The sequence below is a fragment of the Falco biarmicus genome, chromosome 4 (genome assembly GCF_023638135.1).
Source record: "Falco biarmicus isolate bFalBia1 chromosome 4, bFalBia1.pri, whole genome shotgun sequence".
Classification (NCBI taxonomy): domain Eukaryota; kingdom Metazoa; phylum Chordata; class Aves; order Falconiformes; family Falconidae; genus Falco; species Falco biarmicus.
The window spans coordinates 66,916,913-67,049,482 of record NC_079291.1 but is presented as its reverse complement, the minus strand read 5'-3'; the positions used below and the strand labels follow the sequence as shown (position 1 = coordinate 67,049,482).

Genomic DNA, 132,570 nt, shown 5'->3' with positions numbered 1-132,570 from the left:
CTCCACCCCTTCTCCCACATCCTTCCCGGCCACTGGCAGTGTGGACACGATGTCAAACAGCCCCTCGTCAGTCTCCGTAACATCCAGATTTGCCTCCCCCAGTGCCTGGTCCCCCCGGTACCAGGTGAGGACCAGCCCCTGGAACGGGTACACCTGCCGGGCCGAGCAGCGCAGGCTGGCTGGCTGCCCCGGCTCCAGGGCACAGGGGTCTGCCTCCAGCTGCAGCGAGTCTGGCAGGGCTGAGAGAGGAGTTGTAGAGTCAGGCAGTGACTTTTGGCACTGCAGCCCAGGAGGAAGCAGGCTGCCTCTGGGATCCAGGGCTTTGCTGGGGAGGTGGTGGGGAATGCTTACCATAGACCTTCAGGTTGACAGTGTGCTGGTAGTACTGCCCGTGGCAGGTCCCCTGGCAGATCTTGGTGCCCTCCACGGCAACCTTGGCGCTGTCGATGTGGAGGATGCTGTGGCTGGGGAAGGAGGTGATGCTCCCCAGGTTGGTGTCCAGCCCCTTCCACTGCACCGTGCCCCCCGCGCAGGCCAGGGAGCAGTTCAGCTGTGCCGAGCCCCCGTACTGCACCACCGGCTCCCGCGGCATCACCACCAGCTTGTCAGCAGGTCGCCCTGGGTAGAGGACGGAGGAAACCGTGGCGGTTAGGGAAAGGGACAATCACCAGAGCTCAGTTATTTACCAAGCAAATGGGGTGCTGGTTCCCCATTGTGGACAGTCAGGCTCAGGTGAAAGCTCCACTCCCATCACCACAGGGGCAGCGCTGCTCATTAGCGATGGCTCGTTAGGGGTGGCCGAACTTTCCCCTGCAGCCGCTCACTGCCACCAGACACCAGGAGTGCCCCAGAACCCACATGCCAGTGGCAATTGCCAGCCCTGGTCAGCCCCGTTGCAGGCATGGCCGCTTGATCCACCCTAGCTTACCACTCAGATTTTCCAGACATTTCTTGGGAAAACGAGCCCAAACGCCTCCTCCCCCCAGTTCTCATCCTTCACCAGCATCACAGCTGCTTTGGCAGCGGCACCGCGGACCCAGGCCAGGTGCATGCTGTTGCTCACACGGCGGCACGCTTCACGGCGCTGAGTGCCGAGCTGCAGTGCCGGGATGAGGAGCGCTGTAGCAATGACACGCGTGGGGCGCAGTGGCTGTCGGGGCTTGGCAATGGGAGACCCTGGGGTCGCGTTGGCCTGTTATGCCACGTAGCAAAGCAAAGAGAGCAGCAGGCAAGGCCGGGCAGCGTGGTGGGTCAAGGGATCAGGACAGCCCTCAGCCCCCATGGCACTCACCGCTGCAGCCCTGCAGCAAGCCGAAGATGAGGAGGAGCGGAGCCGGCTCCATCACCCGCAGAGGCGGTGGCGGGGCAGGGAGGCAGCAAGGGCTGGTTTTCCTTCCTTCCCTCCTGCAGGGAGCAAACGCCGCTGTCCAGGGCTGTCTCCTTCTGGCCGCCCGCCTCATCCTCAGCCCTTCTTAAGCTCTGTAGGAACCGCCCCCACAGCACCAGCCCTGGGGCCTTCACGACTTTCCAGCCCGAGGGGTATTTCCAGAGGGAGGTTTCCAGTTTTCTTCCAAGGTCGGCTCTTGCACAACACCCAGCTCTGCAGCCAAGGGCTGTGCCAGCAGCCCCAAACCCAGGAGAGCCCTTGGCCCGAAGGGTCCCTGTGGGGCTGCGGGGACCCCCATCACCCCCGCCGGGCAGCCCTGCACAGGCACCTGCACCCCAAGATGCAGCCGAGATCCAGTTCCTTCCCGGGGTCTCACTGGGCTCCACCGTTCCCTCACCGAGCCCCTGGCAAACCAGCCCTTTTCACGCCCCCAGCACCAACAGCTGATAGGACCCATCATGGGGCTGGCTGGGGACATTTTTCTCAGACCCCCTGTCCCAAAAGTGTTTGGCACCACCAGTGAGCATGGCCAGCTGCGGCTGGCACGTGGGGCAGAGGGAGGGGAGCCCACGGCTGCAGCAGCTGCCCAGGGTACATCCCACCGGAATCCCTGTGGGAACGTGGCCTCAGGAGCTGGCAGCCCCCATCGCAGCCTGCTCCAGGACATGGGCTTTGGAGAGGCACATCCCAGGGCAGAGGGAGGAGGCATCCAGCCCAGGCTCCGGTGCTGCAAGCATTATTTATTCCCAGGACAGGGCGTTTTCAAGGATGAAAGTAAGTGTTCCTGGGAGGGTCGGTTTTATGGTGCAGATGGAGAAAGTTACCATGCGGAGGATGTTGATTACCCCACGTTATCTAGCCCCAAGGCCCTGGCACAGCCTCAGCGCCCGTCCTCTGCTTTACAGCAGGTCTGGCATCACTTCCTTGCTCCTACCCAGCTCCCCGGGAAAAGACGGGCCCGGTTCTACCCCATCCCAGCTGCCGGGCTGCGGCCAAGGCTGGGGAAGGTGCTGAGGGACCAAGGGAGGGGTCCTGCCCCTCCTGTCACAGAAGGTGGGAAGTCAGTGCTGGACCAGGCCATTTCCCATCCAGGAACTCTCCAGAGAGGCATCTCCGGGCACTTGGCGTGTCAAGCATCCTTTCGGGAGGCAAAATAATTAATCCTCTGACAGTCTGGGGGGCCTCCAGGCAAGGGAAGTGCTCTGTAAACAGCCACCATCAAATATGCACATTCAGCTGAAGGCAGGTGATTAATGGTTCTGGGGTTTTTGTTCCTTCCATCCTGTGTTAACAGAGCCGCTTCCCGGAGTTCCCAGCAGCTGCTGGAGCCCCTGGCCCAGGGATGAGTTGCATCGGCCGAGCTCTTCCCAGCAGCGAGCTCAGGATGCCTGAGGACATGGACACAGTGCCAGGATTTCACCTTCCGCTCCCGCAGCCCAGATCCACGGCACCTGCTTGATGCTCACCGCCGCCTTGCCAGTCCCTGGTCCCTTGGTGGGCGATGGGCGAGCGAAGGCCCCCGGGGGCTGCACAGGCTGCACGCCCATGGCAGTTTGCAGATCGCTAAGCACCAAGCAATGAGTTACCTCATTAGGGGAAGGAGTGCTGTGTAATGGCACCAAGGGGTTAAAGTAGGGAAATACCATCCAGGCTCACTGCTGCAGGACTTTGGGGCAGGAGGGGCAAAACACAGTTAAAAAAGATGAATTATCCAAGCCCTGGAAGCCACCCTTTGCCAGGATCTGGTGCAGCTTTCCATGGGGGGCTCCTGCAATGATGGATCAATGCTGACAGGTCCTGGGAGGATCGATCCTGGCTTTGGGGGTCTGCCAGCCACACCAGCCGCCACATCTCCTAGTGCTGGGGCCTGCGGAGCTGCGGCAGCCTCCCCCTTCGAGCCGGGGGCAGAGCGGCTACGACCATCGGGAACCGACTCCAATGTTCTCACGAGAGGCAGCTCTCTGTGAGCCCTCAGCATCGTGCCCCAAGCCCCCAGGTGCCACTCAATATTACACTTCAGGTGAGAAAAGAAAAAAAATCCACCCATAAATCAGCATCTGAACCAGAGCTGAGCACTTACGGAGCAGACCTTTTTCAAAGCAGCTTTCCCGGACCCGACATCAGGAGATGAATAGCTACCAGGAGGTCCAGCACCTTGTGACGCACTTCCTCCGGTTTGGGGCTTGCAGAGCACTTGATTCCGTGAGCACCTGGGGGCTGCCCTGGCCCCTGCCGTGCCATCAGATGGGCATCACGGATCACAAAGGAAATCAGAGCTCCGGGAACCTGATAAACCCCCAACTCCATGAGGACCAGCTCTACCGACACGGTTATCAAGCCAGGGAGAGGTCAGGGAACTCATCCAAGCTCAGAGCACTGTGATGGTGGGTCCCCAAGGTGGCTCTCACATGTTTGGCCCCCAGCTCCCCCTCCACCACCTGCTTGGGGTCTCTCCTTTAACAGACTTGGGGGACCCCCCCGCTCCATCCTGGAGACACGCACGGGCAGCTTCCCCTGCCCCGAACACGGCAAAGAGAGACCAACAGTTTGCAGACACAGAGCGGAAAGAGCCAGCTCAGGCACCGGTACAGTTTTCCACCCAACAGGAAACCTTTTGGGTCAGAGCAAAGGGAACGACGGCTTTCAAGAATCAGAAGCTTGATCGTTTTTTCCTGGAAGCTGATCATGCTTCCTCCTGAGGGGCAGGAGTAGGGGGCTCTTGCCGGGTAATGCTCAGTCCAGAGGCGTCTCTCAGGAAGCAAAACAGAGACAAAGCACAGAGAGACGAGCCCTGGCCCCCTGCACAGGATGCTGCCCGCGCTGCCGCCGCCTGGGCTGGGGTGTAACCCTGGGCTGTCATCACCTGCACTGGCCAACGCCTGACATCTGATGTGACAGGGCTGGAGGAGGTGATGAGGATGACTGGAATAACATTAAGGTTTTCTGCCTGGTGCAAAACATGGGAATCTCACCCTGGGGAAGGTCCCAGCTCTGCCCTCGCCCAGCAGCAGCCCCCCTGCAGCTGCCCACGGTGCCAAGGAGAGGATGGCCAACAACAAAATACCTTCCCTTTGTCCTCCAGTGATGCAAAGTGAGACAAGCTGAGGATTCTTTCCCAACTGAAAATGGAAAAAAAAAAAAAAAAAAAGCCCGAGTACAGAGGAAATAAATACAAAAGGCAACATATTGTGTAATAGGTGGCTTATGTCTCCAGCTCATTACAGGATACCGTCCATCAAACACCAGATCCCATCCAAGAGCCGATTTGTTTATACTACTTGTGATTATATTGTTCACTTAGTACCATCCTCAAACACCCATAGTAGCGTTTAAATGAGTAAGATAAGATCTAAATTAAGCCTGGCTGGAAATGAAGACAATAAAGCCTGGGCTGCTCAAAACCAGCACTGGGAAGAAGCTCCAGAGGCTCCAGCAGGGCAGGGGCTGGTGTGGGGCGCTGGGAGCTGGGGGACTGGCCCAGAGACCTGCTCGCCCATGGTGGCAGGGTCTGTGCAGGGCAGACCACTGGCTCCCTACCTGGCCCGACAGCATCAACGCTGCCCCTGCACGAACCACCCCAAAACAGCCGCCTCTCGCACCAGCATGTGGCCCCTTCCAGCATGATGAGCAGCGGGGCCAGGGCTCAGGATGTTTTATGCTCAAGCACCAAAGCTAGAGCTGCTACGGTACCGCTATTCTCCCACTCAGGTGGGAACCTGGAGAGCTATTTCAGGATCAACCGTGAACACGAATTGGTTCCAAGTACTTCTTACTTGAGAATACTTCAGTTTTAAGGCATCAGTAGAAATAGCTCAGCAACTCATGCCCGTTCGAGACAGGAGGTCGATATACAAGGCCTGATGTGCAGTACCCTGGAACAACCTCTTTGGCACAATTTACAAGGGTCGAGGCAAGCACAGGGCAGGCTGGAACACTGTCGCTGCAATATCAAAACCAGCCAGCTGCAACAAGGCTTTTACCCTCACAAGGTTTCAAAAGTTCATCTACTGTCCGGATTCTTCCTTCAGGCTCCTCTTCCAGCCAGCCCCTCCTCATCCCAGCCCCCTTCTTCTCCCAGCTTCTCCTGGGGCCTCTCCTTGTCTCTCCTACATCCAGGGCGCTCTCTCTGCTCCCTCTAGGTCTCTCTTCATCCAGCGCTCCTCTCCATCCAGAGCTCCTCTTCCACCTCCCTCAGAGCTATTTAACTACTCAGCAGGAACCAGCCACAGCTGCACATTATCCCCATCAGCCAGCCCACCGCCGTATATTATCAACGTTAATTAACCTGCCTTCATTCCTCTACAATTCCTCGACAGAAAGCTGCCTTGTTACCCAGGCAAGGGAAAAGGACGAGGACAGAGAACTTCAACACAACAGGAAAGCAGCAGTTTAATAATCCATCAGAGGGAGAGATTAGCCAGTTCTAAACACAACCTGAACTGAAATAAATACATTGCACTGTTAGCTTAAAAAACCCCAAAAGATATACAGAAACGCACGCAACAGTGAACTCTGAGAGCGCAGAGGTACTGCTGTTCTTCAGTGAATGCTTTTTAGAGATAATCGAAGATGTTAGCAGCCATTCAAATGCAGAGAAAATAAAAACCAGTGAAGTAAAAAGTTACTATTTTGCAAAGTTAACGGCAAAAGAGAAAGCAATGGTTTAACACAGGGGGTTTAACGCGACAAGATCAGTTTATACTCACTTGAACTGCGGCTGTTAGTACTGAAACTGCAGAAGAATTGGCAATTAAGCCAATTTTTGCCTTCTGTTTGTGACATTGCTGTTACCAACCTGAATTGTAAGTCACTGCAGACCAGTCCTGGGCATACTGATGTTAAAAAACAGCCAGGCTCAGGCACTACGCAGCAGATCAAGGGGATTTTAAGAAAAGGCTCTTTTTAAAAAAGTTGCGTTTTCATTGAAAGTAACAAAAATTGGCAAAACTAGCTGAATGCTCCATACAGATTTTCCAGTCTCCACGTGGGATGCTGCAGAATTACCAGCCCTTCAGAATGAGACATTCTTCATGCAGGTCTGGTAATTTCAGCTCCGTCACCGCTTGGCCCAAGTCCTCCTCTGTCACTTAAAGGCAGAATGGTGGGTGGGTCACATCCCTACGCTGATGGGGAGGGGAGTTACGAGGGGCTGAACCCCCACCGAACCAGGTGAGAGGAGCTTCAAAACCGTGGAAAGGAATCCCTGCCTGCTCCCAGCACCAGACACAAGCAACACCTCTGGGGAGGGCGAGCAGCCCTGTGCCACAGAGAGCCCCCCTTTCCCGCGGGGTCCACACACCACAGGTGCCCAGCAGAGCCAGGGAGCGATGTAGAAGCCACCTGTACGGTGGGAACAGTGCCCACAGCAGACCTGCTATGGCTGGAGCTGCCCAATGCTGTACCCACCCCATGGGCAGCCGGAGAAACCCCCGCTGCAGCCCACCAGTGCGGCAGGAACCCGCGGCATCACCTGGCCCTGAGCTCGGGGGCTGACAGAGTGACCAAAATGCTCCAGGTCCACGACTCACGAGCCAGGGGACGTTGGCATTGCTGGAAACTCGGGTATCGCATCACGATGGACAAGGACCAAGGAGGGAAGCTCGCCTGGATAGTTCTGTCTGAAGGGAAGGAAAGGCCGAGATGCTGCAGGCAGCAGCGGTGGTGGGAGGGAACAGGACTAGAAACACATTGGTTTCGATAAAGTATTCAATAAAGGAAAGGACTTTAAAAAATATATCTCTCTATACTTTATATCATATAAATTATGCTCATCTTTTTGTAACGTTCTGCTATATTCTACCTGTGAAGCTCCGAGCGCCTCAGCATGAATGAGGTAACGATTCGGTGTTCCGTTTCACTTCATTTGTGTGTGAGGGAAAAACCTATTTCAGTTCATTTTAATACAGTGTAAATAAACGAATCACCAGGTGTACTCGGTAAAGCTCCAGTCTTAAAAAAAGGCATTTTTGTGAGCAATACAGAGTCGGGATTGCTGCCTGGAAATTTAAGCAACTGGATTTCCTTCAGGAAAGAAGCTTGCTGTGCACACACAGTACACAGCATCCCGATAACGTATGGAAATTCGGAGCATCACCACAATGAGCTTGGGAAAACTGGAGTCGCCGCAGGTCACCCAGACTCTCCACTATCTCTCTTCTCCAGTCCTGCGATCAGATCCGCATCAGCAAACTCTCAGTAGCCGGGGTGGCTGCCCTCTGCACGGACAACAAGCTGCTCTTACGGTTCTGATTACAGGCTCAGGGTAGCAGGCTAGATTAATGCCAAAGAAACTGAATTATTTCACTTAAACATCCACCTCCAATAACTAACTGGTCCAGAAAATTGGTAAACAGACATATTATTAGTTCAGCCCAGTCTAGGCAGGCAATGGTTCCAAGCTGTGAATATCTGCCAGGTGTTTTAAGAGACCTACATGAAATTGCAACTCTCAATGTGTCCAAAGCCAACAATAACCAGCCCTCATGCTGACAAGCGCACAGAAGAGGTCGGACGCTGAATACGCCAGGAGCTCACGTCCCCTCACACCGCCAGAGCGGGGTGAGCTGTACTGCCAGGGCAGAGCAGGGGACGAACAGGGCTCTCCCCTGCTTGTGGGTCAGGGACTGAGCTCTCCAGGGTTGTCCAGTTGGGTGTTTTCCAATAAACCCAGAAGCAAACGGCATCTGCAGTCACTGCTGCACAGGCAGCGCATCAGCCACGATTACCCGCCTGCAAAGACCCGAGACAAAGGGATAGCGCTCCCTCCCTTGGGGCCCTTCTCCCCCTCTCCCAAACATGCAGAGAAGGGATCCCAGCCAGAGAATGATGGCTGTTGCACATACCCTGCTCCGAGACAGGACTATTTTTGACCACTGTCTCCTCAATTTCCTTAATAACTGATTTCTTAAGTTTTCCCAGTTTGGTCTTTACTTCCCTAGTGACTCCTCAGTGCCGTTACTTTTGGTCTTACTCAACTGAGAACAATTGTTCCCTGCCCTCTGCCAGATCTCCATGTACCTATGAACGACCAAGTGTTCCCTATACGTTTTGCCTCGGCTTCTTCCACAACACTCAAGTTCAAGTATCTGCTGCTCTCTCTAAACAGAGCTGAACGCTGCGGCAGGGGCTGCGATACCATTTTCCAACAACAGGAAAACCTTCACAATGGGCTCAGAAACACTACGTGGAATCCAAACCTGTACATTCAAATCAATTGCAATCATCACCATCAGCATCTTTCGCACTGAGAAAAACCAAGCTACAGTCATTATCTGGTTTTAATATCAGATGGCAAGAGCCTGGGGAAAAATCAACATGCTTCATAAAAGTGCTCAAGATAAACAGCTATTTCTTTGACCTTTCTCTCAGGAAACCATGCTTTATCAAAGTGCTTCACAGAGTTTAGTTGTTTCTCCAACCTCTCAGAGAACTGTATTTTCTCAACAACCCTTACAGTTCCAGAAAAAGATTTCTGAAAAATCCTTCTACCTACTACCTGTGGAGGTAGCAACAGACAAATGTTACATCAGTGTAACAAAAAAAGAAAAGCCAAACAGAAATACAAACGTTGTTGACCATCTAAGCATTTGGGATTCATGTGGTTGCCCTGCTCTCATCTGCCCATTCTCCCCCGTATCAGCTGCAACTTCACTTCTAAATTTTTCTTGGCTTCATCAGAACGTGAAGTCAGTAGAATGTTTTTTTGTTTCTTTCAGTTGGGCCAGAATAGGCAAATTCATCAGATCCTCAGGCAGCGAGGACCTGCTCACAGCCGACTGCACTGCCCACCCTCCACACGCGCCGGCGCTGGGTGTCTTTTGGAAAGGAAACCCTCTGTGTGTGACCACAGCACAGGCGTGTGGGACGGCTGTCAAAGCCTCTCCCCAGGCCCAGGTTGGTCAACTGAGCTGTGACGGGATCGGCAGCAACTACCAGCTACATAAGGGGATGGGGCAGGTAACAGATGCCTGGTTTTATTCTGGCTGGCAAGCCAGTTAGCTCACGTTAGAACAAAGACAACGCTAGCTCCTTGATTTTTCGCTGGCGAGGTGAGGATTTGGCAGGTCACACCGTGAAGTTCAGTATTCACGTACAAGGGCGGGTTTGCTTTGAGGAACTCTCCCTTCCCGTGGAGCAGCTCCATCTCTCCCCCTTCCATCAGCACCAGATGATACAATTCCACTTTTGTACCAGCTGGGTATATTTGTCTTGAAGGGAAACCCTGTTCCTTCTCATTAGCTTAGCGGCACAGTCTGTTACCTCATTTCTTCTCTCCCCCCACCCTCTCTCCCCAAACTCCCACTGGCTAAGTCCATCCTTGATCTGGAGCTGAGACGCAAGCCACGTTCCTTCTCTCCCAACCTCATACACTGCTGTCCTCAAGCAGGGGCTCCTTGCCGTCTGATCCGCCGGCCTGCGGGCTGTGGGGGTGGGTCTGGGCTCCGTTACTGTGCTTCTTGTGGCTGCCTGATCTCAGTGCAAGATTGTGTTCTGGAATGAACAAGGCGACCAGGAGCGACAGCAGGACAGAACAAGCCCCAAACAGGAACGGAGGCCCCGGGATAATGCTGCTCTGTAAGGAGAAACAGAGGAACGCTTAACGCTCGAGTGCAAGGACAGAAGCAGCCCAGCAAAGGGAACAAGAAAGCTGAAGAGGTTACCTCATCGGTAGGGTTGGCCATGTTGGGTCTGGAGGCCTTACCCAAAGTCTCCACCTCAGCCATTTCATTCAACTCCACGTGGAAAAGATAGAAGACAAAGCCATAGAGCGCCGGCCCCAGGCCGTTACACAGACCCCGAATTCCAGTGATCATCCCCTGCACCACACCTGGGGACAGAGCAAGGAAAGGCAGGTATGCCTCCAGCTTTCTGAAGAAAGTGGTTTTATTCAAGGATGCTTACGTATTTCAAGACAGGATGAAACATTCAGGTCTGGGTTGACACACACCCTGCAGACGAAATGGTTAGCTGGTGACTAGCTTCACTCAGTATCAGGTTTTACAAAAATCAGTAATGCTGGGCTTGCTGCGTTGGGGAATAAAATGAGCACGGGCACATCAAGCAACAACTTCCAACGGAACTGGAATTTAAGGCAGCCAAGTCTGAGGACTCGGGGACAAACCATGAAGCTGGCAAACGATGAAGCATCAGTCTCCTCTCCACCTCAGGCAGGCAACACTAAACACCTACGTGCATAATTTTAAGAACTCCCTCCCAAAGCATCAGCTGTGGTCAAATACTGCTAAGAAGAAAGCGACACTCCACAGGTGGCACAAGATGTTCCTGCTGGTCCCACCAATGCTCAGAATTCAAACATGCGCTGGCTCAAGCGCCTGCTGGGACAAACTCACTCGTCAGACAGATCCCTAAGCGACTCACCCTGTTGGTCGGGGTCCGCGTTCCTAGACACCATGGCACTGATGGCTGGGAAGGTGATGCTAGACATTGCAGCCACAGCTCCTGCTGCCCACATCATCCTTGGGGAACAAGGCAGCAGTTAGGAGGCAGGCTGCGGAGGGCCAGCCACGGACAAGTATCGCAGCATGGCAGCATCTATCTCAGCCAGGCAGAGGTGCCACGGAGAGAGAAGCCTGCCAATGCCACGAGACAAACATGGGCAAACTCTTACCAAGGCTGCGATCCAAACCCGTACCAGGCAAGCTGCAGGATCTGGAAGCCTAGTCCCAACAGGATGGTGTTTTTATTTCCTATCGAACGCATGAGAATTCCCAACACTACTGTCTGGAATGAAAAATAGGTGCTTTCAAAGTGCAAAGAAACATGACAACACTGGAAGACAAGAGGATGAGAGAACTCATGCTGCCGTGAGAGCGGCTGTCATGCACACGCACTCCTCCACTCTAACTTCGTGTTAGAGACCAGCCCACCCCTGTTCACGGCAGGGCACAACCCATGGACTTTTACAGAGTAACATAGGGCCACCCCGCAGTTTACCACAGTTTGTTGTTGTTCCACAAACAGCTACATTCAAAGAATAAGAGCGAGGGACCGCAGGTAGCCGTGCATGGGTCCGATGGCATCTGTGTGGCCACAGCGACTCTGACAACTCACCAGCCCCAGTTCTCAGAAATTTTGGATGTTCTTATAACCAGACTGCTAGAGCCAAGGCAGAAATTGCTTCTCACCTGAGCCAGTATAGAGAGAATTCCAACTACACCAATAAAGGCTGCCACAGTCTCCGAGGAAAAACCAATGACCTGTGAAAACACCACGGAGGGACTTTTCAGGCAAGAGCTTTCTACCGTAGGAGAAAAGCCACTCCATCAGTGTCACTGACTGTTACCGACGTTGCTTATCAGGTATTTAAACTTTAATCAACCGTACCTTCCACAACCTCCCTGCTGCCACAGGAATAAAATGGAAGATTTTCCTCTGGCTGGCAAAACAGCTTTAAATGACTGGGCTCAACTTAACCACCTGAAGGTGGCAGGGGTGGGATAGACAGGCAGACCACAAGCAAGAAGCCAAGCAAGGGTCCTGGCAATGCCTACAGAGTGGTCACCAGGCTCCCACGTTTTTTAGGAAAGCTCGAACAAGTCACTGTTTCTTACAGCTTCACTGTACTAAGCTATTGGCCAAGAGTAGCTTCCTCAGGACATGCGGCTAAGATGGTATTTGTAGATGTAGGCTGGAATTTCCTGCGTTCAGAGCCTTACCTCATCGCAAGAGACTGACCTGTCGCAGGTACAGGAAAAAGCTGGAGTACTGTCCGGCTTCAGGAAGGTAGGAGAGAAAGACTGTGATACAGATGAGCAGCACTGTAGAATCCTGACCCACCTTCCGCAAGGACTGTGGAAGGAGGAAGAGGGAGGAGAATGTAGGGGCGGGGGGAAAGGAGTTAACAGTAAATATTCTCCAGGTACAGAGACAGCAAACCCAAGCGCTTAAGTCACCATCTTATATCTAAGAAGTAAATGCTTGAATGAAACCAGACCAGCGCTTTCAGAGGAAGATGCAAACGCTGCCACAAGACACCAGACCAGGGTACAGACGCACCAACTTACACCCTAGAATGAGGAATTTTTACCTTTCAGTTTCTCAGGTTTATAGTCAAGAACTGTTTTTTCCTCAGACAGCCAAAATAATCTTCCTAGCAAGCAAAGGTTAAAAAAAAAAAAAAAAAAAAAAAAAAAAAAGAGGCAAAACTTTGCAAAGCTCATAATCATTAGCAAAGGTCCTGGGAAGCCAGGAACACAAGAGACTTCTCCTGACACAGTCTTATTGCCAAGTAATGGAAATTATATTCAAACAACTGGCAGATTTCCACTGAGAGATGCTCTTGCTTCAGGACATCTTGAACTGCTTTTAGATGGTTCGCAGCTACATGATGGTGGTTAGAAGCTTCTAGACAGCTTTAGGTACGTGCAGTCCACCATCAGCTGAATGCTGTACCTTCTATGGGGTTAATCTAAGCCTTGCCTCCTTCACCTTTTGTGGAATGCATCTGCCTTTTGAGAGAAATTAGCAGAACTCAAGCAAATACAAGCGCTTCCCAGCACGCAGAAGAAGAACAGCAAGATTACTTACAGCAAACGGGTCTGCTTGTTCCCAAGAGATTGGAGCTCCCCAAGAGACCGGGCGCATCTCTTCTGGCAGAGACTCCGGCACAGCCAGCAGGATGAAACCAATATCCAGCAAAGCAACACCTGAAGCTAGCACAACCACCAGCGTATCGCCATAGGCTTGGGAAAGGTACGCCCCAATTGCTGGGCTTGTGACCAGACTAGCAGCAAACGTGGCTGACACCTGAAAGCATAAAACATGAATACAGCCTGTCTTCTCCTCCAGAGAAACCCAAGGGTACTAGTTTTGCCACTTTTGATGGAGATAATCCAGGTGAACAGGGACTTCTTCAGCCAGAAAGATGACATGTTCTCTTGGTGCGATCTAGGCTAAGTTCTAGCAAAGGGAAATTAAAGCTATCCGAACAATTCACACGCGATACTGTCAGTAGCCCTGCAGAAAGGGCACGTTCACAGGCTACTCGTGTACATGCCAGCATCACAGCCTGGCCCCTTTCCCAGCGCAAAGAAGCTCACAGACTAGGCCGGTTTAAAGACTAAGCAACAATACAGCCGGTATTCAGATAGAAATTAGCCCTCTCCCTCTGTGCTAAACCACAAACAGAAGAACAAAGGGAGAAGAAAAAAAGAAAAAAGGGAGACTGTATTATTGGGGAAACACATATCATCTTTTCACTAAACCACATCTTTTGCTAAACCACAAACAGAAGAACAAAGGGAGAAGAAAAAAAGAAAAAAGGGAGGCTGTATTATTGGTGAAACACATACCATCTTTTCACTGATACTGTCCCCAGACTGTTCAATAAATTTTCATCCTAATTTCATACCTCTCCTACCTGCAAAGCCCCGAGTATTTCTTTCAAGAGACAAGACAGACATTCAGCTCCTTACCAAGCCATACGCCGTGCTGCGTTCATGCTCCTGTGTGATATCGGCAACGTAGGCAAAAATCACAGAAAAGGTGACAGCAAAGACTCCAGACATGGAAATGACAGCAAAATACCACCTGAAACAGGCATTGCCAAAGGCAGAGTCAGAGGGCAACCACACGATAGTCCACAGCTCCTGGATTAGAACCTCTCCCTTATTCTTCCTTCAGTCCACCCTACTTCATTGCACCAGAAAGCGCTCAGGAACACCAAGCTTCACTCTGGTGGCTCACACAGTTTTATCACTCATTTTCCCCGCACAGGAAAGAAACACCAATGTGCCCCTAGTAGTGGTAACACACCCATCAGGAGAACAGGCTCTCGGAGAGGAAAGAGAGGCTCTTTCTTCCTGACACTGATGCTCTGGTAGAACCAGGTAGGTAAATCAGTCTCTAGGCTGAGCATCCTTCTCCACCAGACGGGTTCTTCCACCTCATCCTCAAAGGCAACACCTGCAAATCCCCCCATCGCTCAGCCCTGCACTCGTTCCTCTCCTCAGAACCCCTTGGTTATCACAAGGATAAACTCACCATGGACTGATCTTCATAAGGGGAATTGGCGCACAGGTGAAGAAGACAGTGAGGAGGAGGAAGGATTTCCTGCCCCAGACATCGGAGAGAGCACCAATCAGTGGGGCACTTAGAAAAGAAAGCAGACCCTACAAAAGACAGGGTGGCAGAGAGAGATCCCTCAGTCAAATGCCAATTGTCGACAGCAAGAGCTTTTGACAACATCATCACAAGATAAAAATGTGAGGAGACAATCCATTCCTGTTTTCTACAAGCAGGCAACGTTACCAGAACAGAACAGTTCATTAAACTGCTCACATCCTTTTAGGGACAGGGAGAAGGAAAAAAAGAAAAAACCCTCCACCAGCTAGGTGCTGCTAAATGCTCCAATTACTCGCCATTCTCTGCAACTGCTCAGCCTGCAGCTGTAGTCTCCCCAGACCCTGTGCAGCAGGGAGCTGCCCTGCCAGTGCCTAAAAAGATGTTGGCACAGCTCCATCACATTAACATCTGCTGCAGTTCTAGGGAAAGCTTTCTCTTTTAGATGGAGGCAAAACAGACACAACGAAATACCATTAAGCACAAACCTTGTTCAATGCCTTTCAATGTCTTTCGAACCTGAGACAGGCAGGGAAAAGCCCTTCAGTGTGTACAGGAGTGCCCAGCTCACGTTGAAGCAAACCTCTCTGGGACCCCTTCTGAGATCCTCTTGCCAGAGCCAGGGCCTAATGATCCCTTTTGCCACACTCCCCAGTCAGAACACATGGCTTGTTTGCTACAGTTGCCTCCAATTCTGCTCTGGGAATGCTGGTCTAGTCCAAATTCACTGCACCACAGTGTACTCCTCACCTTCTGTCTGCTTCATTTCAACTTCTATTACTGACAAGTTCAGATGTCATTGATTTTTCGTTTTGTTATGTTCCTGAATATGGATACAGGGCTGATCTCATGCTGATCAGAATATTTTCAGCTGAAACACACAGCTGTTACAACCCCAAACTCACGACAACAAGCAGCATGTTGTTAACACTGCTCAGTAAAATCAACACACGCCACCCAATGTCTGTGCTCTGTCAATTCTTCATTTTGCGTCAGGTTTGCCAGTAGCACCCCAAATTGAAATAAAAACATTTATCTGTGAAATACTGGTTAACCTCAACAAATGTCACAGACTATAATGGCTTAACACTTTTTGCACTGATGGCAGATTCAAATGAAAGCCTGGAAGGAATATTCCTTACCTTGACTCCATGAATCAGGCCGTTCATCAGAAATGTATGCTGAGGAAAAGTCTGGTGTAACACCTGTGGAAAAAAAGAAACAGAACAAAACCCCAGAGCTAGCAACTCCTGCAGAACTTCCATAAGCACCTGCCAGCTCGATGCCTGGAAGAGCGGAAAACAGGGAAAATGGGAAATACACTACCAACGCCACCTCGTACCTACATGAAGAGCTCTACCTCCCCTCTCCAACACAGGCAGCCACTTTCTTTAATGCTTCCCAGGTCTACAAATTATTCCAGCATGCTTGGGCAAGGCTAAGATCATCTGAAACATGCCTTCCTCCACTCCTGCACCATCTGATTTCCCTCTGGTTTTACTTCATGCAACCACATAACTTTTCTGTTGCTCTCTCCCCCCTTTTGTACTGTCTACACATTGGATTTGCATTTTATACTGCTACGCTAATACTATTTCTAAATGCCTTTGCATAAACAAAGACTCCTGCATAGTTACCTAGAGATCAGGTCAAAAATATGCATGGCACTTTAGACACCAATGTGAGCTGGCATACCACCACCAGAAAATGAATTTCAAAAGCTGAGAACTCTTCCTGAAGTTGCCAAATCAGAAGCTTACGGCTCCTTAATTAAAGGCGAATACCCAAGATGAGATTTTAAGTTTCTTTGATAAAGCTATCCCTCTGTACCCAGCTTTATGGTGAAGTTGTCTCTGCAGCCCATGTAACTACGTTACATCTAACTCAGCCAAGTGCTGAACGAGTTACTGGTGGGCTCTCCTAGAACAAGCCTAGAACAAGTAGTTGCCAGGAAAATTGTCTCTGTGCTTTGACACACCAGACAACAATGGTAGTAGTTCAACAAAACCCTCTTTTATCCCTAAATAAGTCAGCGTAAGGTAAAAGGTGCAGTCTTCAGATAAAAAGTCAAAGCTTTGCTCAACTTGCTTTCATCGAGCTCCCAAGTGCACTTCTTTTATAAATATGTAGAAAAAAGCCAACAATAAATGACAGCAAACTACAAGTAAATTCTAGTAAATTCAGGTCAGGTCTTTCACTTCTCCCTTGAAATTCTCCAAAAGCTTTCAAAAATCTAAATCATGTTTTCTCCAAGTTAAGCTACAATAATTAAGAAAATAACTGTCCAACTCCATAAAAAATAACTATAGCTCCAGGTTCTGCAGGTACAAACCACTGCATCTTGGTTTCTGCTTCTTCTGCTCCCAAGGCCTCTGTTAAGATCTTTACGCTCGCCAACCCCAGGTGAATTCCAGTCTGCAAGAGCCAGCGTTATTTCCAGGGACACCTACTCACCGTCAGCATCGGCGTGGTCAGCAGCCCCCAGGCAAAGAATTCCAGGAAAATAACCACCACGGCGTGGTACACGCTGGGCTCTCCAATCCCCTGTCGCTGCAAAACAGAGCTCCGTAAGTAAAAAAAAACAAAACCACAGGATCCTGATCTGTGAGAGATCTGAGACGTACGTGGTTGGAGGCTGAAATGTCAACTCTGACCTAAGCCATTCCCAAGGTGATTCCACGCTGTCTAGCACAGGTGAGCTCATGCTGCAGCATCTCTCCATCCGGGGTCTACCAACACACGCCTCTCCTACAAAGCTGATTGTTTTCAAATTTTTTATCAACGAACTAGTATCTTTGACACCATTATTCTTTCTCTAAACATGACCAAATTTATCATCCTTTCAATCTTCGCCATAAGGACTTGGAAATGAAACACCTAAATTCTCTACATATTTTGACAGCAGTATGTGCACATGCTGGGAGTTTGGGAAGGCAATTTTACTCCTCAGCACCAACTCCATCCACCCAGCATGGGGGGAAAGGCACAGTTAAAAAACAACCCACACCTCGAGGCCTTGCTTATCTTTCTTTCCATAAACATTTCTCATGGCGCTTTCAGGGCAGCGTTTGTTCTGTCACTTTTCCAAGTGCCAAATCTCAGTGGCTAGTCCAGGAGGTTTTCTCCTGCCACGCAGGACACACCTGCAAAGTCACGAGCTGACAAGGAAAACAAATTGCAAGGGACGGGAGGAAAGCACACAGGTTTCAGCTGAATTTCATCAGGGAACCGCACAGGCCAAACATTTCGTAGCACACTGCGCTGTTCCACAGGAACCCATTTCTTATATTAGCAAACCACATGATCTCAACTCACCAAGAAGCGTAGTTCAACCCTGATACATTATTAATAAAACCACCTGGAATGTCTGCAATCCCTGCAAGCTTCCAGCCGCTTGAAGAGTATTCAGAAGTTAAAAAAACTTCCATCAGCTGCACAAATCTCACATTCAAAGGGATATTGGATTTGGTATGGGAAACCTCAAAATCACGGGCATTTCTTCTAGGCTAAGGGAATGGACTTCTGCATTAATTTCCTCCCAGCTGACTAACATTTCAACTCTGTGCCTGAGATACAAATTATTTAATGGACTAGACCAAAGACGTATCTGTACCAGTATCCTGCCTCCAGCATTCCCTCCCGACAGATTCTCAGGGACAGGAATTCCAAGAAACCTGGCACACGAAGAGCAATCTTCTCCCCAGTCACACCCTGCCAGGTTTTGACAAAGTAATACTGCATTTCAGATAACACAGCAGTTAAGTTACTTGAGACACAAGAGAAGGCAGCAAGAGACATTACTCTGCTGAAACCTCGTTTATGTTCACAGATTCTATTAAAAACTGTCTCCCGCCGACAGGCTAAGCCTGCTTCACAATAAAATCGACAGCATCCACGCAAGAGGTACCCTACCTGAGGGGGACACGGCCATTAAAAGAAATCAGTTTTATTGCACACAAATGAGAGAACATTTTGCATCCGAGGGAGAAGCCGCAAGGTGGCACGAAGCCAGTAATGTAAGAGTATTGGTATCATGACCCACCTTGCTCCACAAAGCAGCCCCCTCCTCTTCCATCATCCCTCCTTACCCTCTCAAGCAGTTAAACATTTCTACCACAAGACCACAACAAAATTAACAGATTCCTCTTTACGGATCGGCTCCAGATCTAACCCCTTCACTCCTTCCACTTATCAACCATCTTATTGCGTGAGGGTCCTTAAACAATTTAGGATAGTTATCTCCTCCGGAGCGAGCGGCCACCCCACCGAACCACCGCTCTAGAGGATGCACGGCTGCTGCTGGAAAATACAAAGATGCAACAGGAAAAAAAAAAGGGAAAAAGATGTAAAAAGATGTTAAAGGCTGGCGGAGAGGCCAGGGCCTCGGGACCAGAGCTACCTGCTCCCCAGGGAGCAAGGCCAGAGGGAAAGGGCTTGTGACCATCTTGAGCTCAGGCGCCCGCTCCAAAGCTGCCCATGCGGGGCCGGTGCTGTGCGGGGCCTCCCGCAGCACCGGGCTGCCCGCAGGCCCGAAGGCAAGTGGCCATCTGCACGGCCACCGTCTGCCTCCCCACGGCCACCGTGTGCCTCTACCGGCGCCTCACGGCCCCTGCGCCCGGGTAAACGGAGAGCGATCCCGACGGAGGACGGCGGCCCCGGGGCCGGCCAGGGCCGCCCCCCGAGCCGGCCAGCCCCGCGGCGGGCACCCGAGCTGCCGGCACACCCGGGGCTGCCCCGGTGGCCGGGCCCCTGCCCGCCGCGCGGCGCCCCCGGTGGGGGTACGGGGGGGGTGGCAGCCGCCAGGCCGGCACTAGGCCTCGCCCGGCTGCGCCCCCGCTCCCGGCAGCCGCAGGCTGCCCCGCACGCTGCCGCCCAGGCCCGGCCCCGGCTCCTGCCCCCGGGGGGCCTCGGCCCGGAGCCCCCGCCCGCACCCCGCCGCCGGGCCCTCACACTGCGCCTCACTCCGGTGGGCCCGGCGCCCCTCCAGGCCTCCCCGGCCCCCCCAGGCCCCGGGGGCCCCCCCGGTCCCCCGCGCTCACGCCGGCCCCGTCCCGGATGACGATCTTCTTGGCCAGCAGGACGCTGCGGTTGAGCCGCTTCTTCTTCTTCTTCTCGCCGGTCATGGCGCCGCCGGGCCGCTGCCGTTCGCCGGCCTCCACGGCTGCCCCATCCTCCCTGCGGCGGGCCGCGCCGCGCCGAGCCCGAGCCCGAGCCCGGGCCCGGACCCAGACCCGCACCGGGCGGGGGAGCGCCGGGCCCGGGGCTGCCGGCCGCGGGGGCGGCGCCGCGGGGCGAGGGCGGCGGCCCGGCTGGCGGCGGCGGAGGGCGGCCCGCCCCAGGCCCCGCCCCCAGGTCCCGCCCCGAGCCCCGCCCCGCGACCCGCTCCGCCCCCGGCGCCCCGACGACGGCGCTGACGGGCACTTCCGGCTCCTCGCCGCCTCGCCTCGCCCCCTCGCGTCCCATTGGCTGCTCCTCCTCGTCCCCGTGGGCCGAGCCGGCCGTCTATTGGCTAGGAGAGGCGGGGCGGAAGAGGCCGCGCCGTGTCGCGAACGTCACGGCCGCTGCCGGGCGCGGCGCAAGGCACGATGGGACGTGGCAGGCGGGGCAGCTCGCCGTCAGGGCCGCCGCGGCGCGGGGCATGCCGGGATGCCATGGTCCTCCCCCGTGGCCGTGGCAGCGGCACTGGCACCGGCTCCGGTAGCGGCCCGGTCGCTAGGGGACATGGCGGGGAGCGGGGGCTGCCCCATCCCCGCGTTGCCGACACCTGGCCGGCCCGGGGCAGCGCCGGCCGAGGGCTGGCACCGGGGGAAGCGGCGCGGCGCTGCCCCATCGGGGGTACGTAGGGCGCGGCCTAGGAGGGTGTCTGGCTTTGGGCCCCCGGCCCCGCACCGGGCTGGCTGTGGGCCGGCAGAGCTGGCGGGGTCCCGGGTCGCGGGTCCGCAGCCCTCCAGGCCACCGGCCACCCCGTGCCCCTCCGGTTTCAGCGCCGCCATCACGGAGCAGTCAGCCCTGGGGACCGAGCTTTCGCTGAGGGCTGCACTCGGCCGGGCACCCCCGCGGCAGCTTTGCCATCCCGCGGAGCCCCCGCCTCGGCCGCTCGGCGATGGCAGTGGAGGGCGAGCCAGAGGGGCTGTGGGAGCAGCCCGCTCCACCAAAGCACCCCTGCTTCGGTCTCCCCGGGGTGGGGGAGGCCACGCACCAGAGGGCCTCCTCATCACTGCCCTGGAGCTCCGGCCCATCGTGGCGCGGGGGTTATTTGGTGCCCGGGCCAGGGTCCTGCTCCCTGCCGTTTACAACTAAATCAGCACTAACAAGGTCCAGGTTTTTCCTGCCTGGCCTCTGCGGCCTGCGGTGAATCACAGCTGCCGGGGCCTGGCTAAGACATGTCACCACCGCCCACCCCCACCTTCCTGCCCGAAGTTTGCCTCTTGCTACAACCTGACTGAGCCCTCCTGTTTGGCTTTCAACAGCTTAACATTTCATTTGGTTTCCGTAATTAATCTGAAACCAAACCCAGTGTGCGTCAAGCCCCTGCTTCCCCCATGCTCTCCCGCCCAACTGCCTGTGTCTCATGCCAGAGCTGCCGTCTTCCCCCCTTCCCGTGACCCTTGTTTTTGCCAGGCTGGCGATGGCCGCAGACGCTCCGGCAGATGGATGGCGAAGGTCAGGTCTGCTGTGCCGCTGGCTCTCCCAGCCACAGCACTGGCATGCCAGAGGCACCTCCAGCCTGGAGAGGAGCTGGGCTGGGGGCAAGAAGGTTGGACAGGGACCAGCGGCCATCCCAGGCTCTTGGCACGGGAGACTGCTGCAGGGCTGTCCCCGCACTGCTGCAATCCTGCTCAGTGCTGGGCCAGTGGCTCTGCCCTCTCTGGGCTGGCGTCTCGGCCGGCTTCAGGCAGGGGAGCTGCAGACAAGCACCTTCCTGGGATGATCCCAGCCCTTTCCCCAGCCCTGATGCCAAGGGGAGATGGGGAGGGGGCAGCTGGGCCTGGGGCTGGAGGGGCTCAGCGCTGCGGTGCAGCTGCTGGTGCTGCAGTGGGAGAGCAGCAGCTGCCTCGGCGCTGCCGGCAAGTCGCTCGTGTGCTTGGTTGTGTGTGCACGTGTTCTCCTCTCCTAATTAATCCTTCACGGATTGGAGAGCACTTGATTCCCCTAGTGCAGTGCCAGAGGTGTAAGGTGATTAATTAGGCACAGTTTAGAAAAGTTATGTAAATCGGGTGCTGCTGGGGAGTGGCAGGGCAGGGGCCAGCCCTGCTCATGCCCTGTCCCTCTCAAGTTGGCCATCACCAGCAGCATCGCTCAGTCTATGGGTTTGTGGGGGCACCAAGCAGTGTGCACAGCCCACGGTGACTGGTGGGGTGACCAGGAGGGCCTGGAGGGATCTCACAGTGGGGCAGGATGCTGCCCTGCAGAGCAGTGCGGCAATGAGATGCTGTGAGGGTCCCCCCTGCCCGTGGAACGCCCGAGGCTGCAATCCAGCCTTTGTTCATGGAGGCTTTCCTTTAAGTAATGATTAAAAGCAGCCGGGGGAAAGCCCTTGACATGAAGCTAACTCTCCAGAGCCTGAGACAGGCTGCAAATGAGATGAAAATAATCCCCCAGCCACCAGAGACTTGTGCAGGAGAGGAAAGTGGCTCCATCTCCCCAGGGCTGCTGGCAAACACGCTGCTGCGGTGGGTGTAGTGCCGGTGGGGGCTGCTGCTCTGTGCCTGGCTTCCCTCCCGTCCCCATGCTGCGAGGTGCCAGGTCCCATCCTGATGCTGCAGGGTGCTGGGTCTCATCCATATGCTGCGGGGTGCCCGGTCCCATCCCCATGCCATGGGGTGCCCAGTCCTGTTCCCATGCGGCAGGATGCCCATGGTCCCTGGAGCCCTCTGCCCATGGCACTGGGTAAAATGCCCATGACCTCCATGGGGATCTGGTGCCCAGACCCCCAGACCCCGGGAATGTGCACCCAGAGCTGCCCATGCCAGGCAGGGACTTGCTGGAGCCGCCTTGAGAGCATGGAGAGGAGCCTGGCTCATTCCAGTGCTCTGCAGCAGTGTAAAAACAAAAGCAAAGAGGGTGGAGAGAGGAGAGAGCAGAGAAGTGGTTCCCAATATGGCAACAGCAAATGTAATTCTATTACCTTGATTTATTGATTGCACTTAGAGCAATTACTGGCTTTCACCCCATCACCTGCCAGGGAGCAGGAGACAGCGAGGAGAAGGCAAGACAAAGGCGGCCACACGTTGCCCAGGGCACGGCTGACCTCTGGGGAGGCTCCGGTTTTGTTTGTGCCGATTCGCGTGGGGGGAGAGCTCCTGGCCGGCAGCATGGCCTCCACAGGCAGGAGCACGGAGCACGGGGCCGTTTCCACCCGGTCAAGGAGGCTCCTCGGGAAGCTGGAGCCAGGCGCGTTTGCTCTGCATGGAGCCCGTGATGCCGGCACCGCAGGGACGGAGCCCCGGCATTACGGCCACTTTGGCGCTGGAGGGGTGCAGGGCTGGGGTGGGCTGGGGAAAGGCGAGGGTCCCCAGGGTACCGGCACGGCAGAGCAGCTGTAGGGCCCACCATGGGGCAGGGGTGGGTTTTGGTGGTGGGCCCCCTCACCCCTCTGCGCCAAGCCAGGCTGCAGGGTTGGGGGGGGGGGGGGGGTGTTGGGGATCAGCATCTGTGGAAAGCCCTGGAAATGCCAGAGCAGAGAGTGAGCTTGAAAGGCAGAGGCAGCTCCAGGCTTGGTCCCCAGGTGGGCCAGGGCCATGCAGGGCAGCTGGTGTGAGCCATGCTGGAGCATCGCCCCACCACCTCACCAGGATGGGGCTTGTACCCTCCGCCTGCGCTCGATCCGGGCACACCAGCAGGAAACCCCGGTAGGAGTCCCCAGCTCTGCCCAGGTCAGCCCAGTGCCCACCTGGCACCGGGGGGACGCGACAGCCCAGCCCTGCTGAGCCCTGGGGTGAGCAGGATGCTGTGGGTCAGTGCCAGGCTCACCAGGAGCTCTGATTCCTTTGAGCTGCTGGAAAAAAAGCAGCAGCCCCAGGGCTGGAGGAAGGGTGAGTTGCTTGATTGAGGTCAGAAAGTCCCTTTAAGGCTGGTTTTTTTTTTCCCCCTGCTTGCTGCAGATACTGGCAGAGAAGCAAGAAAATGATTGTGCTTTTTACTGCCTGAGCTCTCCAGACAGATATAAACAACCAGGAGCCAGGCCTGGCTTTGGAGGCAGATGAAATCAGAGCAAACGAGACCGCTGGGCTGGGAGGCACAGGACCAGGGCAGCCCTGTTGCGCAGCGAAGCCTGGCAGAGCCTCCCACCCCCCCACCTCCCTGCCAGTCCCCTGCTCTCTGCAAGCGCTTCCCAGTGATGAAGACGTGGGAAGAGCAGAAAATGTCCCCGCTGCGGGCGAGGGCAGCAGCCAGGGGCTGCTGGCCCTTTCCAGAAGCCACTCCAGCTAATTGCAAAGCATGAGCGGGGAGCAGCCTGTGCATCAGCCGCATGGCTCCCGGGGGAAGGCCATCGCCCTCCCCTGCTCCTCTGCCCCCCCAAGCCCCTGAACCCTGCAACACCTGTGGTGAAGGAGGGAGCCCACAGGGTGGGTGCAACCCTGGGGGGCTCTGGCTCAGCTGGGGGCCACAGCGAGTGGCTTTGGGTCAGGGCGCAGGGCAGGCGCAAGTGGCTCCATCCCCACGGGCCATGTTTGTGGGGGCACATGGATGGGGGGGGGGGGGCCCGCAGGGCCGTGCCCAGGGGGCTGTTGGCCAGCACAGGCACCCTGAGCTGTGCAAGGGAGGGTCCAGCCAGCCTCGTCCCCTGCTGTCCCCAAATCCTTTTTGAGGCTTCCACTGCCACCTCCCTGCAGCTCCTATTGGTGACTTGGGGGGAGCAGCACAGCCTGGGGGGGCACACAGGGTGGCTGGGGGTTGCTGGGTGTGTGTCGGATGGTCTGAGGATGCTGGGGCAGCCAGGGGGGGCAGGTAGCTGGTGGGTGTGGGGAGATGCTGGGGCAGCTGGAGGGGCCCAGGCAGCCAGGGGATGCTAAGGGGCCAGAGCAACCGGGGGATGCTGAGGCAGCTGAGGGATGCTGGGGGGATGAGGTGAGAGGGGATGCTGGGATGGCCGGGGGGGGCCTGGGCAGCTGGGGGATGCTGGGGCGGTTGGGGGATGCTGAGGGGATGTGCTGCCATCCAGGAGATGCTGGGGGGATGCTGGAGTGATGCTGAGGCAGCCGGGCGGCTCAGGCAGCAAGGGGATACTGAGGTGGCTGGAGAATGCTGGGGGGGATGCTGGGGCAGCTGGGGAATGCTGGGGTGGCAGGGGGAGCCTGGGGAGCTGGGGGACGTGCTGGCAGCTGGAGGATGCTGGGGGGATGCTGGAGCAGCTGGGGGATGCTGGGGGCATGCTGGAGCAGCTGGGGGATGCTGGGGGGATGCTGGAGCAGCCAGGGGGTGCTGGGGGGATGCTGGAGCAGCTGGGGGATGCTGGGGAGATGCTGGAGCAGCCAGGGGGTGCTGGGGGGACGCTGGAGCAGCCAGGGGCACTCCAGCAGGTGGAGGATGCTGGGTGGCTGGGGGATGCTGGGGCAGCCGGGGGGATGCTGAGGGGGCGCTGGGGCAGCCAGGGGATGCTGGAGTGGCCGGGGGATGCTGGGGGGATGCTGGAGCAGCTAGGGGGGTCCAGCAGGTGGGGGATGCTGGGGTGGCTGGGGGATGCTGGGGCAGTGGGGGGATGCTGAGGGGACGCTGGAGCAGCCGGGGGATGCTGGGGCGACGCTGGAGCGGCCGGGGGGGTCCGGGCAGCCGGGGGATGTGCTGACGGCCGGGGGATGCTGGGGCGGCCTCGGGTCCAGAACGGCGGGGGGGTGGCCGAGGGGGGCGGGAGATGCGCTGGCGGCCGCGGGGGGGGGGGGGGGCCGGGGCGGGCGGCGGAGCGCTCGCACCATGACATCAGCGCGGCGCGGCCCCGGGGGAGCGGGCGGGGGGCGGGAGCCGGCGGAGCGGCGGAGCGGAGCGGAGCGGCCCCGGGCATGCTCCCGGAGCCCAAGTATGACCGCTTCCGCGACGAGCCGCTGACCGCCCCCCATGCCGTCGCCGGCCCCCCGCGCCCACCGGCGGAGCCCCCGGGCCGTGCCCCGCGGCGGGCGAGGAGCCGGAGCCCGGGACCACCTTCTGCGCGCTGCTGCCGCGGATGCCGCAGTGGAAGTTCCCCGGCCCCGGCGGCTTCCTCGGCCGCGGCCCCGGCCGGGAGCTGGCGGGGGCCCGGGGGGCGGGGGGGGGGAGGGGGGGGCGCGGGGGCCCCCTCGGCGCTGGCCGCCGTGCTGGGCGCCTGCGAGCCGCTCTGCGCCGCGCCCTGCTCGGGGCCGGCGGGCGGGCGCGCGCGGGGGGCGGCGGGGCGCGCGGCGCGGGGGGGGGCGGCGCGGCCCGGCGCGGAGGAGTGGAGCCGCAAGGGCAGCTTCATCCGCAAACCGGCGCAGGGCTGGCTGCACCCCGACGAGCGGGTGCTGGGGCCCGGCGTCTCCTACATCGTCCGGGTAAGTCCCGAGCCCGGCGCGGGGGGCGCGGAGCCCACGGCCCCACGCGTGGCCGGGGCGCGGCGGGACCCGCCGCGGGTGGCGTGTGCGTCCCGTCCCCCCCCTACGGGGCAGGCTCTGCCGCGGGGCGGGCGGAGGAACCGGGCGGGGGGTCCGGGGTGGCCGGTGCACCCGTGACCCCTTCGCCCCGGTGCGGTGGTCCGGCCCCGGCACGTCCTGGGGGGTCGGCCCGGCCCCCCGAAGCGGGATGGGGCAGGGTTGGGGGGGGGGTGGGGTGTGTCTGGCCCCGGGAGCCAGCAGCGGCCGGGGCATCCCCCACAGTGCACTGATGAGTTTGTCAGGTCTCAGCCTGGGGTCTGGGCGTGCGATGGGGCATTTTGGGGTGCGGGGCGAAAGGGTGCTGTGTGACCCCTGGAGCTGACGTGAAAGGGGCCCTTCACCCTGACACCCGGCTCCCCCCGGCCCCTCTCCGTCGCTGGTGGCAGCGGCTGGGGGAGGCTGCTCTGACCGTGTGTGTCCCCCCTACACCCCCCACCCCCCCCCCCCGCAGTACATGGGATGCATCGAGGTGCTGCGCTCCATGAGGTCCCTCGACTTCAACACGCGGACACAGGTCACCAGGTACGGCCCTGTGGTCCTGCTCTCCCGCACCCCAATGCCACCCAGAGCTCCCAGTGGCCCTGGGTGCTCCCCCTCCCTGGGTCCCTGCGAGAGGGGGGGGCAAGGCGCCAAGCTCTGGGGGTCCCTGCCCCACGGGAGCCAGCCTGCACGCAGGGACGCGGACGAAGGGCACTGCTGCAGATCGATGGGTGGAAAGAGGAGAAGGGAGGTGGCCCCGGCCAGGATTATGTACCACGGGCCATGATGTGGGGCAGCGCTGCGGGGAGGCTGCGGCACCCCGGGCTGCGGGGGCTGATGCCCCCAGACCCTGCAGAGCCATGGGTGGGGAAAGCAGCTGGGAAGGGGCTGGGGGTCTGCAGCGGTAACCCAGCTGGGGGCTGTGGCTTGCAGGGAAGCCATCAACAGACTGTACGAGGCGGTGCCGGGCGTGAAGGGCATCTGGAAGAAGAAGGTGAGTTTCCACCCAGCCCAGCCCTCCCAGGTCTCCTTCCTGGGGTGAGCTGGGGCCATGGGACAGGGTGCTGGGGGCCCCTGCCTGGTTCATGGGGCAGAGCCTGGGGTCTTGGGCACCCCTCTTTCCCTCCTTCACCCCAGGAAGCCTGGTCCTGGTGGGTTGCATCGCCCCACAGTCCTCTCCCCCTGTCAGGCTCCCAACAAAGCCCTCTTCTCCATCCTGGGCAAGAGCAACCTCCGCTTCGCTGGCATGAGCATCGCTGTCAACATCTCCGTTGATGGGCTGAACCTCATGATCCCCACCACACGCCAGGTGAGAGCTGTCCCCAGGGACGTGGCCCTGCCACCTCCTGCTGCGAACAGGGGGTCTGTCGGCCCCCACGCTAACCCCTGCCACGGGCCGTGTCCCCTCCACAGATCATCGCCAACCACCACATGCAATCCATCTCCTTTGCCTCTGGTGGGGACACGGTGAGGCACACGCACCTTGGCCCTCCCCTGGCTGTGGTCCCTCAGGGGATGGGGGGACAGGGGCTGCCCATCCTATGGCCGAGCCAAACTGTGGGGCAGCCTGGTCCCGGGGCAGGACGGGGGGCTGGGGTCGAGTCCGTCCCCTCGCCCTCGTGCTCCCAGCCCTGCTCCCCGCACGGCAGCGGGATACGGGTCCTGAGCTCCCCCTGTGCCCCCAGGACACCACGGACTACGTCGCCTACGTCGCCAAGGACCCCATCAACCAGAGAGGTGATCTAGCCCTTGGAGCTCTGTGGCAGAGGAGGGGTGGGCTGGAGGAGGGGTCCCTCGTGGGGGGCACAAGGGGCGGCTCGGGGTGGTCCTGGCAGGGTGGTGGCAGTGGGGAAACGCTCGAGCCGTCTGTCTGCAGCCTGCCACATCCTGGAGTGCTGCGAGGGGCTGGCGCAGAGCGTCATCAGCACGGTGGGACAGGCCTTCGAGCTGCGCTTCAAGCAGTACCTGCACAGCCCCCCCAAAGCGGTGGTACCCCCAGACAGGTAGGGGAGCGGGGGGGCCCCCATGGTAGCCCTGCACCCCCTGTCCTGGGCACCTCCCTTGGCTGGGGGTAGGTCTGGCAGCCCCCGTCCCCACCGGGTATGGGGAGGGGTCTGAGCTGGGCAGGGTGTCCCCAGCTCGTCGGTCCCTGCTGCAGGGCGCTGGGTGCGGAGGAGTCAGCCTGGGGGGAGGATGAAGAAGCATCTGAGCACGATTACTACAACAGCATCCCGGGGAAGGAGCCACCCCCAGGGGGACTAATCGATTCCCGGCTCCGGCACGGCGCAGTCCTGGGCCACATCCGCACTCAGCCATCCGGCTCCATCCCCCCCAGCCAGGTGAGCCCCTGGGGCTGCTGCCGGCCCTGCTCTGGGGGTCTCAGGCAGGTCCCCCCTGACACCCTCCGCTGTCTCATCTCCCCAGGGTGGGTTTGCAGCCAGGCGGGACCAGAGCAGCCAGCCGGGGCCACCCTGGGAGCTGGAGAGCCAGGGTGGGTACTGCTGTCGGGGGGACCCCGGGACCCGTGGGCAGGGGTCTCTGTGGCTTTACCCTGCCCGGGCCGGCGGTGATGCCCGGTCCTCGCAGGCCAGCCCTGCGATGGGTACCTGCAGGCGGACGGCCACCCCCTGGGGCCACGGGACTACGAGGAGCACATGTACGTGAACACGCAGAGCCTAGATGCCTGGGAGCCGGAGGCGGCAGCTCGCGGGGTGCCGGAGGAGAGCCCCAAAAAGGACCTCTTTGATATGAGTAAGCCACCGTGCTGGGGGGTGTCTGTCGCAGAACCTGCCTGCTGCAGAGGGGCCAAGCTGTGCCAGTGGGCTGCCCAGCTGCGTGCCGCAGCCCCGGCAGTGCCTGTGCTGGCTGAGCCCAGAGCCGTGCCCCCAGCGCTGGGGGCTGTGAGCCAGGACCTTCCTGGGACAGCGGGGCTTTGCTCAGGGCAGGGCTGCAGGTGGACATCCCATCTGCCTGGCCCTGTGGAGGGGGCAGCTGTGCCAGACAGGGGGTCGCCGTCCCCTCTATGCCTGGGCGCAGGGGCAGTGTGGTGCCCAGGGCAGCTGTGGCACAGCGGGATCCAGCCCGGAGCTGGGTCTGGCTGTAACCCTGGGTCCTGCTGCCGCTGCTTGGCCTGGCCCCATCTCTGCTGCCCCCCAGCCCTGCTTCATGCCTCGGGGGGGTGATGCTCTGCACTCCCTGGCTCCTGCAGGGCCCTTCGAGGATGCCCTGAGGCTCCACGAGTGCATTGCAGGGGGCGGCAGCAGCCCCCCCATCGAGGACCAGTGGCCGAGCCCCCCCACGCGGAAGGCCCCCATCGCCCCCACGGAGGAGCAGCTCAGGCGGGAGCCGTGGTACCACGGGAAGATGAGCCGGCGGGATGCCGAGAGGCTCCTGCAGATGGATGGAGACTTCCTGGTGCGGGACAGCCTCACCAACCCGGGGCAGTACGTGCTGACCGGCATGCACAGCGGGCAGCCCAAGCACCTGCTGCTGGTGGATCCCGAGGGAGTGGTAAGGGCAGGACGCAGGCTGGGTGATGGGGGACGGGGGTAAGGCAAGGCGGAGAGGGGTGCTGGAGGAGACGGGCTGGGCAGGCACCAGAGGCTGCCTGGGGATCCTGTGCGGGAGGCAGCTCTCCTGGGCTCAGGACCGCTGTGCCCCCCGGCCCCCAGGTGAGGACCAAGGATGTGCTGTTTGAGAGCATCAGCCACCTCATCAGCCACCACCGGCAGAATGAGCAGCCGATCGTGGCCGCGGAGAGCGAGCTGCACCTCCGCCAGGTTGTCCGGAGGAAGCAGTGATGCCTGGGGGTACGTGAGCCCCCAACCCACTCCCCTGGCACCGGACTCACCCCAGCCCTGGGGCAAAGCTGGGGCCCATCTGCACTGCCCTCTTGCAGTTGTGCCTGGCCTTTGGGGGAGGCAAAGCCCCCCCCACACCCCAGGGTCAGGCTCCCTGTCCCCCTCCCCAACAGGGTGTCAGGTCCCTGGCCCCGAAGGCCCCCCCTCTCCACCGCTGCCTCCCCTCCATCGTCCACGTGGGGCCCCTTGCCCAGCTGGACACAGACGTTTATTCCACGCGTGCAGGTGAAGTGCTGCCAGAGTGGGAGCTGGTGGGCAGCCTCGCCAAGAGGGATGGAGCCCAAACCCAGCTCAGGCAGCAGTGCCTGCTCCTGCCCGGGGCTGCCCCCAGCTCACCCCAGTGATGGAGGGGGCCTTGGTGGGCATCCCTGTGGGGCTGCACTGTCCCCCTCCTGCCTGGGGGCCCTGCCTGCATGGGGCTGTGTGCACCCAGCCACTGGTACTGCCAGCCCCCCTGCCAGCACTGTCCACCTGGTGCTGCTGCCCCCGGTGCTGGTTCCAGCTCCATCCTGATGCCAAGAATTGGTCTCTGGATGATGGTGGAGCAAAGGGGGTTGGGACCAGTGCCAGGAGCCTTGTCCCAGGGCTCTCAGAGTGAGATGGGGCAAGCAGGCTTGGCGTGTGTGTGTATCCGTGTGCATATGTGTGTATCCATGTGCGTGTGTGTGTGCATGTCTGCGTGCGTGCACAGGTATATGAGGGGCAGTGAGGGGACCAGCCCCTTGCCCACAGAGCTGTGCCTCTTGCCCAGAGCTGCTACTCAGGACCCAACTCCCTGCCTCACTCTCTCCTGTCTACGTTTGGGGGGTGCCCCTATCCATGGGGGCGCCCCGTCAGTGGTGGCTTGGTTCTGCCAATGGGGCTGGGCACAAATGGCTCCTGGAGGCCGGTGCTGCTGGATGTCCTTGTTGATTCCGCACTTCCAGCTGGATTCTCCCCAGGAGCGGCTGCCACTTGAGGCTCCCGGCGGCCCCGAGCCCCCACAGCCCTCCCCAGGCTGGGGCTATGAAGAAGCTGCTGCAAGGAAGGCGCAGGGCAGGGGCGAGCTACCGGCACTGGCTTTCAAGGCTGGGGATGCAGGAGGAGAGGCATCCCACGGTCCCTGGTGACCCCCTTGGCTGGCTTGGGGCTTTGCCAGGTTTTTATGGCATACACGGCCCCTTCTCCAGTGTGTCCAGCGCTCAGCGTGGGTTTGTGGTTTGGAATACATTTCTAATTAAACCTGGAAATGAACAAGGTGCCCGGGTTGTTCATGCTGCCCCTGAGCACGGTGCTGGGACATGGCTGCTGCCGCCTCCTGTGCCCAGGGGCTCGAGGGGGCCAGGGATGCAGAGGAGACTGGGACAGCATCTCCATCACCACCAGTTCTTGGCTGGTCCCATGTTAGTGGTGGCAGCATGCCCTGTCCTGAATGGTCATGCTTGTCTCTGCTCCACTGTGTCACCCTATCCCCCTTCTGCACGTGGATCTCCCCCCTCCCCCCTCCCCCCTCCCTGCCCCCCCCCGTTCCGGAGGGGCTGCAGCACCCGGGGCTTGGCCCCAGAGCACTGGTCCTGCACGGCATCCCCTCCTCACACCCAGCATCTCCCTGCCCTGCCTGCTCCAGCTGCCTGCAGGCTCACCTCCCACTGCTGCCCAGGGTGGGATGTAGCCACCCACCTCTGAGCCAGCTGCTGCCACAGCCAGGTGGGCACTGAGCAGCCCAGAGCTAGCGGAGTGAGACCCCCACGGTGGACCTGGCCACGGCTCCCTGCTGCACGGCCAGCAGGTAGAAAAGGCGCTTGGCTGGAGTTGGCAGAGGTGCGAGAAGGCTGCCCGGTGCTGCTGGCACCCGGCGGTGGGAGGCTTTCCAACCCAGCAGCATGGCTGGGCTGCGAGTGCCGGGCACATGCACTGGGTGGGCAGCAGCCCCCCTGTGGGTCCAGCACCGACCCTGGCAGCGGCCGGCTCCGGGGTCCTGCCCCAGCTGGGTGCTGGCAGCCTGTCCCGATGCTGTCGCCAGCGCCCACCTCGGAGAGCAGGACCACCCTGACACCCTCAGCCCTCACTGGGGATGGCCCCTCCTGGGACAGAGCTGCTGGGATGGCTGGGTGCTGGCTGAGTCAATGAATAAAATAAGCCCCTAAATAAAGCCCGGTAATGAATGTGTAATTTTCCATTGATAGTTGAATGCCTACAGGGACGTGGCGCTTCCATCTCAGCTGCTATTTTTTGTCATATAGTAATGCATCTGCAAAGATAATTGCGCCGTTCCCTCAATGGCAGAGGCAGTAAAAGGCAGTGAGAGCCCAGACTTTCGACACCCACGCCTTCCACCGGCTGCTGCTGGCTTTGCGTGGCCCCTCGGCCTCGGGGATTCTGCCAGGAGGTGCCTGAAGGGCTGGCGGGGTGTTTATTTTAGGGCTTTAACCACTTTGGTTGAGGCTGGTGTGCGGTGCCAATGGCCACGGGGTGCAGGGGGCTCTGGCCCCCCAGCCCCAGGTCGTAGGGTTGTGTTGCAGGGGCTTGGTGACCCTTCTTGAGAAGGTCCCGCTGTGGGGCAGCACCCCATGGCCGCCTGGCATGAAGGCAGGACCCCGAAGGGGGAGGTGGGCTGGGAGCAGCACAGCAGTGTTCTTAAAAAAAAAATAAAATTCAAACAAATATGAGGCCTTGATTGAGTTAAGCATGGACATGAATAATGCAGTCAGAGCACCAGGGAGTGCTCCTGTCTGAAATTGGATTTCTTTCCATATGCTCTGCACCCCAGCACGACTCGACTCTGGACTGGTCCTTGCTGGGCGGGGGCAGGGAGGAGGGGGCCACCCGAGGCTGGGCGATGGTGGAGTGACCTGGGCAGTGACACGTGTGTTGCTGGTGGCTGTTCCAGCCCGGGGGTCCTGGCACCAGCCCCTTCCCCTCGCAGGGTTCTCTCCTTCTCAGCTTCCAGCAGGTGGTAGCACGCTGCCAGCTCCACCAGCCACGTCCCCAACCCTGCCAGCATCCCCAGCCCTGCCACCATCCCCAACCCTGCCACCATCCCCAGCCCTGCCACCGTCCCCAGCCCTGCCACCGTCCCCAGCCCTGCCAATGTCCCCGGCCCTGCCAGCATCCCCAGCCCTGCCAGCGTCCCCAGCCCTGCCAGCGTCCCCAGCCCTGCCAGCATCCCCAGCCCTGCCAGTGTCCCCAGCCCTGCCAGCGTCCCCAGCCCTGCCACCATCCCCAGCCCTGCCAAGTGTCCCCAGCCCTGCCAGCATCCCCAGCCCTGCCAAGTGTCCCCAGCCCTGCCAAGTGTCCCCAGCCAGGCATCACTCACCCACGGTGCCATGCCCAGGCCATGCCAGGCACCACACGCCTCCGGCAGCCTCCAGCAGCCTCCAGCCCAGCACAAAGGACCCCTCTCCATCTTGCCTACCCCTTGTCCCGCTCCCTGTCACTCTGCCTGGAGCCCTGAGAGCTGTCCCCTCCCGGCATTGCACGCTGCCCAGATCCACAGAGAGCCCTGGACAAGGGGGAGGCCAGCAAAGACACCCCTCCTGGCTCCACACTGCTGGGCACTGAGCGAGGGTCCACAGCCCATTTTGGAGGCCCTGGAAACCTGGTTTTCTGCTGGCCCTGCCCATTTCTGCTTGGGGTCTGGCAGCTCCCACCGCACACCGTGGCTGTGGCAGCGCAGTGCCAGCAGTGGGGCTGGAGCCAGGCCCTGCCTGCACGGCCGGGAAGGGATGCTCCCGGCACAGCCCATGTCCCCAAGGTGCCTGAGATGTGAGCACCTGTGCCAGTGCCGGCCATGAGCACGGGGTCTTCCCCTGCCATCCCATCCCTTCACTGGGAAATGGGGCATCCAGGATCTCCGTCTCTCCTCCCAACCGCTGTAGCTCCTCTCCTGCCTCAAACCTGGACGTCCTGCCCCAAGCTGAACCCAGAGAAGCTCGATGCAGGCAGCTGCCAGCTCCGAGCACCCTGCTCCCTCTGCCCCGAGACCTGGCCCCGAGCTGAGCAGGCAGGGCTGGCCCAGCTCCAGCTCCCTTTGTTATCTCGAGAGAACGGCAACCATTGCTGCACCTTGTTTACTCACCGTTGTGCAGGGTGGAGGAAAAGCAAACACCAAGCTTTTGTTCACCAGCCTCCCCTTCCTGTCAGCCTCATCCTCCTCTCCTGGGCTCCATCTGCCCTCTTCTTCCTGGTGGGACTGAGGACTGCAGTGCAGAGCCCAGGGTCCAGCCGGGCCACCACCATCCCCATTCCCCGCCACAGCCCCAGACGTTCCTGCCCAGACCCCTCCAGGTCCTGGCTGGTTCCTGCTCCCCACATGCCCCATTCAGAGGGTCCCAGCACCTTCCCCCAGGTCTGGTCCCGTGCCAGTGAGGGGCAACTGTGCAAGGGGCTCACTCTTGCTAAGGGTCTGCAGTTGGGCTGAGCCACTGCTCCCAGGCAGAGCAACACCCCAAGCAAGTCCATAACCCAGAGCGCTCACCCTGCCAGGGCCACCCACTCGCTGCTGGGGGAGGCCTGGGCACGGGAGGTGGAGGGCATGTGGTGAAACCAGCGGGTGCAGGGAGAGGGGAGGGCAATTCACTTCCAGAGAGGGAGGGGGGTTGTTCCCCCAGGCCCTGGGGACCTTCGCCCCTGCCAGCTTTCCCAGGTGCAGGCAGAGCTGGCTGCTGGCCCTCACTCGGGCTCGGCAGGGCTGGCTATCTCGGTTTTTTATCAGCTCGGAGTCAGGATGCGGAGGGAGGCGAGACCTCCCACCTCTGGCAGTCGCTGCCTGGCTGCAGCAGCCCCCGCAGCAGGAGCCCACCACGCCAGGCTCTCCTTCCCAGCCATTCTTCACAGCCGCGCACCGCTGTGGGATGACGATGCCATCCCTGCAGCCGGCCGGCATCCACAGGGCAGCAGCCAGGCCCCGGTCCGTGCCACGGTGCATCCCTGTCCCCGAGGCTATAAACGCACCCGGTACCTGGGCTGAGGTCGATCACCTGGATTTGAGCCTCCTGTCCCTCCCCTGCCACACTGGAGGCCCGCAGTGATGCCCCATGGATGTTCCTGATGGTTTTCCACCGGTGTCCCCAGCACCACCCGGGCCGTATCCTGCCCCAGCGGGTGCTGGCGAGATGCATGCCATGTGGCACTGCCTCCCCCGACTCCTCCAGGCTCGGTGTTAAACCACTCCAGGCGCTCAGCGAGCCCTTGAGCCCCGAGCCGCCCTGAGAGCTGCTGGCTTTGTCCAGCGCTTCGATGAGCCCCGCCGGGGCGGGGGGGGCGGCTCGGCCCCGCCGGCATCGACCCCCGGTCGCGCTTAGGGCGGGAGGACTCCGGAGGGGGGGACACGGGGCTGCTGCACCCCAGCCCCCGGCCCCCTGTCCCCAGTCCCAGCCCAGCCCCGGCGCTCCCGTGGGCAGGCCGGCCGGGCGTCCCGCGGCCCCGCACCCCCCGAGCATCAGCGTCCCGGTCCCGGTCCCGGTCCCGGTCCCGATCCCGATCCCGATCCCGGTCCCGATCCCGGTCCCGATCCCGGTCCCGATCCCGGTCCCGATCCCGGTCCCGGTGGGCGCGGCGCGGGGAAATGCGGGGGCGCCGCGCTCGGAGGATTACGGCGGCGGCGCGGGGAAGGAGCGGGGCCGCCGCCGCCGCCGCCGCCGTATAAAAGCGCGTCCGCGCCCGCCCCGCCCGGGCTGCGGCGGCGGCGGCGGCTCCGCTTCAGGTGCGGCGGCTCTCGGCAACTTCCCGCTCGCGGCGGCGCCGGTCGGTCCCTCCCTCGGTCGGTCCGGGCGTCGCGTCGCGTCGCGTCTGGCAGCGGCTCCCCGTGAGCCGCGGCCGCCCCGTCCCATCGCTGGGGCCGGCGGTGCCGTGTCCCTCGGGTCCCGGTGCCACTCGGCGCGGCCGGTCCCCGCCATGTCCACCGTCCCCCGGGCTGGTGGGTCCCGGTGCCCTTCGGCGCGGCCAGTCCCCCCCCCCACCCCCTCCGCTCCCCTGGGCTGGCGGGTCCCGGTGCCCCTCGGCGCGGCCGGGTCCCTCCCATCCTTGTCCACATTCCCCCTGGGCTGGCGGGTCCCGGTCTCTCGGTGCTGCCGGTCGCCCCCCAGGCTAACGGCTCCGGGCTGCTGGTACCCGGCCCCGGTGACAGCGTTGCCCCTCGGGTCTTTTCCAGCCCCACACCCGGCGGCAAGATGTGGCTCCTGGAGCGGCTGCGCGGCGTGGCGGAGAACGGCGGGTCCCGGGGCTCGGAGGACTCCCCGCGGGGGTCCCGCTACAGTAACGTCCTCACCCCCGACAAGATCCCCGACTTCTTCATCCCGCCCAAGCTGAGCGCGGCACCTGCTGAGGCCGAGGGCTCTGAGACCCCCCCAGCGCCCACCCTGGGCCCCTCTGCCTCGGAGCAGGACCTGGCCAGACGCAAGTCCCCGCGCAGCCCCCGGCCATCCAGCCGGTCACGGTCCCGGGCCGCCGGCCGGCACATCATCCAGATCGAGAGTGCCGAGGACTGGACGGCCGAGGGGGCCTTCGGCACCAACGTGGACCCGCAGGCGCAGACGGCCATGTCACTGCCCTACGTGCCCAAGGCACAGACCTCCTACGGCTTCGCCACGCTGGTGGAGAGCCCCCACACGCGGCGCAAAGAGTCACTCTTCCACAGTGAGCACAGCAGCCTCTGCCCCTCGCCGGCCACCTCGCCCAGCACCCAGCGTAGAGCCAAGCTCAATGGTGAGAGTGGCCCTCGGGCACCCACCGACCTGGGCGCAGCCCTCATGCACCCCAGTCGCTACTTCAGCGGTGGCGAGAGCGACACGTGCTCCTCGGCCGAGTCCTCGCCCTTCGGCTCCCCGCTGCTCTCCCGCTCGGTCTCCCTGCTGAAGATCTTCAGCCAGGAAAGCCAGTCCAAGGTCATCAAGCTGAAGCACTCGGTGGCCCGTAACAGCTCCCTGTCCACTGATGACAGCTCAGCTGACACCAGCCCCAGCGCCCAGCGCCGCGCCAGGAGTGCCCCGGCTGGGGGGCAGCCGCCCACTGCCCTGCTGCCCCTGGACCTGCCGCCCGGCCCGTGACCGGGAGCACAGCCTGCGGCTCAGCCGGGGTGGGAGCCTGCGCCTGGCTGCTGAGTACGACCCCTCCAACGCCCGGCTGCGTGTGCGGCTTGTCTCTGCTGAGGACCTCTACGATGCCCTCTTCGACGTGCGCAGCATCAACTGCTGTGTCTCGCTGTGCCTCAACCCCGGGAAGCTGCAGAAGCAGCGCAGCACCATCGTCAAGAACAGCCGCAACCCCATCTTCAACGAGGACTTCTTCTTTGACGGGCTGGGCCCCGGCCATGCCAGGAAGATGTCCCTGAAGCTCAAGGTGGTCAACAAGGGCAGCAGCCTTAAGCGGGACGTGCTGCTGGGGGAGAAGGAGCTGCCACTCACCACCCTCCTGTCCTGCCTGTAGGTGCTTGCTGCCAGCCCCCGAGGGAGCCTGCCTGCCTGTGGGGCTGGGGCGAGGCAGGGAGGCTGGCCCTGTCCCCCAGCCCCACTGGAGGAGGGTTTGGAAGGGCCCCTTGGAGGAGGGATGGGGCTGTGGCGCAGTGTGGCGGTCCCCAGGAGTGGTGCTGCCAGCAGCCCTCCCACAGCAGGGCCGGCAGCCACAGCCTTTCCCCTCTGCTTCCTCCTGGGGCTGCGTCTCCTGGAGCCCATCAGGAAGCAGGGAGCCACCAGCCCCATCTCTGCTGGGAAGGATGTGTGTCACCTGCTGGGCTCTTCCCTCCCTGGTGCCCATGGTCTCCAGCTGGCCAGCATGAAGGTTGGAGGTGGGTAGATCTCTGTAGCATACTTACTGCCACCTCTCTCAAAGCCCCAGCTCCTGGAGTCAGGTGATAGCATCTATTTGAGCTTTAACTTAAAAGACAAGTTTCTAGTCTTGGAAACTGCAGAGAAAATACTGCAAAAATACTGCAGAGGTGACCCGAGAGGGGGCCAAGGGAGGTCACCGTCAGGGATGAGTCAGGTTTGTGGGTTTTGTACCTTTCCTGGACTCTTCCCAGCTCTGTGGAACTGTGCAGATGTGCACAGATGCTTGGTCTGACACCCACAGCCTCCCAGGGCACCCTTGCTGCTCCCACCAGCAGTGTCCCCTGTTGCTGATCCCCAGAGGGAAACAGCTCATGGAGCTTCAGGGGCTTTGGGTTTGACCAAATCCAGGAGACGGGCTGGCACTGCCATGGGGGGGGACGGGGCCTGGCACCCCTCGCCCTGGGCACATAGGTGGCCCTGGGCAGTGTCCCAGCAGCCGTGCTTGCTGACAAAAGCCAAGGTGGCAGGAGTAGCTCTCCCTGAGTGCTGGCAGTCTGGCTGGTACTGGGGACATCCCCGGGTGTCCCTGGGCAGGGGGGAAGCCTGAGGCTCCCCTACCCTCTGCCCTCCCTCACCTGTGGGGCCTCGGGATTGTGAGCGGCTGCTCCCGCCAGGCAGGAGGGACATCTCCTGTGGGGCTACGAAGCCCCTGTGCCCAGCGAGACCCAGCTCCCCCAGTCCCTGGCTCAGCAGTTTCCCTTTGCCAGGGAGCGAGATGCTCTTACCCCTTCCCATCCCTCCCTGCCATCCTGGCTGACCGGCCGGAGGCACTGGGAGCGGGGGAGAGATGCCGGCCAGGGCACTTCTGCGGGTGGATAAACCTTGTTGTTGTTCGGTGTGGTGTTACCCATTGCATCGGGCTCTGCATGTTTCCATGGAAGGGAGCAGAATTCGCAGCGCTCCTGTCCCTGCCTGTTGCAGCACGCGTGGACACACACGCACACACGTGTCCCTCTGTGTTAACCTCTGTCGGTGGCAGTTGATGTTCCTTCCTTGTCCTTTGCAACAGATGGCACATTTCAGTGTTGGCTATTTATATCTGAGGCTGATCTTTCCCAGCGTGTTTTACTTCTGTCTGTAAATATGTTTCAGGTACACGAGGCATGGTTCTGATAGTGTGGTGTTTGCATGTCGGGGGGATTTGGGGTGATCGTGGCTGTTTGTTTGAGCTTGTGGCTGAAACCAAACTGTGCAGGATGTAAAGGAGCAGACACGTCCCTCCTTCTGGGGGGTGGGGTGGGGGGGTGTCCCACCTGAGGCTTCCCACCGCTCCCCCAGGAGCCAACATGAGGGGCGCTCCCCAGCCCCCGAGTGCCCAGGCTCGCTTGGGGTGAGGGGGGGCAGATGGGGGCTCTGCAGAGGGGGAGATGGGTCACATCCCTGGGCTGGGGGCAAACATCCTGCCCCTGAGCAGACCTGGGGCAGGAAGGGGACACTACACAGCTGGCTGCTGCCCCACAGCCCTGTGTGCCCCTTGCCAGCACCCCCTGCTCGCTGGGGTGCTCTGCCTGCAAGGGACCACTGGGACCCCAGCACTGCTGGGGTGAGGGGGACCCAGCAGGCTGCCAAGGGGAGGGGGAACAGGAGCTGGGCAAAGATTTTGGTGCTCTGTGAGAGGGTTGGGGGGTGACACATCCCCCATGGCAAAGCTGTGTGCCTTTGCGGAAGGGGGATACTGAGAGCAGGGTCCCAGGCTGCTCCTTGGCTTGGGGCTGGCCCCGGGGGGTGGGTGGGTGGGGGAAGACCCAAGGGCCTGGGGGCTTGTGCTGTCTGTCCCCCCCACCCTGGCCTGTCCTAGGGCTGCCTTGCTGGAGCCAAGTGGCATGTGGCCACCTGCTGAGCCCTGGGACATGCTGCTGTGAGCCCTGCTCCTGTGCTGAGTGGGTGGGTGATGTGGGAGCCAGGATTGTGGCCTGGCTGCGTCTTTCCTCCCCTGTAGCTCTTTTCTACTGTTCCTGCTTTGATATTTCTGTGGCTGGATTTAATGATGCATTTTTGGAGTGGAAAAAAAAAATAATATATTAATACATGAATGGAATGTTTATTTACAGATTACTTCCCCTTTTTAGTGCAATAAAGTAATTTCTAAAACAGATGCAAGTGGTGCCCTGGCTCCTGGTTTCCCCTGAGGTGTTCCCTTTGTTTTTCACTGCCGTGGCTGTGGCATCCCCGAGCCCTGTTACCTTCCCTGCTGGCTCCCTGTGCGGTAGAGGGGTGGGGGAGCAGAGGTGGGACACCCCCCACCCCGACTGCCCAACCACAGGGCAGCAGCTGCTCTCCTGAGGGTGCTGCCCTTTTCCAACAGCCTTGCAGGGGCTCAGAGCGCTTCAGCAGCTCTTTCCTGGTGCTGCCGACCAGCTGTGGGGTGAGGTGGGAGCAAATCTTCTGGGGAGAGGTGGGGATGTGGGGAAAGGTCTGTTCCTGCTTGGGGGGGTACCCAGGGTTGTGGTGGCTGGGGCAGAGCTGAGCCAGAGCATCTCCTGTGTGGGGCTGGGGCTGCAGTGAGGGAGAGCCCCTTCCCACACCCCACAGGAGACCTTCCTCCTCCTTGCCTGGCCCCAGTGCTCCTCCTTGGCCATGCTGGTGGTTAAGGATGCGGGGATGTTTCTGCACTCCCTGGGCACCCAACACCCCCCTGCCCCAGGGCTGCCCTTGGGTGGCTCTTTGGGGCACAGCTGAGCTCTGACCCCCTGGCAGTGCGGGGTGGAAGCCCTCCCTGCTGCTCTCTGAGCTTCACAGCCCTTTTCCCCTCAGAACCCCGGCACCTCCAGCCAGCTCCTGTGTGGTGGCGGCGATCTGCTCCAGCAGTGTTTTGGTGTGAAAATAAACCCGATGGTTTCTGCCAGGACGTGTCTCCCAAGTGTTCCACAGCATGGGTGATGTGGGTGTTGGATGAGCTGCTCTCGGGGCATCCCCTGGACCATTTCCCTCCCCTGCCCCTCCAGGGACACCCCCTGCCTGGCTGTTGGCATTCAGCAGATGATTACCCTGGTTTCCCCCCTCCTTCCATTTCCAGATCTGCTTTTAACCAGACGCTGCTGGAAAAAAAAGAGAGGGAGGTTTGTCTGTTACCCAAATGCCATTTTTCTAATTTCCACTGTTCTAATAATTTGTCATTTTTGGTAGAAATAAAGGCTGGGAGCACTAAACAGATCCGCCCTCTCTCCTCCTGCCCCCACAGGGGCAGAGAAAGCAGCGTGGCGAGAGCTTGGCAGGTGCCAATAATTTAAGTAGTGCTTTTTCTAGAGGTGTAAAGCTACAGCAGTTAGTAATAAAATGAGGCTGATTAAGTTAGTCTGAGCTAGAGTGGATGGGGTCAGCCTGAACACACGAAAAATCCCTGGAAAGTGTTCAACATTCAAAGCACTGGGGTGGAGAGGGGCATCTTGTGGGGGAAGATTTAACTCTGAATTTGTAATCAACTCATTGTGGGAAGGAAATGCGGTTTCTTCTCTGCAGCCTGGGCTGGACCTGGGAGGCCTGGGGTGGGCCGAGATGAGCCTCTGAACTGGAAGATGCTGATGGTGGCTGGGGGTGGGGAGCAGGGGGAGACAACCCCCCTGCACAACACAGCCCCTCGGGACAGAGGATGCCCAAGTGAAGCACAGCCCTTGGAGGCTGAAGGCGAGAGAGCGAGGGTGGCTCTGCCCAGCGCCGGCATTGCCCACACTGAGGGATGCTCGAGCCCTGGGAGCTCTCCCCTGCCCGGGGGGTTCTCTGGCCAGGGGTCCCCAGGCTGCAGCCATCCGTGGATTGTGCCGGGGGTGGCACAGTACACATTTGGGCAGCATGATCCATGCTGGAAGCTGAGGCAGAGGCAGGGAGATGGCTGGATGTGGAGGAGCCAGTGGCAGCTGCTGCCTCCTTTACCCTTATCTCCTGAGCAAGAATCACCTGGGTGAGACACGCACACAGACCTCAGCTATTTTTAGTCCTGTGTTCCCACGATGCAGGGGCTCAACTTCTGAGAAAATTGCCTGGAGCTCATTTAGCTGCGTAAGTGATGGCTGGCGAGGGAGGGAGAGGGCATATTAGGGGTTCAGTCTCATACGGGCCATGTGGTGGGGCCAGGGCTCCACAGGGAGGAGGCCAGCGAGGGTGTCCCTGCAGGAGGACACCCTGTCCCTGCCCTGTCCCCCAACCCAGCAGGGGGTCCTGGGGCTGAGTGTTGTCCTCAGCTGATGCTCAGGGGTCCTTAGCAGTGGCTGGGGCCGGAGCAGCTTTTGGCTGAGTGGGGCTGCAATGGCTGCTTCTCCTCCCCAGATTTTTGCATGCTCTTTGGGCTGGGGGAGCCCCGAGTGCCCCCCGTGCAGCCCCAGCCCGGCCATGTCACTCCCCTATCCTGCTCTGCTCCGACTCAGCTGCCGATTTACCGGTTTGGTCAGAAAAAGCATCTTCCCGTTGCCTGGCAACCCTTGGCTGCCCGGTCCAGCGCCGAGGGGGGGGGGTGTCTCTCTCCCTCCGTGCTGGGGCCAGGGGCAAGAGGCTGGGGGGCTGCTCAGTGCCGGAGGTGGGCATTGAAGCCACCGCAGCACCTGCCGTGCTGGGGGGCTGCAGTGGGGAGTGATGCCTGCTGTGGCCAAGGTGTGAAACCGCTGCGTGCCATGGGCTGGCTGCACGCCATGGGCAGGCTACCGGCGAGCGCAACCGTCCACCTTCGAGTGCGACAGTTCCCCCAGGATGTGACTCACCAGGCCGGCAAACAGGCAACTGCATCTGGCCATCAGACGGCACAGAAAACCATCCAGGGTGAGAAAAACCACTGGGGCCACTACGACCCAGCTCCCACCCAGGGTGAAACCCCCCAGCCCATCAGGGCCCTGCAGCAGGGCCACGGCTCTGCCAAGCGCCCGTGTGCCCCCCACCTTGGTGGCAGCCGCCCCTACGAGCCCCCCACCTCCTGGGGCAGACGTGGAGGCTGCAGCTGTGGGAGCAGGGAAACAGCCCCGTGCCCACCGTCGACTGTCAGGAGGGGGTGGGGGCTGCACAGGGGGTCCTGCACCAGGGTCCTGCTCTGGGGCCAGCCAGGTGCCCACAGCGACTGGGCCATGGGGCTCTGGGCACTTGGGACTGGCCAGCGGGATGTGCCGGGTGTGGGACCGGGTGTGCAGGGGCGTGGGGTGGGCATGAGTGTGCGGCAGGGAAGTGGCGAGCGTGCCCCAGGCAGTGCCGGCTGCACGCGAGCATCGGCCTCCCCGGCGTGCACGGTCTTTTGCTTTATTGCAAGCATTTGTCTTCCATGGCAGCGTGTCTGGTTTAAAGCAAAGAGAAGAGACTCCCACTGTTACTGCGAGGAAAACAGAACTGAACTGAATCCCACAATCCCTTCTAGTCACATCGGGTGAGAGAGAAAGCCGGAGCAGAGCCACCCCCCCTTGCAGTCCTCCTGGGCTCCTGCACCCCAGCATCGTGGGCCAGGCACGGGCTGCATCCTGCCAGCCAGCGGTCCCTGCTCCTCCAGGGCACGCAGGACCCCCGGGCTGGGAGACCCGGGGGTCCGCTGCAAGCAGGGATGACCTGCAGCTCCTTGTCAGCCCTGTGGCGCTTGGCAGCTCGCTATAAGGCAGGGCAGTGGCAGCAGCTGCCGGGGTGTCCCCAGGGCAGGTAGTGCTGCTGTCACTGCCAGCCCCAGGGCGCACGCTCCCTGTGTATTTTGCTGTTTCATTTGAGCTTTGCTCTGCTACTTTGAGGCTGGCAATCCAACAAGGACCTGGGGGCAGATCCTGCCTCCCCAGCCAGGGAAAGGCAGCGAGCAGACAGGAAACATCACCTCGGACTCTCCCTCCACATCTCCTCTGGCAGAGGAGAAATTAATGCAAGTCCCTGGAGCCAGCACAGGCTTGGGACCAGGGTGGGTGTACGGAGCACGCAGGACCACATCGGGGGAGCGCATGGCTGTGAGGATGGATGAGGACGAGGGCAGATGCTGCTTTGCAGGGTGAGGGATCTCTCCCTGCCTCTTTGCTCTGTCTCCAGTGACCTGCTGTTTGTTAGCTGCCTGCTGGAGTTTTAAATGCTGCCTTCACAATGTTTGCAAAATGCTCAAAGCATCAAACAGGCCCAGGTGGGAAGGAAAAAACCGGCATAAACAAAGCAGACAGGAGGATTTGTTAAACGCCAGCAGCTGCTGGCAAACCCTTTAATATCAGTGCAGACGGGCGCCAATCGATACAGCATTTAGGGCCACGGGCTGGTCTGTGCTCTGCACCCACACGTTGGCTCCCACGCAGGGGGCTCTGGCTGAGCCCAGGGGTCCCCCTGCGGCCAGGGGCACCCGGCCCAACCTGGAGTGCCGGGGTGGGGGAGGGCTGGGAGATGCTCTGGGTGCTGGCAAAGGGACACATCTTCACTGCCCTCCCTCCGCTCTCCCAGGGCAGTGGCAGCTCCATGGCCTGTCCAGGCTGTGCTGATGCCCCTGCCTGCTCCAGAGCCATTGGGCTTGGCGGGGCATAATGGGAGCGGGGTGCACGCCAGGCATGGGACCATGTCTGCCATCGCCACCCAGACTGCATGGCAGAGGCAGTGCCCAGAGATCGGCTGGACATGCTGCAGGGAGCTCGGCTGGCATTGCCATGGTAATGGAGATAACGGCAGAGAGCAGGGAGGGCAGGGAGCTCCGACAGGCTGAGCTTGCTGGGGAGATGCTGCTGGCCATGCTCATCTGTGCCAGCACAGCGCCAGGAGTGCCAGCCTGGGGTCTGTCATGCCCATATCCCCTGCCCCAGCCTGCGACAGCCCGGTGGGCAGCAAGTGCAGCCTTGCTGCAGGTAAAGCCCTCACACCTGTGATGAAGCCAGAGGTCACACTGGGCAATACATAAAAATATATATCCAAACCGTCAGACCACACCGCTGCCAGGTTATAATTAATCCCTATTTGCAGCTCAGTCCAATTTCCCTCACACAGCTCCCGATTCGATCCAATTGCCATATGAGATTTCCGTAATCACTAATCTTATCAAGCACATCAGTGTGAAGTGAGAACACTGCAATTAGCAGGAACAGGAGCAGCAGGTGAGCTGCTGCTCGCCGAGTATTCATTTCACCTGTGCCAGGGGGAGGATGTGTGCTCAGTTGAGTGCTTCTCGGGGCTGTCCCTTGGCAGGGTGGGATGCTTGGGGAGGGGGCCAGGTGAGACCATCGCGATGCTGGAGAGATGCCAGAGCTGCCAAGCACCGGCAGCTGTTGGAAGCTCCAAAGGCAGCATGGTTGCTCTGGCAGCCCACCAGCTTCTTCTGCTGGGGTGGGGGCTCACCTCTTCTGCCCCCCTCATCCCCAGGGTGGGGCCAGGGGAGCTGAGAAACCTGGAGAGGGTGTTGGCGAAGGGTCCTTAAACAGCGCTGCTGGCACCTCCGCTTGTCACGGCAGCAGGAGCTAGAGGTGAAGCATCAGCTTAATTCTGGGTTTCCTGGCTCATCTTGCCATCGCTCCCGATGCCGCAGCCCAGCTCCATCCCAGCCCTGCTTGGGTGTCCCTCACTGGAGCAGTGGGGACTTGAGACGGAGGCGCTGGGGGAAGCCACCGGTAGCCCGACCACCAGTATAGCATCACCCTCCTCTTGGCAGCTCTTGCTCCACATGGTCATGGGGGAGGCAGGTCCTGCTCCCTGCGCTGGGATGGGCAGCGGAGGAGGGACCTGCTGGCGGGATGCCAGCCACGCATCCCACCCCATGTGAGCACCCGCGTTACCAGACCCCAGGGGACCTGTGCAGGGGACACCACGTCCCCCAAGCCCTCCCAACGGGCTGAAGCAAACTGGGGTATAAACCCACAGGAGATCCTGCTCCGAGCTGCTGCTCGGGGACTGACGTGCTTTTTTGCGGACAATCTGTTCCCCTCCCACTGGTGCTGGCCGCCTGCCCGCCACAGCTCCTGGCAGAGGTGGTGGGAGCGGGTCTGGCTACTGGGCCAGTTTGCCGAAAGGTCCAGGAGCCAGGCAGGGCTGAGCAGGCAGCTCCCTGCCAGCCCCCGGTGGCAGCGGGGTCACTGGCAGTGCTGGCAGACCCAGGGAGCAGCCCCCAGCCCACCTTGGATCCCCCTCCGGATCCGGTGGGTGATCCTCAGCTGGGATGGATGGGGCTCACAGGGCTCCGCTCTTTTGGGAGCAGCCAAATTGTTTGCGGCTTTTGCCCAGCGTAGCGAGGCTGGGGGTGCCACTGATGCCAAATGTCCCTGGGGTGCAGCCCCCAGCTGTGCCTTACTGGTGCCAGGAGAGCATTGCCCTGCGCATGCGAGTGCCCCCCCGATGGCACGCAGCGGGGGGGCATCGGGGTCCCCACCCTCGCCACAGCTGTAGCGTCCGTAGGGTGGTGTTGCACGGGCACCTACCAAAATCTCTCGCTTCGCCACCCCCAGCCGTCTGTCGCTGCTGACACTCACCGACAGGAATAAACTCCAACACCTACCATATGCTTTGCTACTTCTGCTGCCTGCGCTCACTTGTTACTATATATTTCCAAAGTCTCCGCGCGGGGCGGCTGGCGGGCCGTGCCTGGGAGGTGGGCTGCAGGGTGGCATCACGGGGACACCAGAATTTTTGGCATCCCTGGGGCAGATGAGCACAGCAGGTCTCTGCCCCTCAACAGGGTCGGCCCTGCCCCATGGGGAACCCCCACTCCCCAGTGCTTCCCACATGGCACCAGTGCTTGTCCAGGGCGCAGCTGGCTGCAGCTGCTGTGCCGGTGGTTTGGGTGCTGGTGGGCCCAGCTGGTCCTGCCCTGCAAAGGAGCTCAGCACACTGGTGGTGCCGCCCCTCCCTGGCAGCAGGATGCGGCCCCTTCGTGCTCTGCCCCAGGCGCTGCGTGGCTGGCTCAGCGCCTGCCGTTGTGCCTCGTGGGGCACCAACAATGTGCCTGCCTGGGGAAGTGCCACTGAGCTGTTGTCCCATGGCCCTGGCCAGCGTCATCCTGCGCCAGAGCAGGATGCGGTACCTGGAGTGGCTGGGAGTAGGGCTGTCCCCCAAGTCCTTCGCTGGGATGGGGACGTGAGCCAGCATGACTGCTGCAGGCTCTGCTGGTGGGAGCCACATCCCCAGGACTGTCCCAAAGGAAAACCATGGGTCAGGGTACAGTGAGTGGCTATCAGCATGTCCCCCTGGCCGTGGGGGCTGGAGGGTCCCGTGCAGGGATAGTCACTGCCCTGCCCCAGAGGAGGGAGATTGAATCTCAGTGTAAAGGTGCTGAGCAAAGCCGGTCTCTTCCCTCCCCGTGGAGCTGCTCTGTATGTTTAATGATCCTCTCAGCGGGGAAAATTCATCTTGCTTCAGGAATGGATGCGTCTCAGCGCATCCTCCAGGCGCCGGCTCTGGTGACGCTGCGAGCGACAGAAAGACCTTTATGGCAGAGCTCGGCTGGGCTCAGCGCGCACCCATCCTGCTGCCTCGTTCAGCGCGCACCCATCCTGCTGCCTCGTACCCTCGTCGCACCCAGTGCACCAGGGATGGGGACACCTGGGTGCAGAGCACAGCCTGGTGGTGGCCACCTGCCTCCCGGTGGCATCCCACATCCTGCACGTAGTTTTCATTGCACTGTGTAGCTTTGATTCCTGGGTTTAATTGCAGCCTAACGAGGCTGGGGCAGCAGGAGAGGAAAACATCAAGCTTAAGGGAAACAAACCAGGAGAGAAAAGAACATTTACTGGTGACTAATAGGTCCGTGGCTCGGTGCGTGTGTGTTTGCCTGCCACGGCGCGGGACGTTGCCAGCACAAGGAGGAGAGGGGATTTCTTCCACGCACTTGGCAAGCCAAACTGCGCGGTACGGAGTGAGGAGAGCAGATTTTTCCTGGGCCCATGCTGTTTCCACGTTATTTTTAACCCCTGTTGCACAAAAGCTCCCCCCCACCCCCCGCCCCCCAGTAAACAGAATGGATTTTGTCGTCTTGCACAGGCAAGGTCGGGGCGAAATCAGCTAATGGTAACAGATGGGCCCATCTACACACCGCGCTGGTGTCACCAGAGGAAATTGAGACTAATTCAGTGCAGAGGAAAGAAGGAGAGTTTCTGGCACTGGTACCCAGAGCCCTGGGGCAGCCCTGAGCCAGTGCGACATGCCGGGTAGGGATGGGGCAGGTCAGAGCCAGCATGGTGCTGGGGATCCCCGAACATGAGCTGGATCCCCTGGAGAAGCTGTGGGACCTCTCCTCCGGACGTCCTCGGCTCTCCGGTCCTCATCTGTGCCACAGGGCCTGGCGGTGGGGGGCCCAGTGTCCCCAGCAGCCACCGCTCAGGGGTCCCTGTGTGGGCTGGGGAAGCTTGGCTGTCCCAACAAGGGATGCTGGGGACAAGCCCGGGGGCAGGGGAGTGAGGATGGGGACAGGGATGGGGACGTGCCACCCAGCTCAGCACCATCCCTGTCCCCCGTCCTGCTCAGCACCATCCTGCTCCTCTCCCTCTGCTGCAGGGGCCATCGAAGTGGTCCCATGGGCATTTGTGCGGCTCCGGCGCAGCTGCCCAGGCTGTTCTCCCCACACCGGCGAGGGCTGGGATCTCATTACTGAGCTCTTTGACTTTGAGCATCTTGGAAACCAGCGCTGGCTAATAAAACAAAAAGAATGACAGCAAATAAGCCCAGCCGTAGGAACGTGGCCTTCTCATCCAGCATTTTTTATTCCCCCACGTTCTCCCCCTTCCCTCCTTTGCCAATGGATTGAAGCCACTATAATAAAATTATTAAATAAATAAAAAAAAAAGCTGTAGCCCCCACCTCGATGCGGCAACCATGGAAACTGGATCAAGGGGACACCTGTACATTTCCATTCTGGGCTCCCGCTATCTGAATATACAGAGGAGCGCTAATTAAAAACCCAGCGCAAGCAGCAGGCAGGGGGAAGGAGCTGGCCCCGGGAGAAGGGGTGTGTGGTTTGGGGGCACATCAGCGCCGGGGGGTGCCGGGACAGGCCCCGCCAGGTCTCCAGCAAGCCCCAAACGCCACCTCCAGCTCCTGGGTGAGGATCCAGCTCCTGGGTGAGGAGTGGGCGCTCACCGGCTGCCTGTTGCAGCACCAACAAGGTGGCCCCAGCCCCGCTGCAGCCCTTGGTGCCAAGGGACCCTGGGGACCCCAGCCCAGCCCTGGGGACGATCCCAACAGGGCAGGGAAGAGCCGGGTCATGGAGCTGGTGGGTCGGGATCTTTGCTCTGTGCCAGGAGGCGTCACACTCCTGCACCGCGGTGCTGCGTCCTGCCGGGGCACAGGACTGGCAGAGTGGGAGCATCTTCAGTGGCACCTGCTCCCGTCCCCATCCCATGGGACAACCCTGGGCAGGCACCAGGAGCCCTGTCACCCCCCTCCCAGCAGCAGTGGCAGGCTGTTTCGTGCCCGGTCCCGCCATGGCCGGGGGTGGGAGAGCAGCGGGCGGCAGCGTGGGGGCGAAGCGAAGTGTGAGATCTCGCACCTCCCACGGGGAGGACGAAGGCTGCAGGGAGGCTGCCAGCCTGTGCCACCAGCTGCCTCCCTTCACCAGCACCGGTGCCAGCGCTGCCAGCAGCACTGCCTGCATGGCCCTGGCAGCTGCCTGGTCTCTGCCGACCCTGGCACTGGCCAGGCAGCTCCTGCATCCCCACTCCTCCGCCCCAAGCGTGGCTGGAGCATGGCGGGGGCAGCACAGGCATCCCCACACACAGCTCCTGGGCTGGGGCCACGGGGATGGTGCTCCTGGGCCGTGTGGGATGCCCAAGAGCAGGGCTGCTCTCTGCCCTGTGCCACACACCTCGGGGTTTGTGCTTGCTTTTTGATTTTTAACAATTTTGCCATAAGGAAGCTCTCTGATCTGGCACGTGAGCACCCAGGAGAAAAAGGCTGTGTTTAACCTGCAGGTTTATTTTTACTGACGGTGAACAGCAGCGCCTGGAACATTCCCCTGCTTGGAGTTAATTTTTGCTAAAGCTTGGTTTTAGTCATTGTTGTCTAAACCTGTCTCCTCTGCGTTTATTCCATGGAAAAGCTCCTGGAGCTCAGCCCCCAGGATTTCAGTGGCCCCAGGGCTGATAACCGGTACCTGGTGCCCGGTGCCCGCTCCTGCCAGCCTGCAGGAAGGTGGGGGCTGTTGGTGGCAGAGACCCCCGGCTGTAGGGAGAGTGGCCCCACGCCTGCACGGGGGACACAGCCCCCACGGCCACTGCTGTGGCGCTTCCTTGGGCTGGTGGATGGCGAAAGCTCAGGCATCGGGCTGTCATCTTCCTGCGGGAGATGAGCAGAGCGCTGAAACCCGCCGACTGCTGATGGATGGGTCTCACATCGCTCCCCGAGCATCCTTCCCAGCCTGAGTCAGAAACAGAGCTGGCTCCCCCTGCGCGGCTGCCTCCCACAGAGGGTCACACAACAGCGATGACTGGGGCAGGAGTGAGGGCTCTCTGGTCCCTCTGCCAGGTAATTTTCCCAGTAGGCTGCTTGATTGCTCCAGCCGGGCTGCGGAGGATGGCAGGGCACGCTCAGCAGATGTTGTTCCTCCTCGGCCCCTCTCCACACATCAGGCCATCCCAGTTTGCCAAGGGGAGAGAGCCACTGCAATGTGCCACGCTTCCAGCTCTGCAGCTGGGCTCTCGTTCGCAGACCCCCGGCACTGGCAACACCAGTGGCACAAACGTACCGGTGCCAGCCCAACCAGCAGCTCCCACCAAACAGGTCGTCATCCCATGGGGCTCCGGCATCAGGGGCTCAACTTGGGCTGGCGAGCGCAGGCATCACCTGCTGCCTGTCCCTGCCTGTCCCTGCCCACTGCCACCCCGCAACCGGCTCAACTTTGGGGAGAAGAAAATTCCTCGTTTCCATGGGAACCGGAGGAGGAAAGTTTCTGGGGCTGTGGCTGGGATTGTGCCAGCTGAATGAGGCAGCGGGACCCCGGAGCCAGCCGTCCCCCCCTCTCTGCTCCTGGGGGGAGGCTGGTGCCCGGCCACCAGCCCCACCACCCGCAGCCCGAGAGGTGCCCACCCCAGTGAGGGGTGCGCCAGGGCTCCTCGTCTCCCTTGCCGGTGCTGTGTCAGACACCATCTGACATTTAGCTCTGCAGCTCAGCTCATGGAGATGCAGTGATAGCTCTAATCTGCTTTTCTCCTCCTCGTGCTCTCCCCAGAGGCGAAGGCTGCTGCTGGGCGAGCAGGGGGGCTCCGGCAGCCCGGCAAGGAGAGCGCTAGCAGCACCGTGCTGGGGGTCCACAGGGTCCAGAGTGTTCGGGCAGCACTGTGCCCTCCATACCGTGCCCTCCCATCAAGCAGCAGCTGGCTGGCAGGGTCTGGATGCCAGCAGCGGCACAAATTCAGAGTGGTTTCAGCACGTCCAGAGCTCTCCTTCCTCCTCCTCCCTCTGCTTTCCCAGCTCTGGCTGCGCCCAGGATGTGCAGGCTGGTGGCAGTGAGGGCACCAGCAAAGGGACTTCTGCTGGCACCAGGACACCTCCGAGCTGTGCCACCAACAGCATGGGCACCACGGGGGCAGCCAAGCCCTGGTGCCCTGTCCTTCCCTGGGGGGCTGCAGCTCCGCAGGGATGTCCGGAAGGCTGCGAGGACAGAGGCACAGCAGGTACAGCCCATAGTGCCCGAGTCCAGATAGCCATGGCTACCTGCCACCTTGCTCACTAGCCCCACGGCACCGCAGCCCCTTTCCTGGCTGCAGCCACGGGGTGTCGGAGTCACCCTGCCCTCCGGATGGGGGGGCTTCATCCAGCCCCATCTCCCTTTCTTGGTGGCTCAGCTCCAATTAGCGAGGCCCCTATTAATTTTTTCCGCTCAGCAGCTCCCATCAGTGTCAAACCGGCAGCGTGTGGTGCAGGAGGGAGCCCGAGCTGCCAGGAGTGGTGGAGGGGAGGTGCTGGGATCAGCTTGATAATGAGCCCCCTGCTAATGAGCCACCCCGGTGCACAGGGGGCCAAGCCCTGGCCCCACAGCCCCCCAGGCTGGGAACGAGCCCCTGGAGGGCGAAAGCTCCCATCTGGCTCCACCACCCTGCCATCTCGACCTTGGCCAGCAGGTCCCTCCACGTCACAGGTGGGTCCCAGCTCCCCAGTTCTCTCCCCTCCGGCAGCATTCGTCCCTGGGCATTTGGGGCGGACTGGGGAGCCTGTCTCAGCCCCACGCCTGGGCTGGGTCCTGGCGTGCGCCGTGGGGCGAGGGCACGGGCAGAGTGGGCACGACCGAGCGCGGGGAGCTGCCAGTGCCACCAGCACAGCCCTGGGGACAGGGTGCCCAGCCACAGGCTGGGCTCGGCGGGGGCTCAAGCTGCCCTTGGGGACTCCGGCAGCTGCAGGCAGTCGGGACCCCAGACCTCCAGCAAGGACCAGCTCTTGCCTCTTGCTCCTGCCTGGGCAGCACCGTCCTCTACCTGCTGCAGGCCCCACAGGATGAGGCCAGGACACCTGAGACCCCCAAAATCCCCCCTCCCCAGCCCTTGGAGATTGCCTGGAGCAGGGGCTTAATGATGCATCCAGACAGAGCCAACCTTTCCACCTTTCCACCTTTCAGCTTCACCTGGGGCTCCCTTTTCCCTGCCATTATCTGCATGGATGCCTGTGGATTTCATTTCCATATTCATGGTGTTTTAATGACCCTGTAATATCTTTATGTTCTGCAATTAAATGTGGAATCTTTTTTTTTTTTTTTTTTTCCTTCTGCAGATTAGCATCTGCATAGGATCATTTGTGGCATTTGAGCAGAGAAAGGGAAGGCTGTGCAGGAGGGAGAGGAGGTTAATTAAACTTCAGAGATCAGCAGGCTCCACTGCCAAATGTCCTTCTTGCCAGTGGGACCAGCGGAGGGTGGGAGGGAACAGCTCTGGGCTGCTTTACAGTCGGGGTGGCTGAGCCTCCCGTGTGCTGGAGTGGCTTTAAGTCGTGCAAGCACACACAAGCACGCATGCACATATTTGCACATGCATGGCTCAAAATCTGCATCGAGATCCCTGCCGAGGAGGGGTGCAAGCCAGAGCTTAACTGCTACAGGTGTCACCCCAGTGCAGGAGGGTCCCACTCCCATCCCACCCTCCACAGGACCCTTTTCTAGCTCGTCCTGTGGGGCTCTCCACCACACAGCGTGCTGCCCGTCCGTCACCCAGCACACCAAGGCAGGCAGACGGCAGCGCGATGGAGAGCTGCTGCTGAGCAGGGCAGGGGGCTGGGGGCAGCTGGGGGGCTGGATGTGCCCCCCCATGCTCGTAGCAGCCTGCCAGGCCTGCAGCCGCCGTGCAGCCGGGGTGGCCAGCCTGATATCAGGGCTCCGTGGAGAAGCCATTAGAGTTGCTGTTGCTTCATCTCCATTCCCTGGAGCTAATGGGCATCTCTGCCGGCTGCACCATCCCCCCTCGGAGGGTAATTGGGTTTCAGCCCTGCAAGACGGATGGGGCTGGGCTGAGAGCAGAGCAGGGAGGAAGAGGAGGGAGCATAGGCAGCTCTGAGTAGGACAGATCCCCCTTGTCCTCCATCTACCTCCCACCCCTCTGCTCGGCTGTGGGATGCCACCAGCCCCAGACCTTGTCAGAAGCATTTCACATCGCCTGGCCAGGCAGTTGGGACAGGTGGGTCCCAGCAGCACAGTGAGCCGTGGGCATCCCAGGGGAGCAGAGCTGGGCGTGTGTCCAGGGGGGTCTCAGCTCCTCCGTCATGATGTCAGGCAGCCCCAGCGCACTCCCTGGCTTTGTGCTGCACCTCGCGGCCCCCCCCTCCCTCTCCTTCTCCCTTGGTCCTTTTGAAGCTGCAGCTGTGAATAAGATGTTTGCAAGGGTGAGGTGCAGGAGCGGAGTGTTTGGCACGTTGAATAAAGATGGGGCTGAAAAACACCTTCTCATGTGGCTGTTTGATGTGAAGGGCAGCGCTGAATTCATTAGGAGTGCTGCCAGGCGCGCTCTGCCACCGGCGCCTCAGCTGGTGCCCGGGTGGTTGGAGCAACACCATGCTGGCACCCCCCAGGCATGTCACCCCGTGTGCTGGGGGCACCCGTAGGCATGGCGGTCACACCAAGGCACAGGTGGGCACACGGGGCCTGAGAGGTGGGCAGTCACACGCCGGCTGGCCCCACCAAACCACAGCAGAGCCCTTATGGGCAACGCAGCCACCGTGAATGCAGCACCTGCAAAAAACCAGCAGATACCCAACACGTGCAGGGGCCCTCGTCCACCCCACAGCCCCCACCCACACACATCCCCAGGGCCCTCGTGCTCCCCTGATGTGCCAGGGGCAGATGGGGGCTGGATGCAAGGTGTATGGTCAGGGGTGGAGGTGCAGGACAGCCAGACTGCTCCCTTCCAGCCCTGCGGCTGCATCCCGCTGCTCCAGAAGGATGCAGCATTTATCATCCTATGTGGCTGACAGGCACCAGAATTAATGAGCTCCTCATCAGTGCTGCTTCATTTAGCTCCCTCCCGGAGTCGCCAGCTTGGGGTGGCAGGCACAGTCCCCCAGGCAGCATCTGAGGCTGCGCCCTTGGCAGTGGGGCAAGGGGGGGTGCTCGCAGGGGTGAGCGTGCAGGGGGGGTACCTGAGAACACGTGCATGTGCATGCACAGGTATACGCGTGTGTGCGTGGGCCAAGAGCTGACAGAGATGGGCCCAAGGCTTGGCAGGGGTTGAGCCCCGCAGCGGGGTGGGCAGGGGGTTCCTGGGGACACACTGCCCCATGGCACAGGGGGCACAGGGACCCAAGCCCAGGCAAGACAGGCCTCCACGCAACACTCGTCAAGCACCTGCTTTTAATTACTCGCCACCAGAAAGAAACATTTGTGGGCAGTGCTAGCGAGGGAACAAGGAAGGGAGAGAACCCTCTGCTGATTCCAGCTTTTTAATTCCTTGATTAGCCCCCAGCACCAAGGGGCTGCTCCAGAGAGCGCTTGGGGTTGGGCAGTCCGGGACGGGGGCACCTGCAGAGCTGTTTTACACAAGGGTCTGACCTCTCTGCCGTGGCCACGTACTGGCTGGAGCTGGGCGATGGGATCAGAGGGGCACAGGCAACCCTGTCCCTGTGGCTTCATCTGCGCTGTGCAAAGGTAGGATGAAACGCTGCAAGGCAGGAGGGGTAAACCTGGAGGGTTTTGTACTGTCTTGCCCTTGTTGACATGGCTTGCATTTCTTACCCGGCTTGTCCCATATTTCCATTCCTCGGAAAAGTTTGGGGTCAGATTCTGCTCACCAGAGCCCACCCAGGGCCATGCCTTGGGCTGTAGGGAAGTGATGCTAGTACGAGTGAAATCAGAGCAGGGATTTAGACAGATCTGGATGCCTCTGCATCCATCTGTGTATGCACTAGCATGTTTCTCCTCTGTATTTCTTTGCCACCAGCGGCTATAGTTACTTACGCAGCATTTCGATGCAAGCAGTCAGGTAGGGAAATCATGGGACAGGAACTTGCCCTCAACATATATTTCAATTACAGGAACTTCAGTGGGTGCAGGATCGGTCCCACCATCACCGAAGCAAAGGGTCTGTCAGGGAGGTTGTGGTCTGGGAAGGGCAAGAGGACATTGCATGACATGCTGGCGAGCTGACTGTGGGTCCCTCTGGTGCTTTGTATGGCTCTGCCATTCCCCTTGGCTCTAGCTCTGGCCGTTATCGCACCAGCAGAGTGTGCTAGGAAAAAGAAAACATGTCTTGTCTGTTCTCCTGTTGCTGGCCTTTTCAGAAAGTTGACACGTCTAAAGGATTTACCATCCCCCGGCGGTTTATTTGGCATACCGTGCTGACGGGAAGACTGCGTAACTGCAAACCCTTGACTTGGCTATTGGAACTGCTGTCAGGTTACATCTTCCTGCCTGTACCTGTGATGCCATCCTACGTTCCAGCACATGGGATGGGAGCCTGGGTGTTATCTGACTTGCAGGACTAATCCCTAGTGTGCAAGCCTGGCAGCTGCACCAAATTTCCCGCTCCCACGGCAACGTCACAGAATCAATACTTGGTCAAGAGGGTATTGAAGGTGAATTTAGAAAGTTATAGATGCAAGAAGGAGGGAAGAGAAAATACGATCCATTTGGGATGTAAATGCAGGTAATTCTGGATGCTGTGGACAGTGAGGCCTCAGCCTCACACAGGAGGTCTCAGCTCCAAGGTCTTTCCAAGACCTTGTCACTGTCGGAAAGATGAATTTTTGGACTGGACCAGGTTGCTGTATCTGGGCTCTGGTATCGTCAACCCTGAGAGGGACAAGATCAGTAATAATTGTATTGAACATCACAGGGGCATTCCCCACAGGAAGCTCATCACTGCATTGCAATTAAGAGCAAATGCCTACCCCACAGGAGAATCGTTAGCACAGGGTCAGCAGGAATCCCGAGTTAAGACCTGTCGGTGTTAAGCCGAGAGTGAGACTTGCTCGCTTGTTACTGGGTACTGCCCTGATGTGCAGGATGCCAGGATCAAAAGATATCAACTGTGCAATCCACGGGCCAAGAAAGCTCGGAAGGGAAATGGTCTGTGCTTCCTGAGCTGCTCCGGTGGGACCACCGAGATGGGGTCCGTGAGCCCAGCCTAACATCTGTAAAGGGTTCTCAGGCACCGGTGGTCGATAGAACCATCAGGCACAAAAGTACCTGCTTACGTCTGTAGCTATTGCATGTATTTGTGTGAGCGCTGCAGAGGTTATTATATAACAAGTATTTTGACTGTAAATAAATTGTATTTGTGGGTTGTGGTGACTGGAAGTGGAAGGGAGGGAGGAAGGCTAATAGGTACAAGAAGGGAACTCTGTAGTCGTGCCGTGGCACCCTAACCCACCCATCCTATCAGCTGGCTTTACTCAGGTGGATGGGCTGCCTTAACTAACTGGGAAAAGGACCATGTAAAGTCTATGTGTGCAATAAATAGTTCACTGGTGGATCCTGAGGAGCTAGCACGGTTTACAAGTATAAACACTTGTCTGAAAACATAAACTAGTATGTTATTTGCGAGTAGCACAGCTCCATCTAGCATTCATGAAAACTGATGCTTCTCTGAAGCTTAATTCATAAGTATTTTGTTAAGCGTTAAAGGCTGCTCTTCTGTTTGTTAACAGCCACAGCCAACGGGAAACCAAGTATTTCTTCAGAGCCAAAGCTCATACGTACCCCTGTCACCTCCTCTGCATTTAGACCACCCTTCACTCTGCAGATGCCTGCCTTGTGGCAGGACACATTCAGACATAAACTAGGCAAGGGTCAGTTCTTTCCCCCCAGTACTGATAAACTTTTTTTTTTTTTTTCCTATCAAAACTTCTTTTCGAACCCAGGTAAAAGTTTTTTATATCTACAACCCCCTGTGGCTAAACACCCCCTTGCTGAACTATATCAGGTGAAAAAGTATTTGCTGTTTGTCTCAGGGCTGTAAAGCTTTGCCTAGAAGCAGCATTGCTTACCAGGTAGAGCACTGGTAGAGGAGAGAAAGGAGGGCAAGACCTAGGTCCACCTCATTTTGCAGGCAAATCGACCCTGGATTCAGCCAAAGCCGCTCCACCCTTCTACATTTTGTCATGCTGTGGGAGCATCATGACTAATCACTTGCAAACCCGGAGAGTGTAAGCTACCCTGTATTCCAATGCCCTTCAGGCCTTTTAAGGGCCTTCAAAAATTTCAAAATACTGAATGTCAGGTGTTAGAAGTCTGATTTACTGTGCTGATGTGGCGCTGCCTTTGCTTACACACCAGCTGCTCTGCAGCCCAGCACCAGGAACAAGCTGCGTGCTGTCTTCAGAGTCTGGTGGTGGCTGCAGGATGGAGAATCACTGCGCCTGATAACTCCGAGGACAGAAATTAACATACCGGGCAATGGAAGTGTTGACTGAAAAGCGTTTCACCACTCCTTTAGGGAAGCACAGCCGCTTGAAGAGACTCAGCCTGGCAGTTGTCACTGCAATCACTAAACAGAGTAGCAGAAGTTGGCATGGACACTGCTCCGGGTCAGTAGAGCCGAGCTCCTGGCACAGCACTCACATAATGAGTAGAGCCGGGCAATTGTCATGAAGAATTAAATTTGCTGCAATGAATCCTTCCCTCCAAGTGTTGGGGAGAGCAAAGCAAGCTTTGCAAGACCAAGGGAAAGCTAATACCAAAGTGGGAACGTGAATTCATGCAAGAGCCCACCCTGCGCAGCCAGCCTGTGGTCCCCGCAGGTTCGGGTACCGAGCGTGCGTGGGATGGGCACAGCGATCTGTGGATAACCAGCCCCCTAGTTATACCTGAACCACTTCCCCAATCACGCTGGGTATGCAGCAGACCAGCAAGACAGCTCCTGGAGCAAACTGCAAACAGGCAGAGGGCCCGAAAATTCATGCCACGGAGTGGTTCACTCCCTGCAGGTCTTGACCCCAAATCCAGGCCTTTCTGCTTTCTGTGGTGACAAAACACCTGGATGCACTGTTGGGAGCAAGGCAGAAAGCAGCAGGTTTTGCCGAACTTTCTCTGAAAGTTGGAGACAAGGTTACTTTTTAAATTGAATAAACAGCGTGGGCAATTTGTTAGTCCTTTGAGAAGCACGAGGCAGATCTGTGCAAGGGAATAAAGGCCTGTTGAAGTGCTATGGTTCTCAGCTCAAGGGCCACCACCACTTCAGAAGCACTTGATAACACTTTGCTTCCTGAGCTCAAAAGCGCGAGCGAAACCCAACACAGAGCAAATTGCCAGGGCATGGGGTGCGGAGGCTGCTCCCAGCAACTGAGCACTCAGAAAACCTCCACAGGCACAGCTCCACAGCCGGATCGCTGCTGTCAAGAGGCAGATCTTGTTGCCACCAGAGAGGCAACAGCTTGAGCTAAACGATGATCTATCGGATTTGATCAAATGGTGAGATTTGGTGGCAAATGTCCTGCTGCTCTCACATGGGCAGCTCGTTAATGGACACCTTGAGGAACACACACCTTGAAGAAAGCGCTGGCCCGCTGGCTGCAGGTGCCTGAGGGACAGGAGTCCCTGGAGATGTGCGGCATCAAAGCACAAAGCGTGCTGGAGAACCACGGGCTGGAAGCACGTGGCTTATCATCAGTTCAATGGGGCTGAAAAGACACATCAAGCAACTTTCCAGGAGTGCATCTCTGGTGTTCGCCGAGCGCAGCCACAGCAAGGAACCATGAAAGAGCGTTTACATGGTGGCTCTTGCAAGGCAGGGACCACCTCCAGGCTCCCTCATCTGTGACCACTAAGTGAGATGTGGTGACTTATCAACAAGTTGCTCATCAAGGGTCGCTGGAGGTTTGTTTCTTGCTTTGTGATCAATTAACTTTGGGGGTTAAGAAAGTGCTGGTTGTGGTCGTGAGCGTTATTTTGGCCTCTGACACATGTGGCCGTGTTTCTGTGGCGTGACCTGGCACGGCAGCTTTCCTGTAGGCTGTGCCGCAGCTGGGGACGGGGTCCCCGCCGGGGGCTCCCAGGGCACCGGTGCCTGGCACCCGCCATCTCAGCCGTAACAGCCTTTCCGCAGCAAGGCGGGCCCGGGGCCCGGGTATTGACTTGCTCGGGCTCTGCGGCCCTTCGCAGCCACGCCGGGCCCGAGCGAGCCGGCGGCGGCCTCCCCTCCGTCTCCACGCTGCTCCACGGGGCGGCTCCGGGAGGCGACGGCAGCTGCGCCCGGGCTCCCGGGAGCGGCCCTTGGCGGCGGCTCCGGCGGGGGGGTGGAAGAGCCCCGGCCCGGCCTCCGGCCCCCGCCCCGGGCCCCGCCGGCGCCCCCTGACCCCCGCCCCCCGCCCCCTGACCCGGCCCCGCCCCGGCGCTGCCCCGCCCCCGCGGCGCCGCAGCCAATGAGGGGCTGCCGCCACATCCGGGGCCCGCGCCCCCTCCCCTCCGCCGCTCGCGCTCGGCCATGGCGGAGGTGAGTGAGCCGCCGCCGGGGTCGCGCCGGGCCGGGCCGGGCCTCCCCTCCCGCCTTCCCCCGGCCGGGCGGGCGCACCGGGGGCCCGCCGGGCTCCGGCAGCCCGGGGCCGCCCAAGGCCGGGGTCCTACGGCCGCGGGGTGAATGGGGCGGCGCGGGCCGCCTGAGCGGGGCCCACCGGGGCGGGGGCGCTTGGCCCGAGGGGCGCCGGGCGGCCCGAGGGGCGCCGGGCGGCCCGGGGAAGGGGAGCCTGGGCGGGACCCGACGGGAGAGTTGGGGCGGGCTGGCGGGGCAGCGGCCGAGCCCGGGGAGCGGCACCGGCTCTGCCCTCCCGCCGGAGCAGGCAGCGGAGGGGCCGCGGCCGGGGGAAGCGCTTGAAGGGGCTTTGGGCAGGGGGCTGGGCGGGGGGCACGGCGGGACTGGGGGGGCTGCCGGCAGCCGGGGGCCAAGCGGGACCCCCTGGGGCTGCAGCACAGCAGAGTCCGACAGACTCCGGAGGAGTCGCTGGGGCCGGGGTCGGAGGGGAGAGTGGCCGCTGGAGAGGGGCCCGCGAGGGCTGGAGGTAAGTGACAGGGCCTGGGCAGCCGGGGAGCACAGAAACTGGGAACATGGGAATGGCAGCAGGCTGGGAAGGGAGCGGGAACAGTTTATCTGGATGGCTGGGATGGGGAGAACCCCCTCGCTGAGGGGGAAGGCGGGCAAGGGGGGTCGCGCTCTGGTGCCGCCTCTCCCATTGCAACGCTGTGTTTGTCCTGGCGTATTGTGCCCAAATGTTGCTGCCGTTGCTCCACCACACTTATGGTTGGTGATGCCATTCCCTATCATGTCTTGCCGCATCTTCAAAATATCCCCGTCCTGCCATAACGGTTGTCGTGGCACATCGGAGGTTTGTTTCCATCACGATATTCTTGTGATGACCACGATGCGGAAAAAGGACACTGGGAAGACGTTGACAGAGGCAGGACCTTGGAATACCGCTAGCTGAGACAACTTGTTTGAGGTCACAGCTTTGTTTTCAGGGTATTTCACCGGGTACTTAAGCATTTTACATGAGAAGAATGCCATCCAGCTGCCTGTCCTCCCATGCAGAAAGCTTTGGTCTTTGCTTCTACCTTTGCTGGAGCACTGAGGACGCTGCATTTGTCTGTGCCGCGGTAAAGAAGCGTTATCTCAGCACGTTGTTGGGCTGACGTGAGGCGCTGAGGTGCTGCCGTGGCACGCTGCACCATGTTGCCATTGCTTACACAGGTCTCTTCATCCTGAGGGGATCTGGGAGCCGTCACTGCCTTGCAGATGGGAAGTATCTCCACTGTGACATTGCAACAGCGTGTGATTGGGGCCCTGATTTTCCTGAGCAGTGCGGGAGTTGACCTGTGTGTCTTGTCATCCTGCTCCCATCCATACCACTTCCCTCTGGCTACAGCTGGAGTTCGTAGAAAACAGACCCAGGTCAAGTAATATGGACAAGGCAAAGGAGCGCTTCTCTTGCCGAGTCTGAAATACGTGTTAAACTAGCTCAGGAAACCACGTTAGTTATCAAAGCAGTAACAGTGGAAAGGGAAACCTCTCTTTTTCCTTGCTTTCTTGCCAGAGTGGTTTCAGCCTGAAGGGTTTTCTCTGGACAAGCACAGTCTGCCTTGCGCTGGCAAACAGCTTTGTCGGTACAGAAGGCTCAGGCTCCTCCTCTGCCTGTGTTTTCTAAAACGTGGCCGTTGCTTTGTTCCACATGCTCAAAAACTTGAGTTCAGACTTGAGGGAGTGCTGGAGTCATCCAGAAATCCAAATGTGAAAGTAATTGGTCAACCTCTGTGTGACTTTTGAGAGGAAGGTTGTTCTCATCTTTCAGAGATAGCTCATTCTCGTTTCCCTGAGAAGCAGAGACTAATGGAAGGAAAGCAGCTGTTGGGAAACTGTTGGGAATTTAATCTGTTCCCCATGCCCAGCACCCCAAGATTAAGCTCAGATGGCCCATGGATATAGGAGCCATTTTCCAGCATTGTGGTGCACTGTCAAAATAAATGGAGTTCACCACTGTGACCTTTCATGGTGATCAAAACTGTCACCAGCAATAAGAGCATCTACACCTTGGCCAGGAACCATTCTTGATCTGGAGGTGTCTGGTAGTGCCTTAAGCGTCCTGAGGCATGTGATGCTGTTGCATTTTCCGCGTCCTGTGTGATATTTGGATTTGAAGTGGCAGACTGCAGCTACCTCACCTTCAAACAAATAACTTCACATCATGTGGCATCAGCAGGCAGTGTAATCAGGAATATTCTCTCTGTCATCATTTACATTTTTAAGCTAGACCTGCCTTACTCCCCTGCTCCTTTGACTTCGACTCTTGTTCCTGTGGTTGTCTGGCTTTGTAAATAATTTGATGGATCGTTTAGTTTCACACATGTTTAAATCTGGGTGTGAAATGAGCCGTTTGCTTTGTCAGTCACTTGTTTCTTCTTTTCTCAGCCCAGCTTTCTGGGCGCTAGTTATTTTGTGGTGACTCCAGCTCACAACAGTTCCCACTTGCTCTAGTGCTATATTACTGCTTCAGGGAAATAAAACTCGTGCTTTAGTTACTGAATTGTCACCCTGTTGTGCTGACTATTACTCTTCATTTTAGCACCTGGTCATTAATATAAGATCTCATCATTCCTGAAGTATTCTTGACATCTTTTCAAGCCAGCCCATCCACTGCTAACAGTTTCAGTCTTCGTTTTCAAAATCTTTTACATGCAGCTCCTTATTGATCCCTGTGTGAAGGAGGCACAATCACTTTATAGATCATTGTCTTGGGAAAGAGAGTTCTGCAGGTCCCTCAAGACTGGAGGGAGTGAGTGTAGACCACACCTGTATTTTTTTCGTGAAACCGGGATTGTTTGCTTGGAAGGATTTACCCAAGAGAGTTTTATACTTGGTCACATTCCAGCAAAGCCCAGCAAAAGGGCACTGACACTTCCCCAGGCTGTGAAGCCGTTTCCCAGTATGACCATCCTCAAAATGGAGGCTGTCCAAATCCTTTTCATCCCCTTCTTTCGTTGTCCCGTAAACTCCTCCCTTTTCTTTTAATGTGCACGGTCACTGGGCTCTGTCTGCAGCCAGACAAAGTGGTCTCTAGTGGGGTTATCTTGCTGCTAATAAACAGACGCTCGGGGATGGTGAATTGCAGCGTGTGTGCTGGTTGGACTAGAGGCATCCTCTTTTCACTGGTCCTGGTAGAGGAAGCAGCAAGAATTCCACAGCTGTTGCACAGATCCTTCCCCTTCTTCCCTGTCAGTCCTTCTGTTGTATGGCAATACCTTCTGCTGCCTTCCAGGCCAGCCATTATCTTTGTGGTAATTATACCTAGAAAATAGCCGCCTCCCTAGTCGTTACAGATTTTGCAATATATGTGTTAATACCTGAAGGTGCTAACTTAGAACCCAAAATCTGGGCTGGCTTTATTGTTAAGAGGATAAATCGTGATGTGAAGCTGTTTTCTTAAAGAAGTTGTAAGAGCCTCATACTGAGGCACTGTAGATGTCCTGGCTCCCGCTGAGCGGGTGAGGAGTGATGGTGCATGGCTGAGGATCGTAAAAAGACGTTGTTGGTGACAGGGGGACTGACAGTATGATTTTCTTCTGCAGTTGGATGCTTTCAGTCACCCAAAGGCAATCATTAATTACCTGCTTGCTCCCTACCTAGACTGAACTTGATGAACAGCATTTCCATGTACAGCAGCCCAAGGAGCAGCAGATGTTCTGGGTTATTTTCCAAGCCTCAGCCCATACTGCTGCCTGAACTTCTGACCAAGCACTGAATGCCAGAAAGCAGGTGCCTGTTCTCAGTGTCTACCTGTCTCACCCTTCCCCACCTCGCCTGTACCGCTCGCAGTCCTACCAGCCTCCTTCACTGCCTGCTCGGCTCTGAATTTCTTTGTTTCACCCTCTGAGCCTGGGAGAAGCCAGCTTCTTCTGATTGCCTCTCCAGAGGGTGGGTCAGTTCATAAAAATGTTGTCCTCCAGCGAGCGTGATGTGTGTATTTAGAGTAATGGCTTAGGGTCAAGGTCCTTCTTTTAAGTGAAGATGTAAGCTGTAAAAATCTGAGGTCTTAAACTGGTGAGAGGATAAATAATTAGTGGAGTGTTTGAAGATCAAATAGATACAATGGACACGCCGCCGTGTGCAGTTAGAGACTGAGAGGAAGGCGATGAATCCGGAGGAAGGAGTTGTTAAAGACGCTTGACTAGAGCTGGTTTTGCACAGCACACTTTCTCATGCTGCTTTCTGTGGGTTTTGTTAACTTTTGCTTTGAAATGAAGTTAACTGCATTTGCTGGTGGGGTTAAGCGGCTGGAGGCATGTTACATTTTTAAGAAGAGTTGTCTCAGCCATATTTTTCTCTTTTCTTGAAGGCCTCGGTTGGCAGGCAGAGTCCGAGGGTGGTGCCATACCCAGCCCGCAGTCTATGTCCCGGAGAGCCTGGCCTTCAGAGTGCAGCAGGTAGCCACAGTTTAAGTATGCCTCCGTTTCTTGGTCTGGTTTCCAGAGGAAACAAGGCTCCTGGGATCAGCCTGTCTGTTCCCTTCTCCTTCTGACATCTGCCAAACCTGTTGGTGGATTCCCATGCCATTTGATAGAGGAGGAAAGTCTTAAGGATGCCAAAGCTCCTACAAGTGTCCGTTTGCCCGTTCTTGCAACAAGGGGTAATTATCCTAAAAACGCCTCGGGTGAAGGAAAGGCTGCAGTGTGCATTCACGTGTTATGACACACAAATGCTCAGAAAACCTCCAGATTCAGCTTTCAGTCAGCTGTGGGACTCGAATGTGCAGAGAACCAGGCTTTGCAATTTAGCGCTCACGGAGTGACTTCTTTCAGTTGTGTTCCCCAGCCCCTCTCACTCCTTTCCCACCTAATCTCTTCCTCTGGCTTATCGTGACTGCACACACACAAGAAGGGATCGTCCCAAGCTTTGTTGCAGCTGAAGATTTCGTCTGGCGTGGTGCTAGTATGCAACTTCTTCTAATCCCTGCAGTTGTGTCAATGGGCTCAGCTGATCACCGACTGAACCTAGCAGAGATCCTTTCACAGAACTATGGTGTGCGGGAAGAAAGGGAAGAAGATGATGATACTCAGGAGAAGCAGAAGTCTTTAGAAGAGCTGGAGAAGAGTCTCAGTGCCTCTCAGGTAAAGGCAGCGAGGGAGGGGAAGGGAAATGACCTGCTGGATTTTTTTGTTTGCTTTTACAGTACTGGTACCAAAGATCTTTGTGAGCAGCTCCGACTTGCTGAGCTGGTGACGAGCCTTAGGTTTGCATTTGGGTAGGAAGGAATGGTTTTGACAGCAGGTGACAGCAGTAGATTTTGGAGTCTTCCTCTGCCAAGTAGCCACTCTAACGAGGTGGTCTTCACTCACCTTGCTGCAGAGCCAGCAGCTGTTGGGTGTATGTTCAGCCTCTGTTTCACAGTTGGAGGAACCGCAAAGATGAGGTGATAGGGTCCTCTCGTGTGTGGTCCCATGGAGACCTTGGTGGAACACAAAGCGTGTTCTTGGTGACAGAGACTGTCTCTTCAGGTCAGGCACAAGACTAACGTAGGGATTTGCATCTTTGTCTGTGTCTGGCGTCTCTTCACCAGCATGAAATCTAGTGTAAAAAAATAAATGTATTTTTTAAATTCCCTTGACTGTATTGCTTTGGAGTGAAAGTTCCTGGCTTCTCCATACCTTTGAGAAGAACAGGTTATGGTAGGTCCTGACAGACCATGCCTCCTTCATGATGCAGCATTACCCGAGGCAGTTCAGAGCCCCCAGAAGAGCAGAGATGCCTTGACTGCCCCTGCATACCTCTGTGTTCGCTGTACTTGGTGACTGTTCTGTTCCTGATGAAGCTTTGTCCTCCTCTCGCTCAGAGCAGTGAAATGCCATTTGAGGAGCTGCTTGCACTTTATGGCTATGAGGCATCTGATCCCATCTCGGAACAGGACAGCGAGAGCAATGATATTGCTCCAAATCTCCCAGATATGACTCTGGACAAGGTAAGAGCAGCTGTCTGCTTGGGTGTACGCTCTTAGCCTGCGCTGTAGGTTACTGTGCTGTCTTAGAGCTCAAGGCATCTAGTAGCTCTTTTCAGGTGGGGTTTGACTAGTTCTGACTAGGGAAGGGGCTTGCCTAGTTCTGGTGTCCAGGGGAGGAACACCAGGTGCAGAAATGTGAATGGAGAGAGTTTAGAGGAGACTGGAGAAAGGGTAACTGCTTTAAAAAGAGCACTGTAAAAACTCTTTCTGGAACTTGGGTTACAAGTCTTTGCACGTAGGTGTGGATCTTTGGAGAGTCAGGGAGGGTTTGTATCTTCCCAGGTGAAGCTATGGCTCCTCCTGTTCTAGCTGAAGTCTAGAAAGCTTTTTTTTTTTTTCTTCCAGGATCTCTGAGATACTTGCTCTACGTGGAGCTTTGCAGAAACAGCCACTTGCCTGTCCTCTCTCTGGCTTCCATAAGAAGCTGCTTTTGACACTTGTAGAAGGGCTTCTAGGGAAAATAATGTAGGGGTGGTGGGGAATGTAAGAGAGAATCTGTCTTTGGACAAACTATGGGAGGGTGAGGAGATCTGTGGATGTGACCATCCTTGGCCAGAAATGTTTTACTCTAGGCCTCACCCCCCTCATATTTTTTTTTTAATTTAAAAATATTTTTCACTTTCTTGTTGTTGTTAAAAGGAACAAATAGCGAAGGATTTGCTTTCAGGGGAAGAAGAGGAGGAGACACAGTCCTCAGCTGATGATCTGACTCCATCCGTCACATCCCACGATGCATCGGACCTCTTCCCAAACCAGCCTGGCTGTATGTGTCACTAATTTCTAAGTAACTGGTTTTTACTTAGATGCGGTATGCAGGATAGGGCAAGAATGTTTTTCTTCATTTTGTCACTTAGTTTCCTGACATCAGGTTTGCCACTTTCCTTCTGGGGGCTGCAAAGAAGCCTGGGTACCAGTGGTGTTAACAAGCGTTGGTTGGACATGATAGAGCATAGATGAGCAGTGGGATGGGGGGAGAGTTGTCTGTAGCTGTAACTCGTAACGTTGAGAAAGCAAGAATTGTTTTGCTACCTGCTATAATTGCAGCCAGAAAGATCAGTACCTGATCTGATATCTCTAGAAGTGAATAAATTGAGTAGTACTAGTGGTGTGAGATATTGTGGCAGTTTCTAAATACTGGGGTATGCGGGAAGCCAAAGTGCGTGAGAAAGACTTGGCACGAAGTGATCTTATTCCTTCTGTTGTCCTGCAAAATGAAGGAGCCTGAACTCCCCAGGCTGGACCACACCACCTGTGTGGCAAGTGTGCAAATCCTTTTGTGCAAAAGGAGAGAATTAAAATATGGGTAAGTTGTCACTACGGACCATGCTGAAAGTAACTTTAGGAGAGAAAAGGAAGGGAAGGAGAGGGAACATGGAGCAATAGAAAAAACCCCATATCATAACTCCATATCTCTTCCTTTCCCACAAAGCAAACAACTTCCTTGCCGATGAAGACAAAGAGCCCTGTTCATCTCCATGTGCTTCCTCCATGGCTGAGGATTCAGAGGAGGATTCCATCCCGTCTAACGAGTGTAAGAAGGTAAATGATCTGAGTGTGTTGGGAAGGGCAGCTAATGCAATGTGCCCGAGTCTGAGGAAAGCATAACACCAAAGCACTGTGATATTTCCCTAAGAAATTTTCTTTATTTTCTTTTGCTCAGCGCCTTGTGTTTTGTGTGTGGAAGGTGGTGGCAGATGTGGGTTAAAAAAGGGGGTTTTTTAATACGATCTTGAAATCTGTGTCTGAAAGTATTTTCTGCTTCAGATATGGAAAATGCTGTTGTACCTTGGTAAATTAAAACTGCAGCCTGTAGCCCTGTAAAGGTGAAATGCTGTGCAATATTCCCAGCAGGATTTACTGAGGGCGAACCATCTTAGAAAAGAGAGGAGCAGACTTCCGAATTCATCCTGGTTGTGAAGGTTGCTGGAGAGCTTCTGCATTTCTTTATCTCCAGCCTTAGCTGCTTGCCATATATCTTTAACATTAAAACTATGTAAATGCCTAAGGTCCCCGAAGTATCATCTGGTTGGTAGTAAATCTTCTTAGTTACCCTATAAAATAGTCAGGGCTCCCTAGAAGCAATAGTGACGGTGGGGACTATCGCTACATAAATCAGCCTCGTGGTGTTGTAGTCAGTAAATCACGAAGTACACCGCAGTGCCTGCGTGGAGCATTTTCCATTTCAATTTACCCACTTCTCTGTGGTGATATTTCAGGAGATCATGGTTGGACCTCAGTACCAAGCCACTGTTCCCATCCTCCACTTAAACAGGCACGGTGAAAAAGGTAAGGCAACCTGGTTTACCCATCTTGTTTGGATGTAAGGCTGCTAGCCTGGGCATTTGATGGAGCCCTGGTTCATCAGTTCTGCTCTGTATCTTAAGGATCGGCACCTCTCAGTGCCGACACCAAGATTTACCGCTACACCTGAGCTAGCTTTCAAGTAGCCTGTTTGAAAAGGGCTAGTAATGCAGCCACCGAAGCTAAGAAACTTCGTGGAAACTGGGTTGGCGTGACAGGTTTGGAGGAGAGGGTCTCAACTGGAGCCAGAGAGAAGGAATAACCTTCTGGAGATACTCTGATTTATTTTTCTCTGACATCTCCCTGAAGTAGCCGGAGTTATTTTCATTCGGTACTCCCTGGAGCGGATCAGTTTCCAATTTGATGGGATGTCTGCAGAGTAGATGGAGATTGCAGATTGCATCTAATAACTAGTGCAAGACTACACCGGCTTGTTGAGTTTCTGAAGAAGGTGGCTAACAGAAAGCCCCTTCTTTAGAAATTACTTGCTTCCTCCCTAGTTCTTCTATCCTAACAGACTGAACAAATTAGTTAAAGGAGATAAAAGTGACTAGTTTTGCAGGTGCTGTTTCAGGTTTACCCAATATAGTTCTCAGAACTTTTCGCTGTCAACCTTTCGTCAGTGCTGTCAGCTTTCTGTACTGAAGGCCACAGATTTAGCGCACGATTTCGATAACCTGTATGTTTGCATCAACGTGAAATGAGAGGAAAGTGACAGCAGATCCCGGTGGGGGTCTTTCATGCCATGTCTGTAGTGCCTCTGACCTGATTTTAGTGATTCTACAGGGCAGAAGAGTTGGTTCCCTTGCCTGTAGAAACAAGTTAACTACAGAGGGTGCCAACATTTTTATCCAAATAGAGACATATCAACGTTTCTGATTATTCTCTACTGTGGAGTCATCTTGCTTTCTTCTGTGTTGTTATTAAACATCTCCCTGCATTGTTGTGTGCCGGAGTAAGAGCCCTGAAAGCTGAAAGGGACAAAAATCACTTAGTGATGTAGTGTGCTCCTACTGTTCTGGTGGGTGGAGCAGCTCGTGGAGGAGCATTACAGGGGAGGGACAGCCTTGCTGCTGCTTAGTTTTGTGTCTAGAATAGGGAGGAAGAGGGTCTTGAGCCTCGGTGGGGGTTGTAGCTCAAAGCTGTCTTCGCCTCCCCCTTCTTTTTATTTACTGTGTGCTAGAAAAGACACCGCAGAACCAAGGGCTTTTTAGTTGCCAGGATTAATGAATCGAAGCAACAATCTTAGAGAACGTGGTAACAAAAATGTTGTCAACCAACCCTTCTGAAGAAGTGGAAGCAAGCTGAGCCTGTGCTTAGGGCTCTAAGAGATATAAAGAGTATTAAGCTTATCTGCTTGTAAAACGAAGAGGGAAAACGCAGTACCTTCACAGCATCATCTCTAGTGCCAGGCTGGAGTACCAAGCAAAGATTCCCTCCCTCCTCCTGTCTCTCCCATGCACCGTATACGCAGACCATTTCTCAAAAGCAGCAGAATTCTCTGTTTGATTATCTTATTTCAGTGCTTTTTCTGTTAGCCTATGAGAATGAAGATCAGCTGCTTTGGGACCCAAACATACTCCCCGAAAGAGAGGTTGAAGAGTTCCTCTACCGCGCAGTGAAGCGGCGATGGGATGAGCTGTCTAGCAGCAGCCTGCCAGAAGGAGAGGTGGTGAAGGACAACGAGCAGGTAGGCAGGGGAGGCTTCTTTCCTGTTGGGAAGACTGGAAAAGGCTGTGGTGGATCGGACCATAGGCCTGTCTAGCTTCTTCCAACACGGTAACAGATGTTTGCAGAAAGCGTGTAACAGAGTGGGTAAGTGGAGAACAGGTACTATATCCCAGACTCTGAGCCAGAGCTTGCAGCAGGACCATCCTTTTGGATCTGTCCTCTGTAGCGTTGTCTTAATTCCTCTCCGAAGCCAGCAGAGATCAGACATTTGGCTAAGGAACTTCAGAGCAGTCGTGTTTCCTTTGAGCTAGCCAGGCGAGATTCTCGCAGTAAGTCTGCAGGAACGCAGAGGCGCGCCTGTAATCTGCAGAGCTGCTGGTAGAGCTGCGTCTTCTCACGGCCAGGGTTTGTAATCCCCAGTGCCTTGAAAAGTGGAATAATCTATGCCCGTAGTCAAGCTGGGGTTAGTGGCGGAGTGGCTCCTGGGAAAAATAAGTTTTAAGAGACAAACATGAGTCATGAGCGGGTTGGTTGGCGGTGTGTCGCTCAGATACGTGCTGTGAGTAATTTTCTTCTGCTTCCTAGGCTTTGTATGAACTGGTTAAATGCAACTTCAATGCAGAAGAGGCACTGCGGAGGTTACGGTTCAATGTGAAGGTCATCAGAGGTGAGACACACACACCCTCCCCCTTATTTGGGTTCTCCCCCAAACATTAAGGCACACGTAACTCTTTTTCGATGCTGTACGTCTCCTACAACTCTTGTTTCTTTCTGCTATAGATGAGCTTTGTGCCTGGAGTGAGGAAGAATGTAGAAATTTTGAACATGGCTTCAGGGTCCATGGGAAAAACTTTCATCTTATCCAAGCAAACAAGGTAAGAACACTCACCCCTGCATCCCACTAAGAGAAGGGGAAGGAGGCACGTGCATTTGCACTGGAGGTATGTTTTGAGCCTCGGCTAATGCAGGAAGTTCAGGACTGTTGAGTTCCAATCCCAGGCTTTGTGTTGACTCATGCTCGCAGGTGATGGGCTGTTCACTGCCCTGCTCTGCCTTATTTTCCAGGTGAGAGAAGTCACAAACAACACTGACCTGCATGAGTGATGTCAGTTAATTACTGATTAGCCCTTTCTGGAGTCTCAAAAGTTCTTTCCAAACTCTCAGCCCTTGCAGTACTTCTGTGAATGAGTGAGTTGAGCATGTGGATGTTTTGTAAAGTCCCCTGGGGTCCTCTAGAGTGAAAGGTGCTGTTGTAGGGAGAGCTGAGCCCCAGGACATATGCTGCTGTGCTGGGAGTTGTCCGAACCAGAGAGTCCAGTTCTACCGCTGATTAATTGTGGGCATGTTGATGCTGGCCAGTGAAAACCGATGCAGGTTTGCTCTCTTGATGTTAAGTGTGCTACTGGAAGCGCAGGAAGGTCCTGCACGAACGCACCGTGTGTGAACCTGCACTGGGGTCTGCAAGAACAGCTGTGCACTATGGGGAGTTCTTTCTCTGGCCGATTACCACCTTGGAAATCTCAGTATGTGCTTCTGTTCCGCAGTGTAGATGTGTCCATAGCAATGTAAATTTCTGTAATGCACTTAATTTTCTGTGCTGATTAAATGGGAGAATAGTCCTTGCTCCGTGAGCTCCATCCTGGGCGCGTGGCATTCTGACTGATGTTTCTCCTCAGGTCCGTACCCGGTCAGTGGGCGAGTGTGTGGAGTATTACTACATGTGGAAAAAATCAGAGCGCTATGACTACTTCACTCAGCAGACTCGTTTAGGAAGGAAGAAGTACGTCCTCCACCCTGGAGCCACGTGCGTGGAATATTCTCACACTAAAATTAGTAATATTAACCTCCCAGTGAAGATTCCTGCTGCAGAGCACCTCCGCTTAAAAGACTGCACTTGCTGCTCTAGAAGGTTTCTTGGGTGGGAGCGTGGAGGGGTGCACTGGATATTCTGAGAACATAAACACTGTCGGTGTGGGGAGGGAAGATAAAGCAATTATTTGCTCGTATGTGGACTACCTTGTGTCAGAAAATACGGTTTTGTTTCAGACAAATGCATTCTCAGGGATTCAGGGCTGACCTTGAGAAGTAACTCAGTTCAAGGAGGTTTTGGGAAGGGAGCTTTTTAAGTTCAAAAATACACTTATTTCTGGTGGTTTGGAACCTGAATTAATTGATTGCCCTGCTGCCACCCTTTGAGGCAAATTCTTCATCTTGAAATGTGTGCTAATTACAGAAAATACTTTTTGAAAAGGCTGAAACTGGAATGTTTTAAAAGGTCAAAATGAATTATTTAAGTTGAATCAATTAAAAACATTAGATGGAATCTTAGATTTTTTTTTTTGTTTTTTTTTTTTATTATTATTCTGTTGCAAGACAGGGAAATACCTGAAATCTCCAATCCCCCCAGGGCAGGAAGATATTTTTCTTCATCGCTTGCTCTGTGCTGGCATACTAACATTGCCACAGCCCACTGCAGTCGTTCTGTGAAGCTGGCTGTTCCCTGGGGAGAACATTTGACCATTTATTTCACTTTGGAAGGGGCTGAGGCTCATAGAGAGCTGGGGGCTAGAGCTCTTTGTTTTGGAAAGCTGCAGAGCCCATTCTGGTTTATCATGGGCTGGTTTTAGCCACGCTGAGTTAACCGCGATCGCCTCCGAGCAGACTCCAGATTGCGCTCTGCAGAGCGAGAAGGGATGGATGCTCGTGCTAGTGAGGTCTCTACAGTCCTGTTGCTTTATTTGTTGCTGGGTTTTAATCCCAGTCAGTTTTCTCTGCCTGCATCTCTCTGCTTAACAGGTGGTGGCAGTGTTATCTGTCTTTTCCCACAGGGATTACACCGACAATGACTTGGATGGGGGTGAAGTAGAAAACACCAGTCGTTCTCGGAGCTCCCCGCCAATTCCCTCGGCAACTGGCTGCCTGGATCCTCGCTTTGGTCAAGATCAGATAGCAATAGAGAGCACAGGTAACTGCCTTTCTTCTGTTTGCCCCAGGGGTAACTGGTCTCCCTTACTCAGCGGCACAGACCCTCCTTTGCCTCTCTCCTGTTGGCATTATCCTGCTGTTGCTCTTCTCCCCGCACCTTGCCAGTGTGCTCACTCTGCCCTGTGACAAATAACCAGCCCTGGGCAGATTTTGGTGTGAGTAAAGGAGATTTGTCTGTCTTTACATTGACCAGTAGTGACTTAAAACCAGTTGTTCCTGCTTCGGGTTTGGAGGGGTGGCCTAAGTCATTCCCAAAGCAAAAGGACTTGCGCTAACTTCGGGCACCTGAGTTAGGCGCTTCCGATGCGCTAACGCACACAGACACAGCAGACACAGGCAGCTCCTCTGGAGGCTGGTTTAAGGCATCAGAAGTCAGGCCGTACCTGCCAACTGCCTGCAGAGAGCTGGCTGTGAGAAGGCTCCCAGGGAGCCTGAAATGGTTCCATTCCCTCACCATCCTACGGCAGATGAGGGCTTTGTGTAGGCATCTCCCAGGGGCTGTTGGCATGAGGGGGTAGGTTTTGGGATTTGGCTTATCCTGGAGTGTCTCTGTGAGATTTCCTTGGATTTCCATAGAAACACTGATGGCCTTCCATCTGCTGTCTGCATCTTGCCTTTCTTTGGTACATGCTGGCAGGGATCTTGGTTGCTATAATAAAGAAACATTTGTGCCATCAAACAAATGCTGTTGTAATCGGGTGAGACTGAACTGGCTGCTGGGTTGGTTTTGTACACAACGGACTCACTCGAGCTTTCTTTCCTTTGCTGTCCCCTACCCTTTCTTCTTCCCTGTCTGTCCATCTCCCACCTTTCCCTCCTTCGCGGTGTGCAGAGCCCCTGAGCGTGGAGAGCACAGTCTGCAGCCTGGGCAGCATGAGTGAATCGGGGCAGGGCTATGAGTGCAGTACTCCTTCCGAGACAAATTGCTCCTTCGACCCCACGGAGGAGACGTCCTCAGGCGCCATCTCAGCTTCCTGCACGCAACATGCTGTCAACCCCTCGGAGTCGGGGCTCTACGCTTTGCCGCTGGCAGGACCAGCACTAGCAGAGAAGCAGGAGACGTTGCAGAGCTCTGGTGAGACGATAACCATGGACTTCACTCTCCCTGCAGACATTAATGAGGGTTTGCCTTTAATTGCTGGCCCTGTGGATTTGGACAGAGACCCAGAGGCAGTGGTGGCCCCTGCGCAAGTGTCCTTATCGGTCACAGATTTTGGCCTCATTGGCATTGGAGATGTAAATAGTTTTCTGACTGCTCATCAGGCTTGCCCAGCACCTGTGGCTCGGTCAGAGCCTTTGTCACAGTGAGAATTTCCAGTCACAAACTTGTCACAGACCCAGCAAGGACTTTGACCTGACTGAGTCAAATCCTGGAACTTCCGCTGTTCCGTAGGGACAGTTTGGAGCTGTTGGTCAGAATGTGTCTTTCCATCCTCCTTGATCCAAGGCTGCAGTGAAACCAAACACCTTTCTGCTCCAGTGTGTTCTGACACAATCACGCAAAGCTGGTGGCTGGCTTTAGTGGGGGGGGGGGGGGGGGGGGGGGGGGAGCGGTTCATCACCCCCTGTTTTGTTGACCACATGTCACCCCAGGTAATGCCAGGCTGTTTAAATAGTCCCTGCCTCAGGACGGGAGAGACATCCCTTGGCCCCAGTGGGACAGTCTGAGTGCAGAGATGCTTGGAGAACAGCAGGGATGTATCACTGGCGCTTTGGGGGCTGGGACTGAGGATGCAGTCTGGAGGTCTGAGAGCTTAGGAAACCCACAGGGAGCACCGTCCACGGAGGCTGTGGGGCAGTTGAACTGCAGAGATGGGCATGGTGATGCCAAAGGAAGATGAGGAGTCTTGGCACTTCACCCACAGATAGTGTGTTGCAACAGAGGTGGTTCTCCCCGTTCCCCTCCCAACAGCTACCGGGCACTCCTGAGGTGTGGGCCGTGACAGGCACGCACACTGCGGTTTTCAAACCTCTTGCTGCTCTACATGTCTACCTGCCTGCTCTCCCACCAGCTGCAGGTGGGATGTGGCCTGGTCCAGCCCTTTGGCAGAAGAGGCAGGTCTTGGGGAAGGGATTCTGCGTGGTGCAGCGGCACTGGGTGCACTCAGGTCCTCCTCGCCTTCCCTTGTAGTGCTGGGCTGTGGAGCATGGGGAGGAAAGGGAGTTTCTAGACCCACGGTGATGTTGGCCCCAGTGGTGCAGTGCTGCCGCTTCTGTTGCTGGCAGTGAACGACTTGAGCCTTGCTGACTGCAGCAGTACAGGAGGGTAAAACGCAGATGAAAATGTCTGCCGCTCCACAGCTTGTTCAGACAATTTGTCAGCTGTGGGAGGAGGTTGCTCGGCTGCCAGGGCACCAAGGCCAGGACACCAGGGCTAGCATGGAGCCCCAGGCAGGGGAGCACGCCAGTCCCTGGGCATCCCTGCCCCTTTCTGCATCACAGAAAAAGCTCTCTGTTTTCTGAGAGGAAAATGTGTCTTTACTGCCATTAGCAACGTTCAAGGAGGTGACAAGGGTGGCTTCCATGGCAGCGAGGTGGCCAGCTGCTCTGCAGAGCGCCACAGTGGCATGTGTGTGGGTGTGCTGGAGTCCGGAGCTGCTTCGCTTCCCGGGTGTGTTCCAGGTCTGGGGTTTGCCACTGGCTTAAATCCGCATGTTCTCATTCCCCTTTTTTCCGTGCAGGGCATGCTGTCTGCTGACTTGCTGGGCAAGGCTCTGATGCAGATGTTCCCTTCCTCCAGCCATTTTCTGCATTTGGGAAGGGGTTTGGGTTGAGGTATTTTGCTTGTTTTGGTAGAGGCCTCCGGGCTGTGATCCTGCAGTTGGTTCTGCTGCCAGTGGATTTGGAAGATGACTAAGATGACTATAAAACCATTAGCCCGCGTCCTCCTCTTTCCCCAGCCCTATGAAGTTGTGCTCAGCCCTGCAGCAGGAGCACAGAGACAGCGTCGGGCAGCTTCACGGGATGACAGGATCAGACCTCGTCTCTCATCTTCAAAGCCCCAGACCTGGCTTTTGCATGCATTAGCAGGGGGTTGTTTCGGTCCCTGGCCAGCTCTGCTGAGAGGTGCTGAGCTCCAGCCACGCGCGGCTGCCTTGGCCAGGCATTGCTTTGGCATCCAGACGCGGTAGCCGGAGATCTCCCCTCCAGTTGCTCCCAGGTGCTGGAAACGGAAAGCAAATATGAGTGCCTGGTCCATAGTGGAACTGCCCAGGCTGTGATTCCCCTTTTCTGGGGGAGAGGAAGCTCCTTGGCTGAAAGGGGAAGAGGAGGCAGGGTGAGAGCACAGGCAGCCCTCCCAGGGAGGGCCAGGCCTTGGCATCTCCTTTCCATCAGCCAAGAACATTCTTAGTTTTCCTGAAACCATCTTTTTTTTTTTTTCTTTTCCCCCCTTTGGTTTGTTTCAAGCCCTAACGAAAGGAGAGGGGAGGCCGGGGGAGGCAGAAATCTCTCTTATTTATGTTCTTCAGTGTTGTTTACAGATTCGCATGGGGTCTTTCAACATGAGCGCGGCGCTTTTTCCATGTAACTTTACGGGAGAGGGATGGAAAGGGCTGGGACAGGGAGGGGGAGTCACTTGGGGAGGAGGCTTGGTTTTGGTTTTTTGCTGGGGTTTTCTTTTTCCTTCTTACAAAGCACATTCACTTTGAGCCGCTCCCAATGCTGGATTTTTTTTTTTTCCCCCCTCCCCCTTTCCCCTCCCCCAAGCCCTACACTGTGAAGTGATACTGCCTTGAAGACCCCTCACCGTTATTTATTTAATTAAAAACCTAATTTGAAAGTGAGCCAGAAGCCTGTCTTGGTTTTGGAGAAGCAAGGAAAGGGGTCCTCGCCCCTCCTGTCTGACTCTGTCCCCCCCAGTGAGCCTTCTGCATCACTAGCGGGGGGCAGGGGCGCGATGCCCAGGAGCATTCGTGGTCCCCGAGAGGGAGGACGTCCAGGGCAGGGTGTGTGGCTGACGCCAGCCTGGGGTTCATCCTTAAGGAGGTGCTGAGCCGGATGCTGACCCTGCACCCCTGCAGGATTGTGTCCTCCCACCTCAGGTGCTACGTGTGCCTGTCGGAATGGTGCTGAGAGCCTGGTGCAGGAGCTGAACCTGACCTGCTGCTGCTTCTGCTCGGTGAGGAGCTTCATCCCGGGACCATGACAAGCTCCTGCCTCCTGCCAGAGCCGTGCTGGTGTTCCCCATGGCCCGAAACTGCGTGAGCCGCGCCTGGGGCTGCACCTCCTGACCCAGGGGTCTGGGGCCGGTTTGGTCCCTCCTGGCCCCTGCCCGCCTTCCCGTGCCCACCGGGGCTGCCATCACCACCTGGGAGGATGCCCAGCTTCTTTGGCTGCATTTTCCCTCCCACACCACCTTCATCGCTCCCACAGGTGCCCCAAGTCCTCTGAAACCCTGGCAGCCTCCAGAGAGCCGGTGGTGACTGGGGGGGGGGGGGGGGCACTCCATGTCTCACTGGCTGCAGCCAGAAATAACATCCTGGAGGCGAGAGCAACGTTCCTGCTGCAACTGCGCTGCGTGTTTCCATGAGAAGGCTCGTTCCTCACCACAAAGCCCCTCTGTTTTGTCAGATGCTCCGTAAATTCTGTTCTCCGGCTCTTGCCTTCTGTCCCACGGCCTTGGGGGGGGACGGGGGCTCCCATCTCCCTTGCTCCCAGCTGGAAAACGCCACCAGGAAAAGCAGCAGGAAAGGGACAACCCATCCCTCCGGGAGCTCCGCGCTTCTCCTAGCAGCTTGGCCGCACTGCGGAGGCCCCGCTCAGCCGGGAGCGGGCAGAGGGTCTGGCTGCGGTGCTGTGGTGCGGGTGGGAGCAGGATGAGTCCTCTGGCTGCTGGGCCTGGAGCGGGGCCGGGCTTGGCTCCGGCATCCTCAGGAGAGGGTGGCCATCAGCTGCCGCCACGTGGGGCTCCAGCCATGTGGCAGCCAGGTCCAACAGCGGGTGAGGGACAAGGGACGGCAGCGGATTCCTGCGTCCTGCGAGGCCCTGAGGAGCGAGGGAAGGGTGGGTGCGCTCGAAGCCCCCGGGTGGGATTGCTGTCCCTCGGCTCTTCGCATCCTTTCAAATGCTATTTTGGGCCCCGTGTGACTGCGCTGTCCCCACAACGGGGCTCTTCGCCCGGCGCGATGCTCCCTGCCCGCTGGCCCTGTGGCTTGGCCGCCCGTGGGGCTGCCGTCGAGGGGTGTAAAACCAGCAGGGCCAACCCCTCGCCCCCCGACGGCCCTCCGGCTCGCCCCCCCTCCCCCCCCGCCCCCCCCCCCCGGCCCCGGGGCCGCTGCAGCCGCGGCGCATCGACGGCAGAGGGGGCCGCAGCCCCGCGCCAGGGACCCGCTCCCCACCCCCACCCCCCACCCCCCCCCTGCGCCACGGGATCCCAGCGCTCAGGGGTGCCGGATCTCAGCCCCCTGCAGCTGCGGCCACCCGGGGAGGGGGATCGGCCCCCCCCCCCCCCCCCCCCCGCTGCCTCCCTCCCCCCAGCCTTCGTGCAGCAGAGACGGGCCAGAACAGCGGCCGCGGGGAGGGGGTCCCGTTGTCCCCCCCCCGGGGAGTGGAGCATCAGCAGAGCCCCGGGGGGGGGTCCCAGCGCTCACCCTGGGGCTGGGAGGGGCCGGGACCAGCGTCCCGCAGGACTCCACGGAAAGCCCAAGTGAAGAGAGGAAACCTAACAGGGCCCGAATGCGCCCAGGACCCCCCATGACCCCCCCATCACTGGCCCCACACAGCCCTGCAAGGCCCTTTGTCACCCGGGGGCCTTACATCGAGCCAGGGAGGCTGAGCCCCCCTCCCAGCACCACACAGGCTGGACGAACCATGGGCCAAGGCCCCCACCCAGCACCGTGCAGGCTGAGCCCCCTGCCCAGCACCGTGCAGGCTGGGTGAACCGTGGGCTGAGCCGAGCGCAGGGGCAGCTTCCCCATCCCCACGACACCCCCGAGCACCAGCCCGAGGGTCCGCCTGGGCTGGGCCCTGCCTGGCACCGTCAGACAGCCCCAGCACCATGTGGGGCAAAGTCCTGCCTGGCACCTGCTCTGCGAGGTGGCACTGCCTCAGCTCACACCCCTCTGCCCTGCTCCAGCGCAGAGCCGCACGCCCGCAGCGTGGGTCAGTGTGTCCCCACCGGGCTCTATCCTGTCCCTGCTGAGCCCCACATGCCACATCTGTGCCCCCACGATGGCCCAGCCTGGAGTGCTTCTGTGCCAGCTGCGAGGGTGGCTCAGCACAGCCAAGGGCTGCAGTGATGGGAAGGGGAGATTGATCAGCGGTGGGAGAGATGGTGGTAAACCCTGCATCCCATCCTCGACGGTCTGGGCATCCCACGGGTGCTGGTCTGGGCATACCACAGGTACCAGTTTGGGCATCCCATGGGTGCTGGTCTGGGCATCCTGCAGGTGCTGGCCAACCTCCAGCATCCCCCCAGCACCCCAGCCTCGGGGCTTTCACCCACCCACCACCAAGATTCGGGGCCTGCAGGCAGCACGTGGGGGCAAATCCTGCCCCAGCAGCAGTGCCCAGGCCCCGTGGCAGCGAGGGCAGGAGGCACCAGGGCAGATCGGGGCGGATCGGAGCAGAGGAAAGCCGGCACGTGGCTCTGTCCCTCTCCTTAAATCCCAGGGCATCCTGAGAGTGATTCCAGCTCCACTGGCTTCCCACAACAGCCTTGACGTTTTCCACCAGCTGCTCATGCTGCACTTCAATAAACCAGCCCAGTAACCATCATTTGGGTGGTTTCTGTATTATTTATATTTATTTCCTTCCACTCCTGACCAAGAGTCGGGCCTGGAGCAAGGAGCTGGGCTGCGGTCGGCCCCGTTCCCACCGACCTGCTGCAGGGCCCCGTGCTCGACCCTTCGCTCCCGTCCCTGCTCTGGGTGCCACCGGCTCAGCAGGTCCTCAGCCTCAGCGGGCACCACCGGGGCCTGTCCTCCTCCGGCAGCGCCTGAGACCAGGGAACACACTACTGCTCCCCGCCGTGTGCCAGGGCTCCCGGGGAACCCCCGGTGACCCCAACACCGGGCACCGGCACCGAGTCAGCCCCGTATCTGCGCAGCACCGAGCAGCCGCTGCAGCCAGCGCACGGCTGTGGCCGTACTCTCCCACTCTGGGGTTCTGCTTTTTGCCCTTTTTTTGGGGGGGAAGCAGCCCCCGGTGGCAGGGCACAGCAGCCATGCTCCTCTCTCCCTCTCCCCCTTGCGGCATCGACGGGGGGGAGCCAAGCCGGCGCGGGGAGCCCGGCCAGGCGGAGCGGGGATCCGGAGCAGGGCCCAGGGCAACGGCCGGGGCCGGGGGGGCTCCGGGGACCCGCTGCCCCCCGCCGCGCCCCACACCTGCCCCGGCCCCCGGCCCGCCCCCGGCCCGCTCCCGCCCCGCCCGCGGGCGGGGGCACCGGCTGCCGGAGCCGCCCCGTCCCGCCCCGCCCCGTCCCGTCCGCCCGGACTTTACCTCCCGGCCGGGCCCGCGCCGTTCCGGGCCATGTGAGCCGCGGGGCCGGGCCGCGGGGCCGCCACCGGCAGCGGGATGGAGCGCAGGAAGGTCTTCGTGGTGCTCGACGTGCTCTGCTTGGCGGTCGGTGAGGGCTCGGTACCGACGCGGCCGCGGAGCCTCCGGCCCGGGCGGCTCCGGAGCGGCCCCCGACCCCCGGTGGGGCTGTGCCGTGTGCCGGGGCCGGCTCCGCGGCAGGTACCGGGGCTCCGGGGTCCACCCGTTGCCGGTGCTGCGGGGCCGGCCCGAGAGGCACCTGCTCGCCCCTGCCCCGGGCCCCCGCGGGGACCCCACCGGGGCTGCTTCGCCCTCGGGGCCGGGCTCCCGCTCCGGAGCTACCAGGTCCTGTCGGGGGTCCCGGTTCCCCCGGAGGGGGGATGTGAGGCGTGGGGACGTGCGGGCGGGGGGGGGGGGGGGCTGTGCTGGGGTCGCGCCCGGCGCGTTGCCGAGCGGGAGCCGGGGGGCCTCGGGGCGGGTGCGTTGGCCTCCCCGGGGGGGGGGGGGCGGGGGCTGCCGTCGGTCCCGGGCCGGGCCCCCCCCCCGCCGGTCGGGACTTTCCTTCTGCCGCCGCCCTGGCTGCCCCCCGCCCGCCCGAGAGGGTCCGGGGGGGGCTCCGCGGCCTCGGGCGGGGGGGGGGGGGCCTTTCCCGTGCCCCCCCCCGCCCCCGGGGCAGGGAGACGCCAGTTTCCAAAACTGACGCGGACAAGCACCTAATTAAGACGGACTAAAAATAAAGGCCTAGGTCGTAATTTGGGGCTGCACCTCCCGGCCGGGAGCTGCTGGCGTGGGCTCCGGGCACCGGTGGGCCGGGGCGGGCTCCCGGTGGGTTTGGGTCCCTCGTGGTCCGGTGCCTTTTATTTTTAGGGGGAGCTTTTTTGAAAGATGAAATTATCCCGGAAAAAAAAAAAAAGGGTGTCTAATTTGAGCTGCAAATTAACGTTTTAGGTGCACAGGGAGGCGGCTGCAGACGCCCTGCGCCGGGCGACCGGGGGGGGGTGGGGGGGCGGCTGGGGAAGGGCGGGGGGCTTGTTCCCAGCCCCCCGGCAGCGCTTCTGGCTGCTGCTGCCTCCGCCCGGGGGGGGAGGGGGGGGGCAGGGGGGCAACACCCCCCCGTTTTATTATCGTCTTCCCCGCTCGCTCGGTGGGCGCAGGAGCGGCGGGACCCCCCGGCTGCGGCCCGGGGAGGGGGCGGGGGGGGGACAAAGGTGCGTGTTCCCGGGAGACGGTGGAACTGGGAGGGGGGGGGGGGGGGGGCGGAAACCGCCGGGAAAGGCGGAACCGGGAGAGGAGCCCGGGCTTAAGGTGGACCGTGGGCCTTGGGAGCACCGCGCTTTCGGACTCCCCCTCCCGCCCCGCGGGGAGCACCCCGGGGCCGGTGCCCCCCGTCCTTCGGACTAGACCCTGCCCTGGCTTCTTCCTTGGGCAGGGGCTGGGCGGCTGCAGGGGCTGGGGGTCCTCTTTCAGCAGGGGGGCTCCATGGCTGCTGCACGGGGCAGAGACCCCCCACCAAAAAGCCCTTTTGGTCTCGGGGGTGATCCCATCCAGGGGTGAGCTCCGAGATGCTTGTGGCCAGAGCTGGGGTGGAAAAGCCTCTGGGGCTGGCCTGGACCAGGCAGCTGCAGCATCTCTCCAGAGCCCTGCCAGGAGCCAGGGGGGACAAGGGGCTGGCAGGGGCACCGGCTGCGGGAGGGTGAGGCTGGGGTCCACCTGGGCTGGATCGCCCACCAGCATCACCAGGCACTGCCTCTCCTGGAGCCAGTGTGAGGGTCCTGCTGGGACCTAGGGCCCTTCCCTGCTGTAAAACAGGTTTGTGAGATGCCCGTGCTCATTAATTTTAATGAGCTCCATCCTTCTAGCCCGAAAGACCCTGGGGAGTGTGAGGAGAGGGTGCAAGATCAGGCCCCAGGGCTGCTGTGCCTGGGGAGGAGTGGGGCAGCCGTGGGGGCTCGGCGGGTGCCCGGTCGGTCGCAGCCCTCTCGTGTGGTATCGGGGCGCCGCAGGCAGCTGTGAGCCCCGATAGGGCCCTATCAGCAGTGGGGCCAGTGCGCTGGCGGGTGCAAGTCCTCCTGCCCTGGGGGTGCAGGTGGCTCGGGGCTGCGTCCCCCGAGGGGGGTCCCTCCCCAGCATCGGGAAGCAGAGACCCAAGGAGGAGGGATGGGGAGACTGCGCGGTGCTGGGTGCCTGTGTGGAGCCTGCGGGTGGGTGTCCCCAGTCCTCACCTTCTCTCTGCCTTGCAGCGTCTCTGCCCTTCGTCATCCTGACGCTGGTGAACTCCCCGTACAAGCGCGGCTTCTACTGCAACGATGATTCCATCCGCTACCCCTACAAGGCAGACACCATCACCCATGGCCTCATGGCTGGTGTCACCATCACCTGCACTGTTGTCATTGTAAGGAAGCGCCATCCCCTTCCCTCTGGGGCAGGGACATCCTGGCACATTGTACGCAGGGGTCCTGCCACAGGCCACCCCCAGGGTGCTGGCAGGGCAACAGGACCCTGGGGTCGAACCCTGCTCTGCTGGGAGTCAGGAGCTCCCTCTGGGGTGGTGACACCCACATCCTATGGGGCTGGTTCCTTGCAGGGGGGTTGAGAGAAGCCCTATGAGCTCCTGTGGCTGGCAGGTGCCAGGGTCTCCTGTGCCACAGACCCCCGAGCATCCCGGTGCTGGGGAGCTGCTCAGTAGCCCCTCACCCCTTTGGCGTTTGCAGATCTCATCGGGGGAGGCATACCTGGTCTACACAGAGCGCCTCTACTCCAAGTCAGAGTTCAACAACTACCTGGCCGCCCTCTACAAGGTGGTGGGGACCTTCCTCTTTGGGGGGGCCATCAGCCAGTCCCTGACTGACCTGGCCAAGTACATGATCGGCCGTCTCAGGCCAAACTTCCTGGCCGTCTGCAATCCTGACTGGTCCAAGGTGAACTGCTCCATCTACGTGCAGCTGGAGAATGTTTGCCAGGGGGAGAGCAGGAACGTCACCGAGTCCAGGTGAGCCGTGGGGCCCCAGGACACATCCCTTCTGGGCTCCTACGGTCTGTGGCAGCCCCAGAGGGATATTGATGCTCTCCTGCTGCAGGGTAGAGCCCACCGGGTACGTGGGGGCTTGCGGGGGGGCAGCTGGGCACTGGGGGCTCGCTGTCATGGCCTGACCTTCCCTTTTGCCCTGCAGACTGTCCTTCTATTCTGGGCACTCCTCCTTTGGGATGTACTGCATGATGTTCCTGGCGGTAAGTGCCATGCGGTGGGCACACCATGCTGTGGGAAGGCAGCGAGCCCACCCCCCCCAGGTCCTGTCCCCTCAGGTGGACCAGTGCTCCGAGCACCCTTGTCTTCAGACTGGTTGGTGCCCCCTGCACTGGGTGATTGCTCCCCCCTTCCTTGCCCAGCTCTATGTGCAAGCCCGGCTGGTGGGGAAGTGGGCCCGGCTGCTGCGCCCCACCATCCAGTTCTTCCTCATCGCCTTTGCCATCTACGTGGGCTACACCAGGGTGTCCGACTACAAGCACCACTGGAGCGATGTGCTGGCGGGGCTGCTCCAAGGGGCTCTCATTGCCGTCCTCATCGTGAGTGCCCCATGCGTGACCTGATGCTCTGCCAGGTCGCTGCTGGCAGCAGCTCAGCCTGCCACAGGGGTCCCCAAACCGTCTTCCCTGTCGGTCTTTTCCAGGTCCGCTACGTCTCTGACTTCTTCAAGCACCGTCCCCCACGGCAGTGCGATGAAAAGGACCCAGAGCGCAAGCCCAGCCTGCCGCTCACCATGAGCGACCCCGACCGCAATCACTACAGCTACCGGGGTGCCCCGTGAGCCACACGTGGGCCACGCATACCGGACTGCAGACCTGCCCCTCGCTGCGCTCCGCACTGCTCCTGGCGCAGGGGACAAGGACCCTGGCTCTGTATTAACCGTTGGCTCCATGGCTCCGGTGCCTCTCGCTGCCGCAGGTACCTGCGGGATGATGCTGCCCATCTCTGCTCCCTCAGCACCGCAGCTCCTGGCTCCCTGTGCCTGCAGTACCTCTGTGCTTGCTGGTGCCCAGCGATCCCAGCACCCTGCCTGTGGGAAGGGGAGGTTCTTGGTCCCCTGTGGGTCTGAGTCATGCTCCAAGGCTGCTGTCCCAGCCCTCTGCGTGAAGGGAGGGTGGCACGTGGGGGTGGATTTATCGGGCTGGCAAACTGTGTCGAGCGAAGAGTAAACTCGTTGGGAAGCCTGAGGTTGCCTGTGCTGGGTGTGTGTTATCCCTGTCAAATTATCCAGCCTTATGAATACAAATCCTCACTAGCACAGGGGGAGGAGGACAGCTGCTGGGCTAGCAATACTCTTCTGGAAAGGATTAAAACGATCCAGAGTTCTTCTCTGTTCCCTGATTACCTTTAAAAGCAATCCTGGCTGCCAGGCTTTGCTCTGGTGGTGCCCGACGCCGCAGTGCTGGAAGCAAGGGCTTCTTGCACCCTGCCTGCTTTGCACCCGGCTTGGGGGATGCTCATGCCTTTGTCTCTCCTGCAGCTTCAGCTGATGCTTTAAGGGGGTGTGGGGTGTAGGGGGAAGGGGAGAAGCTTTCTGTGGTAAAGGAAAATAAATGGGGATGTGGAGCTGGACATGGGACTCCAGATGCCCTGGGAAACTGGGGAATGGGCCACGGAGCAGTCCCATTGCCGACGCGCAGCTAACTCCAGCGCTGGAGCACTGTGGGCCTCTTCTTAAACTACATGCATTTTCGTTATGATGTGTTTTTATAAAAATGTGTTTTTTAAATTAGATCATCCTTAAAGAATGTCTGTGTCAGGCCTGTTCTCTTACTCCGTGGATGCTCCTGGCCTCAGAGTGGATGGGCTTAAGTGTTTAGGGTTTCCTTTTCCAAGTAAAGGGGTCTGAAGTGCCTCGCTAGCTGGGAGGTTTGCTGGGGGGGTGGGGGAGCTGTTAGGGCGGCCGAGCCCCTCTCCCGTTTGCACTGGGAAAGCTGTGCTCGACCAGGGCTGCTCCCACTGCCTGTGAAGCCACCTTTGGGAGGGTTGTTCTTTGACTGGCCAGCCCTGTGAGAGGCGAGAAGAGCCGTGACTGGCGCAGGGCTCCGAGACCCGTTCCCAGCTGGGTCCCATCCTGGCACTGCCTTCGCCCTGACCCCAGCAGCCTCTTGCGTTCCCCAGCACCGTGGCTGGCCTCTGCGAGGGGGAAGGGAAGGCGGAGAGAAGCTCTCGGAAAAAATGACGTTTTGTGCCTGCAGCTCCCTTGGCTGCTCTGGCAGCCCGAGCCGAGGGAAGGCAGGGCAGTGCGAGTGCCTTGGCACAGCTGCCCGGCGTCCCTCTCGCTGCGGGCAGGGCTGTGTGGGGACAGGTGGCGGGGGGGGCAGTGGCCATGGGGGGGGCACGGGGGGGGGCACCCTGGGGGTGCCCTGGAAGGGCCGGGCTCAAGGGTCAGCTGGGGCTGCGTTGGCTCCACTGTGTTGTTGCCTGTGGTGTCAGCAACAGCCCTGCCTGGTTCTAGGGTCTGGGTCAAGATGGGGACATCCCAGTTCTGCCAGTGGCGCTGAGGGCCACCACCACTGGCTCCTGCCTTAAGTTTGCTGGGGTGGGCAGAGCTGCCAGTGTGGCACCGAAAGTGCTGGCTGCACTTGGAGTCTTGGCTGCTTGTAAGCTCCCTCCACCTGGGCACGTCCTGGTTCTCGGGGACAGGAGCTCCCATGGTCACCCTGGTCCCTCGGGGCTGGGATGGCCAGTCCTGGGGTGGGCTCTGCCCCCAGACCCCCCCTGCCTGCCCTCGGTCAGCGCAGCCTGGTCTGTCTGGGCTGGCAGCAGCAGGCACCCTGCGTGCCCTGGGCTTGCTGCGTGGTGTCAATGTGCTTATGCAGCGTGGCTGACTCCAGTCTAGACAAGCCCTGAGCAAAAATACCTTCCCTATGCGGAGGCAACTCCCTCACCACACGCTGGTTTTCTGTTTTCCGTTGAGTTTTCCTCCCTCAAGCCCTTCCCTGGTCCCCAGCAGGGTCCTTCCCCCAGTCCCAGCCCTCCAGGGAGGGTTGATAGTGTAAACCAAAGCTGGTGGGAAGCGCCAGGGCATCTCTGCCGCGGGGTCTGCAAACAAAGGTCTGTAAAGGAGCAGCAGCTCCTGGAGTGGGGGGCAGCGAGGCACAGCCCAGGTTCCAGAGCTCATCTGCTTGGTTTTCCTCCGGCTGGGCTGCGGTGCCCAGCAGCTGCCCCAGTTCCTGGCATTGCCTCGACAGCTCCTCTGTACAGCCAGGAACGTGCCTGCTCCTTTCCCCTGAGATCTGATTTCACCCCTTGGATGCATCTCTGGAAAAACCAGCTGGGCGACAATGCTGCAGTGTGTGCGGCTCCAAAGGGCAGGGCAGCCTGGCTTGCGACGGGAGCTGGGCTGCTCCTTCCCCGGGTGGCTGAGCTGCCTGCCTCTTCCCAGCTGTGTCCCTGTGCCCGACGGGGGCTGAGACCTGACCAAACTCCTGACATGCCAAGCTGTGGGCAACCTGGATGCAGCGAGGGGCTGCGAGCCGCTGTCAGCCCCTGCCCCATGTGTTGTGCCCCAGCCCCTCGCTGGAAGGATGGGGGATGCTGGCCCTGAGGCCACCAGCAAGGCACTGGGGAAAGAGAAGCAGGCCCAGTTGCTGCTGCAATGTCTGCAATCCCTCCTGCCTTCGCCAGCCTCAGTCATGGCTGAACACCATGGCGTGCTGCCAGTGCTGCTCCAGCTCCAGGCCGGACCCCGCTGCCTCCGAGGGACTGCCTCAGGTCCCCCGGTCTGAGCACTGGGAGGATCTGGGCTGGGCTGGTGCTGCTCTCAGGAGCTGAGGTGGGGGGAGTGGGGGGTGGGGTGGGGCAGGGTCTAGTGGGGGGTAAGGTGCCCCCCACAGCTTGTGTGCCTTGCTTTCCCCATTGGAGGCTTGAGGCTGTACCAAGCCCGCGAGTCTGAGCTGGGGAGAGCTACGTGCATCCCGCTTGGTGGATCCCAGGGGGAGAGCTACGTGCATCCCTCTTGGTGGATCTCAGGGGGAGAGCTATGTGCATCCCGCTTGGTGGATCCCAGGTGCTCATGTGCATCCTGTTTGGTGGATCTCAGGGGGAGAGCTATGTGCATCCTGCTTGGTGGATCCCAGGTGCTCATGTGCATCCTGTTTGGTGGATCTCAGGGGGCGAGCTAGTGCATCCTGCTCGGTGGATCCCAGGTGCTCACGTGCATCCCGCTTGGTGGATCCCAGGGGGAGAGCTATGTGCATCCGGCTGGGTGGATCCCAGGCGCTCGGGGTGAGTTGTGCCCTTGGGCCTTTTTGTGCCAGCTTGTGCCGGCGGTGCCCGAGCCCCTTCGCGGTGGGTGACTCAGGGGTTAGGGATCCACTCCCGGCCGTGCTGGGGCAGATTCAGCCGCAGCCAAGCAGCGCTGGCCCGTGTGGCTGGGACCTGCTCTCCAAGAGCCGTCCTGTTCCCCGGCCTCAGCAGCCCCACGCACCCAGCGCTCAGCCAAGCCGCCTCCTGGCCAAAACAAGCTGCTTCTGGCACCGCTCGGCCCGGCGCTGGCTGCCAGCCCCGCTCCGGAGGGGGCCCCGGGCCGCCCCCCCCCGCCCCGTGCCTCCCGGCTGCTCCCGCCCTGCCACGCAGCATCCGCCGCCCCTCGCCCTGGCACCGGCGGACCCCGCTCGCCCGCCGGGCCCCGCCTGCCCCGGGGCGCCCCGGGCCCCGCCGCGCCCCCCTCCCGGCGCCCCCCCGCTGGGGGAGGCGGGCGCAGGGGCCGAGCCTCCCGGTGCCCGCCGCCCGCTCCCAGCGCCGGCTGCGCCCCGCCGGCGGATGTTACTCATCCCGCAAACATCCCCCGGACGGCCCCGGCCCCGGCGCCCGCGGAAGAGCCAGCGGCCGGGGGGGCGCGGCGGCCCCGCGGGGAGGGGGCGATGGCGGCGGTGCCGGTCGCGGCGGGGGTGTCCGGGCCAGAGCCCCCAGTCCGCGGCCCCGGGAGGCGGCCGTGCTGCGCGGGGGGGGTCGGGGCTGGTGCCCGGCGGGGGGGGCCGGGAGCGCTCGGGGCCCCCCCCCGCCGGGCGCCGAGCACCACCCCCCGCCTCTCGCCCCCGCCCCGCGCTGCCGGGGGGGCCGGGCGGGGCCCTGCGGGGCGGCGGCGGCTGGGAAGCGGCGGGGCCCGGCGGCAGAGGGCAGCAAGAGCCCAGCGCAGCGGCGGGGCCCGGCCGCCGCCCCCGGCAGCCCGGCCAGCTCGCCCGCCCCCCGGCCCGGCTCGGCGGGACCCTGCGCGGAGCCCGGGTGCCCCCTCCAGCTCCTCCCTCTCCTCCTTCTCCGTCTCCCTCTCCTCCTCCCTCTCCTCCTCCTCCTCCTTATTCCCCCCCTTCTCCCTCTCCTTATCCTTTGACTTCTCCTCCCTCTCCTTCTGCATCTCCCTCTGCTCCTCCTTCTCCTCCTCTTCCTCCTCCCTCTCCCTCCCCCTCTCCTTTTCCTCCCTCTCCTCCTCACTCTCCCTCTCCTCCTTCTGCCTTGTCCTCTCTTCCTTTTCCATATCTCTCTCCTCCTTCTCCTCCTCCTCCTTCTCCCTTTCCCTCTCTCTCCTCCCTCTTCGCCTCCTCCTTCTCCTTCTCCCTCTCTTCCTTCTCTGTCTCCCTCCCCTCCTCCTCCTTCTCCTCTTCCTCCCTCTCCCTCTCTCTCTTCTCCCTCTTTGGCTTCTCCTTCTCCCTCTCTTCATTCTCTTTCTCCCTCTCCTCCCTGTCCTCCTCCTTCTCCCTCTCCCTCTCTTTCCTCCTTTCCCCCCTTCTCCTTTGCCTTATCCTCCCTCTCCCCCTTCTTCTTCTCCTCTGGTCCCATCAGTGCCAACTCCCCCCCCCCAACCCCTTAACCAACAACTCCTGTGAAATGTGCCCGCTGCCACAGACTCCTTTGAACTCAAAGAGTAAGGGAAGGAGGGGGCTGAAAAAGAAATGAAATAGCAAAAGAAGGAGGAACTGAGTGGGGGAAAGCCTTCCCATGGGAGGTTGTTAAAATGATGCCTCTTTCTCATTAGAGCAGCCGGGCAAAAACCTGTCCCACGCTGCTGCCCCATCCCGCTGGAGTGTGCTGGACCATCCTGCTTCCGGCTCCAACACAGGGCTGGGGGCTGGCTGGGGACACCCCTTGCAGAGCAAGTGGCTGGGGTGGCAGGCCCCCCTCCCTCCCACATAGCCCTGGCCCCCCTAGAGCAGCTCTGGCATGGAGGAGCTGGCAGCCGAGCCTGGAGAAGCAGCCAGAGGGTACGAGCAGCAGTTTGTTTTCCAACGCTTGCCAGGAGCTGCACGGAGATGCGGCGCTGCCAGGGACACACTCTCGGGAAGCGTTTGGCTGCTGAGCACCGGCCCCGCTGCGGGATGGCCAGCATCTTCCCACCGCTCTTGGCTCTTGCTCAGCGGAAGGCCCAACCCATGCGATGGCGGATGAGATGGATCCTCCTGGGGTCCTTTTCCGGCTCTTGCCATGACGTTCCCACCAAACTGGAGCTGCACTGCGAGGTGACAGGGGGCTGCAGGTGCCTCTCCGTGTTGCAGGGATTGCCCTGCTGCCAGCACGCCTCTGTCCCTCCGAGCTGCTGCGTGAGAACCGGCTGCTAGACAAGAACTGACCCACATGGATGAGCACGTCTGGCCCTGCCAAGCCCGCTCCTCTCCCCTGCCTGCTCTGCCTCCACCCGGGATGGCGGTGACGGATGGTGCTGGCACAGCCCCGGCACCCAAGACGGGATGGGACAGGGGCTGGAGAAGAGGGACCGCAGCGGCAGGGCAGGGGGATCTGCCAGTGGCTTCTTTGCTTTGCACATAGTGCTGCAGCGGCATTTGCCCAGCCCGGCTGCCTTTGTGCACATGCGTTGGGGAACGGTGCAGCCAGGGGGGAGCCCAGCTCCCCCTGTGACAGCTCAGCACCACCTTGAACACATCATCCTCTCAGCACGCAGGGACATGAGCCTGTGCCTGGTCCCATGCCTCAGCGCACCTAAGGGCTCCCTGGGCACGGCACAGCGTCAGGGGCCGCTGCAGCCAGGGAGAGGGACTCAAGGGGGGCTGCAAGAAGGGGACCCCCTGAGAGTGAGGACACCTTGTTGGGGTTTCTTCTGCTCCTTCAGCCTCTCTCTCCCAGCCAGCCCCTCGCACCCATCTCAGCCCCCCGCACCCATCTCAGCCCCCTCTGCCCTGTGGGGTGATGCTGGGAAGTGGCAGGGCAGAGGGGATGAGCTTCCCAGGCTGGGGAGGGGGCTTAAGGGCAAAGGTGGCACATCAGTTCAGCTCTCAACTGCCTTTTTTTTTTGTTATTTTAATATTTTTCCCTTTTACACTCTTGCTGCCTTAACATGACCTTGGCCAAATAATTTCCCCTCCCTTTGAGATTTATGGCCCTCTTCCAGAAATGATCTGTTCTGTCTACGAAAATAGACATCGTGCTGTTATTACATTTTAAAATATAATAAGGGCTGGGAGACCGCTTTTCTGCTGCTTTCCAGCCCCCCCCCCCGCCCTCCACAGAGCACAAACCCCACAAGGTGCTGATGCAGAGCCAAGAGTGGGTGCAGGGCAGGGGATCATCATCCCCAGCCCTTTCCAGGTCCAGAGAGGGAGGGTTCATCATCCCCAGCCCTTTCCAGGTCCAGAGAAGGGGGGGCTCATCATCCCCAGCCCTTTCCAGGTCCAGAGAGGGGGGTGTCATCATCCCCAGCGCCTTCCAGGTCCAGAGAGGGAGGGTTCATCATCCCCAGCCCTTTCCAGGTCCAGAGGAGAGGGGTTCATCATCCCCAGGCCTTTCCAAGTTCAGAGGGGGGGTGTCGTCATCCCCAGCGCCTTCCAGGTCCAGAGAGGGGGGGGGGGTCATCATCCCCAGCCCTTTCCAGGTCCAGAGAGGAGGGGTCTCCCTCCCTGGCACCCCTCAGCAGAAGTGGGGTAACAGGAGATGTCCCAGTTGCTCTCAGGAAAGGCTGGGACTGCCAGGCTGAAGCAGGCTGGTCCTCGCATGGTGGGGCGGGCGGTGGTCCCTGGCTCCGTAAAGCCAGCAGGACCTGGCTCAGGGCTGGCAAACCTGGCTCAGGGCTGGCAAACCTGGCTCACAGCCCACAGGGACAGTGTAGCCCATCGCTCCCAGGAGCCCTGAGCCCTCCGGGCACATGCAGGGTGGCCTTTGTGCAGTCATGCTCTATTTCAGTGGTTTTATTGAAGTTATTATTATTATTGTTCCTTTTCACCAGGGCCTGGAGGCAAGTTGGGCTCCTGAGGACGGGCCCTTGCTCGCCCATTGCATACCCCACCAGCATGCCCCTCCCCCTCCCCCCGTGCATCACCGGCCATGCTCTGCTGCGATGGCAATGGGGGCAGAGGCTGGTACAAACCCACCTCCCCAGCCCCGAGTCTGGGGTCATGGGGGTGTCCTGGGGATGCAAAATAGCTGCAAAATAAACCCAAACCTGAAAATTAGCCCAAACTCTGAAATCTCTCTGGTTGCTTCTCCTCCCCACTGTCCTACTTGTTCCCTGGCATGTGTGTGGCTCTCTCTGCATAGATATCTTGGGCTAATTTGCTTTTTGTCCAGTTTTCCCCCTCCTGTTGCAAACAAAGAACTTCCCACTGTTCCCACTGTGGGTGATGTGCCAGTGTCAGCCCCTCTGTGGGGCACCCTTGGGTTCAGGGAGGCTGTGGATGTGCCGGTGTCAGCCCCTCCGCGGGCACCCTTGGGTGCAGGGAGGCTGCGCAGGTGCCACGCTCGGGTTATTGGAGGGATGCAAAATGTGAAATACAGCACCTTTGCATTCTGCGGGATGTCCCCAGCTGATGCCTCTGTCCCATGGGCTGGTGGCATCGCAGCCACCCGGCGGTGGGACAGAGGGGTCGGGGCGGTGGGGAGCAGGGGGGGCCAGGCATGTTCCTGGATTAGGGTTGAGCAAGGGGAGAGGGTTACCCCTCACAGCTGCTGATCTTCCAAGTGTTTTATTTCCTGCTCCGTGTAAGCCCGGATTGACCCGCAGGCAGCAGAAAATGTCGAACAACAAATGCTCGCCCTGAGAGGAGGAAAATGTCAGAAAACCCACGAGAGAAACGCGGGGGGCTGGGGGACCCCGGCCCGGCTGGCACACGGGGGGCTGCGGGCGGGAGTCCCTCTCCCCATCCCCCGGGACTTGCCCCCGGCCCCCCCTGCAGCCCACACCGAAGCAGCACCCTGCGGGGCTGCCGGAGCCGGGGCGGGGGGCGGCAGGGAGCCGGGGGGCGGCAGAGCCACGTCTCGCCCGGGGGGGACGGGGACCCTTGGCTGGCCGGGAAGGGGATGCAGCGGGGGTCCTACCGGTGGGCGGGAGTGGGGCTCAGGGGCCGTGGGAGTCAGGCCAGCATCCCGAGGTGCCAGGGGATTCCCGGGATGGGGATGAGCCCTGCAGCCCCCGGGGAGGATCCCGGGGCTCGTTTATTTTACTGATGAAAAAAAAGGGAGGGGGGGGGGGCGGTAGTGACAGGACTTGGGGTTTATCAGAAAAAGCCCCAGACCCCGAGCCGGCCCGGGGGGGGGAGCGGTGGGTGCGGGCCTCACGGCTCCGTTTTGCGGGTGAAGCTGCGGTGCGGGGGGTCCTGCCGGGGGTGCGGGAAGGGGCTCTGCGCCAGCGCCCGGGGGTCCCACGCACCGGCCCCAGGGCCGGGCCCGGGCCCGGGGGGGCGGCCTGGGGTCAGCCACCGCTGGGGCCAGCCCCCGGTTCCCCACGGTGCCCCCCCCGCTTCCCCCTGGGTGCCCCCCCGGTTCACCCCGTGTCCCCCCGGTGCCCCCCCCGTGTCCCCCGGCACCGCACGGGTTAACGGCCGCTCCCCGCCCGCGCCGCCTCTTCTTTGGCTGCTCTGCCTCCCCCAGATTGACACCTTCCGCGGCGGCCGGCGGGGCTGGCCAATGGGAAGCCAGCTCGGCGCGCCCCACGTGGGGGCGGGCCGCTCCCGCGGTGCTCCCATTGGCTGGCGGCCGGGGCGATTGCCCGCACGGGCCAGGCCCCACGTGGAGCTGGCGCTGGCGCTCGTTCATTGATCGCGCTCCGCAGAGCGGCTGCCGCGGCGGGCGGGGCGCGGCGGGGGCGCCGGCTCGGCTCGGCTCGGCTCGGCTCGGCTCGGTTCGGTTCGGCTCGGTTCGGCTCGGCCCGGCCCGGCCCGGCTCGGTTCGGTTCGGCTCGGCTCGGTTCGGCCCGGCCCGGCCCGCCGCAGGGGCGCGGGGCCAGGGCCGGGCCCAGCAGCGCGGTGAGTCCCGTCCCGTCCTGTCCCGCCCCGCCCCGCCCCGGTTCGGTTCGGTCCGGTCCGGCTCGGCTCGGCCCCCGCCGCTCCGGGAGCCCCCGGGACCGGCCCCGCTGGGGGCCGGGATGGCGGCGGGGGCGGTCTCTCCCCGCGGCCGTACCTGCTGCGGGCGGTGGCGGGGCCATTGTCTGCGCGGCGCGGGGGGCGCGGGGCTGGGCCGGGCCGGGGGGGCCCGCAGCGCCCGGAAGGAGCCCGGCCCCCCCCGGTCCCCGCGGGGATGCAGCGCGGCAGGGGCGGGCGGCGCGGGGATCTCGGGTCCCTGCGGATGTTGCGGGGGTCGTGGGACGTTGCGGGGGTCCCGGGGCGGTGCGGGTGTTGCGGCACTCCGGGGTCCCTGCAGGCAATGTGGGGGTCCCGGGGTGGTGTGGGGGTCCCGCGGTGGTGTGGGGGTCCCGGTTCCCTGCCCCACGACGCCGCAGTCCCGCAGGGCCCCGCTCCCCGGCTGGCAGCGGGAGCGGGCAGCGTGGGGCCCTGACCCCTGTCTCTCTTGCAGGGCCTGATCCGGAGCTGGGCAGCGTCCCCAGACCCCGTCCTGAGCCTGCGGCGGGGCCCCGACTGGCGAGGGGGGTCCCGGGCCTGACCTGTGCTAAAGATGTTCCCGCAGAACCGGCCCCCGGTGAGTCCACGGCTCGGTCTCATCCCCTCTGGGCCACGGTGGGCACGGTCCTGTGGCCGCGGTGCTGGATCCGCATCCCAGGTGGTGCCAGCCTGGGCCTGGCAGTTGTGCCGGTGGTGGGTGACGCGTTGGGAGCATCGTCGTGGTTCTTCCCAAAGGGGTGCTGAGCCCCCGCGCTGCTGGTTGGGGTTTATCGCTGGAAGCCAGATGGGAGTCGGGGCTGGTGATGGTGGGGCATGATGGCGGGGCTGGTGCCAGCGGGGCCGGTGATGGTGGGGCTGGTGATAGTGGGGCCAGTGATGGCGGGGCCGGTGACAATGGGGCCGGTGACGGTGGGGCATGATGGCAGGGCCGGTGACAATGGGGCCGGTGACAGTGGGGCATGATGGCGGGGCTGGTGACAATGGGGCTGGTGACGGTGGGGCATGATGGCGGGGCTGGTGACTATGGGGCTGGTGACGGTGGGGCCGGTGATGGTGGGGCATGACAGCGGGGCTGGTGACAATGGGGCCGGTGACGGTGGGGCATGATGGCGGGGCTGGTGACGGTGGGGCATGATGGTGGGGCTGGTGACTATGGGGCTGGTGACGATGGGGCCGGTGACGGTGGGGCATGATGGCGGGGCTGGTGCCGATGGGGCTGGTGCCGGTGGGGCATGATGGCAGGCAGATGAGGACGGCCCCCCAGGGCTGGGGGGGCCATGCTCCATGCCACCCATGGGTGCTGATCCTCCTCGTCTGGCCCAGTGGCTGAGCTGATGCTGGAAAGGCGGAGAACGGTTGCGATTCCTCCGCCATAACTCCTCCTGCCACTGCCTCCACGTGCTGTCCTCCCAGACGTGCCTGTAGCCTCTTCCCCAGGTGCAGGGACCCCCCTGGGGGGCTGATGAGCCTCTCTGGGCTGGCAGCACTGACCCCGGGGGTCCCCCCCTCTGCCTAGGCCCACCTGCAGGCCCCCTCTGCTGCCTCGGGTGCCGCTGTCGCTGCCAGCACCATCCCCAGCACCCCGCAGTCCCTCAAGCTGACTTACCCCGAGACCTTGGACCGCATCAAGGAGGAATTCCAGTTCCTGCAGAACCAGTACCACAGGTGAGGAGCTGCCAGGACCTGCATACCAGCGAGGTGCTGGGTGCTTGACCTGGTGCTGGGTGGGCTCCCCTCAGCACCGGGCACTGGGGTGGGCTGGCAGTGCCATCCTGTGCTGCTGTGGACACCGTCCTGGCTGGGGGGCGGCTGTGCCAGGCATCAGTTAGGATACTGGGAGCAGGGGAGAAACTGGGATTCCTCCTGCCAAAAGTGCCAGGGTGAGGTTGCTGGCTTCCAGGGCCCGGCTGGGCTGAGCTGGAGCCGTCACTTAGCAGACCCGGAGTGAATCCCTCTGATCCTCCCTGCTGCTGGCTGGGATCACCTCCCCTTCCCTGCACGGTGCTGGGCAGAGCAAGGTTTGAAATGCAGCTTGGCTTTGCGGCTCGTTCCATTTGGGAAGCAGATGCTGGGGAGGGGGGTTAAAACTCTGTGCAGATTGCTCCCTGATGCCGGGATCCCTTTGCTGCCCATCTCCTCTTTAGCAGCCCCTTCCCACCCTCTTTCAGGTGGTTTTCTTGGCTTGCACTGGGAGATGGGATTGAATCTGAATCTGAGGCTGAAGCACATGGTGCGCTGGGAGGACTTGTGCTCTGTCCAGCCTGGGAGATCTTGTCTGGGGGGGGACACAACCAGGGCGTCTGTCCCCTCTCCCTCCCTCTTTCTTCTCTATTTTTACAGCTTGAAGTTAGAATGTGAAAAGTTGGCAACAGAAAAAACAGAAATCCAGCGTCATTATGTCATGGTTAGTGAGCTGCACCTGAAAGGAGGAGGGCAGCGGGGGGTGGACCATCCTCTGAGCCATCAAAGGGCATGCGGCCCTGGGATGCTTTGGCTTCCCCTCACATTTGGATTCTGCAGCCAGGCCCTGAGATCTGGTTCCTGTGGTTATTGTCTGGTTTTCCCCCTGAAATGAGCGGCGGTGTTGGAGCAGGGCTTGCTGCTGCAGCTCGCGGTGGTGGGGCTGCTCCCGTGCCGGTTCTCTCCTTTCCCCGGGGAAAGCCCTGGGAGAACCATGTCTGTTCTGCGGGCTGGGGCCACGTGCCGGAGAGACCTCTGCTCCCAGGAGAGGCGCTGGGGACTGTGTCCTCCTGGCCTGGCCATGGCATGGGTGGTTGTGGCCGGGCTGACTTCACATGCCAGCACCGAACAGGGCTTCTGTGAGTCCCCTTGGGCTCCCCAGTTGTGCTGATGCTGCCTTCTCTCCCTCGCAGTACTACGAGATGTCCTACGGTCTGAACATTGAGATGCACAAACAGGTGAGTGTGGCTGGGACAGGAGTGTTGTCCCAGCTCCCCATCGCCACCTCGCTTGGGCCCTCTGGGGTCATCCCTTCCTACAGAAAGGCTGGGCGGCCGCACCGTGCTGTAGCCCAGGGCAGGCTGTGTTTGTGGGGACCGTGCTCCCTTCTCCGTCTTCGTGCTGTGGGAGCTCTGTGCTGCTCTGCGTCACCGCCTCGGCTTGTCTCCTTGGCTCTCTGCACACATGTAGGTGCTCCAGCGTGAGCTGCCGCTTGCTTGCTGGGTTCAGGGCGTGCGTTGCTGGCTGGGTCATGATGTGGTGGGGAGAGCAGTGGTGGAGGACTTGTGCTTGCATGGCTGCTCACGCTGGTTGTGAGCTGCCGCTTGGGGACTGTCCGGGAGGAGAGCAGCTCCCATGGGGCAAGGGATGTGCGGCGTCACGGCAGGGTGCTGAGCTCTGGCTCACTGCCTTTGCAACTGGTTGGTGCCAGCTGGCCCTGGGGGCAGCTTGCCTGGGGGCCAGAGGGTGAGGAGCACCCTGAGGTGGGAAGGAGGGGACTGGGTGCAGGGTGGGCTCCCTGAGGGCTTGGGGCTGCACATCCCCCCTAGCTGCCTCCCCATCCCTCCCTTCCTCCCACTGTGCCGCACTCTGGGTCACCAGCTGCTCTGAGACAGAAGGTTTCTTCTCATCTATTTTTAAAGAGGCTGCGGAGGAGCCTGGCGTGCTGCAGCCACGGCCTCCTTCCTTCCCACCCCGTGCCCCGCCACCACCTCTGCCAACTGTTGCATGGGAGCTGGCACCATGGGGGTGCTGGCCACTGGCCCCCCCCAGCCCAGGGCAGGCTGATGGCCACTCTTGCCAGCCTCGTGCCCACTGGGTGGGTGCTTCTGCCGCTCTCATTTCCTGTGGCGCACTGTGCTGGCCGATGAGGAGGAGGAGGCGGCATGAAGCCGCCCTTGCGAGGGGTGATGCCGAGGGTCCCCCTGGCACCCCCATCCCTGGAGGGCTGTGTGCTCCTCTGGTCTGGCTGCCGGTTGTCCCCCGGCCCTCGTGGGCTGGTGTTTTCTGCCGGTCCCAGGTGCCGCTGGCTGCCCGCCAGCGAGCTGTCTGCACTTTTAACAAGGGCCCGTAAGTCTGCTCTGACAGCCAGCGGCCATTGTGTGAAAAATGGGAACTGCCTGCGCGGGAGCCACGGGTTATCACCGCTGCAGGGAGATGGGCTCGTTGCCTCTCCTCCCTTTCCTCCAAATCCAGCTCTGCTCGTGGGCAGGGGTCCTGAGTGCTCCTGGCACCCCCGAGGAAGCACTGGCCCCATCGCCAAGCCTGGGCAGTGCCGTGGTGCTGCCTGTCCCTGCTGTGCCCAGCCTGGCGTCCCCGGAGGCTCCCGCGGTGCTGGCGTCGGCAGCGCTGGCACTGGTGAGGGCTGAGGCGCAGGGTGGTTTTCCCCTGGGTTTGTTTGGAGGGAAATGGGGCTGGGGGCTGGGGCTTGGCTGTGGTGGTGCGGCTCTCCAGGCAGCCACAGGCTTGGCGGGGGAGGCTCAAGACAGGAATGAGCAGGAGACGTTAATTTTTTTATTGTTTTGTTTTTTTGGCGGGGCAGGGGGCTGTAGCTTTTTATAAAACCACCTCCCCGAATCTGCCTGGCCTTGGACTTGCTCACCACGAGCCAGAGGGGAGGTGACGGTGATGGTGGCTGGGGGGGCTGCAAACAGCATGATCATTTTTCATGCTGAGAGCGTTAAAGTGCCAGTAAATTGCACATTAACGAGTGCGAGTGAATTGGAGGCAGCTCTCCCCAAGGAGCTGCTGCCCATCAGTGCATTAGGGAAGAGAATCCATCACTGCCGGCCCCGGGAGACAGCTAAATCCTTCCCAGAACTGCTGGCTGCCAAATCTCCTTGCTCCCCCCCCTTCCTTTCCTTTCTTTCTCTTTTTTCCTCCCTCGGAAGGGGAAGCGAGGGCGGGTGTTGGATTGTTTCTGCTCCCTGCGGGTCTGGCAAAAGCGGGTCGGTGGCCACTCTGGAGGGCGGCGTGGGGTGTCCCTGGGTCTGTGGCCCCGCACTGGGTGGGCAGTGCTGCAGCCCCTCGTCCTGTGGCATGGGAGATGTGCCCCAGGTCCTGGTCAGGAGGGCTGGGGGTCAGCTCTGACCCTGGCTGGTGGGGGCTGTCAGCCTCTGGGCTCCTCCTGGGGCTGACAGGAGGGTCCTGGTTCGACCTCCTCCTCTCAGCCCTCTGCTGGGTCCGTAAGGCTTTCATCCTCCCCGCTGCAGTGGGCAGGGAGCCCCTCTGGGGTGCTTGGGGTGGGCAGGGAGCCCCTCTGGGGCTTGGGACAGCACCATACCCAGACCCCCCGTGCCTGGCACATCCCTGCCCATCCCGGAGTGGAGGCTGCCAGGCAGAGGGAGGGCTGCTGCTCTGTGCCCCCTCTCCGGTGCTGGGCTGGGGTTCGCCCACTCTGTGCGATGAAGAACAGCGTGGGCATCACCGCTGTTGCCTCAAGTGGGGTCCGTTCTCCCAGCTGTCACACCCTGGGGACTGGCTTCTCCCCAGGGCTGTGTCGGTGGAGCTGGGGATGGCTTGATGTCTGTGCTGTCCCCCTGCCCTGGCTGTGGGCTGCGATGGGAGCGTGGCACGGTGTGCTGCTGCCATGCTCTGCACTCCTGATTGCCTGTGGCACTCAAGTGTTGCAGAAAAACAGCAGCTGTAAGGAGAGCATCTCTCCAGGGCTTCCTGCGGGCCCAGAGAGCTGCAATTAGTGGCTGCGGTGCTGGCAGGAGGCTGCGTGGAGAACGGAGGTGAGCCTGCCCTGACCCGTGGGGTTGGGGGCTTGCTCGGGGGTGGCCCTTGGTGGCGTGGGCCATGGGGCTGTGTGACCCCGTCAGGGAGGAGGTGGGAGCCATCCCGGGGCTCTCAGGCTGGGAATTGAGGGTTCTGGGCTCATGTTTTTGGAGGAGGGGGGTGTTAGGAAGGAGAGCTTTCCTGGTCCTCCCCGGGGCGTTGCTGCTCCTTGGTGCTGAGCAGGACAAGCACCAGCACCCTGTGCCTGCTTGGGTGGCGATGGGGAGGGGGTGGCTGCCCGCCCCGGGGGGATCTCCTGTGGTGTTGGGGCTGCCCAGCACGGGGGGGGCAACTCTGCCCCTTGCCCTGACGGGCGCTGCCTCTCTTCTGTTGCCAGACGGAGATCGCGAAGCGGCTCAACGTGATCTGTGCCCAGCTCATCCCGTTCCTGTCTCAGGAGGTGGGTGAGCCCCCGGGCCCTGGCCGGGCATGCAGAGCTCCTTGGCTCAGGGACCCTGCGCTTTGGGCCGGGCGGGGGACCTGAAGAAGTGAGCCTGCAGTGGGGGCATCGCCCAGTGCTGACACCTCTCCTCTCCCTGCAGCACCAGCAGCAGGTGGTCCAGGCCGTGGAGCGTGCGAAGCAGGTGACTATGACCGACCTGAACGCGGCGATAGGGGTACGTCAACCCTCTGCCCACCCCCTCCCGCCACCCCCGGCCGGGGGTGCTGGGCTCACACAGGCGATGGTGCCTCCTGTGCTCCCACTGTCCCCAGAGCTGGAGACCTATCCTGTCCCGAGCACACAGGGGTCGGCTGCAGCCCCCTGCCCCTAGTTCCTTCTCCTGCCCGTGGCTGAGTCAGGGGGAGGAGGGGGGGCAAGCCGCACTGGTTTTGGGGTCCACCAGCAGCACTTGCAGTGGAGGAGATGCTGCTGCTGCAGAGCAGGGTGTGGGGGTGCCAAGTGGTGCGTGTCACTGTCCTGATGCCCTGTGGCTTGGGTGGAGGGGGGGTCACCACCGTCCCCCCACCTCGGTTATTCTCTTGAGACCACAGTGGTAGGGTGGTATGGATAGGGGTAGGGTCTCCCATCTGTATGGATGTGAGTAGGATCCCCCATCCATCCCGGTAGCTTCTGTCACAGGGTGGGAGGTGGCGGCGGGAGGGATGTGGTGGCCCCCCAGCTTGGTTGGGGCACCTTGGGAGCATGCCCAGTCCCCCACTCACCCAGCTCCCGTCCCCTGGCTGAGCCAGGGCTGCTGGTGGGGAGGAGCAGCCTCTTCCTTCCCCAACCGCCAGCCGTCCTGATGCAGCCCCCCGGCTCTGCTCTCTCCTCCCGCTCCTCTCCAGCACCAGCTCCAGACCCAGCACCTCTCCCACCACGCTCCCCCCATCCCGCTGACCCCCCACCCCTCCGGGATGCAGCCCGCCAGCCTCGCCAGCATCAGCAGTGCCTCGGGGCTGCTGGCGCTCTCGGGGGCGCTGGGGGCACAGGCCCAGCTCCTCGCCAAAGATGACCGAGGAGTCCATGACAGCGAGCCCAGGGGTGAGCGTGGGGGGCTGGGAGCTGGGGGCTGGGGGTGGGGTGACCTCTCTGGCAGCAGGCAGACCTGGGGGGACGGGCGATGCTGGGCCTGCCGGCTGCCTCAGCTCCCTCTGCCCTTCCCGCTCGGGTGCTTCCCCAGGGTGGGGGCCAGGGGTGGGTGGGGGGTGGTTTGTCCATGCCTTGGGGCTCCCAACTGGGCTGGTGGAACAGGGGGCTCCCCCGGCAGGGGTTTGGGGGGGGGGGAAACATCCCCGACCGAGTGAGCAGCACCTCCTGGGTGGGCTGGGGGGTTTCATCCCTGGTGGGGGGCCAGGACCACCCTGCTGCTGCAGTGTGGTCCTGGCCCTGCCGTGAGCACCCCGGCACCCACGGGGGGAGTGGGTGGCTTGGTCAGGGGGCTATTGGCGGTGTCACAGCGTGTCCCTCCTTCCCTCCTCCTGCGCCTCTGTGTTGCCACGGCGACAGAGCGAGACCCCGGCCCCGTAAGTGCCTTTTCCTTCTCTTCCGCCGTTTCCATCTGGATGCGTGGGCTGTGGTTGGGATGCCGGGAGCAGGGGATGGGTCCTGCTCCCCAGCCAAAGCCTCACTGCCAGCACAGCCCTGTGGGTGGGTGCTCTCCCCGGGGGGGGACCCTGTGTCACATGGGCAAACCACCCCGTCCCCGAGCAGCATCCCCCTCCTCACTCCTTCGGCAGGAGCTGAAGCCAGAGCTGGTGACACGGGGGGGCTGCACTGGGACCCTCAGTGTCCCGGCAGCCGGCCGCAGCCCTGTGTTGGTGCTGCCTATCCTGGGGGCCAGACGGAGCAGCTTGCGGCCCCTAACTGTGTCCCCCTGCCCCAGAGCTCCCTGGTGCTGCCCAACGGGGAGCGGGCACGAGCCATCTCCGAGTACCTGAGCAGCAGCAAGAAGAGGAAGGTGGAGGAGAAGGACTTTGTTACGGACTATGTGAGCCTGGGGCTGGGGGGCATCCCTGTCCCCTCTTGCAGGGCTTCCCAGAGGGGAGCAAGGGCAGCCCCAGCCCCTTTGGCTCCAACCGTCCTCTGTGTTTCAGGGCAGCGACGCAGACAAAAGCGAAGACAACTTGGTGGTGGATGAGGTCAGTGCTCCAGGGGGCTGGGCACCGGGCAGGGCTGGGGTACTCGAGGGGACACACAGATGGAAGCAGGCAGGATGGGGCAGTGGTGGTGGGACCCCCCCGCCGTTGTGCTCACTGGCCCTTGCCGACGGCGGTGATGAACCCCATGATCATCTCCTTGAGCCACCGGCTTGTCATGGCCTGGGACATCCTTGCGCTCCCGCCTGCTCTGCTGCCTGCTGCTTTCCCTCCCCCAGGACCCCTCTTCCCCGCACAGCGTCCACTCCTACTCGTCCCGGGAGAACGGGGTGGAGAAGGTCCCGCTGGGGAGGAAGGAGGCCGTACCGCTCAGCCCGACCTCCATGGCCTCCTCCAGCAGCGCATCCCCGTCCCGGAGCAAGGATGCGCCTGCGGTACGTGTGCTGTGTGGGGCTGCTGGGGCCTTTTGCTCAGGGGTGGGCTCGGCTGGTGGAGCTGCAGGATGTGGGTCCACCTGCCCCCAAACCTGTGGGGTGAGGGCAGCGCTGGGGGGGCCGGGGGGCTCCTGCTCCCATAGATTCCCTCTGTGTCCCATGGTGCAGACCCTGCAGTGCTGGCTGGGCTGGACTGGGCTGTCATCAGGGGTGAGGGACAGGGACCAGCTCGCTGGGGGGACCTAAGGGGACCCCCCGGCAGGGTGGTAGTGCGGCTGTCTTATCTCCCCCTTGTTTTCCCGGCAGGTGGAAAAGGCAGGGACGCCCAGCCTGAAGTCCAGCACCCCCACCTCCCAGGGTGATGCGGTGGCCCCGGGCTCCAGCAGTGCCCAGCAGTTCCGCTCCGCCACGGCCAAGGCCCCCGTGGATCCGCTGGGTGAGCTTGGCCCCCCTTGGGACCTGGGCCAGTGGCTCGGAGCGCTGGTCTCGCCGGTCCCCGCAGGGACAGCCCCTGGGCCCCGTCCCTTCATGCTGCCTCTCCCCCGGCAGCCCTGGGCCTGAGGAACCCGCTGGGAGTGCAGACCCCCTACTCGGCCGCCTTCGGCATGGCCCACCCCGTGGTGAACGGGGACATGGCCGGCACCGGCGCCTATGCCAGCCTCCACCTCATGTCCCCGCAGCTCAACGGGGCTGCGGCCGCCGTGGGAGCCGGCAGCTACGGGCGCTCCCCCCTGGTGCGTGAGCCCCTTCCCCATGGGGCTGTGGGGGCCGTGGGGCGTGAGCTGCTCTCACCTGCTGTCCCCTTCAGGTGGGCTACGACCCGCACCCCCACATGCGCGTCCCAGGGCTGGCAGCTGGCATGCAAGTGGGCACCTCGGGGAAACCGTAAGTGGGGCTGCGCTGGGACGAGGTGTCCTGCAGGGATTAAGGTGGGAGGGGGGCAGCAGGGATGGAGGGCACAGCCCAGGGTGGGGGGCAGCCCTCCTGTGTGCCCGACCAGGCTTCACCGAGCATAGCTCTGCCCACAGCTCCTGCTGCAGCTCACGCTGCCTGTTGGGCATGCTGGGTCCCCCGTGGCACTGGCTGCTCTCCACGCAGGACCCGTGGCTGGTTCTCACGGCTCTGTCCCCTCCCAGCGCCTACTCCTTCCACGTCAGCGCTGACGGGCAGATGCAGCCGGTGCCTTTCCCACCCGACGCCCTCATCGGCTCCGGCATCCCCCGCCACGCGCGGCAGCTGCACACCCTGACCCACGGCGAGGTGGTCTGCGCCGTCACCATCAGCAACTCCACGCGACACGTCTACACCGGGGGCAAGGGCTGCGTGAAGGTGTGGGACGTGGGGCAGCCGGGCACCAAGACAGCCGTGGCTCAGCTGGACTGCTTGGTAAGGAGGGGCGTCCTGCGTGCTGGCACGGCTTCTCTCCCTGCACTGTGCCACCGCGCTGTGCTGAGGAGAGGGTCTGGGGTCCTCACGGGGGATCTCCAGGGTGCAGGGGGTGTCCTGAAGGGATGCTGTGAACCAGGGAGAGTCGCTTTGTTTCTGAGTGTGGGTGGTGTGGGGCTGCTGGGGAGGGATGTTGGCTCCCTGCTGCTGGTGTGATCCCCTGTGCCATCCTGTCTGTTCGCAGCATCCCACGCAGTTGGGTGGGCTTTTACACCCCCACCCCTCGGCACTGCTTTGTCTGACGGCGCCCCAAGGCAAGCCTTTGCCACTGTCACCCCCCCCAGCCAGATACCTCGTATGGGCCGGAATCTCAGGGGCTGAAGCATCACTTGGGTTCAGCTCTGTCCTTTCGACTTTTGCCTGTGTGAGTCTGGCCAGAGGGAGAACTCCTATTCCTTTTAAAAATAAATCATAGAGTCGTTTAGGTTGGAAAAGACCTTTTAAAGATAATTGAGTTCAGCCATTAACCCAGCACTGCCAAACCCACCATTAAGCCGTGTCCCTAAGCGCCACATCTACACGTCTTTTAAATACCTCCTGGGTTGGTGACTCAACCCCTTCCCTGGGCAGCCTGTTCCAGTGCTGGGCCACCCTTTCAGTGAAGAAATTTTTCCTAATATCCAATCTAAACCTCCCCTGGCACAACCTGAGGCCATTTCTTTTTGCTCTATCAGTTGTTACACCCCCCTACAGCCCCCTGCCAGGCAGCTGCAGAGAGCGAGAAGGTCCCCCCTGAGCCACCTCCTCCCCAGGCTGAGCACTCCCAGTGCCCTCAGCTGCTCCTCATAGCACTTGTGCTGAAGCCCCTTCCCCAGCTTCCCCTCTTCTGGACATGCTCCAGCACCTCAAAGTCTTTCTTGCAGTGAGGGACCCAGAACTGAGCACAGGGTTTGTGATGCGACCCCACCGGTGCCGAGGACAGGGGGACGGTCACTGCCCTGGCCCCGCTGGCCACGCTGTTTCAGACACAAGCCAGGATGCCGTTGGCTTTCTTGGCCACCTGGGCTCCTGGCCACCTTGGCCACGCTGCTGGCTCATCTCCAGCCGGCTGTCGACCAGCACCCCCAGTCCCCTTCCCACCGGGCAGCTTCCCAAGCCCACAGCGCTGCGTGGGGCTGGTGTGACCCCAGTGCAGGACCCGGCACGGAGCCATGTTGAACCTCATCCAGTGGCCTCAGCCCAGACCCCCCTGCAGAGCCCCCTGCCCCCCAGATCAGCATCCCCCACAGCTTGGTGTCATCTGCAAACTGAGTGAGGGGGCACTCGACCCCCTCGCCCAGATCACTGATCTGGAGACCCCCTCTAGCCCAGCCCTGGGAGTGCCTGTGTGCCCGGTGCCAGCGGGATGTGGCTCCATCCCCACCGCTCATTCCGCTCCCTGTCCCTGTCTTCCAGCTCAGGGGCTGGGTACCCTGAGAACAACCGGTCCCCCTATTAAAGACCGAGGAAAAGAAGGCGTTAAGTACCTCAGCCTTTTTCTCAGCCTTTGCTGCTGTGTTTCCCTCCGTATCCAGTAAAGGGTGGAGATTCTCCTTAGCCCTTCTTTTGTTGCTGATAGATTTACAGAAATGATTTTTATTGTCTTTTATGGCAGTAGCCAGATCAGTTCTAGTTGGGCTTTGGCACGCGACTTGTGCTCCTGATCCTTTAACCAGTGGTCCCACGGCCCTGAGGGCTCTCTCCATTGCTATCAGACTTGTTGTTGCAATTTCATCGATGAAAAATACCTGAAAAATTAATAACGGACAATAATCTGAGGGCTGTAGCAGGGTGGGAAGCTTTCTCTTCACATCTTTAACCTGGAGCAGGCTTCCCAAAGAAGCGGGTCCGGCACATCCACCCTCTGTGCCCTTCAGAAGGGGTCTCCTCTGACAACGACCCGTCTTTTTTTCTTTACGGAGGCGGTTTTGACGCAGGGTGTAGGCTGACTTGACCTCAGTGACACCTCCAAGCCGGATGAACCATCGTCCTTGTCATTCGGTTCTGCTTGTAGAGCCCCGTGTGCCTGCTCTGCGTGGGCACCGTGGCTGCTGTGCTGGGCAGGGATGTGTCACCGTGGCCCCTGTCCCTTAAGTCACCCCATTCAGCCTGGGGGAGAGAGCGTGGGGAATCCTCCGTGTCATGCTCCTACCTGTCCCGGGGAAGGCAGGGTGCCATTCCAGCAGTCCATCTCGCTCTTCTTGATACTCCTCAACCTGCTCCCAGCGCACTCTCACCAGGCAGAGTTCCCCCCCTGTGCCCACTGCTGCAGTCCTGGACGGTGGCGTGTGCTCCCATCAGAGCACTGCCTGGGCAGCTGTGGTGGGTGCAGGGTCAGAGATGCTGTGGCTTTCTGCCGGGGCGGGGGAGGGTACCCCTGCTCCCTGGTTGAGCTGGCAGGGCTGCAGCACCCATCCTGCGCACCCGTCTGCCCACGCTGCCGTGCCGTGTCCCGTTCACGGCGTTCCCCAGGGGCTGCTTGTATCGGTGAGGGGGGTTTGGCCGCTGTTGCCCTGGCCCCACCAGCTGCTGTGGTGCAAGCTGTGGGCTCCTGGTGGGGGTCTCGGTTGCCTGAGGCTCTCTCAGTTCAGGAAGCCCCGCTGTGCACCGCACTGGATCCCTCTACTGCCGAACCTGCGGGCACTGGAGCTGCTCACCTTGGCAGCTAAGGAAACGGACTGTCAGAACAAAGCACCTCACCAGCACCAAGCTGGAGGCACAGCCATCACATTTTTAACCTGTGTTCTTCGAGGTTTCTTTTAAATGGACTGCTGGAATCAGAGTCCCTGTGCCTGCTTTGGACAGCCCAAACCCAAGTCCTTTCCTTGGCTTGCTGACCTTGGGGCCTGGGCAGCCTGACAAATATTGTTCCTGGATAGTGCTGACCTTGAAGATACAGATGCATAAACAAGGAAAAGACTTGAGTCATGATAATTTCAAGCTGCATCCGAAATTGAGGAGTGGGGGAAAATGGTTTAGTGCTTGGAGCTGTGGGCTGGTGGGGTGGCCTCCCGGCTGCCCCGGGTCTCCTCCAGGACCGGCCGTGCCTGTTGAGCAGGGACACGGGGGTGAGGGTGTCCCCGAGGCTGGTCTTAGGGCAGTGACAAACTGAGGGTCTCCTGTGCGGGCTGGCTGGGGCGACCGCTCTGGGCATGGGATGGGGTGGGGGGCACAGCCCCCCCTGCCCCAGCCCTGCTGTCCTGGGTGGGGGGAGAGCTGGGGGGTCTGCCCAGTGCTGCTGCCCCTGCCCGCAGGATGAGCTGGTGGCCCTGGGGCGACCGGGCGGTCTAGGGTGGGTGCAGAGGGGCTGGAGGTGAAGGGGTTAACGGGGTCCTCTCTCCTGCACCCCAGAACCGAGACAACTACATCCGCTCCTGCAAGCTGCTGCCCGATGGCCGGAGCCTGATCGTGGGGGGGGAGGCCAGCACCCTCTCCATCTGGGACCTGGCGGCCCCCACGCCCCGCATCAAGGCTGAGCTCACCTCCTCCGCCCCCGCCTGCTACGCCCTGGCCATCAGCCCCGACGCCAAAGTCTGCTTCTCCTGCTGCAGCGACGGCAACATCGTGGTGTGGGACCTGCAGAACCAGACCCTGGTCAGGTGAGCCCAGCGTAGGGCTGCTGGGGGTCCCTGGGCCAGGGACTGCTCACTCCCCTCCCGGGTGTCCCTGTGGTCTAACCCTGGCTGTGGGACAGCCGCTGTCCCTGCAGCAGAGATGTCCCACTCCTCGCTGCAGGGGGCTACCCCAGCCCACGCTCTGCAGGCACCGGCAGCCCCCACAGCCATGCCCCCTCCCTCTCCATCCCCCTCTCCCCCAGGCAGTTTCAGGGCCACACAGACGGTGCCAGCTGCATCGACATCTCCAACGATGGCACCAAGCTGTGGACGGGGGGGCTGGACAACACGGTGCGGTGCTGGGACCTGCGGGAGGGGTGTCAGCTGCAGCAGCACGACTTCAGCTCCCAGGTAGGGGCTGGGGTCCACGGGGTGCCCCACGGGGCCGGCTGGGACCTGACCCCCTGGGGCTGACCCCCACGTCTCCCCCCAGATCTTCTCCCTGGGTTACTGCCCGACGGGAGAGTGGCTGGCGGTGGGGATGGAGAGCAGCAACGTGGAGATCCTGCACGTCACCAAACCGGACAAGTACCAGCTGCACCTCCACGAGAGCTGCGTCCTCTCCCTCAAATTCGCCTCCTGCGGTAGGCGAATGCCTCTCCCAGTCCGCAGAGCCCGGTGGGGACAGTCCCCTCTCCTGGCTGCGTGGCCCAGGGCTCGGTGTGTGGCAGGCAAGCACTGGCTGTGGTAGCCAGCCCAGTCGTGGGTGGCATCCCTTAGAGAAGGGGTGTCCATCCCCCTGGAGCAAAACCAGCCCTGTTGTCCCAGAACTCCCCTTTGTGTTCCTTAAAACAGACCCCTGGGTACTGAGGGCAGAGACATTGCCACCTTGTCCCCACGATTTGCTGCAGGACTCCAGCTGGTGGGCCTGGTTTGGTGACGTGCTGCTCCTCTTTGTCCCTTCTGTCCCTTTCCCAGGGAAGTGGTTCGTGAGCACGGGGAAGGACAACCTGCTCAACGCCTGGCGGACGCCCTATGGAGCCAGCATCTTCCAGGTGCCAGGGGGGCTGGGGGCAGATGTTCCTTGGCGTGAAGTTGCCCAGAGCTGCGATGGGCCAGTACAACCCAGTTGTAGATGTATCTTCACAATAATGAGCCCCGTAAACTGGTCCCTGCAGCCTCCCCGGGCACATCTCAGGGCCCCACATCCCGGGGGGGTGGGGAGCGGGACCTTGCTCTGGGGCTTCTCGCACTTACTCCCTGCCCTCCTCTCCCCAGTCAAAGGAAACCTCCTCCGTCCTTAGCTGTGATGTCTCTACGGATGATCAGTTCATCGTGACTGGCTCAGGGGACAAGAAAGCTACGGTTTATGAGGTCATTTACTGAGAACCAGAGAGGTGCCGACTGCGGGGAGAGCCCACGCCGGGTGGACGGGTGGGTGGTCTCCACCTGCCCCGCTGCTGCTGCCCCAAAGCGCTGGGGCCGGGGCATCCCAGCCGGAGGAGAACGGCGAGGCATGCGGTGGCCCCGGGCCCGTGGCCAGGCGTCGCACTGGGCTGGCTGGTGGCAGCTGCTGCTTGCCATGAATTTCCTGGGGACTTTCTCCTTGTTTTGTTCTTTATTTGTTGGTTTGTTTCTAAATCTGGACTGGGGGAGCTGGGGTTGGGGGGGAGGGTCCGGCGTTGTTAGGGGTGTTTTGTTTGGTTGTTTTTTTGGTTTGGTTTTGTTTTGTTTTTTCTTTTTAACTTTTTGTTGTGTTTTTTTTTTTTAAATTTTGTTAAGGCTCTGGGCCAGGCTGGAGAGGATGGGCTGTGTCCCCATCTCCCTCTGTGCCTCCTAGTGTGTATTTAATAATAAAAACAAACAAAAAAGTACAAGGGTGCCGGACCTGGGCAGCAGCCACGGCTGTGGGATGGAGCCAGGTGAGGATGGGCGAGATGGGGGCCACAGCCTCGTCCCCTTTGGTGGCTGCTGCTGCTCATTTCCCTTTCCTGCACCGAGGCAGGTTTGCTGGTGCCTCCGGCTGCAGGCAGGGTGCTGGGTCCTGGCAGGAGCACCACGTGGGTCCTGGCAGCAGCATGGGCTGCCATGCAGCGGAGCAGCGCTGCTGGCGAGGGGAAGGATGCGGTGGTGAGGGGAAGGATGCGGTGGCGAGGGGAAGGATGCGCGGTGGTGGCGGTGCCGTCCCTGGAGCCACCTCTGTGGCTGCAGGCTGGCGGGGAGAGGCCAGCCATGGAGGCAGCGGTGTTTGGAGGAAATGAGATGTGAGCAGTCAGGGCTGGCTTATTGGCCTGGCTGCCCACCAGAGCTGCCGTGGGGGAAGCAGGGCTGCTGGATCACGGCCCGCCAGCAGCGGCTGCAGCAAGTGCTGGCGGGGACGTGGGGGTACCACCAGTGACGGGGCTGCGGCCACCATGGGCTCAGGGCTGGCCACATCCAGCCTGGTGCTGCGGTGGCTCCCAGACCCCTCCCAGCTCCACTTTGTGGGGAAGCCACAGCCAAGGCAACCCTTGCTGTGGACCCCAGGGGTGCAGGATGGGTTCTGTCCCCCCCATCGCTGGGCTTTACACCCCAACTGCCACCGCCAGAGCGGGCTGAGCCCCAGCTCCCCCCATCCCAGGGGAACTGGAGCTGGGGAGCAGCTCCCCAGGGCTGGGTTTCCATTGGTCCACCACCAAACCAGCCCCTCGTTTGTTCCTTTTTATTAGTAAGAATTGAAAGCACAGTTAAATACATTTCTTTACTGATAATTTACAGCTGTTTTTCAGCAGAAAATGGGCGCTATTACATCAGTAGCAGGATTTCAGGAGGGACAACATCTCAGGCGCTCTTGGCCTTGCGTTGCCTCCCAGCACCCCTCCAGCCTTGCCGGGCAGGTGGTCGGAGCAAAGAGCAGCCCCTGCCCAGGGCTGGGGGTGGGGGGCGGGGGTGGGGGCTGTCCACAGCAAACACCCCCCCTGCTCTCCCCTTCACCTCTGCCCCGTGTCGGGCAGGAACCGGTGGCCCAGGGTTGTTTTGACAGCTGGAAGGAGAGCAGGAGGGAGAGGAGGGCTGTGGGGGGGGGCTGGTCCAGCTCCAGGAGCCTTGGGTGTCCTTCCCTGATGGAGGAGGGACGGGGACGGCTAGGGCCTCAGTACACCACCTCGTACACTGTGGCCTTCTTGTCACCAGAGCCCGTAACGATGAATTTGTCATTGATGGAGATGTCACAGCTCAGCACCGACGAGGACTCTTTAGACTGAACGTGAGAGGCGGGCGGTGAGGACGGCACTGGTGGATGAAGCCACCATCACCCCCCTGTCCAAATGCCCCTGGCACCTGGAAGATGCTGGCTCCGTAGGGCGTCCGCCAGGCGTTGAGCAGGTTGTCCTTCCCCGTGCTCACGAACCACTTCCCTGGGGCAGGAGACACAGGGGGTCAGCACTGGGGACTCGGTTCAGGGGAGCTGAGCAGGGTGGGGGACACAAAGATGAGCCGCCAGGCTTCCCCCAGCCCAGGCAGAACCGTGGCGTTCACCTACCGCAGGAGGCGAATTTGAGGGAGAGGACGCAGCTCTCGTGGAGGTGCAGCTGGTACTTGTCCGGTTTGGTGACGTGCAGGATCTCCACGTTGCTGCTCTCCATCCCCACCGCCAGCCACTCTCCCGTCGGGCAGTAACCCAGGGAGAAGATCTGAGGGGAGACGTGGGGGTCAGCCCCAGGGGGTCAGGTCCCAGCCGGCCCCGTGGGGCACTCCGTGGACCCCAGCCCCTACCTGGGAGCTGAAGTCGTGCTGCTGCAGCTGACACCCCTCCCGCAGGTCCCAGCACCGCACCGTGTTGTCCAGCCCCCCCGTCCACAGCTTGGTGCCATCGTTGGAGATGTCGATGCAGCTGGCACCGTCCGTGTGGCCCTGAAACTGCCTGGGGGAGAGGGGGATGGAGAGGGAGGGGGCACGGCTGTCAGCACCCAAAATGCCAGCCCCCCCCCCCAGGTTCCCGCCCTGCCACCAGCCCCCAGCTCACCTCACCATGGTCTGGTTCTGCAGGTCCCACACCACGATGTTGCCGTCGCTGCAGCAGGAGAAGCAGACTTTGGCGTCGGGGCTGATGGCCAGGGCGTAGCAGGCGGGGGCGGAGGAGGTGAGCTCAGCCTTGATGCGGGGCGTGGGGGCCGCCAGGTCCCAGATGGAGAGGGTGCTGGCCTCCCCCCCCACGATCAGGCTCCGGCCATCGGGCAGCAGCTTGCAGGAGCGGATGTAGTTGTCTCGGTTCTGGGGTGCAGGAGAGAGGACCCCGTTAACCCCTTCACCTCCAGCCCCTCTGCACCCACCCTAGACCGCCTGGTCACCCCAGGGCCACCAGCTCATCCTGCGGGCAGGGGCAGCAGCACTGGGCAGACCCCCCAGCTCTCCCCCCACCCAGGACAGCAGGGCTGGGGCAGAGGGGGCTGTGCCCCCCACCCCCACCCCATCCCATGCCCAGAGTGGTCGCCCCAGCCAGCCCGCACAGGAGACCCTCAGTTTGTCACTGCCCTAAGACCAGCCTCGGGGACACCCTCACCCCCGTGTCCCTGCTCAACAGGCACGGCCGGTCCTGGAGGAGACCTGGGGCAGCTGGGAGGCCACCCCACCAGCCCACAGCTCCAAGCACTAAACCATTTTCCCCCACTCCTCAATTTCAGCTGCAGTTGTTGCAGTTCTGAATTGAGATTCCAGGGAAGGGGGTGAGGGAAGCAGTAGTGATCGGTTCGTGGAGGGTATGGGAAACAGATCTCCCGTTCTCACTGCAGACATGAAAGAACTTCCACTGTAACAGGGGCGGATTCCCCTTCCCAGCTCCCACAAAACAAACCCACTGTTCCTTCTCCTTACCAAGCAGTCCAGCTGAGCCACGGCCGTCTTGGTGCCCGGCTGCCCCACGTCCCACACCTTCACGCAGCCCTTGCCCCCGGTGTAGACGTGTCGCGTGGAGTTGCTGATGGTGACGGCGCAGACCACCTCGCCGTGGGTCAGGGTGTGCAGCTGCCGCGCGTGGCGGGGAATGCCAGAGCCGATGAGGGCGTCGGGTGGGAAAGGCACTGGCTGCATCTGCCCGTCAGCGCTGACGTGGAAGGAGTAGGCGCTGGGAGGGAGCAGAAGAAAGGACTGAAGGATCCCGGCATGATGCCCGAGTGCAGGAGCTGACCTCTCCCATTAGCCACACTTGAGCCAGGTGGAAGGTGTCCGGTGCGCTCTGGCTAATGAGGGATATAATTAATCAGCTCCTTGTTATCACCAGCTGCCCGGAATGAAACGACAGCGTTGGACTCAGAAGTGGAGAGAAACACCAGCCAGGCCTCGCTCTGCCCTACACCTGAGGGGTGTAGAAATAAGCCCTGGAGAAGAAAGATCCCCCATCCCCCCCTGTGCCCACCCTGTGCTGCCCAGCTTGGCCCCCTGCTGCCCACCCTCCTGCAGCCCCACATCTGTGGCCACGCTTACGGTTTCCCTCCGGGGATGGTTGAGAGCGAAGAAGAGATGGTCGAAGCCCTCAGGTGAGGGTGCGACTCAAAAGCCACCTGCACAAAGCAAAAAGCCTGTGACCAGCAAAGGAGGGGACACCACAGGGGGGCTCTTGCCTTTCCCCACGTACCACAGCAGCCCAGCTCTGGGCAAGGTCCCTGCTGGCTATTTCCTCCACACACAAGTGACAAACCCCACAACAGGCTCCCACAGACCCAGCAGCACACCAGTGGGACTGGGGAGGGGGGGTTTCCAAGCACGCTGCAGCCTCGCACCCCGCACCCCTCCGAAAGGGAGCCTTTCCTGTGGCTGCGCCCCCCGACTCCAGCCCATCGCACATCAGGGGCAGCGTGTGCCCAGGGCAGCAGGGGACAGCAGCAGAGCCAACGCGTGCCAGCAGACTGGGGGACTTACCATGGGGGACTGGCCGTACATCACGGCGCTGCTGACCTGCGGTGAGAGGTGGATGCCCATGTACATGCTGGGGGGCTGGAGGTCCCCGTTGAGGGTAGCGTGAGGCACCATCCCGAAGGAGGACGTGTAGGGGCTGGACATGCTCAGCGGGCTGCGGAGAGCTGCGCAAGGAGAGACCCACTCGCTGGCCCCTGGCCGGCTGGTGTGAGCGAGCAGCACCCAAGGGAGAAGGGCACCTGGCAGAAGCCAGGCAGCGAGAGGCAGCGTCATCTCTGCCCCGGCCCCAGTGGATCGGGAGGAGGACAGGCAGGTGATGGACTGGGAGCCAAAGACCAAAGGAGAGGGGCAGCCCCTGAGTCCCACGAGTCACAGACGGGGATGCAGACGCAGCACGGGAGATCAGATGGCTCTGTCCTTCCAAAGGATGCAACATGGACCAGGTGCTAACCCCCAGCAACCCTTGTCTCCACTGCCAGTGCCCTGGCAGCCTTGGCCAGCCCAAGGCACCTGCAGTTGGTGGCTAAGCAGCTCTACCTCCAGGGTCTCAATGGTTTATTGAAATCAATTCCAATTCAATTTTTGCTAAAGCGCTGTCATTTTCTAGCCCAGACATGGGCTTAATATCTCCAGTCCTGGCTCTATTTCTCCCTTGGGCTAACGGTCCTCCTCCCATCACCTTCTGGTCCCTTTGGCTAGACAGTAGCCAAGCTGTTCCAGGGGTCCCTTCCCAAGGCTTCCCTAAATGTCCTCAAGGAAACAGGCAGGAAAAAGGGTGCGACCAGTTCACCACCAGCCACCGCAGAAGCCACTACCGAGCCCTCATCCCCCTCCCTTGTGCTTTCAGAAGCCAGCAGCCATTGACAGGGGCTCCTGGGTCAGCTGGATGTCACCCAGGGTCTCTGCAGCCCCCAGCACACGTAGCCCCTCACCCCTACAGAGATCCTCAGCTGATGAGACTGACCACGTCCTGGCTTCCCACATCCCCATGTGCCAGCAGCGGCACTCAGCCAGCCATCCTACGCCTGCAGCCAAGCCCTGAAGCTGCAGCACCAAAATGATAACTCGTCAGAGACAAATGGGGATCTCCAGGCAAAACACCTGCCCCCCACCCGAACACCTCCAGCCAAGGGCTCTGCACACCGACACACCTCCAGTGGGTCTGAGCCTATCAGGAAAGCGTCGGCAGTCGGGTACACGATAATTGCATGTAGGTGCATACATTGGCTGTGGTTGTTTGATTGCATGGAGCAGAACGGCCCCCCAGCTCTGCTGATGGGACAGGGCAGCCTGCCTCCCCTTCCTTGCCCCAGCCCCCCAGCACCGTCCCCAGCAGAGCGTGACACCCCCCCGCTGTCCCCGGACACTCACTGATGGTGTTGGTGGCGGGCGCCTTGGTGGGGGGCTGCTGGAGCAGGGTGGCCGAGCTGGGCCCGGGGCCGGGTGTCAGGGAGTCGCAGGGCGGTGAGGAAGAGGAGGGCTTGGAGGTGGGAGCGCTGGCTGGAGGGTCGGTCTGCGGAGCAGAGGGAAGAGCAGCCTCAGCAGCGGGAGTGCTGCCCAGCACCATGTGCCTGCTAACAGCCTCGGACCATGCAGGAGGGCAGGGGGGCGCTGAGAGCACCGCTCCCAGACAGAGCTGGGACAGGGACCCGGCCATCCTGGGCCCGATCCCCTCTCCTTGCCTCCTTCACCCCTCGCACCCTTCTCCCAGCGGGGAAGGAGCCCCACGTCCCCACTCTCCTCCTTGGGCGCAAGTGCCTGACGCAAGCTCCACGTCACCCCAAACGGCCACAATCCCGAGCCCCTACAGCACCCCGCAAGACCCCACGGAGGCTGCTCCCTCCTGCAACCCCCCCCGTGTGGGGGCACCCCCATCCTCAGCCTGTGTGGAGCAGGACCAGGAGGATGCCTGAGACGAACCAGCCTCTCCCATCCCCACAGCTATGTCATCCCTTTCTTTTTTTTTTCTTGCCTCTCCTATTTCTTCCTCTTTTTCTGCCTGGGGATTTTGTCGACACCAGCAAAGAAAAAAAAAAATTAATAACAGAGAAAAGCTACGTGCTGCGCTGGCAGATTGCTCAGGGCGCTTTGTCTGCTCTAATCCGATTGTGCCGGGGAGCTGCTCGCTGCTCCCCACGGCCCCCAGCTGGCTCCTGACCCCGGGATGGCAGGGATGCAGCGCTCGGGTCCCTGCGGTGCCTGGGAGGGCTGACGAGTGGCAGAAACATCCCTCCCCCCTTCCCACACGCTGATGTTTTAATCTGAGCATTAGGCTGGTGCTTGGCAAGGAGGAAGGAGAAAAAAAAAAAAAAAAAGGGGGAAAAAAAAAAGAAAAAAAAAAATCGATTGCTATGAGCAGCTCTGGGGAATCCTGCAGGCAGCCGGATGGAAAGTACCTGCAGAGCCAGGGCTCTGCCTAGCAGACGATTAACTGCCCTCCAAGGGCACAGACCGCTGCCCCCAGCGCTGTGGGGGTCGGTGGTGGGGACCACTCAGCACCAGCAGCATCTCCTCGCCCGCCCGCCTTTGGGCTGCGGCAGAGGGGCCACAGAGAAACCCAGGGCCATGGCCCTGCTGCCCACCCGCGGCCCCCGCTGCCCACATCCCTCCCTACCAGGCTCTGGTCCTTCGGCTTGAGGGGTGTTGTGCTGCGGCTGGAGGCGATGGAGGCAGGGCTCCCGGGCATCTCCCGGCGGGCTAGCAGCAGCCGGCTGCTGGGCGCACGGCCAGGGCTGCCAGGCTCCGAGGGGGGGTCCTGGGGGAAGAAGAGGTCTCCAGGGAGCGGGGAACCTCAGTCCCTCTGCACAGGAGGGCAGGGAAAACAGGAGTCCTGGAGAGCCACCCCTGGGTTCGGAGCCCAGCAGGGACCATCAGGGTCCCACCTACTCCCCGCTGCCCACCGGGTGAGCTGCTCATCCTGCCGCCCACTGTGCGGCATTAACAAGGAGCATCCGCTTGGAAGCCTCAGCTCTGCTCCACAGTCCCCTCAACGAGAAACCTCCTTGATTTTTCTCTTCAAACAAAATTAGAGGCGACAGCAAATTCAGAGGATGCCAGCAGCCGGGGATGGTGACCAGCACACCCAAGGAAGTGCAAAAGGGTCTCTTGGCAGCCCCTCGACAGCTTTTCAGAGGCAAGGCCATCCATCAGCTCTTGCACTCCTATAACCATTCAATTAGGGCTGTGATTTTTATCACCACAATTACACCGACGAGCAATTTTGGTAAGTGTCGTTTTCTGCAGAAATCCCTGCTGATGTTCCTTTCAGGGCTTGTATTTTCTTGGGATGTGGCAGAGGGGGAAAAAATAAATAAAAAAATCACGTGTGTTGTCCCTCCCTCCAGTCTTCCAGGGGAGGAAAAGGGATGTCCCCAAAAACATCATCTCTGCCAAGAACAGCTGGGGCTGGCACATAGTACCGCTGCATCTGCCTTGGTGGTCAGGGAAGGTCGTAACAGAAGCGCCTGGTGGTTTAGTTGCAAAAGACTGAAATTCAGTGTAACCCCTGCCCTGAGACAGGACAGGGCTCAGCGTGCAGAGATCAAGGCTGCCCTGAAGCCAGGCCCTGTAGGAGACCCCCAGACAGGGGCTGGCAGGGCTGGGGATGCTGCGAGCTCTCCTGCCAAAGGCAGCACAGCATCCCTGCCTGCTCCTCCACGAGCAGGACCTGCCAGCAGCAAGCCCAGCATCCCGGGGCTTTCGTCACAGCTTATCAGCCTCCCCATAAGGGATGCTGGAGGAGAGGGGCTGAAATGGGATTGTGAAGTGGAGCCAAGTCTATGGCTGCCAAAGCTCAGCCCTGGCTGGCACAGCCTTCCACCCGGAGCACTGCAAATCGAAATCAGCCTTGGCTGGCGTGAACACGTCAGAGCGGGGCTGGCTCGTGTCCTGGCTGGCTGCTCCTGCCCAGCTGCAACGACCCAGAGCCTAACAAAGCCCAAAGCTCAGGAACCAGAGTCCCAAATGAACCCCAAAGCTCGGGAACCAGAGTCCTAAACCTGTTGGCTACAGCTTGAGCTGGATACCCCTGCAGGCTTCAGCATGCCCTCAGGGCTGTGGGCTTACCTCATCCACCACCAGGTTGTAGTCACTCTTGTCCCCATCGCTGTCCTGCGAGGGGAGAGAAACCCAGAAAGGCTCAGCCAGGAGCTGGGGGGGGGGCTGCGCCAAGCTCTGGGCTCTGCCCCACAGCACCCCAGCCAGCAGAGAGACCCCATTTTCCCCTGCACATCACGTGTGGGGACCAACAGCGACTCAACCCCATGGCTGAGGGGCCTCCCTGAAGAGCTTCGTTGTTTCTTTCCGCAGGATCACAGCCCTTTGCACCCAGGGCAGGCACAGACCCCCCCAGCCACCCCCAGCTCCTGCAGCCACGCTCTTTGGTGCACTCACGTAATGCCCAGGCTGGTCCTTCTCCTCCCGCTTTCGTTTCAGCCCTGCGCCGCCTGCCCGCACCTCGTCCTGCAGGCTCTCGGGAGGGGAAGCAGAAACACTCTGAGATGGGGAGAGGGATGCGTGTGAGCCGGTGGGGCAGCAGACGCCCCACAAAGCCCTGCCAGCCACGGCTCCCCTCTCTGCGAGAGCTCCCAGTACCGCTGGCTGCACCCAGCCACCCATCTGTGCACCCTGTGCCACAGCCGGGGAGGGCAGGGGTCCCCTTTCCCCACCAAGCAGGGGTCAGGGCTAAAGGGGGAGACACCACTCTCCCCCTCTGCACAGATACCTGTGGCATCCCCCCACTGGCACCCCTGGCCAAGAGTCCCTGAAGATCCAAATGTACTCGGGGCTTAGCCTGGTGCTTTCAGCAAGGCCGGGGAGGAGGTTTCCTCGTGATCCCCGAGATCCAGCCCAAATTCACCTGTTCAGTTCTGACAGGGCAGAGAGAAGGGAAGCAGGATGGGGACCATCCCTGGGGGTTGGCTGCCCACAGTCTGCTGATGTGGGCAGAAGGCAGATGCACTTTTTAGGGTGCCGAGAGCCTCACCCACATGCAGCCCCAACATGCCATCACCTGCCTTCCCAGTTTGGCCCCAGAACAACTCCAAAGCGAGCTGCCCTCACCCCTTCCCCTGCCCACCCCCTCACCTTTCAAACCTGGCCAAGCCCCCCACCCGGGAGAGTGTGGCTGGTCCATCAGCCCATCATGCCTCAGTGGAGCAAAGCATCTCCCTGGCTGCAGGGCAGGAGGAAGAGGGCAAGAACAAAGCCCTGCCCCAAACCCCAAAGCCACAGGCTCCCCTTCCTCGCCAGAGCAGAGGGGTGGGCAACTGGGCAGCGGGGCAACAGCCCCTGGTGGGCTGGGATGGATGAGGATGAGGAGTCGCAGCCGTGCCCTGGCCCTGCCGCTGGCACACAGGGCTCTGTGGAGCCGGAGCGGAGCAAGGGATGGCCGAGCTGAGCAAGGCAGCATCCTCAGCTCGCTCAGCATCCTCAGGGCAGCTGGAGAGTAGGTCCACCCCCTCGGGAGACAGCGAGGCATGTCAGAGTGGAAAATCCCCATCGAGCCGTGTTTACTTCACCTTAACCCTGCTGCTGCAGGAGTCAGCGGGCTGGGAAGCAGGATGGGGCTGAGCAGGACACACATCCCCTTCCCCAGATGCTGCCAGCAGCTGCAAGGGGGGCTCAAACCCCCTCCCCACGCTCACTGCTTGGAGGATGACAAGGCAATGCCCACCTGCAGCCCCCCAGCTCTCCTGCAAACCAGAGGAACACGGGGCTGCACTGGTTACTGGAGGGGGCTGCCCTGCCTCCCCCAGCACCCAGGGTGCTTGGGCCGGGGCAGTTTCTGGGACACGGCTCCCAGACCACCCCAGACCTGCTCTGCAGCCCAGTGTCGGGGAAAAAATGCCCCATCCCCGGGCTCCCACACGCCTGTTTCCAGCACAGTAGGATTAAAAGCCTTGACACATACAAGGAAGGAGCAGAAAGGATGCTCCCTGTCCCCTGGGTGATCTCTGGAGGAGGCACCCCAGTATATCTGGGACCACAGCGGTGATCCATCCTGCACAACACAGCGACCATCTCTCCCTCCTCCTCTCCCACCTGACTGCAAGCCCACGAAGATCAATGCCAATTGCTCCCCAGTGGAGGGGCTCGTTAACCCTTCTTTCCCCTGCCCGTACCAGGAGCTGAGCCCTGGCTTACTGCAGCCACCGAGCCTGGGAAGGCAGTCACAGACCTGGACTCAATACCAGGGGCTGGGGGTATCTTAAAGGGGGAAGGCGCAGCCAAGGGTTGCAGAGGGGCTGGCAGCACTAGGCTTAGGTAAGGAGACCTGTTCAGAGCGTTTCCTAGACTCCTTGAAAAGGGCAGGGCTGGTTATTTTGGGAGCAGCCCTCAACCTTTAGATCTTTGCATCAGCAGAGACCAAACTGAGGTGGCCCAGAACCTTCAGCTACAAAACCCCGATGCAAACACAGCCCAGCCAAGGCAGCAAGGCAAAAGGAACAAGGGTTACAGTAAGCAGAGCCCCTTCGTCTTATACCCTCCGCTCAGACGTGCTCCTGGGCTCCCCTACACCCCTACGCACCCACAGTCACCACTTGGCTGCTCCCACCCTCCACCCCACAGCTGGATTTACTCCTGCAGCCCTGTGGAGCTCAGACACAGCTCTGTTCCCCCCTAGGCACGGTGGCATTTCGGCACTGCCACCACCACACGTGTGCCAGGGGAGCAGGCGCCAGCTCAGGGGCAGGAGCAGCTCTGGAGCCCGTGCGCTCGCACCCCGGCGGCTCAAGGCAACAGCAGGAGCGCTGGACCCTCTGCCCTGGGTGAGCAAGGATGGGAACGCACAGTGGGATGTGGGTCACCGCCCCCTCCTTTAGGATGGCTGGGAAAGAGGCTCTTTCTAGCCCTTGGGAAATCGGCTCCGCTGAGAAATAGGGATGACCCCAAAATTCCTCAAATCCAGAGACCTGACCCAGCCTCCCGAGGACCCTGTGGATGACGGCAGAGCTGCCCCCAAGCCCCTCTCCCCACCTACCCCTGCGTCATGGCTTGCCCTTACCCTCTTGCCACACCGTGCCCTCGCAACCTCTGTACTCAGGAAAGGCCAGTCCTGGGAGCCCATCACCCCAGTCACCTCGTGTGCCAGCACAGCCTTGGAAGTGACTCCTGGTGGCAGGGGGAGACGTCCCCTGCCCTGATCCACTGAGCTGGGGAGGGAAGGGGGGGAAAGGAGCCCACCCATCGGCAGGAATGAGTGGGAGACCCAAAGCCCCCAGCAGGAGAGAGGGTGCCTGGGCTGTGGCATACAAGGGAACACCACGGCCCTGCTCTACCCGCAGAGCTGCCCCCCCTCCCTGGCAGCCCCGAGACCCCCACCCAGCCCCGGATACCGAGACCCCTGTCGCTGCCTCCCTTTGGGCTGGAGCCTGGCCTCGCCTGTGCCACCAGACAGAGGACAGCTCAGCTACCTCTGGGCTGTTTGCTTTGAAAAGGTCAGGAAACAAAACATTCCTGGAAATCCTACCGCCAACGCTTGCCAAGGGAGCTGGCTGCAAGACGCAGCCCCTGCGCCTGCCCACAATGCCAGCCCCAGCTCCGAGCTGCCCCACCACCAAGCCCACCGCTGGCCCTGGGAGCCCTCCCAGCACCCCCAGCCAGCTCTGCCTCCCACCCGGAACACGCTGTAGATGCCAGAGCCAGGACCACCAGGACCACTTACCCGGCTCAGGGTGTGCTCTGGAGCCCGGTGGCAGCAAGGAGGGGCATCCAGGTGGATCCACGGCAGCGAGGCAAAGGGAAGGAGAGGAGAAGGCTGTTAATGCGGAGGCTGCACCCCAAGGACCCCGGCAAGGAGGAGAGGGGGGCGTTGCAGGGCACGGGCTGAAAAATCACACCCAATTTCCCACTTTTTCCAACCACAGCGTGAATTCTCTGATGTCTAATAGGTGGCGAGCACATTGGCCTTCCTCAGGGATGTGGGGGGGAACCTCTATCCACTCACAAAAAATTCACTCCAGCTTTGGAATCTCTCCCCTGGATGTGGCAACGGGTCCAGGGCTGCCAGGAGGGGACAGCCAGGCAGCTGAGACCTCCTGAATCACACCCATCCTATTCCCTTAGGAAGCCATTGCTAAAAAGCCCTGCTTGGAAACCCTCCGAGGCTTTTTTGCACACACACCAAAATGGGTCCAGCTCCCTGAGCTGATGGAAGCAGTGCCAGGCGCTTGCTGCAAGCCTAAGCGTGGCGTTACGGGCTGGGGTCTAGCAGCCCTCCCTGGCTGCTTTTCACTCCTAACAGTTGCATCAGCATTTGGAGAGAAAAAACTGGTCCCAGTCTGCTGGCAAAAGGAGGCAGGTGGGTGTCAGATGAGGGATTCTCCATGTGGGCAGCTGCTCCAAGGCTATGGTCCCCATGAAGCCAGGGAAAGGGGAGGGAAAGGGATGGGGTCCCCTGCCATGCCATCAGCACTTGAGCCCTCGCTCAGCTTGATCCACACCAGCTCTGGCTAACTGGCAGAGCACCAGGGATTAACCCAAGCCATATGTAGCATTTCACTTTTTTTTTTTTTTTTTTTTTAAAAAAAAAGGGATTATTCTGGGTGTCTTTGTGCCCTCTGCCATGGCTGGATACCCCTGCCAAGGGGCAGCTGGGGGCTGCGCACAGCAGGAGCTGCCGCTGGAAGCAAGCACAGGCTAGTCGGGTCTCTAAGGGTTAAGGGCAGGCACAGCACAGCCTGCTTTTATCCTCTTTCTGGAGTTTGTTTTTCTCCTTGGGTGGAAGGCCATCCTTAAAGAAACACTGACAGAATTAAAACCACAGACACCTGTGTACAGGGGCACAAAGCAGGCACGGATGGATTCCTGCTGCTATTTTCACCACCGTGAAATCTTACAGGCAAAACTGCATCATTAGGAAAATGCAACAAGCCACTGCCCAGTTTTGCTGTTGCTGCTGGGTCCTGTCCCAGCAGCGTTCCCAGGCCCCAAACTGGGGAATCAAGAGTAGCCAGCACCTTCCCCAGAGGAGTCCGCAGAGGAGCATCGCGACGGCTGCTGGATTCTGCCTGTTTCTAGCCCCTAGTGCAGCCCCACGGCCCAGAGCCCCCTGCCCCTGCCTCAATCCTCCCCTCAGCAAACCCCCCCGATGCTCTGCAGAAGGTGACTGGAGCTCAGAGCGGCTTCTCCTCCGTAAGTGCTTCAATAGCAACAATCCACCAGCAAAGCCGGGTGGTGGTATTAATTTGGCCCAGACCTGCCAGTAGCATTCAGAGCACTGATTTAACGATGATTAAATATTGATGATGTTTGTAAAGCACTTTGTGATGCTGATAGGATAAGGCACCCATAAGGATGAGGAATTACTGCTATTTACAAGGCACCTGCACATGCAACAAGGCTCTGCTCTCTAAATTCCTTGCCCCAGACCCATGGCTCAGAGTTTCTACCAGGGGCTTGTGACTCTTCCCTTGTATTTTCCCGTGAAGCCTGGGCTTCAGGCATCAGATCTTTACCTGGTGTAAACCCTGGTGTAAACAGAGAGGGTTCCTCTGTGATGGGGACCTCACGCCCTCCCAGTGCCTTGTGGAGGGGGGACCATCACGCACTGGAAGTACCCACGGAAGTGGGAAGACCCATGTGTGCATACACATGTGCCCGGAGCTCTGCTGCCCAGCACCTGGGGCGCACACACAGCTGCCCCCCACACCAGCACACACCATCACTGCTTGGCAGCTGTTCCCTTGGTCAGAAATAGAGCCAGCCTCCCTGGGCTGCAGACATTTAATTAGCTGGATCTGTCATTCACAGTGCTTGCTGCTCCCCCCAGCCCTGTGGAGCAGCTGCCAGGCATCGAAGAGCCCTGGAAACAGGCAGAGCAGGCGGCAGGATCCCTCCCAGCACTGCCCGTGCACCCCTGGGGCATCTGCCCAGCACCGACTCAGCCAGCCTTCCAAGGGTTAATCCAGCTGTGCTTCCCCTTACCTCTGTTCTCCCCATCCTGGGCCACTCTGTCCTCCTTGGCGGCCAGCTGGGACTGCGCCATCAATGCCCCTGAGAGTGCCAGGAGCCTCGAGGTGCCACCAGCCCCACTCAGGCTAGAAGGCTGCATGCTGGAGGGGTGGGGTGTCAGCGGGATGGGGGATGCGTGGTGGGAGAGGTGCTGAAGCTGCTGCTGCTGAAAGAGAAAAAGCAAATGGTCCTCTCTGCGGGAGGAGAGCGCCGCAGCCATGCCCGGCACCCCTCAGCTCCCTGCCTGAGCTGCAATGCGAAGCGCAATGGGATGAGGACAAGGAGGGGAGCGAAGCTGCCCGGGTCACATCACCTGCCCCTTCCACCCACGGCACCTCGAGGACCACCCCGCTGCGGACCTGATCCCAACTCTGCCCTGCTCTGCTCAGCGAGGACCCCAGAGGCTATCGAGCCCTCTCCCCGCAGGGGACCAGCCCTGGGCTTAGTGAAGTGGCACAGACCCTGGCTTCCCTCGTCACCGTGCCCATCACCGTGCCCTCCGAGCCTCCGAGCAGGAAAGAGCCTTCACCCTCGGCCAGACAGCACGACTCACCCCGACGATGCTGTTCAGCTCGCCCATGGTCACCTGCTTGGCACGCTCCACAGCCTGCAGGACCTGCTGCTGGTGCTGGGAGGGAAGAGCACTGGGAGGTCACACTGCGCTCCTGCCCACAGGGACCACGCAGCCCAGAGCCACCCCAGCTGGAAGTTTTCCCCCTACCCCCGAACACCCCATCATTTGGGCTGGACTCGGGTTCACGCCTTCCTGAGAGCCACAGAGGAGCCTGAGCAGCTCCGTGCACATCCCCTGCCTCCCCCTTACCTCCTGTGTCAGGAAGGGCACGATCTGGGCGCAGATGGCACTCAGCCTCTTGACAATCTCTGCCTGGAAGAAGAAGCAGGTATCACCATGGATGGGAGGGCTCCGAGCCCTGTCCCATCCCCTCCAGCAGGGAGGGCAGCCAAGCATCCTCCCCACCCACACCCCAGCTCAGCTTTAATCCTGCTGCCTCCTCGTCCCCACTGGGATTTCCCAAGCTGCTGCCAAGGGAAGACCCTGCCCAGGGCTGCGGGACCCTCCCAGGCTGTCAGGTCCCCCGCTCCCCCCCCCCCATAAGCACATGGGAGGGAATCCGATTCCTAAATCCCTGCGTGGCTCCAGGCCAAGCGGAGCGCTGAGCTGTCAGTCCTTTCGCAGCCCAGCTGGCTTTGCTCAGCCCAAACCCATCTCGGCTTTGCGGGCTGCCGCTCTCGCAGCCAGCGGGCAGGCTGGCAGGGATGGAGAGCCCAGCCGCAGGCGCTGGCAGCCGGCCACCAGCGTGCCGCGTGCTCTCTCTCCGAACATCAAGACTCCAGGCCAAAGGGAAGGCAAAATTCACACAAAAAAATTCAGCCCCTCGCTGCAGCGCCCCGGTAAAGCCCTGCAAGGCACGGAGCTTGCCCTGGCTGGAGCAAGGGCCCCAGCTCCCCCCCCGCTGAAGCCCCCCGGAGCCGGCAGCTCTCCGGAGGGGAGCAGAGGCACCAAGCACTCCTGTTCCTGCCCAGCAAGCGGCAACGAGGGAAGGCAGAGGACCTGGCACATCCTCTCCTCAGCCTGCGGTTACACACGGTGGGGGTAAGCGGCATTTCCCAAGGGAAGGGGCTGTGGCTTCCATCCCAGCCTCTCCACAAGCAAGCCTGTGCCTCGGAAAACTTGCCAAGCCCCTCCCTGCCCCCCATTGCACACCCACCCTGGCACTGGCGGAGGGGTTGGTGGCTCTGAAGTGTTTTCTCATCTCAGATTTCCGACAATCCCCGACAGCCTTGCGGAGAGGTCAAACCGCCCCCGCACAGAGCCGGCAATGAACAAAGGGAACGTTCACCTGCTGCACTCAAAGGCTGCCCGTGCCCGGGAGCACACCGGTGCCCACCAGTAGCCTGGTCACCCACTGGTCCCAGCCCTGACACCGACCACGGGACCCCGGGAGGCAGAGACGCCCCCTCCTCCAGACCTCTCCTGCCCTTGTAGAGCTGGGAGCTGGACTTGGCTGAGCCAGGGCTCCCCCTCCTCCATGCTTGGCCATCACCTGTGTCACCTTGCAGGCAGAGTCCCCAGCCCCGCATGGCTCAGGCCACCCTGGGGTCCCAGTCCCACCCGGGGTCCCAGCATATGGGGATGGCAGGAATGTGCTCGCGGGCTCTACGACTCTCCCTGCTAACAAAAGGAGCAAACTCGGAGGGGCTGAGCCAGCTGGAGGAATATGGCAGTTGACTTGCCACTTTGTCAGGCATTGGTCCAAACTAATTTCCCTGGCAGAGAGCCCGCGATGACTAGATTGATAAATCTGAAGAGGGAAAGCAAATTAACACTGGAACAAAAGGGGAGCCAGGGAAGGGTGAAAACACTCCTCTGGCTTCAGGAAAGGAAAAGGGGATTAAGAAAAAAGAAAAGAAAAGAAAAGAAAAAAGAAAAGACAAACCATTTGCCTCTGGGCTCCAGGTTCTGCTGTTTCCTCCACACTCCCTCCTGCCCTGGGCCTCAGGGAACCAGGGGAGGTGGGTGCGCAGGGCCAGGCTCCCCGAGGTGCTCCGCAGTGCCAGGGGATGCCCTGTCCCAAGGCACCCACCAGAACCCAGCAGCGCACACCCCGACACCCACCGAGCCCCTCCGCAGGGCAGCCCCTCGCCCCTTGCACTGCCACGTCTACCCAGGCCATTACACCCACACGGAGACAAGGGAGATCGTTTTCCAACAAAGTCTCCGTCCTCGGCCTCTTGCCACCATCCCCCGCTGCTGGCGCGGACCCCTCCTCACTTACCTGCTTGTGCATTTCGATGTTCAGCCCGTAGGACATCTCATAGTACTGAGAGCAAAAAATCACAACACAGCGGCGTTAGGAGCTGCCCAGAGCAAACGGCCGGCAGCAGGCAGGGGCTCGGCAGCCAGCCCACCCCACTGCCCCCCACCGAACCCCACCGCTGCTGCTGAGGGTCCTCGCTCCCCCAGCCCAGGAGAAACAGCTCACACCTGTGCCATGAGCTTGGACAAGGCAGGGAGCGCCCACCACGTGGACCATTTAGCACCCGTGATGATTATACTGCCATTTCTGCATTCGCTTATGCAGCCCCACTGCCCCCCACATCCCCTCCTGGCCAGGCCTGTCCCTCCCCCCTCTGACCCCAGACCCACGCCCCGATGCAGCTGCCCATCCATCCAGTCACGTGCCGGTGCAAAAGCCAAGATGACACCAGGTGACACCTTTCACTGGTAGCGGTGACAGCAGCAGACCCCATCCTCATGCCCCTGAGGATGGGGAGAAGGGGAGGACCAAAGGACTGGCCTTCTGCCAGCGAAGCCCCCTTCAAAGGCGGCAGCCCACCTCTGGGAATCCCTGAGCCTCCAGGATGTGGGAAGGGACCCCAGCTGTGGGGTGACAGGACCGTGCCCTGCGATGCCAATAAAGCTGAGGACACCCCCAGCCTCACCGCCAGGGCTGGCATCACCCAGGGCACCGGGGCTGCCCAAGTTGGATCCATTTGCCTTCTGGATGGTGAAACTTGGGGTCCCTGTTTCCCTAGAGGGGCTGGTAACATCAGATGCTGAAGGAGAGGGGGATGCTGCTCCGGCTCTGCAATTCCCATCCTCTTCCCCTTCCTTCCAGGGGCCACCCCCCTGCAAGGGCTGCCAGCAGAAGGGTGGGCTTGCGGGGGTGGGGGGTGGGGTGTCAGGGGCTGTTAGCCCCCCACGGGTAACCACAGAGGGGTCCTGCCCTGCTCATTCTGAAGGCGGCTTCCCCTCCTCCCCAAAACACCAGCCTTGGGGTGTCACTTCCAAGACACCCCCTCCCCTGGGAGAGAGACTGGGAGGAGGGGACAGAGCTCTTAAAAAGCCAAATGGAAAAAGGGAAAATAATAAAAAAAAAAAAAAGAAAAGAAAAGAAAAGAGACAAAACCTATGGCAGGATTCCTGGGCTCAAGCAGCACCGAGTGGCAGCAGACAGCGGCAGAAGAGCCAGCGTTGCTAGGAATAACCATTAACCCCTTCCTAACTCACACACCCCCAGCCCAGCAGCCGGGCCAGGCAGCCCCCCAACCCCCACCCCGCAGGGTGGGGGGGCTCGGGGAGCCCCCCGGCCCCTCTGAGCAGAGCCCAGCGCCCAGGACCTCAGCGGCGGGTGGCACTCGGGGGGAGGGTGGGGGGAGGGTCGGACAGGGCAGAGGGCAGGGCAGGGGGGGCTCACCATGACATAATGTCTCTGCATCTCTGTCTTCTCGCTCACCAGCTTCTCACATTCCAGCTTCAGGCTGCGAAGAGGGGCCGCGGGTTTCACTGAGGGACCCCCACCCCTTGCCCCATCCCTCCTCCCCCCAAATCCCCGGCGCCGCGGGAGGGTCCCGCACCCACCCTTAAGTGGACCCCGGGGGACTCGTTCTGCCCCCCCCCCCCGGCCCCGCTCCCCACGGCGCACCCGACCCCCCCCGCCCTGCTGCCGTCCCCTCCGCGTCGCCCCGTCCGCAGCTCAGCTGGAGGAAACAAGGGGGGGGTGGTCTCCCCTTGGGACCCCCACTCGAGACCTGACACCCCGATTCTCACCTTCACGCTCCGCCTCAGCCCACACCCCCCTCCCGGGGACCCCTTTCTCCAGTCTCCCCTGCCCCGGTTCAGCGCCCGTGTCCCCCGCCGTGCCTGGGCTCCCCGGGATGCCCCTTCCCCGGACCCCCCACCCCCCGAGCCCCGAGCCCCCCGAGCCCCCCGCCCCGCACCTGTGGTACTGCGCCTGCAGGAACTGGAATTCCTCCTTGATGCGATCGCAGATCTCCAGGACCGAGAACTTGAAGGGCTGCCCGGGCTGGAGAGAGGCGGCCCGGCTGCAGGCTGTGGCCCCGCCGCGCTGCCCCCGCCCGTCCCGTCCCGTCGAGCCCCCCGCCCGCCCTGGTACTTACCGGGTGCCGTCCCTGCGGAAACATCGTGAGCACCCGCACCCCGGCGCCCCCCGCCCCCGCTGGGCTCCGCGGGGGTCCCTCGCCTCGACGGCGGCAGCGGGAGGGCGTTGGGGGCGGCGCGGGGGCGGGGGGCGGCGGGGCGCCGGGCGGCTCAGGCGGGGCGGGGGCGGCGGCCGTCGGGCGGGCGGGCGGCCCGCCGGCCGTGGGGTCTCCGTTCGCCCCCCATGGGGGCCGGGGCAGGGCGGGAGGCGGCGGCGGGGGCCGCGGTGGTCCCCGGCTGGCGGAGCTGCCGCCCGGCCCCGCCGCCCCGGTCGCCGGCGCCCGCTTAAGGTGGCGCGTCCCCGCCGGACGGGAGCGGCCCCGACGCCCCCACGGGCAGCACCGGAGCTGCCGCCTCGCCGCGCCGCCTTGGGGCACCGGGCAGGCGGCGGCCCCGCTGCCCCAGCGATGCCGGAGACCGAGGGGGGGCCGGGGAGGGGCCGAGCGGCGCCGGGCGGGGGGCACCCGCCCCCAGCGCTGCCCCCACCCTGCGGCCCCCGGCCCGGCCCCACTCGCGGCGCGGCGGTTCCGTGGGACCCTGGCCCAGGGCCGGGCGCGGAGCCGCACCGGCAGCCCCCGGAGCATCCCCGTGTCCCCGGGAGCGCAGTCACCGCTCCTGCCCCCCCCCCCTCCCCCGACCCGGGGCAGCGCGGGGGCACGGAAACCACAAACGGGGGCAGCCGGGCCGGGGACCCCCCGGGGTGTGGGCTCACCGCCGGGGAGCGGGGACACCGGCTCACCGCCGGGCCGGGCGCGGGGCCGCAGGGAGCATCAGGCCAGAGGGTCCCGCGGGCCCGGTCCCTCGCCCACCCGGCGATACCGGCCAGGGGCACCGGGCGCGCCTCGGGGACGCGCAGCCCCGCCGAAAGCGCGCAGCAGCCCCCCCCGCCCCGCTCCACCTTAACCAGCCCCCTGCACCGCCCCGGCGGCGTTCGCAGCTGCCATTGGCTACCGCTACGGGAGCGCCAGCCAATCCCCCTGCGCCGTTCCCACATGGGTTCGTGACGCCACTCGCCGGGAAGGCCAATGAGGAGCTGAACGGGCCACGGCGGCGCGAGCGGCGGCGGCGCGGGGCACGCTGGGAGCTGTCGTCCGCCGCCGGGCCGGGGCCGCGGGGCCTGTCCCGCCTGTTCCGCCCGAGCCCGGCCGGTCCGGCCCGGCCGCTGCCCGCGGGGCCCGGGGGGGCGGTGCGGAACTCTGGGCGGGCCCGGCCCCGTGCTGCTGGCGCTCCCGGCGCGGGCGGCCGGGGCGGGCGGACTCCGCGGCCCACAAGGCCTCGCGGCGCCGCCGGCTGCCACTCAAAGTAACGTGGGGCTGCGGGGCCGGGCCGGGCTCCCCGCTGGCCCCGAGGCTGCCCCGGCCGGCAGCGCGGGGAGGGGGGGGAAAGCCCCGGCCGGCCCCGGGGCCCGAGGCCCTCGGCGGAGTTTCCCGGCGGCTGCCGCTGACCGGGAGCACCACGGCTCGCCGCCGGGACGGCCCCTCCGCGGGGAGCAGAGCGGCTGCCTGGGGGCCCACCCCGGCCCGGGGCAGCGGGGTCGCCCCGGCACCGCGACCCCTGAGTCCTGCCGGTGGGACGAGGTCGGGCCCTGCCCCCCGCTCTCCCGGCGCCGTCTCCCTCCCCAGCGGCCCCGGGCAGCCCCCGGCCCCAGGCAGCCTCTGGCCCGAGAGCCCCCCCGCTCCGCCCAGGGCCCCCCCCGGTCCCCCCCAGCCCTCCTCGCCCCCCTCCCCCCTCAGCCTGCTGCAAAGCCCCTGCACTTGTGGCTGGGAGCGCGGGGAACAGGCCTTCAATATTGCAGGACCCAGCTGTACCTGTGCACTGCACAGCCAGGCACGAGGGTAAATATTTAATGCCTCACATTTCATCCTAATCTTTTATTAATTGTGTTATTTACTTCCCGCATGCTGGCAGCAGCCGGGGCAGGGGCAAGGTGGTGGGCACCAAAGTCCCTCCTCTCCCCATCCCACACTGTCCCAGGGCTGCCTGTTGCCACTGCCCCCCTCCCCACAGTGCCCCGGCAGGTACTGAAGGCCTTCCCGTGGCAGTGGACAGAGCCCCCCAGCCCTGAGCAGTCCCCCTGCAGCCCCTGTGCCCCCCCCAGCCGTGGCTGGCTCACCAGGGAGATCCAGCACTGCAGGGAGGGATGGCCCCTGGCCTGCCACCTTGGCTCCAAAGCTCTTGAAAAACCTTCCTTTCGCATATGCGTGTGTGTATATTGTATATCTACACCTATGAATATACATATTTTAGTCCAAATGTAAAGTTTTAGAGAATTTATTTTTGGTTTGTTGCCTTATTGGGGGAGGTTGTGTTTTTTTTTATTTAAGGAGTGTTTTTGCAAAAGCTGGAAGCATTTCAGATTGTGTTTCAAGGGAATGAGAGACTGAGAAAGATGTTTTGCAGCATTTTTCAAAACTCCTTACCAAAAATTGCTGCTTTTCCTTAGGCAGTTTCTCTGCTCTCCTGTCTCAGAGAGTGACACAGGTAAGCCTGGAACAGGCAGTCCCGGAATGATGGATGTCACACATGTCTTCATCACCCTCCATTAATGATTGACATGGGCCCTGGAGCAGGACAGCCTGTAACCCAGAGATTAATTTGCTTCAGCGTGTGCTTGGGCCAGGGAGAAAATAACCGCAGTTAACCCTTTGCACCCACAGCCCTCAGCATGCAGCAGCAACAGGAGCTGGTCCCACTCCTCCTTCCAGGCACAAGGATGCAAGGTGCAGGGCAGAGGACGCGGCTCAGACCAGCCACCAAAGCTGGCCTCAGCCCCGGCTGCCGCCGCCCGCTGCAGGATGCTCAGCCAGGGGCCCAGCTTCTCCCTACGGCAGCGCTTGGAAGAGCCCCAAAAGACGAGGGCGTTTGAAATCCATGCCGGGATCGGGAGGGGAGTGCTGTAAACAGCCCTTCTGTTTGTAACCAGCGGAGAAACCACACAAGCCTGGACTCTGGGACACTCGGGAGCCCTGTTGGAACCCGGATCCAAGCAAAACAGGGTGCTGCTGCTGGAATTACCTTGATGGCTGGAGCTTTTGGCTCCCTCCGCAAATGCTGGCCTGGAGCATGGCACCATGCAACCTCCTGCCCTTGCCAGGAAGGGCAGCCCTGGCTCTGTCCCCTCAGTGCTGTGGGTAGAGTTGTTTCTCTCCCCACATGCCTCCTTTGCGCAGCATCCCGTGCCCAGCGCATTCCATGGTGGACAGCCAAGGGCAGGGACCATTGTGTCTCTCCCAGGTGCCAAGATGCTGTGCTTGGGGCAGCTGAAGCCTGCTCACACAGCCTCTCAGCCAGCCGCTGGGCTGAAACCCTCACGGGTGCCCCTCCTCGCTGCTCTGCTCACCTCTGCTGTGCTCCATCCCTTCCAAATGCAGGTGCCAGGCAGGTCAGCAGCGAAGAGCCACACACAACCAGCTTCCATCCAAGGGGCCTGCTCCCACAGCGCAGAGCCACTGCATGTCCAGTTTGGCAGGTGCATTTGCTCTGGGGGGGTCCCCCCCTTCTTTGCAGACTCGTACCCTTCACCTGCCTCTTCGGCCCATGTGGGTTCAGGGCCCGCTGGGTTTAAGCAAGTGGGCAAAGCTCAGCCCTGGGTGGGTTTTTCAGCTGGTGGTGGTGGGTTTGCAGGCAGGGGTTTTGGGTCAGCGGGGCCATTATGGGGTGGGGAGGGGGGGGGAACCAGGGTCAGCAGATTTAGAAGATTCAGATTTTCCCTACTGGGACTCAGTCAAGCAGTTTGCTCGGCCTGTGGAAGCAGGGAGCAAAGATGACCGTGATGTTTCTAAACCATCCCATTTTCAGCTTTTCACTTGCTCACTTGAATGAGAAGCCTTGAACAGAGTGGAGCTGAGTTCCTGGCACCCTCAGACAACGTTAATTTCCCTGGGCATTTGTACCAGCAGCTGGCACAAACAGGAGCCTTATCCTGGCTGGACTGTGTCCCTGGAACGAACATGAGATGAGAAGGGAAACTGAGGGAAGGGGCTGGCAGCCAGTCAGCAAGAGCTGAGCCAAAGCTGTACTCGAAGTCAAGGTTCTGCAGCACCTGAGCCACGCTGCTGGGGCCAACCCACAGGTCCCCATCCCCGGGCCCCCAGTGCTGCCCCTCTGCTCTGTAAAGCCACATGTTCCCAGAGCAGGCATGGGAGCTGGGGGTCTCTCCTGCCATGCATGGGCTGCAGAGCCAACATGCTGCCTCCCGCAGCCCCCACGCTGCCACGCTCCCCACCGTGCCTGGGACACCCCGCACGGTGGGACCAGCGGGACACCCGCAAAAGAGATGTGGGAGCCCTTAGAGCAACCTGGCAGCTGAGAGACACTCTCTCTGGTGCTGCCTTCGATCTGTCTGTTGGCTCCTGTTTGCACTTACCAGCTCTGAGTGGTTTTTAATTATTGATGCCTCTTTTAGCTTTTATCTCGTGCTCGCTGCAGCCAGGAAGGGCTTGGCGTTCCTGCATTAGTGATGAATTGGGAAGGAGGCCCTGCTCCACCACGCTGCAGAGCATTCCTGGCTCACAGGCTGTGCCATTGTTTCAAGCAAAGCTGAGCTGAAAAATGAGGAGGGTGGGAGCGGGATGGGGGATGTGGTGGAGGCGATTCCCGCTGCTGCCACAGAGGAGGTGGGGGTCTGTCCTACGGGAAGAGGTTGAAGGGGAGGGAGTGAGAGTCAAACGGGTGTGGAAACCTCCCTCACCCCGTGAAAAACCGGTACCTGCTCACCTCAGCGGGGAGGAAGGATGCCAACAGGGAGGAAAGATGCTATCGTACGGCCCCTCCAGTGACAGGCAGGTGGAAGCGGGGGCAGAGGTGTGAGGCAGCAGAGTTTTGCAG

At 60.5% G+C, this 132,570-nt stretch overlaps 9 protein-coding genes across 20 annotated transcripts in view; 6 read left to right on the top strand and 3 right to left on the bottom strand.

The window, feature by feature from the left end:
• Positions 1-8,501, bottom strand: part of MADCAM1 (mucosal vascular addressin cell adhesion molecule 1) — a 10,450-nt gene extending 1,949 nt beyond the window's left edge. Inside the window, exons 1-3 of the mRNA XM_056338174.1 lie at positions 1,292-8,501; positions 352-618; positions 1-239 (exon numbers count right to left, since the gene is read on the bottom strand). The exon at positions 1-239 is cut by the window's left edge and continues 76 nt beyond it. Of these exons, the coding sequence (XP_056194149.1) occupies positions 1-239; positions 352-618; positions 1,292-1,460 (675 nt within the window). The 5' untranslated portion in view covers positions 1,461-8,501. The remainder of the gene's footprint in view (positions 240-351; positions 619-1,291) is intronic.
• Positions 8,502-8,646: 145 nt separating this feature from the next.
• On the bottom strand, positions 8,647-19,800 carry LOC130148974 (hippocampus abundant transcript 1 protein-like). Of its 2 annotated transcripts, none has more exons than XM_056338175.1 (12): positions 19,507-19,800; positions 16,922-17,017; positions 15,610-15,672; positions 14,390-14,517; positions 13,822-13,936; positions 12,935-13,153; positions 12,083-12,196; positions 11,533-11,604; positions 11,016-11,128; positions 10,766-10,863; positions 10,048-10,214; positions 8,647-9,959 (listed from the first exon to the last, which is right to left on the bottom strand). In XM_056338175.1, exons 1-12 carry the CDS (start codon positions 19,588-19,590, stop codon positions 9,750-9,752), a joined length of 1,479 nt encoding a protein of 492 aa, XP_056194150.1. In that variant the 5' UTR covers positions 19,591-19,800; the 3' UTR covers positions 8,647-9,749. The 2 variants fall into 2 exon arrangements, with proteins under 2 accessions (XP_056194150.1, XP_056194151.1); XM_056338176.1 differs by lacking the exon at positions 19,507-19,800 and adding an exon at positions 17,475-19,342.
• A 5,652-nt stretch (positions 19,801-25,452) lies between these two features.
• Positions 25,453-31,145, top strand: SHC2 (SHC adaptor protein 2). The gene is given in 14 exon segments (XM_056338173.1): positions 25,453-25,510; positions 25,513-25,694; positions 25,696-25,971; positions 26,522-26,592; positions 26,983-27,043; positions 27,239-27,358; positions 27,463-27,516; positions 27,735-27,786; positions 27,926-28,052; positions 28,208-28,388; positions 28,474-28,540; positions 28,636-28,800; positions 29,258-29,559; positions 29,721-31,145. Coding segments are annotated over 14 exon segments (1,830 nt in total). The 5' UTR covers positions 25,453-25,467; the 3' UTR covers positions 29,850-31,145.
• Positions 31,146-36,047: 4,902 nt separating this feature from the next.
• C2CD4C (C2 calcium dependent domain containing 4C) lies at positions 36,048-38,006 on the top strand. Its single transcript, XM_056337260.1, is given in 2 exon segments — positions 36,048-36,919; positions 36,921-38,006. Coding segments are annotated over 2 exon segments (1,254 nt in total). The 5' UTR covers positions 36,048-36,058; the 3' UTR covers positions 37,314-38,006.
• Positions 38,007-59,413: 21,407 nt separating this feature from the next.
• On the top strand, positions 59,414-76,245 carry MIER2 (MIER family member 2). 7 transcript variants are annotated; one of them, XM_056336890.1, is made up of 14 exons: positions 59,415-59,457; positions 63,136-63,264; positions 63,845-63,932; positions 64,465-64,616; positions 65,339-65,464; positions 66,143-66,266; positions 66,933-67,042; positions 67,720-67,789; positions 69,328-69,494; positions 70,061-70,142; positions 70,256-70,350; positions 71,152-71,279; positions 72,304-72,440; positions 73,293-76,245. In XM_056336890.1, exons 4-14 carry the CDS (start codon positions 64,473-64,475, stop codon positions 73,766-73,768), a joined length of 1,659 nt encoding a protein of 552 aa, XP_056192865.1. In that variant the 5' UTR covers positions 59,415-59,457; positions 63,136-63,264; positions 63,845-63,932; positions 64,465-64,472; the 3' UTR covers positions 73,769-76,245. The 7 variants fall into 7 exon arrangements, with proteins under 7 accessions (XP_056192867.1, XP_056192865.1, XP_056192863.1 ...); XM_056336888.1 differs by lacking the exon at positions 63,136-63,264 and having other exon boundaries at positions 59,420-59,457; positions 69,343-69,494; XM_056336889.1 differs by lacking the exon at positions 63,136-63,264 and having other exon boundaries at positions 59,420-59,457; positions 71,152-71,255.
• Positions 76,246-79,867: 3,622 nt separating this feature from the next.
• Positions 79,868-84,709, top strand: PLPP2 (phospholipid phosphatase 2). Its single transcript, XM_056338044.1, has 6 exons — positions 79,868-80,027; positions 82,177-82,328; positions 82,648-82,925; positions 83,107-83,164; positions 83,324-83,500; positions 83,605-84,709. The coding sequence occupies exons 1-6, from the start codon at positions 79,976-79,978 to the stop codon at positions 83,740-83,742; spliced, it is 855 nt and encodes a 284-aa protein (XP_056194019.1). The 5' UTR covers positions 79,868-79,975; the 3' UTR covers positions 83,743-84,709.
• An 8,285-nt stretch (positions 84,710-92,994) lies between these two features.
• On the top strand, positions 92,995-109,349 carry LOC130148156 (transducin-like enhancer protein 1). 3 transcript variants are annotated; one of them, XM_056336413.1, is made up of 22 exons: positions 92,995-93,151; positions 93,699-93,821; positions 94,761-94,909; positions 95,585-95,648; positions 96,118-96,162; positions 99,321-99,383; positions 99,526-99,600; positions 100,271-100,466; positions 100,932-100,948; positions 101,308-101,412; positions 101,519-101,563; positions 101,800-101,955; positions 102,262-102,391; positions 102,505-102,689; positions 102,764-102,840; positions 103,092-103,341; positions 103,586-103,765; positions 106,732-106,979; positions 107,198-107,345; positions 107,428-107,578; positions 107,913-107,989; positions 108,213-109,349. In XM_056336413.1, exons 2-22 carry the CDS (start codon positions 93,798-93,800, stop codon positions 108,318-108,320), a joined length of 2,493 nt encoding a protein of 830 aa, XP_056192388.1. In that variant the 5' UTR covers positions 92,995-93,151; positions 93,699-93,797; the 3' UTR covers positions 108,321-109,349. The 3 variants fall into 3 exon arrangements, with proteins under 3 accessions (XP_056192388.1, XP_056192390.1, XP_056192391.1); XM_056336415.1 differs by lacking the exon at positions 103,586-103,765 and adding an exon at positions 95,182-95,262 and having other exon boundaries at positions 108,213-109,348; XM_056336416.1 differs by lacking the exon at positions 103,586-103,765 and having other exon boundaries at positions 108,213-109,343.
• Positions 109,350-109,655: 306 nt separating this feature from the next.
• TLE2 (TLE family member 2, transcriptional corepressor) lies at positions 109,656-128,359 on the bottom strand. Of its 3 annotated transcripts, none has more exons than XM_056336411.1 (20): positions 127,704-128,359; positions 127,524-127,609; positions 127,001-127,064; positions 125,579-125,623; positions 123,604-123,666; positions 123,334-123,408; positions 122,754-122,943; positions 120,445-120,509; positions 117,219-117,320; positions 116,892-116,936; positions 115,441-115,581; positions 114,198-114,339; positions 112,830-113,065; positions 112,395-112,471; positions 111,786-112,035; positions 110,938-111,185; positions 110,688-110,835; positions 110,455-110,605; positions 110,253-110,329; positions 109,656-110,172 (listed from the first exon to the last, which is right to left on the bottom strand). In XM_056336411.1, exons 1-20 carry the CDS (start codon positions 128,325-128,327, stop codon positions 110,065-110,067), a joined length of 2,937 nt encoding a protein of 978 aa, XP_056192386.1. In that variant the 5' UTR covers positions 128,328-128,359; the 3' UTR covers positions 109,656-110,064. The 3 variants fall into 3 exon arrangements, with proteins under 3 accessions (XP_056192386.1, XP_056192385.1, XP_056192387.1); XM_056336410.1 differs by having other exon boundaries at positions 122,754-122,946; positions 127,704-128,358; XM_056336412.1 differs by having other exon boundaries at positions 112,830-112,990; positions 122,754-122,946; positions 127,704-128,356.
• A 376-nt stretch (positions 128,360-128,735) lies between these two features.
• On the top strand, positions 128,736-131,354 carry LOC130147633 (collagen alpha-1(I) chain-like). Its single transcript, XM_056335073.1, has 3 exons — positions 128,736-128,743; positions 128,801-129,578; positions 130,401-131,354. Exons 1-3 carry the CDS (start codon positions 128,736-128,738, stop codon positions 130,641-130,643), a joined length of 1,029 nt encoding a protein of 342 aa, XP_056191048.1. The 3' UTR covers positions 130,644-131,354.
• The last annotated feature ends 1,216 nt before the right edge of the window (positions 131,355-132,570 follow it).

What these genes read in the sequence shown, in the direction of transcription:
- LOC130148974 (XM_056338175.1), bottom strand. Translation starts at nt 19,590, where the DNA reads ATGACCGGCGAGAAGAAGAAGAAGAAGCGGCTCAACCGCAGCGTCCTG. An exon ending in TTTTCCTGTACCTGCGACAG is followed by an intron (nt 11,605 to 12,082) that starts GTCAGTCTCTTG and finishes GTGTTTTCACAG; the next exon opens with GTCATTGGTTTTTCCTCGGA. An exon ending in GGGTTTGGATCGCAGCCTTG is followed by an intron (nt 10,864 to 11,015) that starts GTAAGAGTTTGC and finishes TTGTTCCCCAAG; the next exon opens with GATGATGTGGGCAGCAGGAG.
- MIER2 (XM_056336887.1), top strand. An exon ending in CAGATATGACTCTGGACAAG is followed by an intron (nt 65,465 to 66,142) that starts GTAAGAGCAGCT and finishes TGTTGTTAAAAG; the next exon opens with GAACAAATAGCGAAGGATTT. An exon ending in GATAGCAATAGAGAGCACAG is followed by an intron (nt 72,441 to 73,292) that starts GTAACTGCCTTT and finishes CGCGGTGTGCAG; the next exon opens with AGCCCCTGAGCGTGGAGAGC.
- PLPP2 (XM_056338044.1), top strand. Translation starts at nt 79,976, where the DNA reads ATGGAGCGCAGGAAGGTCTTCGTGGTGCTCGACGTGCTCTGCTTGGCG. An exon ending in TCACCTGCACTGTTGTCATT is followed by an intron (nt 82,329 to 82,647) that starts GTAAGGAAGCGC and finishes TGGCGTTTGCAG; the next exon opens with ATCTCATCGGGGGAGGCATA. An exon ending in CTCTCATTGCCGTCCTCATC is followed by an intron (nt 83,501 to 83,604) that starts GTGAGTGCCCCA and finishes GGTCTTTTCCAG; the next exon opens with GTCCGCTACGTCTCTGACTT.
- LOC130148156 (XM_056336413.1), top strand. Translation starts at nt 93,798, where the DNA reads ATGTTCCCGCAGAACCGGCCCCCG. An exon ending in AGGACTTTGTTACGGACTAT is followed by an intron (nt 101,413 to 101,518) that starts GTGAGCCTGGGG and finishes TCTGTGTTTCAG; the next exon opens with GGCAGCGACGCAGACAAAAG. An exon ending in GCTACGGGCGCTCCCCCCTG is followed by an intron (nt 102,690 to 102,763) that starts GTGCGTGAGCCC and finishes TGTCCCCTTCAG; the next exon opens with GTGGGCTACGACCCGCACCC.
- TLE2 (XM_056336410.1), bottom strand. Translation starts at nt 128,327, where the DNA reads ATGCTCCGGGGGCTGCCGGTGCGGCTCCGCGCCCGGCCCTGGGCCAGG. An exon ending in GCCCGCCACCAACACCATCA is followed by an intron (nt 113,066 to 114,197) that starts GTGAGTGTCCGG and finishes GGCTTCTGCCAG; the next exon opens with GTGCCCTTCTCCCTTGGGTG. An exon ending in ACGGAGCCAGCATCTTCCAG is followed by an intron (nt 110,173 to 110,252) that starts GTGCCAGGGGCA and finishes TCTCACGTTCAG; the next exon opens with TCTAAAGAGTCCTCGTCGGT.
- LOC130147633 (XM_056335073.1), top strand. An exon ending in CTGCACAGCCAGGCACGAGG is followed by an intron (nt 129,579 to 130,400) that starts GTAAATATTTAA and finishes TTGCACCCACAG; the next exon opens with CCCTCAGCATGCAGCAGCAA.